Raw genomic sequence first — 139,798 nt, forward strand, 5'->3', positions numbered from 1 at the left:
AAATGGCATTATTTTCCTCACAGTAACATAACCAGGAAAGGAGCTGAACTTCTAAAAGTTCAGGCTTGGGAGAGAGGGTTTTTTCTCCTCTGGGAGACATTTCCCTTCGGTGGTGGAATCTTAATTCCCCCATCCCACGTTCAGTGCAGATTTTATTATGCTTAAAGCAGAGTAGACCCTGCTCTGCTTCCCTTCTGTTTGCAGGACAGAGCCTTTCAGGAGTGGGTTTGGTTTTTTAGGAGTTTTTTGTCATCTCTGTGTGACCCTTTATTGAGACAACTTTTGGATTCCACACTTCAATCAAGCACGTGGCAAGTTCATCAGTGACAGGACCTGAGGGAAAGGCAGGAAAGCTGAGTCAGGGAGGGTTAGGATGGATCCCAGGAGAAGGTTGTTGAGCACTGGAACAGCCTCCCCAAAGTGTGGTCACAGCTCCAGGCCTGTTCAAGGAGTGTGTAAACAACACTCTCAGGCACGTGGTGGGTTTTGGGGTGTCCTGAGCAGGAGCAGGAGTTGGACTCAGTGATCCTTGTGGGTCCCTTCCAACTCAGCATTTTCCATGGCTGTTATTCCTGAGGGCCAGACTCAACAGAATCCCAGGCTGAGGAATTCCTTGGCTCTGCTTCTGTGGGACATTTTTATGGAGTCCAGCCCCAAATCCCCGTGTCAACACGTTGGACTGGAGGGTTTTCTTTCTAAGAACTTCCTATAAAACCTTGTTCCAATAACTTTAAGATCTTAATCAGCAAAATACTGAGCATGTGTCAGTTTGAAATCTGTGGAGCTTTGTGCTTTCCCCTTAGCCATGCCTGTAGCAACGGCCTTGGCAATCAGGGCCCGCCTTGTTCCCTCTGGAAAAACCTCCTTTTAGCTGCAGTGGATCAAAAATTTCTGCTTCCAAGTGAACTTGTCAACTGAATACAAGGAGAAAATCCAGCTCCCAGCACACTCTTGCATGGTTTGTGCAGCTGATCATGCTCTTGGGCTGCCGAGTTCACACTCATCCCAATGAATATTCAGTGTTCAGTGTGAGTCTGAAACCAAAACCCGACCCAAGCAACCACCCACCTGGATCCCAGGGACTCCCTATTCAAGTCTTTTAGGGAAGTGGCTTTCGAAATTCAGTTTTCTCTCTTTGGCCTTGGAATTCTTTTTGCTTTCCCAGATTTTTCAGTTGAACTTGGAGCCATATTTACTTCCTGGTTTCTTTTTTTTTTTTTTTTTTTTAAACGTTGTGCATGACATAGGAAAAATCTTTTTTTAGAACTGATGGGTCATTTGGGCTGATCTGTTCTTCTTAAAGAGTGACAAATGTGTAAATAGCTGGAATGCAGTTTTTCAGGAGATTCTTTAAAGTCAGAGAAAAGGGGGAGGGAAGGAAGTTGATTCTCTTGTGTCCCAAAGTCCATGTCAGAGAGAGTTAATATTTCCTCTGGCGTGAAAAATATTTTTATAACTGGTTGAAAGTGCAGGTAACAAGTTTATCAGGAAAAGAGAGTTAAGGAATACTACAATTAGCAGATTCTTGTCTGAATTTTTCATGTCCAAAACTGTTGATTGCAGCTCTTCGCTTCGAGCATTGACAAGGGCCACCTTTTGCCTATGAAGTCGTCTCAGAAAATCTTGCATTGATTTAAAAAAAAAAAAAAAAAGGAAAAAAAGAAAAAAAAAAAGGAAAAAAGGTTTAAAAAAAAAGGAAAAAAAAAAGAAAAAAAAAATCTTTAATCCAAGTAGCATTAGGTATTGCTGTATGATCAGTCGTATGGTTATTTGAAAGGTTCACATTATGTGGCATCAAAATTGTTTTTAGTGTTTTTACAGCATCCCTCTGCCACTAAATAGTTGACTTGAATTTTGCAAAACAAAATGTTTGTGTTTATATGTATATGTGTGTGTATATATGTATTTATAGATCCGTGTGTGTGAGTTCAAAGTGAGTTAAATAGTTTTTCCCATGCATGTGTATTTCATACATATCTGGCTGATATATATATTTCACCATACACCAATTTTATAATTTATTAAATGTCAGTTAAAAAAAAAAATAAATAAAAGGATAGAAAATGGGAAATACTTATTTTTTAAACAGTCTGATTTTGAAGTGATTAAACCTACACTAGGAATATATCTCATACCTTGTAGTCATGGATACTAACCTGGTAACTTCAGAGCATATTTGCTATGATCTTTGTAAATCTGGAGTGTGGCTGCCCTGGGCTGTTCCAGGAGCGTGTCCCAGGCTCTGGAACACCAGGAACCCGGGAGAGCCCGCCGCTGCTTTTCCGACGCTCGTGGCGACGTTTCCATTGACTGTGTTGTTACAGACGGCCCGAAGAGCAGCTTTGTGTCACTTTTTTGGTATTAAAATCTTGTTATCGCATCCAAACTGCCCCGTGGGAGTGTGTGGTATCCCGGGATGAGGTGACTGATGCCTGGTTTTGGGAAGGTGAGGTCGGCCGACGGCGTCTTCCAGTTCCTGCCGGTGCCCCCGCGGGGGGAGAGGCTCTCAGTGCCCCGCTGGCATTTTTAACCTCAGTGCTCTGCAAAGAAGGGCCAGCAACGGTCTCCAGTCCTCCTTTGTGGTATTATCCATGTGCTTTGTGAGTATTCCTGTGTCGTGCCCGGGTGTTCCTGGAGCTGGGTAATTCTCTGTGCCTCTGACCACGGTGAACGTTGCTTGGTAGAAGTCTCAGTCTGAGTTCTCCACCATTCCCCGCAAACCTCACTCCAAAACTTGGCTCCTTTAGGTCACAAGGCCTGGCTTGTGCTCCTGCCCCGTTCCCTGCAGGTGGCAGTTGCTGTGATCCTTAGGATAGCGGTCCCTTATCCCAAAATTCTTCCCTGAGAGGAGTGGGATGTGTGTCCCAGAGCTCCGTGTGTGTCCCTGGAGGAGCAGGGTGGCTTTGAGTCACTCCTGCATCCTTTAGAAAAACCCACACTAAACTATCCCTTAAAAACTTCCCAGCACTTCCTTAGGGATGGAACAGCAATCCCAGGCTTCCCCCCCTCCTCTCTGTGGCAAAGATTCCGTAACCCTTTCAAGGATGGGATGGCTGATGGCTTTTCCTTGGACTTTGGTGGACCTGCCTCCCAAAGCAGAGCTGAGGACTGTGAGGAGAACGTTTGAAAAGTTAATTTTTATTGCAGTTTAACATTTCAGGGTTTTAAGCACATTTTAAATAGAAAAGATTTTGGTTTTATCAGTGTAACTTGTTTTCTTTTCTTTTTTTTTTTTTTTTTAACAGAACTTAGATTTCTAACAAGGGAAAATTGCTGGTGGTCCCCGAAAGTGCTGCTGTTAATTGTTTTAATTAACAAAGGGAAAAAATGTATATAAGCAGAATATTAAAAATTACCATTAATTCCATGAATTTAAACCTGTCATTCATTGCCTTAAGACTTTTCTCCTAGTTTCCATACTTTGGCATGCCAAACCAGTAAATGGCTTTTAAAAATGTATAGTAGACCAATGTCAGTTTGTATAAAAGTACCAAGTGAAAATATTTATTATATGCATTGGAAAAAAAAAAAACTGGTTTACCTATTGAATGTTACCTGTTTCTGTAGAAATCTTTAGATGTAATAAAAAGCATTCAGTTATGTTGTGTTTCCTGAGGGGGGGAGAAAAGGGAGGGAGGGGGCAGAGGGTGATTCCTGTGGCTCTTTTGGACCTGGAATGCTTTGCTTTTAGTTGTTTGTGGCTTGGGGTGTCTCACTCCTGTCCCTCCAAGCTCTGCCAGCCCTGCTTTGTTCCCTGAGTGTGTCCCGAGTGTGATTCCTCTTTGCCAGCTTTCCTTTGGGAATGTTCTTCCCCCCCAGCCTGTTGGGATACAGCTGCCTTCTGGAGTAATCCAGAGGGATTGGGAGCTGCCCAGTCCCCGTGACATCCAGGCTTTTCCACTGTGTGTGTGAAAGGATTTGTTCTCCACTGTCCTGGGCTGTGGGGAGTGATTGGATCAGTTGGAATTCAGCTCTTGGTGCCCACTGGGAACAAGTGCTCTCAGTGAACTCCTGGTGTGATGAGCTGCTGATGCTCAGTGAGGGGTTTGCTGTGTCCTGGGGCTCGTGGAGCAAAGTTCTGGAGAGCTCTGGAGGCAGGGAATGACCTCCAGGGTGTGGGAAAGCTGCAGTGTCAGGTACGTGGGGGTTTATCCCAACACTGGGATTAACTGAGTGGTGGGAACAGACTTACCAGGGAATTCCCACCTTTTGCTCTCAATTTAACCTGCTCTTGGTTTTCCAGGGAATCTCACCTCTCATCCACTGTGTGCCCCTTTTCTGGGGTGTTGCTCAAGTGAATATTTAGAGAAATTTGGTTTTCCTGCTTTGTTTTCTATCCACAGAGTAGGAAGAGCTCATTAAGAACGAAGGGGTGTGTCAGTTTTCCAGGGAGCAAAGTTCCTTTCCCCTTGGATTGTGACCTGCTCAGAGCTGGGACATGTCAGGATCCAAGTCTGAGCTTCCTGGGTTGGTCTGGGACTACTGTTGACATCCACAGGGACCTGGATCTGGATCAGGGGGTGGCAAAACCAAATGGCAAAACCTGCTGCTTTTCTTACCTGCAGGACTGGAAGATCCTGGATCTCCTTCCTTTTCTGGCACAGCACTTGGCATGTCATGGAATCTCTTGTGCTTCCCCCCCCCATGTAATATTCCATGAGGATAATCCCTATTTTACCTTTACAGAGACACTGATTTGGAATGTTGAGATTTGCTCTTTGGGGTTTTTTTCAGTTTCTAACCAGGTTTGTGCCCCTTGCAGCCCTGGGTGATGCTGCTGCAGCTTTGTGTGATCTTCCTGAGTGGCCTTTGTGTGTTCTGGGATAAATGAATCATGGAATGCTTGGGATTGGAAGGGATCTAAAAGATCATCTCATTCCAAGCCCCTGCCATGGGCAGGGACACCTCCCACTGTCCCAGGTTGCTCCAACCTGGCCTTGGCACTTCCAGGGATCCAGGGGCAGCCACAGCTTCTCTGGGCAACCTGTGCCAGGGCCTCCCCACCCTCCCAGCCAGGAATTCCTTCCTGATCCATTAGATCTGCTGTGCCATGATTTAATTGGTGATTATTTCACAGAGCAAAGAGTGAGGGGATTCAGGATTAATAAGGGAGGAGGGAGAGGAAGGGGCTCCTGGAGGCAGAAGCCACATCAGACTCGTAGGAACGTGGGCTCTTCCAGAGGGTTTTCCAGGTTGCTGCTTGTGCCCTGCCTGTGCAAAGCTGATTCTGTGCCATTTTCCAGCTGGCTCCAGAGATAACCTGCTGAATGTTCTCCTAAATTCCAGCTCCCCCTTTATGGATCTTTCCAAGGCTGCTGAGATGGAGGTGGAATAAGATCAGCAGGAACTGCTCTGGGTCCAAGCAGTTTTAATCAGTCTGAAGTCAGAGAGCTGGGGAGGTTTTTGCTGGTGCAGAGAAGCTGAGCTTTGCTGGGCCCTGTTTTCCCTGCCAGGCTGTCTCTGGGAGCGTGTCCTTGGCACCCAGCCCGGAATGTGGGCACAGATCTGGGCACCAGGCATGTGATGGGGATGTTGACTTGGGGCACCAGGGGACCTTCACCACAGCTTATCAGTTCTGCCACAATCCCCGGGCTTAAATGCATTTTTTTTAAACAAGAATTATTTTTTTAAAGCACGCCACGTGTTGCAGGAGGGGAATGTCACACTCAGTTTAATTTAAATAACTCACATTTTGTGACACCGTTTCTCCAGAAATGAGGTGGGAACCTGTGTAAGTTTAAAGCACTGCTATAAAGGCAAAATAAGGCTTTTTAAAGGCAAATGATCCAGAAGTCCAAGTAGGAAAAATTGAAGTGAAAACCAACTTTCAGGTCCTGCTTGTAGCAAACCTCCTGTAGGATTTCAGTAGTCGACCGTGGGAAGGCAAATGAGGCGAACAAATTCGTCGTATTTTATTGTTCCATTTGGCCCAATTTTGGCTTCTTTCAGCAGGTCATCAACTGAAAAAGAGCAAAAGGAAGAGACAGGTTTGAGTGGCATTTATTAGGGGTGTTGTGATCTTCCAAAGGAAGAGCAGCAAGGCAGGATTTGGGGTTTTCAGGGATTTTTATCAGAAATAATAATTTCTGGGATCAGGGAGGCGCCAGCCAGGTGATAAACTAGTGTTCTTAACACTGATTTTGAATTTCATGTCTAACTTTCCAGAGCAGAGCTGTCCATCTCTTGGAGCTCCACATGGGAAAACCTCACAAATTCTGTCCAAATCAGCTTTTTGGTAAGACCTGGTTGATTTAACTTGAATTGCAAACCTGTCCCTGTTCAAATCAGACCAAACTACGTGGGGATGCAGGTTTTTTTGTGCCCATTTTTAAGTAGCTTGGTGTGATTCTGCTTCATGTTGACAGGCCTTCAGTGTTTGAAGGCAGAGAACACCTTCCCAGCTGGGGCTCTGCAAACACTCGGAGGGGAGTTGTCACCAGCAGTGGTGACACTTCTCATTCCAGCTCTTGGCAGTGACAGCACTTATTATACCTGTCTTAAAACACTCTCTTCTGTACAGCCTAAACCATAAAAGGTACTTTTCTTGTCAAACAATGTCAGGGAAATAGAAGTACATCAGGAATGCAGCGTTGGATGACGCCGCTCCTGGGAATTGGATGCCACTTCCTTGGGATGGCAGGAGAGGAGGTGAATTCCCTTGGGCCTGTTTCCTTCACCCCTAAGAACAAACATCAGGGCATCCCAGCAGCTTTCCTGGGCTCAGTTCCTGGGTCAGGCATCTCGTGCAGCCCAGGGGAGCTTTGTCCTCCCAGTGCCCCCAGCGTGTCCCTGTTTTCCAGGATCACAGCTGGATGTGGTGCAGAGGATGGAGAGGAGCTGCTGGGCTGTGCACCTGCCTTTTTCCTTTGATATTCCATTAGCAGGGAACTCTGTGGGTGTTTGGAGGCCGTTGGTTGACCCTGGAGACACTGGGATCACACGTGGGATGTGCTGAGTACGAGTCCTCCATACTCTCCTGCCCGTTTTTCCTGGAATTGCCTGTCCAGGGCAGTGCTCCAGTGCCTTCCCAGTCCAGAACAGGTGAGAGCAGGTCAGTGGTGACATTTTCACCTGTGAACTACTTGGCTGAGGGCACCAGAACTTTTCTTCAGGCTGAACAACCCGTGGGTGTTTAAACCAGACCCCCCAGTGCTCATCCTGGAGCACACGATGATTTTGCAGTTGCCAGTTGTGAAATTCGGGGGAAAACCATGGGAAGGGGGAAGAATTTAGGAGGAAAAAAGCTGCTTTACAGTAAATAGTTGTGGAAGGGTCTCTGAGCAGCATCACCTGTTTGTGGGTCTGTTTTTGCAGAGGGGTATCAGTGAATTGAGGGGTAAGTGGAAGCTGCTGCAGGATTTGGGTGCAGTGGGATAAATGAGGGGCTGTTGTTCCTGTAAGGTGAGGAACAACTCCCTTTCCACGAGATCTAATCCCCCTTTCAACAAGAACACCCTGCTGCTCATCAAAGCCTTCTGAGGACACAAACTCAGAAAATAATGAATTCTTCCCAGAGTGTTTGAAAACAACACAAGAAGAAATGTCTGAGTTTGGTACAAGGGCATTAATTCAAATGAGTGAAGGCTTTTCTGGAGCCACTGGAGAGGGAAGGGCTGTGCCAGCAGTTCCTGGGCAATGGCAGATGCTGATGAAATGGAGTCTGTCCTGGTATCAAACAGTTCCAGCAGCTCAGAGCTCAGGGGGAAAAGCCAAGGGGGGGATTTCTTGTGGAGAAGCAGCATTGCTTCCTGCATGAGGATCTGCACAAGTGAGATCCCAAAGGAATGGGAAATCCCCCTGCACCCCCCAAATCTTCATAGAAAGAGGTTCTTCCAGGATGCCCTTAATCAGGGTTAATGTCTCCCTGTCCTGGCTGTGTGTTCAGCCCTCAAAATGCTCTGGAAGTGTTTGCACATTGAAATAGCTTTGGGAATTATTAGTCCAGTTAAATTGAAGAAAACCCTTGGAAGAAATTCCTTGTTGGTGTGAAGCTGGGGATGGTGACTGCACTGAGCAGCTCTGGTTAAATCTAAATTCTATTTAACATCAGACAGGACAGTTCTTACCCCCTCAGGGAGCCTAAAGGGGAGAAAACTCCCTCCTTGCCTGTGTTAGAGTGTGGGAATGTGTTTAAAGAGTTTAAATAAGTACATAAAACATGTAGGGCAAAAAAAATAATCCCAAAATGGTTTGGGTGGGAAGGGACCTTAAAGCCCATCCCATTCCACCCCCTGCCATGGGCAGGGACACCTTCCAGTATCCCAGGCTGCTCCAAGACCCATCCAGCCTGGCCTTGGACACTTCCAGGGGTCCATCCACAGCTTCTCTGGGCAGCCTGTGCCAGGGCAAAGAAGGTCTTGATCATCTTCACCTTCCAATTCCTTCCTGTTGTGCCCCTTGGGAGGCAAATTTCTGACAAACAGGACAGGTTTGGGGGTTTATACTTTTTCCCTTTCTCATCTCCTGCTGGCACAGGCCCTTCCTCATCCCAGGTTTGTCTGCAGAGGAAAATCAGGGAATGAGAGGACGGGGAGGGTCTGATCCAGGTCTCAATACCTTCCTCCTCAGAAAGCTTCTCCCCCAGCCTGGTGAGCTTTGCCCTCAGCTCTGCCACAGGGATGACTCCTCTCCTCTGCCTGTCGATCATGGCCAGCGCCGTCAGGATTTCCCTCTCGGGCTCCTCCTGCTTCATCTGCCTGTACATGATGTTCAGGAAGGTGGAGAAATCCAGCTCTGCGTTTCTGTCTGCCAAAGGAAGAGATTCTCCAGGAGTGGCTCAGTTCTGTGGGGTGTGTATCCAGAATCCAGCTTTCCCCTCCTCTTCCCCCCCCAGTTCCCCTTCCTGGGGTTTCTCTTCCCTTTTGCCTGCCCCTGGTCTGGATCAGGTTGGGCCACTATTGAGGGCTTTCTCCTGTCTTAAACCCCCATTTCTAGCTTTGCTAAACTCGTGCTCTGAACTTGCATGCAGAATTTTTAATCCACCCCACCTTATCTCATAATTCTTCTTTAGTCTTTGTGATTTAAAGACCATAACCCTCCATATCTGCAGAGAAATATCTTTCTGTGCTCTTCTGCTCTGCTGGTTGGACTGGACAGTTCCCGAGCCTCAAAGTCCACATCCATGTGTTTGTCTCCCACTGTTCTGGAAGTTTTGGGGGGTTTAATGGCACTGTTTTAATCCGTGGGCTGGATCATGTTCGTTTAGATCACAACATGCTAAAATATCGGGGTTTGGTGACTGCTCTCGGTTGTGCTGTTTCACCAGAGAGTGGATGTTACTCCCGGGCTCCAGGCAGCCTCCTGACCCCCCCAAAAAATGAATTTTTCCAACCCTAATGCAGGTGTTTCTGCTGCCCCTGCCCCGTGCTCACCGATCCTGTGCAGGTGGAGGTGTCTCTGCACCTCCCCCGGGGTCGGGCTGGCTCCCAGGCACCTCATCACTGCCAGCAGGTCCGAGGCCTTTATCTTCCCTTTTTGTTTCTTGTCATACAGGGAAAAACATTCCTTGAACTCTAATTAAAAACCAAAACTCTGTCAGGCCGTGTAAGATCACATTGAGCCGCCCGTGCGACGGGGCCGCTCCCGCCGCCTGGATGGCGCTGGAAGGATTCCAACAGGGATATTGTGTCGGCTCCGGGGTGTCTCCTTGCAGCGAGGGTGATGGACAGCGGGGGAAGGAGCCAAGGGCAATTAAAACCCCGGCTGGGGAACGCCGGAGATAATTGGGGTCCTTCAGCCTAACGAGGGGAGGCTGAAAAAGTGGGGCCAGGCTTTCAAACCTGGAGGGTTTTGTTTTAAAAAAGTGCTTTCCTCTGCCTTCCTGGGGGTGGGAGAGGGGGGTGAGAAGGCCGAGGGAGCGGTGGAGGAGGATGGGGGGGATGGAGGAGGATGGGGCGGTGGGGTAGGGTGGGGGTGGAGGGTGCCGGGTCTGCAGCATCCCCCTCCCGCACCCCTCGCCCTCTCCCCTTCCCCCTCGACCTCGGCGCTTCCCAGTTTCCCAGGGACAAAGCCAGGCTTGGAGCTGACCTAGATAAGGCTGCTCCCGTCCCCTTCTCCTCATCAGGCTCAACACTGACAGCAAGTTGTGCTGCTCGGGGAAAATCAGCCTATATTGATGCCATCCTCCCCCTCTGTGCCCCCAGCCCTCCCTGCAGGGGGATGTGCAGAGTGCCAGGGCCTCTCGGTGCCCCTGGGTGCCCCTGGGTGCCCCTGGGTGCCGTGGCCTCCTCCCTCCAATCCCGCAGAGCTGCTGAGCCCCAGGGCCCCGCAGATTAACAGATTTGCAATAATACTCTTATTTCAGCTTTTCTTCTGCCGTTCCCGGAGCAAACCCAGTCCCAGGCCGGGCTCCCCTTTCCCAGGGAAGCCCCAGTGCCTCACAATGGGAATTTGTGCCCCCTGCACCCCCTAATTCCTCCTCCTCCTTCGCTCCCATCACACCTCAAACCTCCCGAGCTGCAGATGGGCACCTGGAATATCCCCTGACCCCCGATGGCTTGGCCGGGGCTGACGTGTTTATAGGAGTGGGAGGTGGCTGGTGACTCTCTGCTGGTCCCTGTGCAACCCAGCGTGGGCTCTGGGGGGGCTTTTGGGGGGGCTCCAAACAAAACCCGGGGGGGGGATTTCCCTGTTTTCAGAGCAAACAGATCCCAGGAGAGCTTGGAGGAGGCCAAGGGGAGGGAGCACAAGCCCAGCCTGAGACACTCTGGGGGGAAATGCCATTTTTATATCTATCCATCTTAATTTGCGAAGCTGATCTTGCTCATTAAAACCCCAGAGGAGAACAGAACCGTACGTACCATTGATCTGATCCTGGGACAGAAACTTTGCCTGGAGAGGGAAAGGGGAGAGGAAAGGAAAAGAGAGGGAAAAAAAAAAAACCAACCAAACAGCTTTAAAATCTGGCTGGGGGGAGCACAGGGGGAGCGATTTGTAGGAGCTGGGACGCCGCACTCACCATGGTTTTGGGGCCGATCCGGGTGTTCGTCGCTGCCCGTCGGGCTCGGAGGCGGCTGCTGCCACTTTTCTCCTCGATGAAGGGCTAAAGTCCCTCAGCCCCGGGGTGGAGGCGGCCCGGCTGTAATAAATACCCGCTGCTATGGCTACGAGACCTGATCCCTGCCTGGATCCCGCTGCCAGCGCCGCTCCCGCTCCACCGGGAAAAGGGCTCTGCCCACCCTGCCCCGAGCTCAGGACCCCGCCCGGGGGGTTTGGGGTCGTTTGGGGTCGGGCTGGTCGGGTGTGATCCCCTCCAAGAGCTGCACGCGGTGGTGCTGGGACACAAATCCGGCCCCGCTGGAATTCGGTGGGGAAGGGAGGGGGGGATTTGCAGCCCTGCAGGGCACTGCTGGAGGGGTGTGGGCACCACAGGGGTTAATTCAGGTGGGCACCCCCGGTGATGTCCCTGTGCCCTCCCGAGGGGTCTGGATGTGCCCCTCAAGCTCAGCAGGCCAAGAAGGGATATTTGAGATGGTTTAAAAGCTCTTTATTGCCTGAGATTTTATTTGTCAGCATTTAACAACTAGCAGGGGGTGAAGGAGCTGCTGCCAGGCTGTGGTGGAGATCCAGACCCAAGGACAAGACATTTAGTGACCATTATAATGTGGACCCTGCTCTGTCACAGTGACACATCCAAGGTCCTGGAATGTGGTGGGATGAAGCTTCTCCCCTCCAAGCTGCTGCAGGAAGAACGTGAGTCACTCAGCTTTGACCAAATGTTTTTATTCTCTGTGTTTTGCTGGAAGCTTGGGGTTTTTTTTCCTCCCCCTGCCACTTGGATTGTGTCCCACAGGGCTCTGACACAAATGGCACAGAGCTGAACCCAGCCAGGGATGCAGTTGGAGAAGGGGGGAGCAGGAGCTGCTGCTGCTGATGTCCAGGGATCACCCCCTCCCCAATGCTCCTTTTGGGTTGTTTGTGGGGATTTGGCCCTTTTGGGCAGGAGCAGAAGCTGCTGTTGGCACAGACCTCACGTGAGAGGGGCTGGCACTGGATTTCACCCCCCTGCCAGAGATGTTTTTTGGGCCATTTGTGGGGAATTGGCCCTTCCTGCCCCAGGTCTGAGCTCCAAAGTGAGGGTTTGACCCCGGGAGGGCTCCTGGGAGAGGCAGAGCCACCTGCAGATCCCAGGCAGGGCAGCTCAGCCCCTTCCTGGCACATTTGCTCCTCTGGGAGCAGCGAGGGAGGAGCACATTCATCTCCCTGTGCCAAGAGATTCCTGGCAAACCACCCCCCTCCCAGGCTGGGATGCTCTGTGGGGTGACAGTGGTGCTGGGGGGGTTCACCACTGATGGGATGTTGCCCCTGCTCTGACACAGGAGGGCTTTGGTGCTGTCCCATAAGTCCAGCATGGAACTGAGCTGTGGAATTGTGAGGGCACACAGGGAGACACCCCAACTCTGCCTCTGAGGAGCTACATTGTACCCCTATTTTTGGGGGGGAACACCCCCTCCCCAGCCAGGTCTAGTTATCACACAGCACCTCCTGCAGCCAAGGTCGGTCAGGAATTTATTGGAAATACATTAAATCTACGTTAGAAAAACTAGAATTATTTTTTTTTTTTCCTTTTCAAATCGCTCCAAAATATCAAAACTTAGAAACTTTCCTTTGCTGCGTGGAGGTTGTTCATGTGCAGGGTGTAAAAGGCCCAGGGCTCAGGGATATAAATCACTCCAGGGTACTTCTTCCTGAGAATTTTGTCATTCCACAGCCAGGCCACCCAGCCAGCGATGAGGAGGAGGGTGATGATGAAGGAGTAGAAGAGGAAGAGCCCGTTGCTGTCCAGGACAAGTCCCTTCCTTTTTTGGTGCATCACTAAAGCCATCATGGCAAAGAAAGTGAAAATGTAGAGGATGAAGATCTGCCCCTCTGTCACCAGGTACCTGCAAAGGTCAAACTCCTGTTAGTGATGCCAGGAGGGAGCTCTGAGGGAGGGCAGCACTTCCAGCCTTAGGGATGAGCATCTCCCCTTTTCCCTGCTCCACATCCCCCCAAAGCTGTGCTGCTCCTGCTGCCTGATTTGTTTTTGTGACTCTCATCAGTAATTTAACACCTGGGCTTTGGGAAGAGAAGGGATAAAGGAATGTTCCCTTTATCCCTGTTTCCTTTATCCCTCAGTATGGGAAGGGAAAGGTGCTGGGCTCTCTGTGTCTGGGATGCTCAAAGGCAGAACCAAAGCTGGATTCTGGCTCCCACCCGTGGCTGTTGTGCTCATTTATCCCAAAATCCCCCTGGACTGTGCCTGGGGGTCAGGAAGGAGGAATTGCACTCCTGCCTCTTCAATCCCACACAAACCACAGAGATCCACACTGATCCACTGAAGGGAAGTGCAGGAGGGTACCTGGGGACTGACCAAATCATCTGGGTGATTTTGCCTGTCAAGAATTAATTTGCTGGATAAAACCAGTCTCAGCAGGGCAAGAGGGAACAGGGGTGGGTGAGAAGCTGTTTGGCTGCCACCAGGGACAGCACTGGGCAAGAGGAGGCTCATGAAAATGGGAAATAAATAAGGCCTCTCTCAAAAAGGCCCTTTGGACCCCCCCAGGGCTGGTGGGGAAGCTGTGGCTGAGCATCCCCTGGGCTCTGGGTGGAGCTGTGAGAGCATCTTCAGCCACCAGGGAGCTGGGAGCACGTGGATGCTCTGCAGGAACCTGGTGACCACCCCAAAAGCCTCAGGGAACTGTCTTAGGGCCCAGCAAACCTTGGAGGGGGGGAAGGCAGCAGTTCCTTCTGGAACTCTGAAACACCCCAAGCATGGACAGATTTCCTGCTGGGTGTCCCTGGAGTTGTCCCAACATCCAGGGGCTGAAGTGGCTGCGAATTTCAACGAGGCCTAATTTGATTTTCCAGCCCTGCAGAGCAGAAGCTGCAGGAAGTGCTGCCCTGGGGAACAGAGAACTCTGCCTGGGGCATTCCCTGGGGCATTCCCTGGGGTATTCCCTCTTCATCCCTGCCCATCCCTCATGGCCAGAAGCCCCTTACCAGTAGTAAAGGCTGCTGGGCCCCACCAGGAGCAGGGCAGCCACTGGCATCCTGCTCTCCTCTGCCACGGGGGTGAAGCAGCCCGTGAAATATATGAACAGGATCAGGAAAAAAGGGATGTACCTGGAAAGAGAAACAACTCCCATCAGTGGGATGACCCTGGGAAGTGTTTAAACCCCTCCCAAATCCAAACCAAGCACGTGGGCAGGTCCTGGGCTGAGCCTGGGGGTTAATTTGGTGAAAGAGCAGAAGTGGAATCTCTTGCTCTGGGATTCCTGCTGTGTCCACAGGGCTGGTGGTGCCTGGTGAGGGGCTGTTTGTGTCCTGATTGTTCCCAGTGCTCCTGCAGGTAATGAGAACTCCCAGTCTCAGGCAGGAAAAGCCCAATTCTGCTGATTAGGGTAAACTCTGGGCTCAAGTGCTCCTTGAACAATTCCAATTGTTCCATTCCCAGGCTCTGAGAGCCTCGTGTCCTGTCCAAGCTGAGCTGCAGGAAAGCAGGATGTGCACCAGGATTTCAATAACCCCACAGAGCCCTTTTTTTTTTTATTTAGAAGAATGGGATTTTTTTGCTTCACAGCACTCGAGGAACAGCAAATAAACCAGGAAAGCCTGATGGGGAGAGATTTCCCTCTGCTCTGAGCCATCTCAGGATTATCTGGCAGCAGCCAAAGGGACAGACAGGCCTTCCTGGGGTCTCTGAGTTGGGGTGTTTGGGGGTCAAACCCCTGGGGAGCACAAAGGGGGGGTGGTCTGTTCCCCTGGACATCCTGGGGAAGGATGAGCTGTTCCCTGCAGCTGCCCAACAACTGCCACATCCCAGAAATATCCCTGAGACAGAGATAAACCGGGATTTTCCAAGGGTGAGCTCCCCTGTAATCACCCTGGCCATGAGAACATTATCCCCAGCCAGCTTTCATCAGCTGTGCTTCAGGTTTTTTTCCACATTAAGCTCTGATCTGCCCAGATCTGCCCTTCCTCGGGTGATGTTCTGGGGCCTCCAGCCCGGCTGCAAATCACTCACCACATGGAATGACCCAAATATTCATCATAGTAGTAGAGCAGCTCGAAGGAATCAATCTGCAACACAGCACAGAGGGAGATTTAGAGGGGCAGGGGGAGCGGGGCCGCTCAGCAAGAGCAGGCAGTTCATATATTTCCTGAGTGCTTCTGTAAAACTCATCCTCTTTAGCAGTAACCATGAACTAGAACTGTAAATCCTCTTTACCAGTGTCTCTGGCTTGAGGTTCTTGATGATGGGGTTCTCCCTGACAGACAGGTGGTGCTGGTACCCGCTGAAGATCAGGCGGTGGTTCACCGAGTCCCCGACCAGGTGGATGCTGGCCCCCATCACAAACATGATGATGCTCACGTAGATCATGGACCTGGGCAGGGTCTTGGGGGACCTCTCGATGAGCTGAAAGCACAGGGAGTGTTGGACAGCGAGGAGACACCAGCAGGGACACCCCAGCTCTGCCCTCTCTGACCTTTCCATGCTCTGCTGCTCCCGGCACAGCACCCGGAGCAGTTTCTCCACCAGAAATGAGCAAAGGTGAGCAACGAGAAGCAAAAAGGCAGAGGTTCTCTCGGGCTCTGGAGCAGATCTCCAAGGCTGGCTGTGCCCTCCAGTGGCAGGGAGAGCCTCCAGCACACTCAGCTCAGCACTCACCTCCCTCCCCTGCCTGAGAGACTTCAGAACTCCCCACAGGATCATTTTCCAAGGGCTCCTGTTGAACTGTTTGTTTTTTTTACCAGACTCACCTCCCTGTGCATTTTCCTCTACAGAATAAGCTGTGTTTAACCCCATATCTGGAAATATCTGATTCCCAGCAAAACCGGTCAGGGCAACTTTTTGGGCAGCAGTTGCAGGGCTGAGCTCTCCCCGCCCCATCCCGAGGCCTGGGGAGGCCACGTGGGGCTGACTCAGAGTCTGGGGCGAGCTCCTGGCTGGGAACAGGGAGCAGGAGCTCCGGGAAGGAGCTCCACACTCAGCCTGCAGGGCAGGGAACACCCGGGAAGACAAATCCCAGCTCAGGCTCCGGAGGAGACACCGAGTGTGGGGCAGCATCATCCCAACCCCAGGATCAGCCAGGGCCACCTTCACCTCCCTCTCCCCGCTGCCAAATCAGCTTTGCAGCCCTCCCCAAACAGGGAAAAGCTCCTTATTTGTATTTAATTTTGAGGCTTAACTTTCCCTTTCCCTGTAACTGCTGCACGAACGTCACGGGAGTCACAGAGGACAAGGAGAGCACAAGGTCCAGGAGGGCTCTGGTGGGATGGGAAAGGTCCAGGAGGGCTCTGGTGGGATGGGAAAGGTCCAGGAGGGCTCTGCTCTGGTGGGAAAGGTCCAGGAGGGCTCTGGTGGGATGGGAAAGGTCCAGGAGGGCTCTGCTCTGGTGGGAAAGGTCCAGGAGGGCTCTGCTCTGGTGGGAAAGGTCCAGGAGGGCTCTGGTGGGATGGGAAAGGACAGTGGGACACGTCCTTGGAGGGCACACAGCAAAGGAAACACACCTTGAATAACTAGTGGAATTTTTCTGTGCTGCCAGGGAAGTCCAAGACAGCAAATTTTAACCTGCTGAGCCCCCAGCCTGCAGAAGTCAGCTCTGAGGGGTCACACTGAGCCTCAGAGCTTTCACATCCAAAGAACAGACTCCCCAATACTCCTTTTTGGCCAAACCAGCATTTAAAATTTCACAGACAGACTCAGGAGAGAGAGAGAGAAAATAATTTACATCTTAGGACATAATTCAATTTCTAGCTAATGAAGGTTAAAATATATTTATAATTGCTTTCTCGTATCTTCTGGCTGCTAAGTATTTAATATAAAAGGATTTCTAATGACCCCACAGTCTTTAACCTCCTAAATGGTTTCTGTGATCCAGTGGTTGGCAGCTGGAGCAAGATAAATTCCAGCTAAAGACACAACTCTAATGTTGAAGAGCAAGTGTAATTAAACTCTGAGCAATTTAGAAAATGTACTGTAGTTCCAGCTGTCTCATAAGGTCTTTTAAGTCAAGGATGGATGTTGTCTTAAAAATATGCTCTGGGGAGAGGGGCTCTGACTCCTCCTGGAACCAGAACTCCTGGGGGAAATGATTTGCTTTGTCTGTGCAGGAATTTGAGGTGTACTGAGGTGGTCACTGCTTTGCCCTTTAAAAAGTGCCATCACAAATTCTTCCTGGTGTGGCAAACTTTAACCTGCAGCAGGCTTGGGAATCTGGGAATAACCAACCACCCTAAAAAAATCTCGACCTTTACAAAACTTCATTTTTTTGGCCTTGTTTTTACAATGGCAAGGAAAGTTTCACACCTGCCCCCCCCAGGGTTACCTTTAGCAGAAGAAATGGTGTGATAACGTTGTAAGCCATGTGGAAATAATCTCCAGCACTCGGTTTGTTCAGAGGGAACCACTCCAGGGGAAGGATTATCTGAGGACAGGGGGGAAAAGAAGCACATCAGCATCTCCTCACAGCCCAGCTCGTGGTCACAGCCCCATCACCGGGGGAAAGGCAGGGAGAGAGAAAATCTTGGGAATGCTGCTGGTTTCTACTGGTCAGTTTGACTTCAGGCAGCTGTCAGTAGCCAGGCTGGGCAGCTCTTCTTGGAGTGAACATCCCAAAAAGCCCAGCTGGAAGTGGGTGCTCAGTGCACAGCTCAGGGCTCACTATCACTGCCTGAAGTTGTGGGGCCAAGGAAGGAACTTGGGAATCCTGCAGCAGTGGATCTCCCTTAACCCTCTTCCATGTCCAGGTGGCAGCTATAAAAAAATTCCATTTGAGGGGAATGGCCACTTCTGTCCTGCTCCAGCTGGAGAGCAGGAGCTCCAAGCTCCAGAGATGCAGGCAAGGTATGGGAAGAGCAGCAGGAACCTCCCCAGTGCCTTTTGTTGTGAAAACATTAAGTTGTGGGGTGGATAACATGGAACAACCTCCCCAGGTCCCTTTTGTTGTGAAAACATTAAGTTGAGGGAGAGATGGCACAGAACAAGTTTCACAGGAGACCTTCCCCAGGACTGGAGCAACACCCTTGATCCCAGTTACACCAGTACATCCCAGAAAAGCTCCCTCTGGAGCAGGAAACAGCCCATGGGGACCACCCCACCCCCCAAAATAAGTGGAGGCCTGTGCCCCCGTGGCTCACCATGGCAATGGGACGCCCAAAGTCCAGCACCCAGTTCTGCAGAGTGAAGTAGAACCACAGGTCCAGGTGGAACGGGGACGTCTTGAAGGTGTCCTCGCCCTTCACCGCCCCGTGCCTGGAGGGACAGAGGGACAGGGGCAGCCTGAGCCCGTGGGACGGGGCTTTGAGCACCCCAGGGCTGCATCCCCACACAGATCCTGTGCTGCCCTGGCTGCCAGAGCATCACCAGGCTTTGGGATTTATGGAATAACAAAGTTGAGGAGGAGGAGGAGGCAGGGCAGGAAGGCAAAAAGCTGTTACTGTCACCAGCCCATCCCTGTGGGAAGACTCTTCCTGGCCAAGAAGCAGCACAAAAATCAAGGTGAAAAGTGCTGAATGAAGTGCAACTATTTTTAACTTTTCCATGACAAAGCAAAATCCCAACTCCCCTGGCACCCAATGCAGTGATTCCTGGTGGTATTCCAGCACCGGGATGCTGGGGATGCACTATCACCTCCATCTCCCACTCTGCCTCTGCAGAGCGAGGCCTCATCCAGCCCTGCTGAAGTCCTTCCATGAAATGACCCTCCAGCACCTCTGGACCGTCACCTCCCCACGGGAAAAGGTGGAATTGCTCTCCTGGTGCCGAGACCGGAATGGCACCACCCGGATCAGCCTGGAGCTTGTGCCACCTGAGCCCACGGTCCAGAGTGGGAAAGGTGTCCCTGTCCGCGGCAGGGGGGTGGGACGAGATGATCTTTAAGGTCCCTTCCAACCCAAACCACTCCGTGATGATTCCATGAAAGCCGGTGGATGGAGGATGAGGATGGTGGTACCCGGGATGAGCCCTGGAGGAGCTGGGAATGCCGCGGCTCCCTGGAAAAGGCATCCCAGGTAAGCCAGGATGCCCTGGGCAAGGCTGAATAGGGGAATCCTACCCGAGGCTGGGGGACCCCGACCCTCCGGGATGCCCGGGATGCCCTGGACCCCCCGCAGCATCCCTGCCGGGGCGGTGGGATCCGGGATGGGGCTGGATGGCGCTGGGGCGTCCTGGGGGGGCTCCGGGCGGGATGACCCGGGGGATCGCCCGGGGGGAGGACCCCAGGGATGGAGGAGGGGGGTTTCCCGTTCCCAACGCCGTCCCCAATCTCACCTGCCCGGGAAGAGCGTCCCGGCGGGCGGGGGGGAGCCCGGGGCCGCCGCCGGGAAGGGCCGGCGCCGCGCCGAGCCCTGCATGAGCCCGGCACGGGGGGTCCCGGTGGCGGTGGCGGTGCCAGCCCCGCTCCCGGTGCCCGTCCCGCTGCCGGCCCCGCTGCCGGTCCCTCCCAGCCCGGCCGGGCCGAGCGGCGGCTGCGCGGGGGCGGCCCCGGGACCGCCCCGTCGGGGCGGGGGCTCCGCGGGTCCGCGCCCGGCGGGTCCCGATCCCTCCTCCTTCCCCGGGCGGCCGGGGATGAGCTCGGGGGGGTCGGGACGGAGCGAGAGGAGCGGGGCGATGTGTTCAACCCCGTGTTCGGTGTGTAGGCGCCGATGGGACACACGCACAGCCCGGCCACCAAAACGGGCCCCGGGGGGGGAAGAGGCCGGCAGGGAATAGCAGCTCATTCCACGCGATTCCATCGCTCTGAGCCCGAGGTCTGATGGAAGCGAGGGGATGGAGCTCGGCTTGGGCTCGCCTGGTGCAACGGGCCCATCCTCACTTCCCTGTGTCCCCGAGGGAATGAGGCAAACGGGCAGGATTGCCCTGGTGGGCCATGAGACGTGGATTCCACGCTCTGTTCCCGCTCCCCAGTTCTGGCTGGATAAATGCCACAGGGCCGGGATGACTCAGGGGCGCTGGGAGTGTGAGCCAGGGAGGGATTTGGTCCCTTTGGGACTAAATTTGTGCTCACTGGGATTTGGAGTTTAGGGTCTAAATTGGGAGGTGCATCCACACCTGAAACAAGCAGAGTTCAGGTACAGCTTAAGAAGACATCCATTTAATGGGCAAAGTGGGTTTGTAGAATTCCAGAGTGGTTTGGGTTGGAAGGGACCTTAAAGTTCATCCAGTTCCACCCCATTCCACTATCCCGGGTTGCTCCAGCCCGGCCTTGGACACTTCCAGGGATCCAGGGGCAGCCACAGCTTCTCTGGGCACCCTGTGCCAGGGCCTCCCCACCCTCCCAGGGAAGAAGGTTTGGTGCACTGGAACCCTTTGGCTTCTGCTCCTGGGCAGCTCCAGGGCTCTGGGGTTGGGCACAGAGGAGCTCAGGGATCACACAAGCTCTGGCACCCTCGGGATGGGCTCTGGGCTGGGAGCTCTTTGTGACCACACTGACATGTCCTGCCTCTGTTCCCTCGGATGTGCACAGCTGGGTGGTAACTGGGGACAGTGGGGAAAAGATTTGAGGAGAATTCCTTCCACTGAGGAATCGTGGTCCGGAGCGCAGGGAGCTGGACCCAGCGGAGCTGAGGAGGCTCCCAGGAGCTGCAGAACAGAGATCTTGGACTCTGCTCAGAGGTGCTGCCAGGAGGGTGGTGCTGCTCTCCACATCACTCCTGCTCACCCAGAGTGGCACCCGGAGAGAAATCCCCTTGAAAAGTGGAGGAGCTCGCTGAGGTAACGGAGACGAGTTCCACTTAATCCTACCACAAACTCTTCTTGTCCCGCTGAGCCTGACACGTGTTTGTGGCTCTGCAGAGCTGACCCTCCTTGACTGGACACCCCTGGCTGTGTCCCCTCGGCTCTGCAGAGGCTCTGCCAGCCCCCCCTGCTCCCATCCATAATGCACAGCCCGCACAGAGCTCACCCCAGCTCCGGTTGCAAGGCTTTGAATTAACTATTAATAGGGCTGAGAGCGGATCCCCCCGAGCACAAAGGCCCAGCAGACGGTGCTCGGGGTGGGATCAGCTCACTGCCCATCTCCAGTGGCTGCTCCTGGCCTGGGGCACCTCCCGGGGGTGTGGGGAGAAGAGCTGGCAGAGGAGAGGCCCTGCAGGTCACTGCAGCCCCTGGTTAAGCTGATGTGGCACTCTGGGGCTGGGGATGGCGTCCCCAAAGCCAAGGAGGAAGGTCCTGCGTGTGCCAAGGCTGGGTGGGGTGGAGGTGGGGCCGAGGCGATGGGAGCTGCTGGTCCTGTCCTTAGAACAAACAGTGAAGTGAACCAAAGGAGAGCGATCCCAGCCCAATCAGCCCACCCCCACTGAACCAGTCCAGCCCAACTGAACCCAGTCCAAGCGACCCATCCTGACTGAACCCAGCCTAGCCAGCCCAACCCACCCCAGCCGAGCTCAGCCCAGTCTAACCCACCCAGTCCAACCAACCCATCCCTGCTGAACCCAGCACACCCCAACCCAGTCCAACCAACCAAATCCAACTGAACCAGATCCAACCCAACCCGGTCTGACCAACCCATCCCAACTGAACCCAGTCCAACCCTACCCAGCCCAGAACCAGCTGAACCAGAACCAGCCCAGCCCAGCTGAGCCCAGCCCAAGAGAACCAGGGCCAGGAGGGCCAGCCTGGGGCCAGTCCCTGCATGGAGGGCAGGGATGGGCAGCCCCAGGGGTGGGTGGGCAGCATTGCAGGTCCTGGGGAGGGAACAGAGCTCAGCCTGGAGCAAAGGAGGCCCAGGGGGGACCTTCTGGCTCTACAACTCCCTGACAGGAGGGGGGAGCCGGGGGGGGTCGGGCTCTGCTCCCAGGGAACAAGGGACAGGAGGAGAGGGAATGGCCTCAAGCTGTGCCAGGGGAGGTCTAGGCTGGATATTGGGAAAATTTCTTCCTGGAAGGGGTGGTCAGGCCTTGGCAGGGGCTGCCCAGGGAGGTTTGGAGTCCCCATCCCTGGAGGTGTCCAAGGAAGGACTGGAGGTGGCACTCTGGGCTGGGGGACAAGGGGGGCATCGGGCACAGGGGGGACTTGGAGGTCTTTTCCAAGCAAAAACGATTCTACAGTGGAAATGTGGATTAAAAGTCGAGGTGGTAACACGTGCAGATTAATGGTTGTGTGTAATTCTATTTTATCGATTGCTGTGGCACTTGGGGATGTGGGCTGGTGGTGGCCTTGGCAGTGCTGGGGTAGAGGCTGGACTGGATGGTCTGGGAGGGCTTTTACAACCCAGACGATTCTGTGATTCCATGAATGTGATTCTGTTATCCTGTGATTCTGACTCTTTAGTTCTGTGATTCTGTTATTCTGTGATTCTCTAATTCTGTAATTCTGTGATTCTGCTATTCTGTGATTCTGTTATTCTGTTATTCTCTAATTCTGTGCCTGTAATTCTGTGATTCTCTAATTCTGTGACTCTGTGATTCTCGAATTCTGTTACTCTGTACTTCTGTGATTCTGCAATTCTGTGATTCTGTAATTCGGTAATTCTCTAACTCTGTTATTCTGTGACTCTGTGGCTCTGTATTTCCGTGATTTTCACTCCGGTTCCCCTGTGATCCCGTAACTGTTATCCTGTTATTCCGCGGCTCTATTCCCGTGATTTTCACTCCGGTTCCCCCGCGGTTCCGTGTCCGGGTGCGCTGTCCCGCCGGGGCCCGGAACGCTCGGCCCGTGCCGCGGTTGCCGGTCGGGCCGGGCCGCGGTGGCGCCGCTTCCCGTTTCCGCCGCGCTGCGGGGCGGGCGGGGCGGCCGCGGGGCCCGAGCGCGGAGCGGGCCCGGCGCTCCCGGGGTTCGCGTCCCGCCGGGGCTGGCGCGGCGCGGGGCGCGGGGGGCCCCGGGGCGGCCGCATGTGCGGCCCTTGGGGCGGCGCAGGACGGAGCGGGCCGGGGGGGAGCCCCGGGGCGGGCGGCGGGGCCGCGCGGGGGCCCAGGCGGCCATGGAGGGGCTGGCGGGGTACGTGTACAAGGCGGCCAGCGAGGGCAGGGTGCTCACCTTGGCCGCGCTGCTGCTCAACCGCTCCGAGAGCGACATCAAGTACCTGCTGGGCTACGTGAGCCAGCACGGCGGGCAGCGCTCCACACCCCTCATCATCGCCGCCAGGAACGGCCACGCCAAGGTGGTGCGGCTGCTGCTCGAGCACTACCGCGTGCAGACACAGCAGACCGGCACCGTCCGCTTCGACGGGTACGTACCGGCCGCGAGCGCAGCGGGAACGCACCGGGAACACACCGGGAACGGGGACACAGCGAGAATACACCGAAAATGCACCGGGCAGGCACCAGGAACACACTGGGAATGCGTGGGGAACGCACTGGGAACACACCAGGGACAGAGCGGAATACACCAGGAGTATACGGGGAACACACAGGAACACGCAGGAACACACCGGGAATGCACTGGGAACACACTGGGAACGGGCACAGGCACCAGGCACGCGTGGGGCACACAGCAGGAATGCACCAGGAACACACCGGGAACACGGTGGGAATGGGCACAGGCACCAGGCACACATGGAGCACACCCTGGGAACCCAGCAGGAACACACTGGGAACGCACTGGGAGTGGGCATGGGGGGGCCCAGCCACGGGTGGGGGTTATGGGTGTATTATTAGGAGGTGCCTCTGCCCAAATTGGGGTGCCAGCGAGCCCATCCTCTGCTCTGTGTGCAGCTGTGCCATGGTGCAGTGCCCCGGCAGCCAGCAGGGCCAGCCCTGTCCTGGGGACATCGGGAAAAGTGTCACCAGGCCAGGGAGGGGATTGTCCCACTCTGCTCTGCCCTGGGGTGTCCTCCCCTGCAATATTGGGGCAGTCTGGGGGGGACACAATGGAAGGGAGAGATTGAGCCATTGGAGAGTGTCCAGTGAAGGTGGTGAAGGGCCTTGAGGAGCTGCTGAGGGCACTTGGTGTGTTGAGCTGGAGCAGAGGAGACTGAGGGGAGACCTCACTGCAGTTCCAACTGCCTGGGGAGGAGCAGAGGAGGGGCAGAGACTGAGCTCTGCTCTGGGGAGAGCAGGGACAGCACCCAGGGAATGGCTGGAGCTGTGTCAGGGCAGGCTCAAGTTGGATCTCAGGGAAAGGTTCTTCCCCCAGAGGGTGGTTGGGCACTGCCCAGGCTCCCCAGGGCAGTGGGCACAGCACCAAGGCTGCCAGAGCTCCAGGAGGGTTTAGATGATCCTCTGGGGCACATCTTGGGGATGGGCCTGTGCAGGGATAAGGGTTGAACTGGATTATCCTTGTGTGGCCTCTTTTGGATGTTCTAATGGCTTCATGTCTTTTTATATTGTGGTGCCCAAAACTGACCCCAGGACTGAAGGTGAGGCTGCCCCAGTGCAGAGCAGAGCAGGAAAAACTGTGGCTGTGGAACCACAGAGATGATTTGGAGTCTGGAGTGTCTCTGATGAGAAGGGACTGCAGGAGCTGGGCCTGGTTAGCCTGGAGAAAAGGAGACTGAGGGGGGATCTCAGCAATGCTTATAAACATCTCCAGTGAGCAGCAATGACTAAAATCAAAACTAAAACACATCACGTTCCACCGCCACATGAGGAGGAACTTTCCATGAAGGGTGGCAGATCACTGGGAGGGTGTGGAGTCTCCCTCTCTGGAGACATTCCAAACCCACCAGTTCCTGTGTCACCTGCTCTGGGTGATCCTGCCTTGGCAGTGGGTTGGGATGGGTGATCTCCAGAGATTCCTTCCAGCCCCAGCTGTTCTGGGATTCTGTGGTAAAAATGCCTGTGTGATTGGAGATCCCACTTGATGCTTTATGGGCCAGAAATGCCTTTGCTCTTCAGGAATTCCCCACCTGAAGCTGTGGACAGGATAACATTCCCCACAGCCCAGAGAGCTTCCCGTTGGTGAGGAGGTTGCCCCCTGTTCTCTCTCGCTGTGCCAAAATGGCCTTTCTGTGACATTGTTTGGTGCTGCAGGTGACAGCAGGGATTGGGTTGGGGCAGGGTGGTACTTGGACACCTGGAGCTGGATTAGGGTTAACCTGGAGCTGGATCAGGGTTGGGTGGTACCTGCACACCAGAACCCACCCCTTTACCCAAATCAAGGGATTTCAGTGTCCAGCCCAGACATCCCAAGCAACATCCCTTCCTCACTGCTGGTAGCCAACATATGGGATGGCCAGGAGGAAAATGTGACATTTTAGGATGGGAAGGGAGGGATGAGGGTGCCAGGCCCTCAGCTGGGACCCACCAGGACAGTGGTGGGGATGTCCAGGTCCCCAGGTGCCGCGGTGCCATGGCCCCGTTCCCAGGAGGAATGTTGTTTTTAATACCTCCCAGAGTACTCATCAAGCTCTCGCCTTGCTGTCAGCATCAGGTGTGAGGCTGAGTAATGGAGAAGGTGTCTGGAAGAGCTTCAGGAGCTGCAGGTGGCTGGCACAGGGAGGGGAGCTCCTGGCAGACACCGAGCGAGGGGTCCCCGCTGGGCTCTTCCATCTGCTCCAGCTTGAGTTACACCTGAGCAGCTACACCTGGCCCAGCAAAGGCTGGCTCAGTTCCTACACACTGAATGAAGCAGGAGGAACCCACTTCTCTGAGTGGTTTGGTGTTTTCTATCTTCCTTTTCCCTTCCAGCCCTTGTTTTTTCCAAGCAGGAGCTGGTTGAGAATTCCTCGGCTGAGGTTTGCCCCAAATCCCGCCGAAGGAAGGGAGGGCCCCTGTTGACAGGCAGCAGATGCTGTGCTGCTGAATTTGTGCCTCCCTGGGGTGGTGATGTGGTGCCAGAGCCTCTGCCTGGCACAGATTAAAGGAGGTGTTGTCTGAGGCACAATGGGTGCAGTGGCAGAGGAGGAGGACCATGTGATCCCGCGGGAATGTCGTGCCTCAGATAAGGTGGCACAGCAGCTCCCCTTGTTTGGGCTCCAGCTTTTCACTTGGAGCTACAGTGCACCAACAAATCACCTCGTGTTCGTTAACAAATCCTGTCCCCTGCTTTCCTCCTGGTTTCATATAGGAGTATTTTAATGGGATTATTTACTCAGTAAGGAATTTCTTACTGTGAATTCTCTCTGCAGGCCAGAGAGCTCTTACACAGCCTCTGCAGCATTGTCTGGAGGTGCTGGGTTTACAAACAGCCACAGCTATTCCTGTGGAGCTCTGAGAGCTTCACCAACTGATAAAAATCACTGTTAAAGTGAAAATTAACCCAGTGTCTTACAAAATTTTAACTCTGGGTAACGTGACTGAGCATATGGAAATATTTGTCCCTCCTCAGTGATTGGGGATGTGCCTTGAGCATTTATTAGCTGCAGTGTGAACACTCTCTGTTTCTACATTGAAATCCTACTTCAAAAACCAGGGAATAGGAAGGACATCACCCTTTATGTTTGGAGTTACACCGTGCTGGGTTGGGGAATGAAAACAGCTCCAGAAACAGTGACCTGTCCCCTCATTTCCCAGAGCCAGCAAGGCCACGATGTGACGCAGATCTCCAGAACTTCTGCTTTTTAAATTTAATTTTCTTCCTGGAGTTCCATTTGTGTAACTGCTGGGCTGGTTTAAGGCACAGGCTCTGGAATCAGTAGGAGCAGCGGAAGCTGTGGCAGTTTTGCAGCTCAGGGAGAGAGAAAAGGGAAGTGATAAGACATTTTGAAGCCAACTTTGCTGCCAGGGCCGGTGTTTGTGTGTCTGTACCATGTCTGTGTCTGTTTTTTATGTCAATATATCCATTTTATGTTTTTTATTGTTCTTTAATGTCTCAGTTTGCTGCACAAGGCATCAAAGTGATAATTCTTGTAACTCTCCTTCCCAATTCTTGTAACTCTTCTTCCCAGATCTCCCCAGGCCAAGGGCTGGAGCTTGTAGGTGGCACCTTCAAAGCAGCCTGGGAAGTCCTAGTGGAAACGTGGCCACATCCCTTGGCTGCTTTGAAGCTTCACCTGCCAAATCTCCTTCCCTGGGGAGGTCTGGGTGCTCAATCCCATTTTTTAACCTTGAGTTCCTTCAAGTCCGGGTGGGATGGCTGTAGAATCCCCGTTGTCGGCGGGGTGTGTGCCCGCCCGTGGGATGGGCCGGGTTGCTTTTGGGAGAGCACCGTTTTAACCGCTTGTCCTCGCGTTCGCAGCTTCGTCATCGACGGGGCCACGGCGCTGTGGTGCGCGGCGGGCGCCGGCCACTTCGAGGTGGTGAAGCTGCTGGTGAGCCACGGCGCCAACGTGAACCACACCACGGTGACCAACTCGACCCCGCTGCGGGCGGCCTGCTTCGATGGCAGGCTGGACATCGTCAAGTACCTGGTGGAGAACAACGCCAACATCAGCATCGCCAACAAGTACGACAACACCTGCCTGATGATCGCGGCCTACAAGGGCCACACGGACGTGGTGCGGTACCTCCTGGAGCAGCGCGCCGACCCCAACGCCAAGGCCCACTGCGGCGCCACCGCCCTGCACTTCGCGGCCGAGGCCGGGCACCTGGAGATCGTGAGGGAGCTGGTCAAGTGGAAGGCGGCCATGATGGTCAATGGCCACGGGATGACCCCGCTCAAGGTGGCCGCCGAGAGCTGCAAGGCCGACGTGGTGGAGCTGCTGCTGGCCCATGCCGACTGCGACAGGAGGAGCAGGATCGAGGCGCTGGAGCTGCTGGGCGCCTCCTTTGCCAACGACAGAGAAAACTATGATATATTGAAGACTTACCACTATTTATATTTAGCGATGCTGGAGAGGTACCGGGACAGCGAGAGCGTCATCGAGAAAGAGGTTCTTCCACAGATCGAGGCCTACGGGAACAGGACTGAATGCAGGACCCCTCAGGAATTAGAGTCTATTAGGCAGGACAGAGATGCCCTTCACATGGAAGGCCTCATCGTGCGGGAGAGAATTCTGGGCTCGGACAATATCGACGTTTCTCACCCCATCATTTACCGGGGGGCGGTCTATGCGGATAACATGGAGTTTGAGCAGTGCATCAAGCTGTGGCTCCATGCCTTGCACCTAAGGCAGAAAGGCAACAGGAACACCCACAAGGACCTCCTGAGGTTTGCTCAGGTCTTTTCCCAGATGATCCACTTGAACGAGCCCGTCAAAGCCAAGGACATCGAGAGCGTGCTGCGGTGCAGCGTCCTGGAGATAGAACAGGGCATGTCCCGCATCAAAACCACGCAGGACTCCGACATCCACACGGCCCTGGACAACTACGAGTGCAACATCTTCACCTTCCTCTACTTGGTCTGCATCTCTACCAAGACCCAGTGCAGCGAGGAGGACCAGTCGCGCATCAACAAGCAGATCTACAACCTGATCCACCTGGACCCGCGCACGCGGGACGGCTCCAGCCTGCTGCACCACGCCGTCAACTCCGGCACGCCCGTGGACGACTTCCACACCAACGACGTGTGCAGCTTCCCCAACGCCCTGGTCACCAAGCTCCTGCTGGACTGCGGCGCCGACGTGAACGCCGTGGACAACGAGGGGAACAGCCCCCTGCACATCATCGTCCAGTACCACCGGCCCATCAGCGACTTCTTGACGTTGCACTCCATCATCATCAGCCTGGTGGAGGCCGGTGCCCACACGGACATGACCAACAAGCAGAAGAAAACCCCTCTGGATAAAAGCACGACCGGGGTGTCCGAAATACTCCTTAAAACTCAAATGAAGCTGAGTCTCAAGTGCCTGGCTGCCCGCGCCGTGCGGATCTACAACATCAGCTACCAAAACCAGATCCCCAGAACTCTGGAGGAGTTTGTGAAGTTCCACTAGGCCGTGTCAAACCTTTCGTGGTGGTGCTACCCCGGGACGACACCAGACAGCAGAATACACACGTGTACACGAAGTTGTTTTGTTCCATTCCTTTGGTTTTGAGTTCCTCTGGATTCAGTCTGCAGCCTCAGTTCTCGTGCAGATCTTGGAAGGGGGGGAGGGAAGAAAAAAAGCCACATCATTTTCCTGTAGTCGAATCTGATGTTTTGAGATTTTGGTCGTTTCTTTTGATTAAAAGAATCGCTTCGTTATCTCTTGGTTTTATAAACAAAATGAAAAGAATCCCCATGTAACTCGTGTAGAATGTTTTGTTCCCAATCCACATCTCCACTCACCATTTGCAGATTTTAAAACTCCTCGGAGTGAGGTGGGAAAGAAAAATTGCAAAGCCTGTGGTAGTTGGTTAAAAGTGAAGTCTCGACACCCAGAGCAGGTCGGTGCTCTCATACCTCACCATCTCTTTATGCCTTTCAGTTCATGCTGGAGATGTTGGTAACGTTCCAAAGTTTCATTTCACGTTGAATTAAATTTTGAACGGCAGTTATCAACAGCTACAGACGTGGGGGATGCTCTGTTAGGAAATACAGGTTTAAATTCAGCTCTGACATGTTTTTCTAGTGGTAGCTGATGCATCAAGCTCTTCATTTACGCTCCTGCAGTAAGTGTTGAATAACTTTTGAGCTAAAAACTTGCACATTGACCAAAAAACACCCGGAATCATGGTTTCTTTTTATATAAAGATCATGCATGGATACCTAGAAAATCGATGGGGTATTTGTGTTTGTGTGTGTCCCAACATTTCAAAATGCTTTTTAACTCGTTTTTCTTTCTGTCCTTTCAACGATCAACGTGCACCTTTTTTTTTTTTTTTTTTTTTTTTTTGACTCAAAGTACGTAAAAAAAACTGCACTCCTGGATTCCAAACGCTGTACCTTCCTAACGGAGCAGTCTGTGTCGCCAAAGAGAGTCTTCCCTTGAAACTGGCTTTTCCAGGAAGCGTGGAGTCCGTGCCTCCCCGAATTGGACTTAGGATTTTTCATGGTTTTTACTCCTTTCATTAGGAAAAAAAAAAAAATCTCTATTAACGCTGATTTTTACAAAATTTCCCTATCATAAATGTCTTTTATGATAAGCAACTGATTGTACAACGCCGCTGTTGCTCGAGAACGTGCTTCTCCTTGGTAGAAGTTGCAGATGCTCCAGCAGTAAAATGTCACTTGTTTTGACAGGCTACTGAAAACTCTGGTTCTTTTAAACGCAGCTTTTTAACTGTCAGATGATGAAAGAATGTTCTGTAGGTTTTTTTTAAACAATCTGGGTAGAACTTTGAGGCGAGATTTGGGCACACGTTTCTATTTGTATTACAAATAAATAAGCATTGAATGTGGAATGAGCTCGGAACTGTTCATTTTGCTCCGGGGGTGAGTGCTGGGGGGGGTTGTGGCTCCGAGGGAAAAGCTTTGGGATAGGTTTAGGACAGGTTTAGTTTCTCTGGTGTCCAGAGAAGCTGCGGCTGCCCCGTGCCTGGATGTGTTCAAGACCAGGTTGGATGGGGCTTGGAGCAACCTGGGACAGTGGAAGGTGCCATTTTTCTGGGCTGCAGCAAAGTCCTTCCCAGCCCAGGACCTTCCCTCTCCTTCGCCTGGAATTTTCTTTTCCAGGCATTAAAAGCTGAAGGATTGCCCTTGCTCTTTGTGGGAGTTCTTTCATTGACACAATTAATGGATACAATTCCTTCCAGCCCCCCAGGTGCCCCTTTTCCTGGGAAAGGCAGCGGAGTGAGGGAGTGAGGTCCCCTCTGGCGGGAGGGGGAGGATTTATGGCTGTTATTTATGGATCCGGGAGCTGCTCTGGGAGAGGGGATTGGCTTTTAAAAATAACCCCAGCTCAGCTGAGCCCGGCCCACGCGGGGCAGGAGCCGAGAGCAGGGGGGGTGGGGAGATGCTCACAAACACACACACACATGTACATTCCCACACAAATATAGATACATATATATATATAAAAAAAATAACTAAGTATAAAAGAATAAGTTTATATATGTGTAAACAAACACGTACACACCCTCAATCTTATGCACCAAATTGCCTGTAAGTGTGGTTTCGAAAAGCTGGAGGAGAGTTTTTATATTAAAAAAAATCATATATATAATATATATTTATATAAAATATATATCTATATATTAGATATATTTTTATATATTATATATTATATATTATATATATAATATATATTTATATATATTTTATATATATTTATATATGTTTACATATATTTATATACTTATATATTTATATTATTTATATATTTATATATTATATATAATCTATTTATGTAGATGTTATAAATTATAGATAGAATTTATATATATAGTATATATACAAATATAAAAAATATAAATATATAGAAATAATATATAATGAATATAATATATAATAAAAATATACTACAAAAATATTAAAAAATTATATAAAAATTATATATTTATATAAAATAAATAATATATTTTTATATATTTATATATGAAATTATACTAAATATTGATTTATATATATTTATATATTATATAGATATAATCTTTATATAGATTTAATATATCAATTATATATAGAAATTATATATATTTATATATTTATATAAAAGATATAGTATATAATCTATTTAAATAGATTTTATATATAAATTATATATATAATATATAGAAATAATATATATTAATATATAATGAATATTTAATATATATTTATATAAAATATATACTATATATAATCTATGTAGATGTTATAAATTATAGATAGAATTTATATATATAGTATATATAAAAATATAAAAAATATAAATATATAGAAATAATATAAAATTAATATATATAATAAAAATATGTTATAAATATAAAATTTTAAAATAAAAATTATATGTATTTATATATTCGTATATTTATATACAATATATAATATATTTATATATATTTATAAATAAAATTATAGTATGTATTGATTTATACATATATCTATATATTATATAGAAATCTATTTAAATAAATTTTATATAAAAATTATATATAGAATAAATATATAGAAACAATATATATTAATATATAATGAATATTTTTACATATAATGAATATTTTATTTTTATATAAAAAATAAAATATATAAATATATAAAAATAATATTTCTATTATTTAAATATTATTTATATAAGTATATATAATATTTATATATTATATAGATATCTATTTAAATAGATTTTATATATAAATTATATATATAGAATAAATATATAAATTATAATATATATAAATTATATATATAAAATATATATAAATATATAAATAATATTTATATTATTTAAATATTATTTTTAAAAATATATAAATAATATTTATATTATATATATCTATTTAAATAGATTTTATATATAAATTATATATAGAATAAATATATAGAAATAATATATATAATATATAATGAATATTTTATATATATAATGAATATTTTATTTATATATATAAAATAAAATATATAAATATATAAATAATATTTAGTATAATTTTATATATAAATATATAAAAATATATATTGTATATAAATATGTAAATATATATAATTTAGATATAATTTTTAAATATTTGTAATATATTTTTATTATATATTATATTCATTATATATTATTTCTTTATATTTATATTTTATATTTTTATTATATATTATGTATATAAAAATTCTATATATAATTTATAACATCTACATAAATAGAATTATATATATTATATATCATATATTATATATGTGATTTTTTTATATATAAAATCTCCTCCAGCTTTGGGGAACCACGCTCTCAGGCAACTTGATGCATAAGATCGGGGGTGTGTATGTGTTTGTTTACACATATATATTTATTATTTTATTTTTAGATATATATCTCTCTATTTAAAATCACACACACACATATTTTACATATATATTTATATATACACCTATATTATATAGATAAAAGTACATATATATACACACATTTATATTATATATAGGTGAAACTATATATAATATAAACATATATATAGAAATATGTACTATATAGTTTATATATACTATATACTTTCAGTGTATTCTATACTATATACTTAGGATAGATATATACTATATACTCTTTATATAGCGTATTTTATACGTAGTATATAATATATACTTTATAATATATACTACATATAGAGAAAACTGAGACTTTAGATATCTGTAATGACTTCATATATATAAATATGTAGTACATATATGCACATATATAGTGCAGAAATAGATGTAATACAGAAATATATATAGTACAATAACATCTACATATGTGTTATACATGCATACTATAAATATGTATACATATATACTATCCTGAGTACATAAATATATAAATATATAGTACATAGATACACATGTATACACACATATACTATATGTATTGCATAAATATATGTAGTATATATTATAGTACAGAAATACATATACATATATACTATATATAATATATATATTATATATTATATATATCATATATAATATTATATATAATATATAATATATAATATATTATAATATATATTATTTATATATTTATATATATTTATATATTCATATATATATTTATATATATAATATATATATAATATATATATAATATATAATATTATATGTAATATAATATATAATATATAATATATAATATATAATATAACATATAATATATATTATATATTATATAATATATAATATATAAATTATATAAATTATATATTTATATAATAATTAAAAATAATATATAATCTATTATATATTATATATATAATATATATAATATATAATATTATATAATAACATATATAATATATAATATATAATATAATAACATATATAATATATATTATTATATTATATATTATATATTATATATGTTATTATATAATATTATATATTATATATATATTATATATAATATATATTATATATAATATATATTACTACTATATATTATATGTATAGTACTATATACTAAATGTATATATATTACTCTAGTAGAGTACATAAATATACAAATATGTGTGTGTATTTATATATATATTCAAACATACATATGTATACATATATGAAACTTATTACACACTTGTATAACATGTATAATACATGCACATATATATATAAAATATTTTTTTATATATATATTTTGTAGACACACACACACACACATACATAAATATAAATGGGATCCTGCCCCTTCCTCGCTGACCTCCAGCCCTTTTCCGTGGTGTCCCAGGTATCCCAAGGCTGGGAAGGAGGGAAGAAGGGAGTGTGTGGGGTCCTCCAAGGGCTGGGACACTCCCCGAGGCCCAGGCACCCCCCTGCTCCCTACACTGGGATTTGGGATCTCCAGGGTATCCCTGCAGCCCCGCCAGACCACCCTGACCCCAGTCAGCCAGAAACCCAGGCACCAAGAATTCCCACTCCAGGTGGGGTTTGCCAGCAATGAAAAATCTCATCTGGGGTTTTTTGCCCCCATTTTGTACCATATTTGGGGCTGATTCTGCAGCAAATCTTCCTCCGGGCTCACAAAGGTTGCTCGTCCCAGCTGAGAGCATCCCTTCGAAAACAGGCTGGAAAATCCTCCCATCCCACAATAAATCAGGGGTGGGAAAAGGTCAGAGCCCCGTCCTCCTGCCCTGAATCCCAGAGGGATGAGAGCCCCCTCCTCACACCCAGCCACGTAACCGGGAATCGAGTTGGCACAGAAGGGGAAACAGAGCCTGGGTGGTTTTAAAATACCGTATTTTTAATCCTTAAAAAATACCAGGACAATATTTCACAACCTCCATCCCGCATCCTGCAGACACCTGCTCGCTTTCCATCCATAAAATTAACATTAGCATAAATAATTCTGGGATGCACAAGGACACTCTGCTGTCCAACAGCACCGATCAGCTGCTTTTGAGGGGGACACCAGGTATGTACAGGTATGATACACGTGAGGGCCCTCCTGGCCACGAGCTCTCCCAAACTGCTCCCCTGGGAGAAAAAAACACATCAAACTGCTTTGAATTCCTTTTTTTTTTTTTTTTTTTTTAAATAGCTTTTAATTTATTTTTTTCCTCCCCTTTCCTTCGACAGGTAAATATTATTGGAATAATTATGTACAGCTGGACGCCGGAGATTTGCATTAAGGTGCTTTAACTCACTATCGTTTCACTCAGTGCATTCAGAAGGCGGCAAATTAAAAATCTCCACCTAATTACTCCTGTCAACGAAGGCAGTTTGAGAGCCGTGGCCAGCAAAGCCCAGGGAATGCTACAGCCGCGCCACAGGAATGAGCAATCCTCGTTTTTTTTTATGGATATTGTTACTTTAAGGAGTTTTGCGGCCCCGTGGTTTGTCCCAGCCCATGGGACACGTCGCGTTGGTGGCCCCTCGTCCCCGTGTCGCTGCCACCTCGTTGCAGACCCAGCTGGAAGCTCCTCTGGCCGTGGCATGAAGAGGTCTGGGTTTGGTTTTTTTTGGTGTGTTTAAGGGTGTTTTTTGGCTTTTGGACCAGCTCAGGTGATGTCACACAAAGGGGTGTTCTCTCCTCTCGATGCAAACCCAAGCTCAGCACCCAAATCCCTCTGTATCGAGGTGACCTCCTGCTCCGGAGCTGGCGAGGGGCTGGGAGGGGGCACGGGGGGCTCCTGGCCCCGGCAGCGTCATTCCAGCCCCATGGAATTCTGCTCCTGCTCCGCCGCTCGCCTGCGGCTCCCGCTCTTAAAAAATCCCAGCTGTGGGGAGGAAAGGGAAACAAAACCCCCCTGTTATCTCAGGGCATTGCTGGGAAGGGTTTTTCCCCTAATGGGATATCTCCAGGAGGTTTAAACCCTGGATATAGAAAATATGGAAGAGGAAAGAGGTTGGAGGAGCTTTGGGTGATTCCTGGCAGTGCTGAGGCGCTCAGGGGGGTGTGGACGTGGAGCTGTGGGGCCAAGGGGTCTGTCCATGCTTGGGGGTCTCCACTGAGCCCCCAACACACGTGGCTTAGGGGCTGCTCACCTTCCAGAGCGCGAGGACAAGCAGGGCCAGGAGCAGGAGACCTCCTAAGGTGCTCCCCAGGATGATCCAGATGGGGATGTGCGACTCCTCGGGCTTGGAGATCTCAAATGTGATCTGTGAGGAGACAACAACAAAGGTGATCCGTGAGGAGAGAGCTCCAAATGAGATCTGTGAGGGGACAACACGAAATGAGAGCTGTGAGAGCACCAAATATGATCTGTGAGGAGAGAGCACCAAATGAGATCTGTGAGAGCACCGAAGGTGATCTGTGAGGAGACAACACCAAGAGGAGGGAACACCCAATGAAATCTGTGAGGAGAGAGCACCAAATGTGATTTGTGAGAGCACTAAATGAGGTCTGTGAGGAGAGAGCATCAAAGGTGGTGTGTGAGGAGCCAACACCAAATGTGATCTGTGAGAGCACCAAATGTGATCTGTAAAAGCACCAAATGTGATTTGTGAGAGCACCAAAGGTGATCTGTGAGAGCACCAAATGTGATCTGTAAGAGCACCAAATGTGATTTGTGAGAGCACCAAAGGTGATTTGTGAGAGCACCAAAGGTGATCTGTGAGGAGACACCACCAAATGTGATCTGTGAGGAGAGAGCATCAAAGGTGGTCTGTGAGGAGCCAACACCAAATGTGATCTGTGAGAGCACCAAATGTGATCTGTGAGGAGCCAACACCAAACGAGATCTGTGAGGAGAGAGCACCAAACCATGCTGGGGCTGCAGGGCAGGGATGGAAGGGATGGGCGGGATTGTGGGAATCCTGAGCACTCCCAGCTTTGGGAGTCCTGCACCCGTGACTTGGCTCAGGTTTTCCCTCCTGAATCCAGTGGTTCCAGGACTGGAGCTGTTTGGCTCTGGTCGCAACTGCACCGAGTTCCTCCGGGCTCTGCAGAGCTCAGTGCCTGGTGTGGGTCACTCCAGCTCTTCTGCCAAGCACTTTTCCCACTGGGATCAGAGCAGGATGCCGGAGTATCCCAAAGCTCTGGATCCAGGGCTCACCTGGCGACTGGGATCCTCCTCCCGGAAGACGAAGGGGCTCCCGAAGCGTCGCTGGAGAGCGGCGTTCGTGGTGAGCTTCAGTGACTTGAACTTCAGCTGCACAGAGAGGGGCTGGAGATGAGCATCACGCCTGGCAGAGGACCCACCACCCCAGGGGGTGCCCCCCTCCCTGGCTTTGCTCCCTCCCCCTGTGGCTTTGCATCCCTCGGGAATGCTGCGTGCACCTCCGTGGGGGAGGAGCATGCAGGTCAAGCAAAGAGCGTGGCTGAATGACAGCAAAAAGGACTTCTTAAATGAATTAAATTTGAATGAATTAATTAACTAATTATGAGATTAAATTGCAGCTGTGTGGGATGCTGGATGCACACACCGATGGAATATTGTGGGCTTTGGAAACAAAAATCACCCCACACGTCTGGGCTTAATGGGAGGGAAGGAATCAGGACAGGAAAAAAACCCCGGCATTTTTGGGATGTGAGGGCTCCTTTGGGGGATTTCTCCTCAGAATCCACGTGTCCACTTACTGCTTTCAGAGACTTCATCCACAGATTGCCACGCAAGTGCAAGTTCATCTCCTCGTTGGGGGCTAATTTCACGTGGCAGTCGATGGAAACCACGTCGGAGTTGCTGTGGTTCTGCAGGGGGAGAGCTTTGTGGGGTGGGAGCAGCGCTGGGGAAGGGGGGGAAAACCCTCTGGGATCCATCCCTGGCACACTGAGGGGAGTGACAACCAGACCTTTGTGCCTGTCCTCCCCCGTGGCCGTGGGGCATCCCTGCTCCAGGGGTTTCCCTCAGTTTTGGGGGCAGCCCAGCCCCGGGATGCAGGATCAGCCCCATGGGGTGTGTACCAGCTGTGGGGTGCGGGTCAGGTCCTCCTCAGCCGGCGTCCTCCGGTAGTCAGTGGTGTTCCCCCAGATGTTGCAGGTCGTGTTCTCCTGGGGGAGAAGGCCAGGCATGGACACAGGGACCACAGGGACCACTCCCTGTGTCCTGCCCTGAGCTCCCATCCTGGGGGAACTGCGGGTCCCGTCACCCCCCGGGCTTTGATGGCGCTGGGATTGCGCTGGGATTGAGCCCTGGCATCCCACTGGAATTAATTCCAGGGGTTTGTGCCTGGCAGAGAGGCCTGTCCAGGATTCCAGCCACGTGTGCTGGGGTGTCACCGGTGGCACGGGGACTTCACCAGAGCTGCAGCACCAAACACTCCATTGAGGCCAAATCTGCCCATAAACACACTGTCCCTGTGCCAGGCTCCTTCCATGGGCTCAATCCACCCATAAACACACTGTCCCTGTGCCAGGCTCCTTCCATGGGCTCAATCCACCCATAAACACACTGTCCCTGTGCCAGGGGCTCCTTCCATGGGCTTGGGATGCCCCGGGATCTGCTCCCAGCCCTTCCATGCTCGCTCAGGCCCGGAGTTCACCCCAGGCACAGCTTCCCAGACCCTCAGGAATTCACTGCACGCTGGAGGGAGGTTATCTCAGAGAAATATTGGGACTAAACCCTTTGGCCACTGCCCTTTTCCATGTTTCCAGCCACGGGAATGCAAAAGGGAGGGGCCCGGGCGGGAGCCAAGGCTGTCCAGGCAGGTGTTGCAAAAGAGACAGACCATGGCATTCCTCCACCCCATCCCCCTGCAGAAGGAACCCTGGATTGGGATGCAATCCCATCCTACCTGGTCCAGCAGGAAGTCAGTGAGGAGCAGGAGGCGGTTGCCCGCCCGGGTGGCCACGGGGACGGTGATCCTGATGGTCACCCCCTCCACGGGGAAGAAGCCCAGGTTCTGCAGCTGGGAGGGGAGAGGACAGGGATGTGACCTCCGGGATGGCACCTGGGGGTCCCTCAGCTGGTTGGAGCCCCCTCCTCACCTTGAAGGTGCAGTGGAAGGGGGGGCCGATGCTGTCGTATCTCTCCAGGGAGCTGTTGGACCTGATCTCGTAATAGTCCAGGCTCGACGTCCTGTCGTGACAGGGGATGACAAGTCGTGAGCTGGGCTTGGAATGAAGCACCCCAGCACCCCCAGCCCCTCCCCAGGGGCAGGGCTTGAGGTTCCTCCTAGCTCAGTCTGGGATGGAAACCAGCGCCCGACTCCACCTCGTGCAAAAAGAAAGGGGGATTTTAATGCTCCTGCAGGACTTTCCCTTCCTTTGTAGGATTTTCTCGCCTTTTTAATAAAACAGAGACATCCAAGGCCCTGGCTGGGGGTTTGAGTGTCATGTGTGAACCAGAGGAGGTAAATCAACCTCTGTTTTGCAGCTGGAGAGGAGGGGAAGGAGCCAGGAGCATCCAAAGGGTCCCGTGGGATCCCGTCCAGGAGCACCTGCGATGGGACACGTGCTCGCCCATGTCATGACACGGGACACGTGGCCCCAAATCCCCACATTCTTTGCAGTTATTTCCCCCTTTTTTCACCTCAAGGTTCCCAGATTTGATAGCTTTTGGGGCTGTTCTTTCCCTCCAAGTTTCCCCTTGGAAAAGAGCAATTCTGATATTTGTTAAGAGGAGAATCCCTTCGCTCCCCATAAATCCTGAGTATTAAAGTGGTTTTATTTTCAGTGTCTTAGGCCAAAAAAACCCCAAAAATATAAAATGACTGAAGGTCTCAAGAATCTCCTAAGGATTACAGCAAGCAGTGCCAGGGAATGTGCTTCTGGGGTCCATGATTTTTCCTATCATCAGGTTAATAAATTATTTGTGCCTTCACCCCTCACTCTCCCAGACTTTAGTTACTGGTGATTCCACACACACATCCCTCAGCTGAGCTTCTCTCCCATGCCTTTAGTGGGATGGCAAAAGGCCCAGACACTGGAAACACCTGTTATGGACATTATTACCCACAATAAGTACTTTTATTCCCTTAGAAAATTGCCCTCACACCTCTTTAATAACACTCGTGCCTCTAAATGTGGTGAGAGCCCAGCACCTCGGCGCTGGGGATTTTTATAAGGGATGTCCCTGATTTTATGGGCCCTTCAGCCCCTGTTTCTAAAGAGATTCCCCAAATTAAAGCTCTGTTTTAATGCAGCTCCCCCCACCTGGTTTTTCCCAAGGGACACCTTGAAACCTGAGACCTCCCAGGAGCTGCAGCCCCTTCCCAAACACACACCTGGTGAAGAGCAGGTCGGCCTCGTACTTCAGGTGGAAGTTGAGGTGGGCAAAGTTGTCCTCCTTGGTGCTCTCCTTCTCCTCACTGTCACTGCAACAGCAGCAGGGCCACAGGGGGTGAGGCAGGACCCTGATGCCCTCTGAGATTTTTTTTTGGGGGGGTCATAGGAAGGGGAAGGGCTGAACTCCTGCTTTTTGGTCAAAGTGTAAATATAAGCACTTTTATTCTGTGATTTTTTATTCATCTACATAAAAGATTAGAGAGAGGTGTCACACCCAGCAGCCTCTGAGTGGTGCAGGTGAATCCCCCTCTGCTCTAATAACTGATGAAAATTGGAAAAAAAAAAATATTAATCTGTAGTGCAATGTCACTTTCCTGTTGGAAATCTTTCCCTGTGCAGGAAGGGTGAGCAAGGAGAATTTTGAGCTATTTTTCCTGGGAAATATTTGCAGTGTGAGGGTGGATGAGAAAGCAGCACTGGCTGGAGATCCAGCAGAGACTGGCAGTGACTGCACAGCCTCACACACACGGGAAAATGATGGATATAAATATATAGGTAAATAAAAATAGCCTGATTTGTGAGCACAGGGATGGAAATCAGGTTTCCTTGGGGGTATTCCCTCAGTAAAGCCTCCAGGTTGCTCCAGGATGCTCCATCCCTGGAAGTGTCCAAGGCCAGGTTGGACAGGGCTTGGAGCAACCTGGGCTAGTGGAAGGTGTCCCTGCCCAGGGCAGGGGGTGGCACTGGATGGGCTTTGAGGTCCCTTCCAACCCAAACCATTCCAGGATTCCGTGATCCCGTTGCCCCCACAGAGATGTTCAAGGGAGAAAGCCACCACTGACCTGCTGGCAATCATGTAGATCTCCATGTTCTCCAAAAAAACAGACTTGCTGAATTCAAAATCCAGGCGAAAAGCTACCTGTGGAGTGGAAACAGAGTGGAGAAAACATCAGGGGGAAAAAAATCCCCCAGAGGGACGTGGGACTGCGGGTGAGAGCATCGCTGTGATCCCAACAGGAGACGGTGTCAGGTTTGAGCAGAGCCTTTCCAGGGAGAGAGGAGGATTTGCAGGGTTTATTTCAGCCCCTCCTGGTGCATTTTTTTTCCCCCTGAGGCTGGAGAAGGGAGCAGCTCCCCTTGGGAAGAGGATCCCTCCCAGGGAGCAGCAGCAAGAGGCCGCTGCGCTCGCTCCATCTGCGGCCCAGGGGAGGCAGCTGAGAGAGCCAACAACAATAAAATGTGATAAATGTCACATCTGCAGCCTGTGGCAATGACCTCAAACTGTCTGGGACAGCACAGCTGACTATAATATTAAAGCTCCTGCTGCTCCGGGGCCAAATTTCCATTTCCAGCTTGTCTTTGTTTTGGCAGGACCTGCAGTACCTGGTGCCACGCAGATGCATTCCCAGCCCATCCCCGAGGTCATGGGGAGCTGGGCTGGAGCTCCTTGGGCAGCCACAGGCATCTGAGAGGGCTTTTTTGGGAGCTCATTCATCATCATCAAACTTCTGACAAGGAAAAGCTTCAGGCAGATACAGGAGCTGGGGAGATTTTATCTCCACATCACACTCGTGTTGGCCACTCTTCCCACGAGGGTGCAGGGTGGGATTTCACATGGATCCCCAGTGGTTGCATCTCCTCACTTTTCCTTCCCACATTATTGCTGCATTTAATGTTTTCAGAGGGCTTTATGTGATGTAAAAACGATGCTCACGGGACCTGAGCTCATCCTGGGTGCTGGGAACCACTGGGAGCTGTGGTTCAGAGGATGCCACCAGGCCAAGGGAGCTTGGACAGGCTCAGAGCAGGGTCCAGAGGCACCTCAGAGCAAGGAAAACCAATCAGGCAGGGAAGGGTGACAGCTTCCTCCTCATGCCCATGGAGCACCAGGGAAGTCACCATCAGTGCTTTGAAGCCAACATTAAATTGCTGCAAAGGCCTGGAATCCAATTCTGTGACCTGGAGGAGCTGAGTTTGATTTTGGGGCTCTCCCAGCACCCCAACCATCCCTAACACACCTTTCAAACTCCAGCAAAGGGCAGAGAAAGAGAAGAAACCAAATATTTGTCTTTTAAAGCCACGTTCAAAGCTCCCCAGCCCGCGGATGGAGGGGAGTGACCCTGTGGGCATGGCAGGGGCAGAGGGCTCCTGTGCCATGGGGGAAGCCTCAGGTGGGCAGGGGGGGACATCCTTACCTTGGCCTTGGCTCTGAAGAAGGGGTAGCTGACGTTGCACACCCTCTTGTTGGGGTGCCTGTCGTCGGTCGTGCAGTCGATGTTGACGTCGGTGTCGTCCTAAAATGGGACACAAAATGTCCGTGACCTTGGAATGAGCCCCATGGCCCAGCTCCTCATGGGAGCAGGAAACACATCCACGGGGCTCAAAGTGGGCTTTAACTTTGGGAAAAACAACCAGGCAGCAAAACAACAAAAAGACAAAGTAATGAATGAAAGAATAGTAAAATGAACCAAAAAACCAACCACCCAATCCACCCTGCTCGCTGCAGGCTGGGAATCCTTCCCATGCATTTTTTGATATTTCTGGAGAGGGGCATTTCTAGCAAACAGCTTCCAGCTTTCTGATTTAAATCCTCTTTATGAATTTAACTCCAGCAGCGAATGAATGAGCCCGATTGTTCTTGGCACTCTAATGGGGAAGGAGAAGATTTTCCTGGGATGAGGAGTCACCAGGAAGCACCAAGGGATAACAGGAGCTAGTTTTCTGCATGGCCACCAGCTAAACCGTGGTATTTAATTTCCTCAGCTCAACAATTACATTCCTGCTGCTGGAACACCTTCTGTGTCTCCAGGGCACTGCAAAGCACAATCCCAGGTGGAATGGGAAGGGATGGGATGGGACAGCAACCCTGCTCTGCCTCCTCTGCAGCCCTACAAGAGGTTGTAGCCTGGTTGTGAGCAGGAGTCCACCCTCACCATGAGACAAGGAGCTATTCCAGCTTTTATCCCTGGGTTAGACCCCTCAAGGGTCTCACTTTGAGCTGTTGCCACCAGACAAGTCCTGCCCAAGAGCCGAAACATCCCGGCCTTGGCAGCCACCAGCAGCAGCCCGGAGCTTCCTCCCACTCCTCTGCTGAGATTAGGGACTTTTTAGGGCCACAGCTACTTTTGATTTACCTGACACATCCACACATCCCCAGGGTTTGGCAATTTGCTGATGTCTGAGGAGCAGCAGCCAGGACTCCTCGAGCAGTGGTGCTTCCATAACCAGCTGCAAATATTCCCTACAACCACTCCTGCACGGGGCTTTCTGTCACCCACCACTGGCAGGGTCCCCCCCCTCACTTAATGTGGAGCAAATCCCTCAAAAAATGCGTTTTTCTTATTTTGTGGGCAGCGTGCCCCACAATTTTCCCTTGGCAAGGCCTGGAGGAAAACAGAGGCAGGAGATGGGATCTGTGGTGGGGATGAAGTCATTGGGGGGGGGGGGGGATGAGGGAGGGCTCAGCAGCATCAGCACATTTCCCAAACCTCGCTGGGAAAAGGGAGGAGTCACGTGGACATCAAGAGAGTGGTGGGGGTGACATTTTGGGGAGGGTGGGAGTGGATGGGGCACGAGGGGCTCGTCCAGGGGGGCAGCTGTAGAGAGGTGGCATCACACTGAGCTGTGACCACGCTCCCATTATCAGCCCTTACTTCCAGGAGTTACATCTCAGCTGTAAAAATCCAGCCCTGACAGGAACTTGGCCACGGGCAGGGAGTATTTTTAAACTCCCGGAGTAGAAAAATAAAGAGGGGAAATAATTTCATCTGCCTTTGACCTTCTTTCAGGCTCTTAAAAACCTCTGTATTTCCAAAATAAAGAGCTGCAAGGGCCGTAAGTGCTTAGAAACCAAGCCCATAAACACGCCTGATTTATGAGGGATGGAGACACTTCTGGGCTCTGCTTTGGGACGCAGCTTCCTCCTCCGGCCGGGATTAGGAGCGCCCCTGGGAAGGCCTGGGGGAGCCTCACCTTGGGGATGAGGCTGGCCAGCTGCAGGTTCCTGGAGAAGGAGATGTTGAGGACGGTGCTGTAGGCGTTCTCCCCGCGGTTCTCCAGCGTGGCCTCCACGGCCACCCTCCTCCTGCCGCTCTCCAGGACGGACACGGACGTGTCGAAGGAGAGGCTGAAGGCCGAGCATTCCGGGGGGCCCCTCCGGAGCACCCGCCGGCAGAACTCCCTGAAACAGAGGGAATTCCCCGGGTTTTTATGCCCACAGGGCACGGAAATCCCTGCTCCCCCTCTGTCCCGGTGTGTTGCTAAGGAAAGAGGGATCAAATCCCTCCTGTTGTCCATCGTTTCGCTTGGGATTTTTGGCTGATGGGGAGGAGCTCCCTCAGACACCTCCAGGAGGGCTCAGGACAGACGGGATGCAAGGAAGGAATAGATCCCATGCTGTCAGCAAAGGGCTAGACCAGGTGGCTCCAAGCCCCATCCAACCTTGGACACTTCCAGGGATCCAGGGGCAGCCACAGCTTCTCTGGCAAAACTGTGCCAGGGCCTCCCCACCCTCCTAACCAGGAATTCCTTCCCCATATCCCATCTAACCAACCCCCCTTGTCCTGTCCTTCCAGGCCTTTGTTAATAGTCCCTCTCCAGCTCTCCTGGAGCCCCTTTAGGCCCTGGAAGGAGCTCTCAGGTCTCCCTGGAGCCTTCTCTTCTCCAGGTGAACCCCCCCAGCTCTCCCAGCCTGGCTCCAGAGCAGAGGGGCTCCAGCCCCCAGAGCATCTCTGTGGCCTCCTCTGGACTCACCAAATAACCTTTTAAAGCTCTTTAGCCAACGAGCTGTGGTGTGTAATTATTTCCTGTGCGTGAGTCAAGCCTGTAATTGCCAGGTGGGTAATGCCAGCCTTGCATTTATTCCCCCCCCTGTTATTTACTGATTTGTCTCCCTGGGACGCATCACCATGGCACCAAATATTAGTTGTTTTGTGGATTCCCTGGAAAAACACTGATTCATTCCAGACAGGGAGCAGACAGAGGCTCAGAGAGCACCTCATGGAGGGGCTGGATGAACCTCCTGGTGGTGCTGGGTGAAGCTGCGATGTCAGAATTTAGGGGACGTGGGTTGGGGGTGGATTTTGGAGCCTCCCCCCAGTTTGTGATACTGGTTGGAGGATGCTCTGGGTGATCTACTCACATGGCACTGGGGACATCGCTCCTGGCATCCAGGACCAGGTCAGGGACACAGTGCTCGTCCTCATTGCACCCATTCCAGAAAGGCACCTGAAGGGGACAACAGGAGCAGCTCAGGGACCATCTGTGCCCCAGGCTGGGGACACAGGGGGGGGGGGACCTCAGGTTGCAGCAGTGCCCAACCCCTCCTGTCACAGGACAGGTCAAGGTAAACAGCAAATGTTACACCCAGAGACCAACCTGCTGAGCAGGTGCCTGATAAAAAGTCCCCTGGGAGGTGGGTGCTGCACCTACCAAGACCCTGAGGGAGGTGGGCCACCCATCATCCAGCATGGGGCCCTGCTCCGGGTGCTCCAGCTCGTAGTCGATGGAGAACGTCACCGGCTTCACGTAGTCCGCTGTGTCCTGGGGGTGGGAAGGGCCAGTGAGGAGGACAGGGCTGCTCCTGGGGAGGGGCAGCCCCCTCAAGGGGGGACAGATCTGTCCTGCAGCCCCACCTGGGGCTCATCTGGCCGGTAAGGAAGCTCCAGGAGCTCCCCAGGGGTGCAGAGGTGCTCTGGGGTGAGACGTTTCTTGGGCTAAATCACAGGCTCCATCTCGAGCTCCAGCCTCAAACTTCCCAGAAGTTCACTGCAGTTCAGGCCAGGCCTTGGGGCCAGGCCAGTCTGGCAGCTCAGTCCTGCCTGGCCTCCACAATATTCTCATCATTCCCTGGGAATGTTTGATTCTGGCCAGGTTTGTGCATCAGCTGCTCCCCGCGAGCGAGGCAGAGGGATCCACCAGCTCTGCACCCAGGGGTGGGACCCTGGTGGTTAGAGGGTGCAGACGGTGAGCCTGGCAGGGACTGGCACTTGGTTCCCGATGGAAGCAATGAGTGTTTTGGAGCGGGAGGAGCAGCCTGCCCCGGGGATCGGGAGTGCACGCCCTCCCCGAGGGCACGGCCGGCGGCTCGTGGATCAGAGCACACACAGGCTGGGCCTGAATGAAGTCAGTGCCTGGGGACCCAGCAGCTGCCACGTGCTGGCAGCTCCATCCCTGACCACATCAAACCCAGCGGGAAGCGACCCAGGCTGCGGGATGACGCTCATTCCCAGCCCCGGGAAGCCTTTGAGGCTCCGACAACAACATCCCGGCGCATCCCCACGGAGGAGAGGAGAGGAGACCGCCTTCACCGGGGCCGGCCGGGGAGGAGACCCCCGCCCTGAGCTCCCCCAGACTCACCAGGACGTGGAAGGGGAGCCTCTGGCAGTGCTCCTGGCCGGCGGGCAGCAGCAGCCCCCTCTGTGCCGGCCGCTCGCCGCCCTCGTCCAGGTGAGCCCTCGGCGTGTAGCGGCGCTCGTCCAGCGTGGCGTTGAACCGCAGCCCTGCGGGACAGCGGGGTCAGGGCTCTGCCGGGCTCACACGCGGAGACACCACCCCAAAGGCTTGGCTCCTGCACCCCGGGAGCAGCCCGGCAGAGGGAAACCTGGGAAGATCAGGGTGTGGCCAGCGCTGCCTGTTTTTGACGGACATTCCCGTTGGGCAGAGCAGCTGCTTTCCAGGAGGAGCTTTACAAAGGCATTGTTGCATTTGCTGCCAGACACTGCTCTGAATCTGGGCAGGATGTACAAGGATGTGCTCTCCTATGTTCACATGGAGGCCTGGAGCTGTTCTGGAGGTACCCTACCCTCACATGCTCCTGGCCTGGATGCTTTATGGAGATGGTTTGCTTCCTGCACTGCTGTTGGAAAGAGGTTGAAGATTCCCAGCCCAGTTCCAAGCAGGGTAGGATTTCATAGAACCACAGAATCCCAGAATGGTTTGCTCTGAAAGCACGTCAAAACCCATCTCGTTTTGAGAGAGGGACACCCACCCCCAGGGACACCTTCCACCAGCCCAGGTTGCTCCAAGCCCCGTCCAGCCTGGCCTTGGGATCCAGGGGCAGCCACAGCTTCTCTGGGCAACCTGGGCCAGGGCCTCCCCACCCTCACAGCCAACAATTCCTTCCCAATATCCCATCTCTCCCTGCCCTCTGGCAGTGGGAAGCCATTCCCTGTGCCCTGTCCCTCCTTCCCTTGTCCCCAGTCCCTCTCCAGCTCTTCTGGAGTCCCTTTAGGCCCTGGAAGGGGCTCTCAGGTCTCCCTGGATCCTTCTCTTCTCCAGGTGAACTCCCCCAGCTGTCCCAGCCTGGCTCCAGAGCAGAGGGGCTCTCCCTACACCAGTGTGATGTAAAACATGGATAAGGAAGGAGGCACCACCAGCCCTGTCCATGGGGTGGCTTTTCTGGGTGGAAACAAGTGTAAAATCATATAAATAAAGACAACCCCACTCAGCTTTTTATCCTGCAGGAGGAAAGCACGGGATTGGGCAGCACAAAACAAAACTCCTGCTCGGGGGGATGGGAGCTTTTCCTTTGGCTCTGCTCAGTTCCCGGTTTTCCTCTGACAGGGGATGAGCCACTCTCGGTTCCCCCGCGCCGCTGAGTCACCGGGAGGCATCCGGGGGGAGCCTCGGGGTCACGGCAGCGTGGGGGGGTTTGGTAGCAACAGCTTCCCAGAGATTCCCTGGGATATGAGGGAAAACACGCACATGTGGTCGGCAGCTGTGTCCTGCTGCTGCAGGGGGAGGAGGGATGAGCTCTGTGGGATGAGGGCCGGGCACGGCCCCTCCTGCCCTGCCTGTGGTGACACCCCTGTCACACGTCCCACGGCACAGCAAAGCTCAGGGGAATAGGGGAGAGAAGGGGTTAAACACAGGGAAGGTTCATCCTTGGGGTGTTCCTTGGCAGAGCCACCATCCCTGCTACCTCAGCCTGGATAGGGACAAATCAGGGAGTGAACAGGGATGTGGCAGGTGGTGTCCAAATGCTCTTTGGGGACCCTCAGACGAGCTCAGTTGGTCAGAGTGTGGTGGTAACAATGCCAAGGTGAGGGGTTTGATCCCACTCAATTAAGCATTGGACTCAGTGATCCTTGTGGGTCCCTTCCAACTCGGAATATTCTGTGGAATTTGTGTGGAGCTTGTGTGGAACGTGCTCTCCTCCACACATGCCAGTGCCTTGAACCACAGGCTCACAGGGTCAGCTGGGTTGGAAAAGACCTCTGAGATCATCGAGTCCAACCTCTGGCCCAGCCCCACCCTGTCACCCAGCCCCTGGCACCGATGCCACCTCCAGTCTGTCCTTAAACACCTCCAGGGATGGCGACTCCACCCCCTCCCTGGGCAGCCCCTTCCAGTGCCCAGAAGGGTTTCCCTTGGCAGACTCCGGGTGCTGCCTTGGGGCTGGAGACCCAACCAAGGCACAGGCTGGGACTGTGCCCCGGGACAGCCGTGCCCTTACCCACGGTGGCCGTCTGGAAGCGGGCCGAGAGGAAGACGGCGGTGAAGCAGAGCAAGGCCGACATGCAGGTCGCGTCCTTCCCGTTCCTCTTGCAGTCCTTGGTGAAGATGTTGATCTTGGGGGGCTCGAAGCGGATGCTGGCGTTGATCTGGACCACGCTCCGGGACCTGTGGGATCAGAGCAGGTGGAGGGATGAGCTGTGGCATGTCACCCTCACCCTACGAGTCTCCCACACCTCCAGATCTGCACTTTTCACACCTTTTCACTCTTTTGCCCAATGTCAAGAGGGTGCTGAGGAAGAGCAAAGGCCCCTTGTATGAACACAGCACTCCAGGGTGGCCCACCTCAGCTGGGCACAGCCACCCTCTGTCTCAACAGCTTCAAGGGACTTTCCAAACACTAACCAATGTTTGAAAATATTCAATTGTTATTTTAAAATAAGGCCAGAGGGAGCCTGGGCAAATCACCACAAATCAATTGGCTGGTTTGAAACTCCTGGAGAATGATGAACTCCTGGAGATGACGAAATTCAGTGCAAAAAAAAAAACCAACAACCCTCTGGCATCTTTCTAGGGCCCAACAGGATTGAAACCTCAGAGTGAAAATTGAAACCCCACAGACCCTCCCACCAGACAGGGGGTTGTTATTGTGGAAAGGGGGGTCAGATTGTTGGGAAATCAGTTTTGCCCGGAAAAATACGAGAAGGTTGTGGTGGGATTTGGGCAGGGGGTGCCCAGGGGGGCCCAGCTCACCAGAGCAGCACCGCGTTCCCCAGCGAGCCCACGGCCAGGTCCACGAGCCCGTCCTCGTTCAGGTCCAGCTGCCCGTGGATGCTGCACCCAAAATACATCAGGCCTGGAGCCAGGTCAGCAGCTGCAATCCTCTGAAAAGGAATGGGCACAGTCCAGGCTGGAACATCCCCTCCTGCCAAGGGTTTGCCCTGCCAGCCTCCACCACGCTGCTGAAGGATCCAAGGGATTGCACCAACCGTTAATTTCCAGGGACTGGGAGAATTTCTCTTTGGAGACACCATCCAGAGATTTCTGCTGAATTCACTCTGTGTGATTACTGTCTCTCACAAGTGTGAGAAACGAGTAAATAGCAATAAATTCTTTATTTATGTATTTATTTATCATTAATAAATAAATCTATAGCAATCCCTTGCACCGAGTGCTGAGCGTCACCTCTAATTTCAAGCATGTTTTCCATACTTTATAGAATCATGGGATAATCCAGGTTGGAAAAGCCCTTTAAGGCTGCTGAGTCCAACCATTCCCTCGGCACTGCCAAGGCCACCACTAAACCATGTCCCCAAGTGCCACACCCACAGGGATGGTGACTACACCACTGCCCTGGGAAGCCTCTTCCAGGCCTTGAATTCCAATGCTTTGTCTTGGATGCCTCAGAAGAGGAAATATCTGGCCATAACAACAATTCAATACTGCTCATGCTCCATCAGTCCCTAAAATGGGCATAAATGACAAAGAGGACCAGGACAAGGGAAGCACCTGCTTGTACTTCTTCAGCACAGTCTCTTGGAAGCCCAGGAAGATGTAAATGGCTCCCTGGTGCTCGTCCTCCAAGGGTGCCCCCACCACCAGGTCGTTGTAGCTGTCCTGGTTGAGGTCGGGCACGGCGGCGATGCAGGAGCCGAAGCGCGAGTTCTGGTAACTCTGCAGGTCCACCAGGGCTCCACTGGGAACAAAGCGGCTCTGCCGGGCCAGCCAGAGAGAAAAGGGAGCAAAACAACCCCAAAACCATCAGCAGCAGCCTGGCAAGAGGAGGAGCCCCTCAAAGCAAGCAAACGAGATGCGTGAATCGATACGGGAGTGACGTTAATCAACGTGGGAGCGATTTCGCCGAGGAAGGAGGTGGGAGCACTGCTGGGGCTGTGGGAATGTCTGTGGGACACCTCCCTGGGAAGGGGTGAGCCCCTGAACCCCACACCAGCCCCATGTCTGCTTTGCCTCCTTTTTATAACATCCTACGTAAATAATTGCATCAAATGTGTGGTTTAGGTACAGGGACCCCACTGCTCGGGGTGGGCTCTGCACCCTTGGGTGTAGAACATGACCTGCTCGCTGCCCAGGTGCCCCCAGAGCCTCATGGATTTGGCTCAGAAACTGGATTTTGAGTCAGCTTTGAGGGTGGCAGGAAAGCTGGTCCTGCCCCAGTGCACCAGGAAAGGGGACAGGTGTGGCACATGTCCTGTCCTCATGGCAGAGGGAGCGACCTTGCTGCTCCCCAGAGCCCCGTGCCCAGCCCAGCCTCTGGGTGCCCTTGGAGAGAACAGGTCTGTGGGGGGTAAAGTGGATGGAGATGTTTCTCCCGAGACACACCATGTTGCAAAGCCCCTGTTTTGAGCCCTGTGGGGGTCGGGAGCAGCAGGACCTCACTTTGCACCCCGGGCACCACCAGCGGGGATGTTGTTTGATGGGAGCCGGCGGGCGCACAAGCGGGGGTGGCACAAGGGGACACAGCTGCCACCACAGTGCCCAAAAGGCTAATCTCCTGTTCCAAATCACCCCCTGGTGCTGCCACGTACCTCCTGCAGGGTGTAGACGTAGACCTTGCCCCTCTCCCTGCCCTCGCTGAAGAACATGGGGGCTCCCACCAGCAGCACGTCGGTGACGCCGTCGCCGTTGACGTCCAGGGAGTTGATCTCGCTGCCGTAGTAGGAACCGATCTGGAGGAGACAGGAGAGGGTGGGAGCGATGCCACCCTCCCTCGTGGGGACATTCCAAGCCCTGCCACTGCTCCAGCCCCACGGTTTGGAGCTGTGGGTGCAGCGAGAGCCAGGACACCCTCGGGACAGTTCGCAAGATGAAAGGGGAAGGTTGATTTTTCCAGGGGGATAAATCAGTGCAGCATTCCTGGCTGGCATTACCTGCTCTCCTTTCAGGGCCTGGTGGATGGTGAGGTTCCTGTTGCTGTGCATGCTGAAGAGGATGACCTTCCCAGTGTGGTTGAACCTGGGAGCTCCCGCCACGTAAATCCGCTCGTGCTTGGTGGAAACGACGGAGGAGACGGTGTAACCTGGGAGGGGGTGGGCACAGCGTGAGAACTCCCAGCTCCTGCTCCCAGGGTCTGCTTTCCATCAGCCCCCAGCTGGGGACACAGCTCTGGCCACTTCCCAGAGCAGGAAGCTTAGAAACGCAGATTTTTCCAAGGATAAAGTCACCCGGCTCAACCCCAGCGCCCCGACCCTGGGCTTTGAGTCTCCTGCTCAGGTGCTGCCACACCTTGGGCAGCACTGCTGTGCCAGGAGTTTTGGCACTGCCTGGCAAACCCCGTGTAAATCCTTCTTTCATCCAAGGTGAATCCAATTCCTGGACTTTAAAGTGTTTTATTCCAGGGGTCACACAAGTCAAACAAACCCCAGTGGGGTGCTGAGTGCTGGGAGTGTGGCTTCTGCTGCTCCAATCCTTCGAGTGCCAGGAACACCAGGCAGGAAGGGCTTTGCTGATGCAAAATCCTGGTTTTCAACCCCAGCTCCAGGTTTCTGAACCTTCACGCTCAAGTTTTAAATGCTACTTAAACTGTTAGAAGTGAAACAGGTTTCCCAGAGAAGCTGTGGCTGCCCCTGGATCCCTGGAAGTGTCCAAGGCCAGGTTGGACGGGGCTTGGAGCAACCTGGGATAGTGGAAGGTGGCCCTGGTCATGGATCCTTCCAGGTCCCTTCCAACCCAAAGCATTCCAGGATTCTATGAAACTCAGAGTTTGACCAACCATGAAACTGGATGGGATCACCTGGAATCATTCTGAGTATCTCCAGGGATTATTGGGGTTTACAATCCCCTTTTTCTGGTCACAGGCCTTACCTGGGGTCCCTGTTTCCCTAAATATTCCCCTTTTTGGTGAATACTCCTAAGCCAAGCATCAGCTCTGAAACCCCAGGTCCTGATGCACCAGCATTTCCTTAATATTCCTGGATTTCTCACTCCAGACAGTGGGAAAGACAGAGCCCAGCTGAGCTCCCACACACTGCCATGGGCACCCCTTGAACACAACTGGGACCCCAGGGGGACACTCTGCTGTCACTCCACGGATGTCCCACATGTCCAGAGGCAGCCTGTGATCCCAGGGAAGAGCCCTGATGACCCCCCAGCATCCCACCCTGCAGGGCAGCCACAGCTCTGGAGAGAGGCTTCGTTTTCCAAGGCGGGCGGATATTTTTGCTGCAGCCACACATGGAACGGATTAACCCAGCAGGTATTTCCTCCCTAGGCATGAAATTCCATCTCTGCTTTTAAACCATTCCAGGAAGTTCTGTGGATGACCCGGGCTGGCTGTGGCTCAGCTGTTCCCGAATTTAAATCCCTTTTGTGCTGCACACCAGGGTGGGAGCCGGGCTCTTCCCAGGTGAGGATGCTCCTGTGCTGCATCCCCGAGGGATCACACCCGTGGGATCCCAGGCACAGAGCCACAGTGGCATTAGTCACCTCGGGAATATGCTGCTCTTCCCATTATTAGGCACAGAATCCTGAATTCCCCCCTGGCAGCACGGCCTCATTCCCTTCTCTTACCCAAATACGCCCCGTGATTCTTCAGCTCCTCTGGGAACTCCTGGAGATAAGATTCCCTCAGGGGAATGACCTTCCCACTGCTGGTTTCCTTCAGGACAGCTCCATTCCAGTCGTAGGCTCCCACTGCCCCCAGCAGGATCCCGTCCTGTGGGAGAGCAGGGGGAGTTTGAGGGGATTTCTTGCCAGGTGGAGGCAATTCCCCCCCTCTCTTCCCATCCAGACCAAGGACACTATTCCTCAAAGCACACCTGGAGAGCTGGAGTTTTTTCCACCTGCTGGAATGACACTTCAGCCCTAGTTGTATATTTTCAGAGTACTTTTCCTCCCTAGGAAAACCCCTGGACAGAATTCCCTGCTGGCTTTTCTCTGGGCCCTGCCAGAGCCTTTGGGGTGGGGAAGTTGAGCATCCCCCTGCAGTGACAAGTGCCTTCCTCCACATCCCAGCATGTCCTTCCCAAGCCTTTGTGGCATCAGGAGGAGCAGCTTATGCTCGTGGGAGTGACTGAACACCATAATTATTAATTTGCCCCAAATCCCCATCTCCCCCCTGCAGAGGGTGGTGACAAACAGCACAAGGCAGGAGGAACAAAACCCCACATTTACTCTCTTACTTCCACAACGTGGGATGAAAATCCAGTCTGGGACATTTCCAGGCCAAAGGAGATCTCATTCTTGTTGGTTCCTTCAAAAAACAAAAGGGAATTCGTGTTTAGTGGAGAGTTTTGTTTCCTGGGGGGGGGGTTCTTTGGTGGGTTGGGGTGGGGTGAGCACAAAGGAGCTCAACTGACACAAATTTCAATCACAGAACCATGGAATGGTTTGGGTTGGAAGGGACCTTGAAGATGATCCAGTCCCACCCCCTGCCATGGGCAGGGACACCTTCCACTGGCCCAGGTTGCTCCAAGCCCCATCCAGCCTGGCCTTGGACATTTCCAGGGATCCAGGGGCAGCCACAGCTTCTCTGGGCAACCTGTGCCAGGGCCTCCCCACCCTCACAGCCAGGAATTCCTTCCCAATATCCCATCCATCCCTGCCCTCTGGCAGTGGGAAGCCATTCCCTGGGTCCTGTCCCTCCATCCCTTGTCCCAAGTCCCTCTCCAGCTCTCCTGGAGCCCCTTCAGGCCCTGGAAGGGGCTCTCAGGTCTCCCTGGAGCCTTCTCTTCTCCAGGTGAACAATCCCAGGTCTCCAGAGCAGAGGGGCTTGGAGCAGCAGCTCCAGCAGCCCCACGTCCTTCTTATGATCCTGTTTCTCCCTAGGTCACCCCAATCACCAAAACTCCTGCTGTTAACAGGAACTGGGAGCTCTGCTGTGGTGTCAGTTCTCCCCTTTCCCAGCTGCAGGATCACACAAAAATGTGGATTTCAGAGGTTTTTGCTTCATAATTGTAACTGGGAGAAGCTTCTCATCCAGGGAAGCTCTTCCATAGGGAAGAATCAGACTGGCTGGACTGGCAAACTGGTGGAGAGTTTGTGAAACTGGTCAAACTGGTTTGACCCAAATTCCCCCAAACCCAAGATGTTTAATTTCCAGTGCAAGCCCCCCATCTTTTGTTTCAATGGCTCATCCCAGGCTGCACTTTTCCTATGAAATTTAGATAAATTTAGTTTTGGAGACCGACAAACTTGTCACAAGGCAGACTGAGGTGCTGACATTTAGCACAGAAATATTTCCTGATCTTTAATTTCAGCCAATAAACCAGCAACCCCAACATTATTCCCATATTTCCAAGGTTTGCTATAAATGCCAAAGCCACCACAGCTGCTGTGCCTGGAATGAGGGGTGTCCTTTGGAGGAGAAGGGATCTGTGCTCCTGACACTCCAGGGATGCAAACCACTCAAAATAAAGATATTTCTTTCTATATGAAGCCATTCCAAGTGTGATTTTAGGTTCTCTATTGAACAGATATTGGGCAACCCCCAATGTGACTCTGCCAAATTTAGCAAACAGAAGATGAACAGCACATTTGCAGCCTGGGTTGGCTGGGAGGTGTCAGGGGGGAGCATCACCCACCTTCCAAGCTAAATATCCTTTCTCCCAGAGCATCCACAATGTCCTTGAGTGCTGCCTCATCCGTGACGTTGAAGAAATGTTTGTCGTCGGGGTCGCTCGCTATGAATTTGATCTCGTTCAAAAAGGCCTCGGGGTTGATTCCTCTTCTGTTGTAATAACCCAAGACCTGGGTTGGGATAGAAATCCAGGGGTTTTCATGGATTCATCAATCCCAGGATGGTTTGGGCTGGAAGAGACCTTATATCTCATCTAGTTCCAAACTCTGCCATGGGCAGGGACAGCCCAGGAAAAGGGGTTTGTAAGCCCTGACAATCCCTGGAGATACTGAAAATTCCACTGGATGTGATTCCAGCTGATCCCATCCAGTTTCATGGTTGGCCATACTTTGAGTTTCACAGAATCCTGGAATGGTTTGGGTTGGAAGGGACCTTCAAGCTCATCCTGTTCCACCCCCTGCCATGGGCAGGGCCACCTTCCACTAGCCCAGGTGGCTCCAAGTTCATCCAACCTGGCCTTGGACACTTCCAGGGATCCAGGGGCAGGCACAGCTGCAATTTTCACACGATGGATAGAACCATCCCAAAGCCCCTGAGGGGTGGCCACATGGAAGGATTCCCCATCCTTGACATCTGATACCTGTCCCATTGTGGGACCAAACCCTGGACTGCTGCAGTTCCTCCGGGCTGGACACCCCCTGTGCAATTCGGGGTCCTGCCTTTCCCTGACCTGCTCCGGCAGCTGAATCCAGAGCTGAGCATCCCATCCCACTGCAAAAGCAGGAGCAGCAACAGGGATCCCTAGGGACACACTGGGAGGGGTCGTGTTGGGGTTTTTGGAGCTCCTCAGTGCCCGTCTGTGCCCCCACTCACCGCCACCGCGTATCTGGTGACATTGTCCCTCTCGCTGTCCTCGATCACCTTCTCCAGGTCTGGGCTGTCGTGGGACTCTCCATCTGTGATGACAATCATTACTCTCTTTGCCCCTTTCCGGCCACCTTTCTGAAACGCTTCCGAGCTGCAAGTGAAGAGATGCCCTGGGCTGCTCAGCCCTGCCAGGAGGGTCCTGGTGCCACCCCTGCCTGCTGGCACTGCCCCACTGCCTGCCTTGAACCCCCCTCGGGGTAGGGCAGGACCGTCAGGAAATGTTTCAGGATGTTAAAAGAGGATTTTTGCACGGGTGGAGGTGGCTTCTCGCAGGAGAGGGGCCTTAATTCATTGAGGAAACACCCTCAAGTGGTGCCAGGGGAGGTTTAGGTTGGGTATTACAGAAAATTTCTTCACCCAAAGGGTGGCCAGACGCTGGCACAGCTGCCCAGGGCAGTGGTGGAGTCCCCATCCCTGCAGGGATTTAGCAGACAGGGGGATATGGCACTGAGGGACGTGGGTGAGTGGTGGGAGTGGCAGCACTGGGCCAGTAGTTGATTACTGATCTTAGACACCTTTTCCAACCATGATTCCACGATTCTGTGAAAATGCCCTCAATTTGCAACAGGAATAACTGGTTGGGACGTGGCAAAAAAAAAGCAGGAGCAGGGACTTGTCCCTGACAAGGGAGGAGATGGAGCTGTGGGTCATGGCTGCAACAAGTTCTTGGCTACCCTACAGTGCCTGGGGTTGCATTTTGGGGGCTGAGAGCTCAGCTCTGGGTGCTTTCAGAAAGAGGATACGATTCCAGAGCCTGCCTCTGCTCCCTCCTTCTGCTCCAGCTCCAACTGGGGGCAGAGCAGTTTTATGGAGCATCATTTTTAAAGCATTAATTGAGGACCAAACCCCTCTGCAAAAGTATTTTTAGCCTGGTGGTATCGCCCACTTTCTAAGCAGTGAGGAAAAGCGAAGGCAGGGTGGGGGAAGGCAAAGAAATGGTGATTTAAAGGTTGTGAAAGAAGAAGGTGAAAGGTTTTTACCGAGCAAACTCTATCCCATAGGCAGTCCTGGTCTCTGTGCCTCCCCTCTGCTCTATGTGACTGGCAGCTGCCACCACGTCTTTTACAGACCTGTAGTCATTTAAATGAAACTCATGGACAACATCTTCTCCATACTGAACAACTCCGACCTGGGGATTAAGGGAATATCACAAAGGATGCCAACAACCCCCCCACAACGAGCTTTGTCAACCACACCCAACCACCACCATTAAAATTTCATTTTTCTGTCCCCACTCGCCCCAGATTTCCCTCTCTGGGACCACTAAAAAGGCTCAGTTTTATTTCTCTCACCCCTGCCCTGCTCTGAAGGTTTGGGGTGATGCCCCAGTGTGGACCCACAGCATCTCTGGTGGGACCAAACTGGGGTTATTTGTGCAAATTGTTGGGGATATCCCTGCCCAAATTCCAGCCCAAATCCATGTCCAAATCCCTGCCCAAATCAGCCCACAATTACTAACAGGAAGAGGATGGAGAGCTCTTCACACATGGAACATGCTGCCTGTATTTCCATAGGGTTTCATCCTCCTTGTGCCTGTCGGGATGTGAGGTGTGAGCTCTCATTTGGGGACATCAATGGGAGAACTATTTCCATGGAATGAGTTAAACCCCCCCGAGTTTTGTGCCAAATTAGGCCACATTTCCAGCAAAGGGCCCTTGAGAAGCCCCATGAGCAGGGCTGGGGGACTCTGTGTGACACAGGTTGTGCAGGGTCTTACTTGGATCTGGCCGGGACCGATATAAAACTTTTTCAAGATGTTTATCAGGAAGTGCTGGACTTCAACCCAGGGGTAGATGCTGTTGGATCCATCCAGAACGATGATGATGTCCATGTAGGTCTGGCATCCTGTGGAAAATACAGGCTGTTATTGAGACACCTCAGTGGTGCTCGTGAAGGGGAGATTTACGGCTTCCCTCCCAGCCAGGTACTTCCTCTGATGATTTATTTGAAAGTAAAGCTGATTTCAATCCTTCAGAAAGAGCTCTGGGCTCCAGCAAGGTGGAGAGAAGCCACAAGAATCCTCTCTGCTGAGAAAAAAATGGGATCACTTCCTGAGAATAACACTCAGTGGCATCTTCTCTGATTCAGATTCGGGCTTTTATCCGGTCTGACATAATTCCACACTTCAAAGAGCAGCAGGATCCAGCCCCTGCTCTCCCCACAGCCCATGCCTTGCTCCTGAGTCACTGCTCAGCCCTGCCTGCTCTCCCAGCCAGCACCAGCCGGGCATTTCCTCCCTTCCCATTAAATCCTCAGCGAGGAGGCAGCCAAGAAACCCCAGTGAGGACCCCAGGGCTCGGCTCTGCAGCCCGAGCCACGAAGGATTCAGGCAGCAGAGTGGTTTTCAGTGGGGAAAATTGCTCAGCATCGTCTCTGTTTTGCTTACATTTTATAACAGCCCTTGGAAAAGGGGCAGAAAAGCAGATGAAGCTGAATTTCCCTGTGACAGACATTTACCAGCTGCTTTTTTCAGGGGCTTTCACGGGTTAGAGCATTGACAGATTTGAGTCACCCACCATGGGTCACTCCATCACTCGGCTGAGTGTCACCATCCCAATCCCAGTCTCACCCTGGAAACCAGGGAAAGGAGCTGACCCTCTGCATCCCACTTACTAAATGATAACACCCTCTAAACCTCCCTAAAATCCCAATTACCCTTTGCAGAAGGGCTAAAACACCTGCTGGCCATGAAGAGGGAGGTGACACTGAGAATTTGGTGGTGGGCTCTGCCTCTACTGCCTGGATCACCCCAAAGTCCCATTTTCCCAAGCCCCTCTCTGTTCCACGGGAATTAATCCACACCAGAGGGGTGATGGAGATTGGGAATCAAATCCTGTGCCCAGCTGGGAAAAGGAGTTTCCAGGAGCCCTGACAGTGCAGGACGGGCTTCTGCAATTCCTCCCAGCCTCAGGAAAGCCAGGGAGCTTTTTCAAGACCTCAAAAATAAAATCACGTCTCCAAATGTACAATTCAGGCCAACCCCTTTCGCTCCCAGTCAATGAGAGCTTTGTTTTGTGCGGCCAAGTCCGAATTCTTTCCCTATTTTGCCTTCTGATAAAATATTCTGGATGCTTTTATCCCTGGCTTCGGAAGAAGAAGGTATTTTTTGTCTTCCCTGGGTGTCAATCAGGAGGGAAATGTTTCCCAGATGTCCGTGAACGTGACCCCCTTGGAATCACTGCCCTGCAGCCGCTTCCTCCGCTCTCCTGCCTTTCCCAATCCCTGACACGCTTTGTTTTCTGCCTGGGGGTGGAGGGATCAGGGATCTAGAGGCTCCCTCAGCTGAGGGCACTGGGTTCTCACTCTGCAGAGCCGGAGCCACGGTCCTGGAGAACCTGAAGTTGGAGTTGACGCGGGAGCACATCCCCGTGGTGTAGTAGGAGCTCCCGCACTCGTGGGACCAGAGGGGGCTGCAGGCCTGGGGGAAAATTGGGATGGGGTTAAAACTGGCACCTCGTCCTTGATGGTTGTCCTCTCCTGCAGCACCTTTTTCCCCGTAGAAGGTGATTTGTTTGGAACTCTTTGGCGCACGAAACAAGGAATCGTGGGGTGGGGTGGGTTGGGAGGGACCTTAAAGCCCATCCAGTGCCACCCCCTGCCACGGGCAGGGACACCTTCCAACAGCCCAAGTGGCTCCAAGCCCTGCCCAACTTGGTCTTGGACACTTCCAGGGGTGGAGAGTCCACAGTAAAAATATATATATATGTGTGTATGTGTATCTATCTATCTATCTATCTATCTATCTATCTATCTATCTATCTATCTATCTATCTATCTATCTATCTATATCTATCTATATATATATCTCTCTATATCTTGCTGTGTGTATATGTGTCCCTCTCTCTGTATGTATATTTATATTATTATAAATATGTGGGTATGTATATTTATATTTTTATACATAATAGAATATATAAAATTAATCTATAATATATAAAATTATATTTAATATATAAATATATTAAAATGTAAACATAAAAATACAATATATGTTTATTTAAACATATATGGATATATAAAAATATATGAATTCTATAATCTGTTATGCATATGAATATATATTTATATATATATAATAGGATATATACAATTCATATATGATATATAAACATATATGTATATAAATATATATAAATATATAAATTCTATATTTTATTATGCATATAAATATATATTTCTGTTTATATATAATAGGATATATACAATTCATATATAACATAAAAATGTATTTTTAATATATAAATATATATAAATTGTATATTCTATTATGCATATAAATATATATTTCTGTTTATATATCATAGGATATATACAATTCATACATAATATATAAATATATATAGACTATATAAATATATATATGAATTGTATATTCTATCATGCATATATATATTTCTATTTATATATAACAGGATATATACAATACATATATAATAAATAAACATATATAGACTGTATATATATATGAATTGTATTTTCTATCATGCATATATATATATTTATATTTCTATATAATAGGATATATACAATTCATACATAATATATAAATATATGTGGACTATATAAATATATATAAATATATGAATTGTATATCCTATCGTGCATATATATATTTCTATTTATATATAATTGGATATATAAAATTCATATATAATAAATATATATAGACTATATAAATATACATAAATATATGAATTGTATAGTCTACTGTGCATATATATATATTTCTATTTCTATATAATAGGATATATACAATTCATATATAATATATGAATGTATGAATCATACATTCTATCATGCATATATATATATTTCTATTTCTATATAATAGGATATATACAATTCATATATAATGTATATATTTATCTATAATAGAATATATATAATTAATATATAAAATGCTATATATATACACATATATACATAAAATAGAATCATAGAGTACTCTGAGTTGGAAGGGACCTACAAGAATCAGTGAAGACCAACTCCTTATATATATATATATATATATATATATATAAATATATATATTTTATATATATATATAAATATATAAATAAAATATTATTAATATCTATATTTTATATATATAAAATAAATACATAAATAAAAGATTATATATATTTATATAAAAATAAATATATGAATGAAAATATTATATTTATATCTCTATATTTTATCTATATATGTGTATATATATATATAAAATAGATATCTAAGCAGAGAGGAGCATCCTCCTGCCTTTCCACGCTGATCTGCACAGACCCCCAGCAAAGCCCGCGTGGCTCACCAGGAAGCTGCTGTCCCTGGGGTTGGTGGCCAGGCTGAGCCCCAGGCGCATGTTGTCCTTCCTCTCGGAGACGTTGGAGAGCGTCACCCGGCCTTGGGAGAGAGGAGCCGGTCAGGGCCGGCCGGGGGCACCCAGCCCATCCCTGCAGTGCCCCTGGCATCCCCAGAGAGGGAGCCGTGGGCAGAGCAGGGCCGTGCCCGCCCCGCTGCACCCCCTGTGCTCTGGGGTTGGGTTGGAGCAGCTGGCACCAAAGAATTGGGGTTTTCCTCCTAGAAAAACCCTTCCAGGGAATGAGGCTGAGTCAGAGGCACGACCTCCACAGAGTGCTTAGGAAGAAACCCCTCTGAGGGGCTCAGTCTCCTCCTAAATGCCAGGCCAGCAGGTATTTAGTGGCTGATCCATCTTTCAGAGCCCAGAAACTGGGAATGGCCCCAGGGCAGCCCTGTGTTCCTCCAATACCACTGAGCTGTGACCCAAGTGCTGCCTCACCCAGACATCCCTCTGCCCCAGGGCTCCAGGACAAGCAGATCCCCCCAGTCCAGGGCTGCCCCTTTGCTGCTTTACCTTAAAAGTAAACTGGGAATCATGGAAACACGGAATGGTTTGGGTTGGAATCACCTTAAAACCCATCTTGTTCCACCCCCAGGGACACCTTCCACCAGCCCAGGTCCCTCCAAGCCTCATCCAACCTGGCCTTGGACACTTCCAGGGATTCAGGGGCAGCCACAGCTTCTCTGGGCAACCTGTGCCAGGGCCTCCCCACCCTCCCAGCCAAGAATTCCTTCCCAATATCCCATCTCTCCCTGCCCTCTGGTAGTGGGAAGCCATTCCCCCTTGTCCTGTCCCTCCAGGCCCTTGTCCAAAGGAAAAAAGAAGGAGGAAATCAGGCAATTAATGGTAAAACTGGGGGTTGGTTTCGTTGCCTGTGGCCTTTGGAAGTCTTTCAGAATCATAAAACTGTTCAGGTTGGAAAAGACCTTCAAGTCCAACCCTCCCCCAGCACTGCCCAGGCCACCACTGAGCCTTGTCCCCAAGGGCCACATCCTGGTGTCTGTTAAATCCCTGCAGGTGTGGGGACTCCACCACTGCCCTGGGCAGCTGTGCCAGGGCTGGGCAACCTCTGCTTTGAAGGAATGTTTCCTAATATCCAACCTAAACCTTCCCTGGTGGAACTGGAGGCCGTTTCCTCCTGCTGAGGTTTAAACCAAAACCCAGATCCACGACCTGGAGCTCGAGGGAGCTCAGCCTGAAGCCGAGCAGATTCCAGCCACCCCTTGTTTTTCCCCGAGGACCAGCTGCAGCTCTGGCTTCCATCTGCACACCCCAAGCTTGATTCAACATGGATCTGCAGCAAATCCAGGAAAAAAGGGGCTCCATCCCATGCCCTGAGTCCTTCAGGATCCTGGCTGTAGGTGCAGCCACCCCACCAGATGTGACAGTTTGGGATCACAGCTCTCCATGGGCACCAGTATGTTCCTTCTCCTGCTGCCCACTCAGTGAGGGAGGACAAGGGCAGATCCCTGCTCCCACATCACCTCCTGCTTCTCCAGCTTGGCATCCCCCCAGGGCAGCTCCCAGCTGCTTCCACTCAGAGGGCCCTGGGGCATTGTGCTCACTGGACAAGTTGATTTGGAATAAAACAAAATAGGATGTGCTCATGGAAATGCTCTTGTCATTTGAAACTCCTTCCCAGTGGAAAAAAAAAAAAAAGAGATTGCTTTTTAGCAGGGTTCAAATTTACACACAGAAGAGATTTATTTCCCTGAAGAGTCTCGGTGTTGTCATCCCAAATAATGAAAACAAACAGGAGAAAAGAAAACAATGGTTAAAACAAAAATATTTGGAGCCAATCAATCAAATATTGCAGATGATTCAAAGTTCCTCCTCTCTTATCAGATCTGGTAGAAACCCAGGATAGTTGAGATTCATAATGATGAAAAATAAAGTGAGAGCAGCAGCTGCTCCAGCTGCTCCAGTGTTAAAAAACCCCAGATCTTGCCCCAAACCCTCTGTGGGACCATGGGAAAGTTCCTGGCTCTCACATTCCCTGCTGAGACAGGGATGTGCCTGTGGAGTGTCCCAAACTGGGCAGAAAAGGGGGATTGGTCTGCTCTGACTCGGGGAGGGCACGTCCCAAAATCCCGATCTTGTGCCTTTGGTGCTGGACCAGCCCGAGAAGCCCCGAGGAAGGTCTTGCTTTCTCCACCCAGGGAGGTGGGATTGGGATGGCAGCGGGACTGGAGCACCCCCAGGGCTTCTCCTGCTGCAACAGCAGGGATGGAGCCCAGGGTGGGGTGGCTGGGGGAGAATTCCCAAAACACCACGGGGTCAGGCTGGGTCCTGGGAACTAAACTTGCCTGTGCCCAGGGAACCATCTGAGATGGGCACATTGTCCAACCATCCCTGGGGAGGGAACACAGATACTTGTGGGACCATTATCCATTGAAAAGTTTATCCTGATCATTTAACAAACCAGTGCAAGCTATGTTAAATAACTGATTTTTTACTCTATTCCAATTTGCTCAGTTTTACCCTAACACTGCTTAAAGCTCAGCACCAGGAATGACATGAACTCCCGAAATAATTCCTTATCTAAAAATCCTCCTAAACCACACAGACCTCACGCTTTTAGGGCAGCACAACCAGGTCTATCTTTACAGACCGAGTCCAAAGCCCTGCCAAAAATCATCCCCCTGGGGCTGTACCTAAGTTGAGTTTGGTGCAGTTGCTGTGGCTGTCGCTGGTCACTGGACACTTGTAGACATCTCCTGTCTTCTGCTGCCCGTTGGTCTCGTAGGGAGCTCCCACCACCAGCCTGGGGAAAGAGGGGTCTGTCAGTGCCCAGAGGGGGAGAACCCCCTGGGAAGAAGGATTCCCCAGCCCAAATCCCCTGCTCGTGGTTTGGGGGGTGCCACCAAGGTTCCCCCATCCTGGCCCAGTGCAAGCACCATTTCTCCTTCCCATGGGAAGAGGCAGGAATAAGCTGGAGCTCTGACTCACAGCTGCCTGGAATTAATGCCCACCCGCTGGAATGGGGGTGAACAGATGCCTGGAAGGGAGTGAGGCCTCCAAAACCACCTGGAAGCACAGGAAGGAGCAGTGACCCCCATCACCACCTCATGGCCGGCACCAGGATGGCACCAAACCCCTGAGCACCACCTGAGGTGTCCGTGGGGGGCACTGGCCCTGGGCAGGGGGGCACATTGTCCCTTCTCACTGCTGGTCACGGAGGAGCCTTTTCATGGAACCCTGGAATGGTTTGGGGTGGAAGGGACCTCAAAGATCATCTCGTCCCACCCTCTGCCACGGGCAGGGACACCTCCCACTTCACGCCAAGAGTGTCTTCAGGACATGGATGTGTCCAAAGTCCTGCCCAAGGGAACCCAGAGGAGCTGGGAGAGCACTGACAGCCACTCACACCGGGACCCATGAGGAATTTTCCCCACCAAAAAGCTGAAAAAGGGGAATTTGCTCCAACCTGGGGTTGTTACAAAGAGCCCAGAGCTGAGCATTTGGATCTCCAGGGTCGAGTGAGGACGTTGGGCATTAATCTGCTCTTTAAAATAAGAGGAGCTGATAAAAATCCACGCACCCATTAAAGACACAGGTCTCCAGTCAGGATGTATCTGGGACATCACAAGCATTTTTCTCACTTTTTCTTCTCCTGGCCTTGACCAGAAAAACCAGCAACCAAAGGAGGAAGGGAGCAGGACCTGAGGAATTTGCCCATTCCTTCCAGGCCGGTTCAAAAATACCCAGAACCACGAGTTATTGGAATCTTCTGCTCCCAACGTGTCGGCCCAAAATAAATCTGCTTTTTTGCTTTCAAAATCCTATCTGTGGATTCAACTGTCCGAGTCTGGATCTCCAGATAAAACAGGACCTCTTTTGTTCCACACAGCCCTTCCCAGCAGCTGGCAAAGCCACTGGCCCAGCACAGATGTTCCCTGTTAGACCAGAAATGGTCATATTTTTTTTTTTCTCAGTGTTGCTTCTACAAAGACACTAAACACTCATTCTTTTATTCCATCACTATGAAAGGGAATTGCTCACCAAAGGAAAAGCTCCAAAATCCACGGATTCTCATGGAAATACTTCCTGTCTTACAGCCCTGGTGCTAACGAGGGGATTAATTGCAGGAAAGCAATATCCATCTGGAGCTGTCAGCATCCAGAAGCTCAGGGGAGTCTGGGACCTTCTCCCTGAGCTGCACCAGGAGTTTGCTCGTGTCCCTCAGCCTCTGTCCCACCATCAGTGTCCATTTGCTGGTGGCCAGAGAGGAGGGGGGAGGTGGAAGATGAGGAAGGGTGTGGGAGGGGGAGAGAAAAAGACCTTGAAGATGCAAAGGGATAAAGGTTGAGACACCTCAGACAGTGATGTTCTCATTGTGGAATTCTTCATTCCCGAAGAATCTAACAGAAATGGGATTTAACATGAACTTCTGGAAGGAAAGCTGCAGGAAATCCTCTCAGAGGCTTTCCCATTAATTAATATTCACAGATTAATGTCCTCACACCACCCAATAACGAACATTCCTGAACACCAGTGGTTATGAGGTCGAAGCATCCCTTCAAACACGAGATGATGCTGAGGACAACCCACCCATTCCCCAGGTCTCCAGCTCTGCCAGGGCTGGGAGCTCAAAGGAAACCCAAATATTTCCAGGCTGTGCCATGAAGGCAAAGGGGCTGTGGAGCTCACGAAACCGGAATTCTTGTCTCCCAGAGACAATGGCATTGTTTCCCTTTTTGGTTCAACTGGGATGATTCATTAGCTGAAGCTGTCAAATCCTCATGGAAACTTGGCAGCTTGGGAAAAGGCTTTTCCAGCTGTTTGGAAGGTGCTGCTGCAGGGATGCTGCTCCACTCACCAGCTCCCAGCCTCTTCCTTAACTTGGGGGTTTGTGACCCTGTGCTTTAAATGTGGGGTTTTTCCTTAAAAAGAAATAAAGCCCCCATCCCAAGTCACCCAAATAACCCAATATCCCAAATCACCCAGATCACCCAAATAACCCAAAATACTCAAATAACCCTAAGAACCCAAATAACCCAGATCACCCAGATAATCACCCAAATAACCCAAAACACTCAAATAACCCAGATCACCCAGAAACCCCAAATATCCCAGTTCACCCAACTAACCCCAAATCACCCAAATAACCCCAAATACTCTAATAACTCAGTTCATCAAACTAGCCCTAAATCACCCAAACAACCCAAAGTACTCAAATAACCCAGATCACTCAAATAATCCAAATCATCCAAATCACCCAAATAACCCAGTTCACCCAAATAACCTAAAATACTTAAATAATCCAAAGTACTCAAATAACCCAGATCACTCAAAACATTCAACCCAGATAAATCACCCAAATAACCCAGATCACCCAAGCAACCCAAAATAGTCAAATAGTCCAGATCACCCAAATCACCCAAAATACTCAAATCACCCAAATCATCCAAATAACACAGATCACCCAAATATCCCAAATCACCCAAACCACCCAGATAATCCAGATCACTCAAATAATCCCAATTCACCCAAATAACCCAAAATACTCGAATAACCCAGATCACTCAAATAATCCAAATCACCCAAATAACCCAGATTGCTCAAATAACCCAAAATACTCAACCCAGATCACCCAAAACACCCAAATAACCCAGGTAAATCACCCAAATAACCCAGATCACCCACATAACCCAAAATAGTCAAATGATCCAGATCACCCAAATCACCCAAACAGCACAGATCACCCAAATCACCCCAAACACCCGGTCACCCAAACCCTGCTGCAGCAGGGAGCCATTCCTCACTCCATCCCAGCTCCCCCCCTCCCCACACACCCCTCACCCCCTCGGGTGATCCCAAATCTCCCCCTGGTGCTCCCTGGGATGCTGCAAAGAGCCCTCCTGGCTCTGCAGGGAGCCCTTGCCTCACGGCTTGGCTCGGAAAAGAGGCTTTAAAAGAAAATCAGAACCAAACAAGCCCTCCCTCGCCTTCCTTTTCATGCCCTGCTCGTGGGGAAAACAAAAGGGAAAAAATAAGAAGAGGGATTAAGTGGGAAAAGCACAGACTGCTCAGAGCAACATGTCTGAGCACATATTTTTAACTTTCATCCAGGGTGAAAAAATAAAAAGAGGCAAACCAGGCTGCTGGTGGAAATACCAGAGGAGCTCAAGTGCTTTGTGCTGGGTCCTGCTTCCCGATGTCCTGCCTGGGCTGGGAATGGGATGGGATGGCTGTGTCCATTGCTGCAGGCTCACAGCAAACAGGGAATCAGGAAATCCTGGAATGGTTTGTGTTGGAAGGGACCTTAAAGCTCATCCCATCCCACCCCCTGCCATGGCAGGGACACCTTCCACCAGCCCAGGTTGCTCCAAGCCCCGTCCAACCTGGCCTTGGACACTTCCAGGGATGGGGCAGGCACAGCTACTCTGGACAAAAATGATGTGCCAAGCTCAATTTGCATATTTTTACACCATTTTAAATGGTTTTGTTACACATGCACAGATTAAAATCACAGATATTCAGGACTGTGGAATTATTGGGGTATTTTCTTCCTCTTGGTCAAAACATTTTCTGGTGGAATTCCTTGTGTCACAGACATTTAATTCACTTCACTTACCTTGGTACTGAACCCAACACGTGAGCTTTGGCTGGATCGTGTCTCCTGGGAAAACATCCATCCCTGATTTGAAGGCAGCATTTGAAGGCATCCCGAGGGAGAAGCCAAATTTTCCAGCACTTTCCCCTGTATTCACCAGCATCTTCACCTGGATGTAGCTCAGCCCCTCACTCAAGGTCCTCCAGGGACCCCACAGCCTTTTTGCATCCAGCAAATCCCCAATTTCTGAAGGGAATGACCCCCCTGGCACCGCTCACTCCCTGGGTGTGTCATGGAGAGGGTGCAAAGCTCATTTTGAGCCCTCAGGTATTTTGATTAAAGCTCATTTTGAGCCTTAAGGTATTTTGATTAAACAAAAAGAACTCAGGAGAGGAAGGTATGTCTGGAGAGCCGGGAATGTGGGGATTAGGGAGGAAGGCAGGAGCCACTCTGCTGCTCACAGGACTTTTCAATCAATGGGACACTTAATCTCCTGTGAGGCAAATTCACTTGCAGTTAATTTATTCAAGATGGAACTGGATGAAGAAGTGATTAAGGAGGTTCAGGAAAGAGAGAGTTCAGCTGTGGAAAACTTTAAGTGGGATTGGAGCTCCTTGGAGGGATTGGGACAGAGGGATGGACTTCCAAATGTTTTCCTCCGCACTGGTCATGGTGGAAAAACGCCAACAGTGGGACTGCAAGGAGAGGCAGAAATGGTGGAGGAGTCCACGAGGTGGAGGATGTGGGACCTGAAAATGAGTCCTGGGTCTGCCAGCAGCTTCTGGGCAGCCTCCAGCAAATCATTTGATCAATCTGTGGTTATTTTCCTGGTTTTTCAACCAGCTGAAGAGCACAGGCGGTGTGGGATGGCTCTGCTGGGGCTGAGGATCCCACCGGCCACTCCTGCCCACCACGAGCACAGAAAACTCGTGTGCTGGTGACCAAGGGCCACCACAAAACCACTCTTGGGACCAGCAGCTGTGGCTGAGGGCTGGGCAACCTCCAACGGGTCTCAGAGAGGGAGTTTGGGTTGGTGGTTGTTGCTTTATCAAACCAGACCCTTCCCTCGGCTGTGCCCGATGTCCTTCGAGCCGCTCTGGGAGGGATCTGCTCCAGCACCACCTTTGGGCTGACTCCCAGCCAGAGAGCCACCAGGCTCCTTATTTACTGGTGGGTTTAGGGGATGTTACACCCTTTGCAAGATGGGTTTTACCCACTGAATACCTGACAAACCGTCCCTCGGCAGAAGCATTCCCGGTGGAGCCATCAGAGCTGGCCTCTCGCTTCCAAGTCTCCCCACACTCCCCAAATTACCCCAGTTAATCCACAACCTGCAAAGTACAGAGCTCCACCCCCACATTTGGGGAGTTTCAGGGGATTATTTTTCCCCCCAAAGCAGCAAATCCTTGCTTTGAAGTTTGGGTCCCTCTGCCCCTGCAGCGCCCCAGCTCCAGACCCTGAACGTGAGCTTTGTCCCTGTCCCCTCCTGCCATCCATGTGTCACCAACACCCACGAGCAACTCTCAGCTGTTGCTCTTTAAGGGCTACTCAGTGTTTTCTCCACTTTCTAACAAACCCTCTCATTACAGAACGAGACACGAGCCCGCCCGGCGTTCCCGCAGCCGCTCCTCGTGCCACGTCCGGCCGGGAACGTCGCTCCTGATCATCCAGCAAACCCCTCCATCCCCCTCCCACGGAGCAGCCACGTCACAGGAACAGCCCTGAGGGGACCCAGCAGCAGGACAGGGGACAGGCAGGGTCAGAGCCCCGCACGTGGCTGCAGCAATGACACAAACCCAGCCAATTTTAGGTCGCGGCCCTAAAATAGTGGCTGAGGGGCGGGTTGGAAAACATGGCTGAGGAACTCCCTGTGCTCAGCACTGAGGAGACTCTCCTATTTTTCCTGGTGTAATTTCCCCCCTTTTACTCTGGGGTGCTGCATTAGGGAGGTGTTTTCAGCCCTTCTTGGCTCGGTGCTCTCCGAGGGCTGCTCGTGTCCCTCTGCTCTCGTGGGATCCCTGCCTTCCTTAAGGAGGTTTCCAGAACAAACTCTGGGAATCCAGTTCTCCCCAGGTGGCTCTTGCTCTGCCCAGTCACCCCTTAGCACCAGCAAACAGTGCTTAGGGGGTTCCCCCACCCATTTGCTTCTGGAGGCACCGTTGGGCACCAGCTCCGATGGTGTTGCCCGGAAAAGTTATTGATGCCCCATCCCTGGAAGTGTCCAAGGCCAGGTTGGAGCAACCTGGTCTGGTGAAAGATGTCCCTGCCCATCCAGGACCTGTTTAAGGTCCCTCCCAGCCCAAACCACTCCAGGATTCTCTGGGATCAGATCAGAGCAGCACAGGCCCTGCTCCCTGGGCAGTGTGTCCATGGGGGAGCTGAGCCATCCCTGCCCTTCCCGTGCAGCCAGGGGGGGAATTTGCTCCAAAGCTCAGCCAACTTCCCAAGAAACAAGCAGGCAGGGAGAGGGAGGGAGTTTTCTGGCTGGAATCAGCCCAGAGAAGCTGTGGCTGCCCCATCCCTGGGAGTGTCCAAGGCCAGGCTGGAGTCACCTGCTCTGTGGAAGGTGTCCCTGCCCACAGCAGGGGGGTGGAACGAGACGAGCTTTAAGGTCCCTTCCAACCCAAACCATTCCATGATTTTCTTGAAAATGAGGCCAAAAAAGGGCCAATCCCTGCAGGCAGGAGACAGACACCCTGTGCCTGCAGCCTGTGGTGGGAGGCAGAGCCGGGAGCAGCCAGTATCCATGATCCCCACAGCCAGTGTCCATGATCCCCACAGCCAGTGTCCATGATCCCCACAGCCAGGATCCCCACAGCCAGGATCCCCACAGCCAGGATCCCCACAGCCAGGATCCAGGATCCCCACAGCCAGGATCCAGGATCCCCACAGCCAGGATCCAGGATCCCCACAGCCAGGATCCATGATCCCCACAGCCAGTGTCCATGATCCCCACAGCCAGCATCCATGATCCCCACAGCCAGCGCCCAGGATCCCCACAGCCAGTGCCCAGGATCCCCACAGCCAGGATCCCCACAGCCAGGATCCCCACAGCCAGGATCCCCACAGCCAGGATCCATGATCCCCACAGCCAGTGTCCATGATCCCCACAGCCAGCATCCATGATCCCCACAGCCAGTGCCCATGATCCCCACAGCCAGGATCCCCACAGCCAGCATCCATGATCCCCACAGCCAGCATCCATGACCCCCACAGCCAGTGTCCATGATCCCCACAGCCAGCATCCATGCTCCCCACGCTGCAGGAAAGCTCTGCAGTCCCATCCCCTTCCACCAAAATAATCCGAGTGCTCGGGCAGCGGCCAAACCACAGGAGAATTCCAGCCAAGAAAGTCTCTCTCAGTAGTAGGGAAACAGCAAACCCTGTAACTGTTTTTCCAGATCAGCACAATTATAGCTTGAAATCCAGCAGGCAGATTTTTGCCCTCCCTTCTCCCTCCTCTTTTTCCCCTTGGCCGGGCTCAGACTGGGAACGTCATGTCTGTGCCTGGAGCAGCTGCAGGGACGGGGGTCGGGGCTGCCCCTCTCCAGGAACCCTTGGGAAGGGGGGAAACTTCTGGGGGGGCTCACAAGGATGATTTCTGGGGGAGGTTAAGGGAGGTGAGCCCTTCACTGGGGTTTCACAGCTGCAGGACGTGAGCTCAGGATGGGGAGGGAGCTCGGGAGCATCCCAATCACTCGACCCACAGATCTGAAGCCCACAGGGACCCGCTCCCCAGTCCTGCCACCTTGCCAGCAGATCAGTGAATCCCTGCCCTCAGCCAGCTTGGGAATGCTGTATTTATTATTTTTACAGCTTCTGAGGGCTAATGGATGTTTATTCCCAGGGCTCTCCTTCCACAGCCAGTTCTTCTCAAGCTTCATTTTTTGCATAGCTGGAAACCCTCAATCCACAGCCACAGGCTGGTCCTGGCACTCGTGTGGAGCATCCCAGATGCTGCCACTGCCTTGTGGAGACACAGCCAACCCCCTGGACCCCCTTTCCCTCTCCTACTTCTCTCCTGGGATGTCTGGTGGCAATGGGAAGCTGAGGGCAGTGGTTGGAGTGTCCTCCCACGCACATGTGAGAGGAGGGAATTGTCCTTCCTTAGGGAATGACACAGCTCCTGCTAAAGGGATGACAGGGAGCACCCAAGACAAACAACTGGAAGGAGATGAAAGATAAAGGGAATTATTTTCCCTTTTTCCCCTGCTCCTGGACCCTGAACTTGATGTGATTCCAGTTTGTGTTGGCCACAAACATCCCTGAGCACTGCGAGAAGAGCACCCGTGGGATCTTCCACAATTCAGGGACACACAGCCCATGGGAGCTTGTGGAAACCCTTGGCTTGTTTGAACACACTTATTTTGCCCCCCAAAAAATTCCATCCACAACAACAAACCTGCCTGGATTTGATTCATACCTTAACCCCCCCAAAATGGCCCAAACCAGAGCGTGACCCAGGGCAGAGGAGCAGTGCTGAGCCAGCTCAGCCCTTCAGCTCAACCCCACAACCACCTCCATCCTTCAGCAACTCCCTGAAACCCCTTCCAGGTTAATTTTGCCCCAAAACCAGCAGCACAGGGAGCTCCCATTTCCCCCAAGATGCCCAGCCCTGGGCACTGGGCAAGCTCAGATCCCATAATCCCAAAATCTGAGGAGGCTCCAGGGCTGGGCAGCCACTGCCTGAGCGTTGCTGCCCGAGGCCCTGGAGCACTTCAGGATGAGTTTCAGTAACCCTGCTGTCATCTTTTCCATTCACATACTTGCAGAAGGCACCCCCAGCTTAATGAAGAAGAGAGAGAAGGTGTTGAGAGAGAAGTTTGAAAGCCACTTTCAAACTCACCCCCCAAATCCACCAGCTTTTCAAGCACTGTATATCCAAGTGGATTTTTTTCCCCCCCTCCCCTAGAGTTTAATAATCTGAATTCTTTCCTCATGGATTTTCCACTATCTGAGCTGGAATTACAGCCCTCACGTGCAAACGATCTGGGTCCTTCTGCAAAAGCTTCAAGAAAGGGGGAAAACTCATTAAAAAGATACCTGGAGAATATTATCTCTAAGTTTATATACACCTAAATATGCCTTTACACACACCCTCCTACACATATTTTTATATATACATATATATATAAGCTGCTTTGAAACCCTTCTAAACCCATCCACAGCAGCCAAAAGCAGCATTAAAAGGCTCAGACTGAAGGAGAGGTGCCAAAGTCCTTGGATTCCACGCCTGGAATTTGGCAGCCGGGTCCGTGCACGTCGTTGGAACCACACGGAGCTCTGAGATCCCCCCGGAGCTCCTCTGCAGTGGATCCTGCTGAACTCCCCTGGGATGGGGTTGAAGGATGCTCATCTGGCCCCTGCTTTCATCTTTCCCTCTCCATTGCTCCTGGAACTTGGGACAATCCTTATCCTGCTCCCCCTCCACATCCCTGGTTTGGACCACGGAGCTTTGGGGTTGTTCCCTCGTTTCTCCTTTAACCAGGGTGAGTCACAGTGGCTTCATTTTTTAACCACGTCCACATATTTAATGGACATTTTGTGCTGCATAACTGCAGATTTAAATAATACTGGATTTATATTTATATATATATATATGTGTGTGCACGTGTGGACGCTCCTGCTGTGCAGAGAAAGTCCCTTTTTTCATGCAGAATAACCAAAACCAGAGGAAATTAAATCTCTGTCCTGCCTGACGTTGGCAGGAGAAATGGGAGAACAGACAAAATAAGCCAGGGCTGGTCTTTGCTCCAGTGTCCTGCTGGGAAAAGGGAGGATTTTTATCCCCTTTCACTGATCCCCAGCCCTTGACCACCCCATGGTGGTGGCAGCTCCAAGGCATGAGAAGAAGCATAAGAGACTCCCAGTGGCACAGGAATTGGAGTCCCTCTGCTGGGATCAGGGATAAAACAGCACCTACAGATGCAATTGGGCTGAAAAGATTCCCCAAAATGGGTGTTTTCCACCAGTCTCCCTCAGAGAGCTCCCTTTGGGCAGAAATCTCTGCAGGCACTGAACACTCCAGGGTTTCCCTGCTGCTGGTGTTCCCAGGGAAACCAGGCCCTGAGGGGTGGGAGGGAATTGCACAGGATCCCTCATAAATCATGGAATGGTTTGGGTTGGAAGGGAATTAAAGCCCATCCAGTTCCACCCCTGCCACGGGCAGGGACACCTCCCACTATCCCAGGTTGCTCCAAGCCCCGTCCAACCCAACCCAGGGATTTGGCTGTTTGGGATGAGATGAGATCTGGAAAAGGGATGTTCTCCAGAAGAAGAGGCAGCAGGAATGTGGTGGCAGAGACACTTGGTTCCTGTTCCTTATCTGCTTCCGAGAACCACGATCCCTGAACATCCTCTCATCCTGACCTGGCAGAACCTCTGGAGCCTCTTGCAGGAGCCAGAGCAAACAGCACCGAATTTTTTGGGGTTTTGGATCCGTTCCCGACGGAACATATTTCACATTTTGTTCATTTTGCACACGAGGAGCTCCCGTGCCCCGAAGCATCCGATCGAGTGCCCTGGAGAGCACGAGCCCATCCCACCATCCCAGACACCCCCTGGAGCAGCTGAGGGATGGAGACACCAGGTTCCCCTAGGAATTAGGCACATGGTGACATCCAGATGTGCTCCAGCACTGCCAGGAGGGAGCTGAGGATGGCAGACTTCAGGCCAAGCAGAGGAACATCCTCTGTGCCACCAGCTCCTCACCCAAGGTCCAGCACAGGACCTTGCAGGGATTTGTTTCATTCACTGGAATGACCCCACAGCTGTGTTTAAGCTCCACTGCCTTTGGCCATGACCTGCCTAAAATTCTTTAGCCCCAAAAAAGCATTTTTTCTGGGGAAATAGCCACATTCTCAAGCAAAGAAAAGGTGGAGGGCTCTGTCCCATCCAGATGTTTCTGGATTCCTGAGTGTAAGCTCGCTTGGGAAACAGTCCCACAGCACAGGTTCATGGACAGGGAGGAGGAAAAACATCCCAAGAGGTCACCTGCTCCCTGATAGGGTCCCTCTGGGATGCAGCTGAGAGCACCAGAGCCCCCTCAGCCCTGGGGCTGCAGCATCAGCATCACCCTCTTAGTGGGATGCAAAATTCCATTCGGGAAAACCACACAGTCCCTGCAGCAAACAGGGCTCGGAGCCAGGGGAAAGAGGGTCCACAACTGGCCCCAAAATTCCTTCCCATTGAAACACCAGCTCAGCTTGAGGACACAGGACGAGATCCAGCCCCGTGTCCCCCACCAGCAAAGGGCATGGAAAGGCACAGCAGGTTTGATTCCTGAATTCCAGGAGTATCCACGGGCATTCATTATGGGTTTTCTTGCTGCCTCAAGCCTGGCTGTCGCCCACCCCACGGCAGATCCTGCAGGAATGGAGGTGCAGGGAATTCCCTGGGCTCCCCACAGCATCCAGCACTGAGGGGCTCTGCCAACATCTGGGCAGGATCCCCCCGTGGGGATCAGCCCTGGCAAGCAGCAAAACCCCCCACGAAACCCAAAACCTGGGCAGGGCCCACCCAAGGCTCATCTCACATTCCTGATGGACACAGGCAGGGCTGAGCACTTCTGCAGACCAGGCTCTGATGGGAAATCCAGAAAATGGGATGGCCCTGACCCAAAACCCGGGTGGGTTTCCAGCAGTGTCCGAGTCCAAGGGGCTCCAAGGAATGAGGAACCTGCCTGGAGCAAAGCCCTGTGCACGGGAGGCAGATGGGCAGGAGCCAGGATATCACCCTCTGTACACAACCCTACCAAAATATCCCGTTATCCCCTCCCAAAACTCCGCTTTTTGAAAGGAAAAGGGTTTCCAGGCTCTGCTTCGCTCAGCACCACCACAAGCAAACCCCAGTTTCCCCCAGAGCCACAGCTCCTCCCACCCCAAACTGGGGGTCAGGTGGAGCAGGAGGAGACCAGCCAGCGTTTTGGGAGGGTTGTTTTGGACTCCCCCCCCTCCAGAGCCCAGCCCAGAGCTCACTCACCATTTCTGGCCCCCGATGTCGTGCTGCTGCACCGTGTACCCAAAATAGGCCTCCTTGGAGCCAGCAATGATTTTGGGCCTCTTGGTGTCGATGTTGAAGGTGTCACTGAGCCCTGGGAGAGAGGAGAAGGATCCTGTCAGCCAAGGGCTGGGCTGGGAGGAGAGAACACCCCTTGGCTGTGCTCACACACAGGTCACCCCAGGGGCTGGAGGGTCTCCACCCATGGAGATACTCAAACTGCAGTGGGACACAACCCCAGCAACCTGGACTAGGTGACCTTCAGAGGTGCCTCCAACCCCAACCACCCTGGGAATGCTGCCCCCCCCAAGCTGTATAACATGCCTTGGGATGGTCCTACATGAGCCAGGGGTGGTTTGAGCCCCTGTGGCACAGAATTCCCACACCACCAGGACAGAGAGGAGGCTGCGAGAGCCAAAGCACCTCAGACCTGCCTCACCTGGAGCCACCCAACACTCCTCTGCCCATCCCTGAGCTCCCAGGGGATTTCCAGCCCCAGGGCTGGAGCTTTAAGCAGGATCATTTAGGGTTCAGAGGCCACAGCTGCACAAGCCCTTCCCCACCCACCTGCAAAGGTCATCCACCAGCTCATCCTGATGGAAAAGGGGACCAGCAGGAGCCAGGGAGGGCATGGGAAGGAGAAAGGAAAGCATCCTCCTCCTCTCTGACATGTCTTCAGCCCCCTGCCACGGGTGATGCTGCTCTGGGACACTTTGCTGCTCCAGCTGAGGGGGAGATGGTCCCCACCACATCCCCACCCCCCCAGCAGGGATCATGGGCTGGGGGGACGTGGAAAATGTGTGGCCACAGCAGATGTGCCCCAGTTGGAGCCCATTCCCCTCTGCCCTGAGGGGTTTGCAGCCCCAGGGATCCAAAGCTGGGAGTCATTTCTCCCGGGTGAGAAGCTGGTGCTGCTCAGGGGTTTGTTGGGGAGAGGCAGCTCCAGAGGGGCATGTCCCTGAGGATGGATGCTCAGAGTTGGACAGGGTGGTTTTTGGGCTCAGTCCTCTCCCCAGGAGAGACACCCCTTCCCACAGGACACCAGGAGCAGGATCCCTGCCCACAGCACCCCATCTCCACGAGCCTGCTGCTCACAGCCCACCCAGGACAAACTCCAGGAGCAGTTGTCTGGCCAGGGAGCAATTTCTGGGGGGTTCTTCTGGCAGCTCCTCCCTCTGTGAGGAGCCAGACCCAGCAGCGAGGTGGGAAGTCAAGGTGCCAAGGGAATCCTGCCAGGACTGGGATGTTTTGGGAATGCTGGAGGTGCTTCTTTGCCCATCCCTGGGTGCAGGGGCTGCCAGAGCCCCCCTGGCTGCATTCCATGGAGGAATTAGCTGAGGGCAAAGACCCCTGGACAGGGGGAAGAGCTCCATCCATGCCAGGGGGCTCTGGCACTGTGTTGTCTCTGTTACAGGTCCCAGGTCCCTGGGTCCATGTCCATGGCTTCCAAGCCACTATATCCCATCTTTATCCAGAGACAGACACACTTTGGCTCGGGCCAGCAGCACCCTCAAACCCTCCATAGATGCAAATGCTTTGTGTTTTATACAATAAAGTGGTTTTTATACAATCAAGTGGTTTTTCCTTACTATTATTTCCCCCCAGGGGGTTGTTTAAGCACAAAGGGACATCATCCAGGTCCCAGGAAGGAGCTGGAAGCTGCAGGGATGGATAGGGATGAGCCAGAATATCCTGGCTTTTCATTCCCACTTGGACAGAAAAGAGCTACTGGATGATTCATGTAAATAAAAGATCCTTCTTAAGAAGGGCTGCAACAGCAACAGAAGGCTCGTGGTTGGTATTTACAGGGACATAAAGGAGTTGTCAATAGGAGAGGTTGGGAATGCTGCTCCCAGGCAGAAAAATTCAGGATGGAGAGTGTTTTGATGGGTAGGAATGTCAGGGATAAAGCTGATTTTTGCAGGCATGGGAATGAATCTGCAGCTTTGGCTCCGTGAGGAGGGAGCAGTGCAGTCCAGCCGAGGAGGGCTGAGGTGAAGGAGCCTCCTGAGCCTACAAAAAGAAATTCTAGAAAGCAGGGATCAGAAAATAAAAAAAAAAAGAAAAAAAAAAAAAAGGAGACACGGATGAGAGCCAGCATATTTTGTGGTACATTGACCTAATTTAACACTACAAAACAAATTAAAACCTCCTCTGAGTAACTGATACCCGGGGGAGAAACACAGCGTGGGACTGGGCATGGGAGCAGTGATGGGCAAGGGCAAGGGGGGAGGATTTGGGGGACTGGGAGCACCCTGGGGTGTCACTGCTGCCACCAGAGAGCCCCTGGATCTGGCTGGAAAACCCATTGGAAAAGGGGGGACTTTTGGGAAGGGGTTTTGTGTTTCCAGCAGGTTCAGTTCCAGGTTGTGTAGAAGCCCCTCAGGTGCAGAGCGAGTGTCAGGGGGGATGGGATGGGTTTCCAGCTGATTTATTTCTGCATTAATCACAGTTTCTCTGATTTTGCACCACAGAGGGTTTTGGGGAGTGGGAGCACCGGGATAAGTTGAGGAATCCCATCCCATGGCTCCTTGGTTTAGGACCACATCGTAGAGCTGCAGCAAAAGGCAGCCAGGACACGGAAAACAACATAAACCCTCGACTAAACAGCAGAAATATTCCCTGAAGTGGGAAATCTCTGAGCTGGGGGAAGAGCTGTGAGGGACAGCCCAGCCACAGCAGGCACCAGGCACTGGGGAAGGGGATGGGGCTGGAAAAGCAGAAAGATCTGGGAGCAAAGTCTCCAGGCACTGGACAGCAGAGGGGAGGGATGTCCAAACCGTGGGTGCACTCGAGGCACAGAGAAACCAAACAAAGAGCAGAGAATATTTAAACTGGCTCCAGCTCGTGGGAGCTTTAGGAGGGGTTGTCAAGGACATTTAGCAACCCTGAAGAGCCCAGGCTCATTTTCTTGTCAGGAGTGACATCACTGTCATAAATAAGTGACCAAAAGCCACATGTTTTGCTTGTGAGGCCGCCAAGGCAGGAAACCTCAAATTCCTCCGCTCCGAGCTCGGAGCTTCTGTCGTGTCCAAACTTTTGATTCTTGTCAGGTCGAAGATTGAAAAGAGGAGAAAATAAGACACATTTTGGGAAACAATGATGGGAATAAAAGCCACCTTTCCTGCCAAAAAGGATAAAAATAAGTCCTCCTTGTAAGGGAAACCTCTAGGAGGGGGACGGTGGGTCCCTGTGCTGTCCTCCTGCCTGGATCCTTCGGGCAGGCAGTGGGATTCACAGCTGGAAAGGGGGCTCTGGAAAGGTGCCTGGCAGCACTGTGGTGCCCTAAGCCTGTTTTTACTTCCATGAGAAGTTTGAGGCTCTATTTTACTTCCTTTGCTCCAAAGCTTTCCGATTCCAGGAGCTGCGAGCCAGGCGCCGGAGCTGCCGGAAGAGTTTCCCTGGTTTTATTTGCCTGTGAGGGAAATGCAGGCAATATTTTTAGCTGAATCATGCAAATCCAGGCTTTTTCATTCACCTCCAGCACTGTCACAGCTCGGGATGGAGCTTCTGGAGAGAGGCTGAGCCAACACAGAACAGTGACACTTGGAAAAAGATCCCAATGTGTCCATCCCATGGGATTCTGTGTCATATACATGGGGCACTGCAGGTGACACAAGGAAAACGGTGTGAATGGGACATGAGAGGAGCACATGCCATGCCAGGCTCTTGCTGCCCTGCAGGGATGAGCCAGCTGCTCACTGGAGGAGCCTGGCAGTGCATGGCAGAGGGAAAGATCCCGTCTGCCAAAAACCTGGAGCGTGCTGGGGTCAGGCAGCTCCGTCTGGCACCTCCAATCTGGCCCTGCTGTTCTCAGTCCCATCTCCTCTCCTCACTCAAGCCCATAAGGAGTGGGCAGTGAGTCCATGGATGTGATCCCTGCCCCCTCAGCATCCCTGGGGATGCCACTGGTGACCCAGCACCGGGCTGGGCTCCTGTGATTCCATCCCCATCCCCATCCTCACGTGGGATTTGGTGGCATCAGATGCTCCTTTGCATCCCATCGCTCGTTCTTTCCCCAGGATTGAAATATTTGGTTGAACAAGGAAATCTTAAAGCTTGATAAAGGATATTCAGGCAAAAGCTGCAAGAAGGAGCAGGATGAGCCACGTGTCCTCGTGCTTCCCTCCAGCTTTAATTCCCATAAACCCCTCTGTGCCAGACGAGACGCTGACAGCCCCCAGCTCCTCTCCATGTCCCTATCTCAAAGCCAGCATTTGTCATCAGCTATTAGGGAACAGCCCAGGCTTTGGTGGCTGCAGCAGCAGGGGATGGAGAGCCAGGGAATGCTGAGGATGAACAGAGGGATCAGTCATGCCCGGCTCGTGTGGCGGAACATTCCTGCTCACCCACAAAATCCCTGACAAACAGCTCCGGGGCTGCAGCTACACAGGTACCTTGTGCTTCCAGAATTCCAACTTTCTGGGCCCCCCAAAGCTGGGGAGGAGCTGCTTGATGGCCATGTTTTGCAGCCCTAAAGAACTCATGGATTGTTCATTTGTGATAACGCCAGTCAGGAATAAATAGTGGCAGATCTTCCAGTGCCCCTTTCCCAGGAAAACACCAGGAAAGCCATGGGTTATGGGCAAGGTTTGGCTTCTCAAATAAATACCTTGAGGGGGGTATTTATTGGATCTTTGCAGGCCAAGCCTTGGCCAGTGGATGGACAATGGGGAGGGGGGTCCCTCTCAGCTGCACTGCTGGGGCTCTGCAGTCACCCAAAATTAAGTCTCCACCATCAAAGCCTGGACTGGAGGGTCCTTAAGAACCCCCCTGGCCAATCCCAAATGTGCCACGTGGAGCCAGCACGATGGTTTTGTCACCTGGTGACCCTTGGGAGAGGGAAGGAGCCAACTGCCTTCTCTGGGAAACCAAACTGGTGAGGGAAAACTGCTGCATGGTCTGACCCACGGGCACCTCAGGGCATCCTCCCCGGATCCTTTGGGAAGCCCTTCCCCACCAACACCCAGTGTCAGTGCCCAGCAGGACCCACCCACAGGAGGGGGTTATGAGCAGCAGTGGCTCAGCACCCCTGGGCTGGGCTCTGTCAGTCCAGGACTGTGTCCTGCTTGCACTGGAGCCTCAGGGAAGAGGAACCAGCCTGTTCTGAAGTTTAGGGACACCCTGGATTATCCCAGGATGGGTTTTGGGCAGGGAGATGACACTGGGGTCCCTGGTTCCTGGACAATCCTGGTGCCTCCAAGGACTCCCAGCCCTGGGACAAGGCAAGAGCAGGGACAGAGCCCACGGTCAGGAGGTTCCCCAGGACCAAAAGAGAGAGAGCCAGGGGAGGGATTTCCCTCGGGCAAAGCACCCAAGGGTTCGTGCCAGGACAGGCAGCGCTGCCTGCACAGCACAGGGACCATTCCCAAGGATGCACATCCCACCCCGGCACCCTCAGCTCACCCCAGAGCCTGGGGGGGGTCCCACACCACACAAACTGCTTGGGATGCAGTGTCCAAATCCCAGCGTTGGGCTCAGCGAAACACAGTGACCACAACACACCCCAGGCTGGGACCAGAGGGGAGCACCAACCCCCCTGGCTGGCACACAGGGCTGGGAGAGACCCCCTGGGCAGGGACAGCTGGGGGGGGCAACACTGTGGGCACAAACCCCCGTGGGTGCAAACCCCTGGGTACAGAAACCGCCGTGGGCAGAACCATCCAGGGGCACAAACACTCAGGGATGGAAATCCCTGTGGGCAGAAAGATCCACGGACAGAAAGATCCACGGACAGAAAGATCCACGGACAGAGACCCCCGTGGGCACAAACACCTGAGGGTGGAAACCACTGTGGGCACAAACACCTGAGGATGGTAAAGACTGTGGGCACAAACCCCCGTGGGCAAAACATCCAAGGGCAGAAACACTCGAGGATGGAAACCCCCATGGACAGAAACATCCCGTGGATGGACAGAAGCTCCCGTGGCAGAAACACTTGAGACTGGAAACCCCCGTGGGCACAAACCCCCGTGGGAAGAACCACCCAAGGCTAACAAACACTGTGGGCACAAACTCCCGTGGGCTGAAACCCCCACGGGCAGAAACATCCAAGGGCAGAAACACTCCAGGATGGAAACATCCATGGGCAGACACATCCATGGGCAGACACATCCATGGGCAGACACATCCATGGGCAGAAGCTCCCATGGCAGAAACACTTGAGATTGGAAACCACCGTGGGCACAAACCCCCGTGGGCAGAAACCCCTGGGTACAAAAAACACCGTGGGCAGAAGCCCCTGGATACAGAACCCCCCCGTGGGCAAATCCACTCGCAGGCAGGATTTCCCCCCAGCCCAGGGCAGGGCAGAGCTGCCCATGTGCCACATCCCCGAGTTCCTTCTGCGGTGCCCACCCTTTGTGTCCGAGCAGCGTCTCCCCGGGGGGGTTCCCCCCACGGGCCGTGGGCAGGGCAGGGCAGGGCAGTGCCCTCCCCGCAGACAGCCCCGCGCTGGCCACGGGCAGGGCACAGATGGTCCCCATTAACCGAGCAAAGCAGCTCCGCCGCCGCCGCCGCTTGAAAGGATCCGCCACCAGAGAGGGGAAAAAAAAGCAAAGCAGCCATAAAAAAAAAAAAAAAGCCAACAAAAAACCCAACCAGCCTGGCGCGCGTTTCCACCAGGATGTTTGGGAATGCTCGGCTGGGGGAGGCGTGAGCCCGTGGCCGCGCTCCTGGTTTGGGGAAAAGCTTTTTTTCCCCCCCCACTTTCAGCCCAGTTTGGCAGCTCCGAGCCCGGCTGCGTGCGGGAGGATGCCAGACGGGATCGAAACGGGAATTACCGGTGCTGGGACACTTTTCTGCAAGAAGAGAGCCCTAACGAGCCGGCAAGGAGCATAAAAATCCACCCTCTCTCCCATCCCAGCCGCCGGCAGCTCCTCCCGCACGGGATAAGCTGCAGGCTCAGCTCCCGGAGCCAAACTCTGCCTAAAACCCCTCTTAATTTATTTAAACCCGAGCGATTTTCTTTCGTGCAACAGAACGAACCACCTGTGGGGCGCGACGTTAGTTCTAAATAAAAGGGTCTAAATAAAAGTGATTTTCTTCCCCCCGCCATCCGATGCTTCAGGAAAACACCAATTAATCCTGTTCCTCCAGCCGAGGAGGGGGGTCGGGCGCTGCCCACCCGCCCGCTCGGTCCTGGGGAGCCCATCAAGGATCTCCATCCCTCCCAAGCAGCCTCCTCAAAGGCTCCCACCTCCCTCCCTCCCGCTCCCGGCAAAACTTTTCCAAGAGCCTCATTAACCTTGGGCTTTCTCCAGCACCTTTCCCGAATCAGTATTAATTATTCCTGCTGGGTTTCGCCTCGTTTGAGGAATTGGGGTGGGCGCAGAGGGCACTTACCGGGCAGGAGGCAGAGGGAGCAGGCGAGGAGCATCCCGCTGGGAAGGGCCATGGGAGCTGCCCCGCTGCCCGGCGCGGAGCATCCGCGGGGGCAGCCAGCCAGACTGGTAGCGCCTCTATCCCAGAGCCCTTTCCTTATCCCAGCCTTTCCCGGCTCCCTGACAGGAGGCGAGCATTGGGAGGGAGTGGGAGGGACGAGAGGGCTTGGAGGAGGTGCAGCAGGAGCGGCCGGAGCGGGGACAGCCCTCGCCCGGCCCGGCACCCTTTAGGGAGCGGCTCCCGGAGAGCTGTGCCAGCCGGGAATTCCTCTCCCTGTGCCGCCGCACCGGGGTCTCCTGGGGACCCCTCGGCCCAGGGGGGGCTTGGGAATGGAAGGTCTTCAAGGGGTCACCGATGGTTGTGGGGTGTCACCTCTGCTGGGTGTCATCTTCGCTCAGGTGCCACCCCCGGCTGGGCACCGTCCCCGCTCAGGTGCCACTCCTGGGGTGGAAAAGAGTGACACCAGTGCTCACGGCACCCAGGAGGTGGCTGCGATGCCACAGGGCACCACAAAGCTCTGGGGCAGCTGGGCAGAGCCTTTAGTTTGCCCTGCACCCCCCCGGGCACGGGCACTGCTGGTGCCCAGGAGAGCCCGGCTGGGAAACCACGGCAAAGGGGCAGGAGAAAAACTGCCAAGGAGGGTTTTATCCCTGTCCTTGGGCACGGTGGGGGCTCCTGTTCCATGCAGGGCTTGGCTCAGTGTCCCCACAACAGCCACCCCTGGCACTGAGGTCCCTCTGGGCTGGGCTGAGCACCCCAAATATATGACACAGAAGTCCATCAGCACCCCGGGGTGGCACCTTCTCCCTCCATCCTCTCCCTCGCAGGGCTGGTGGCACCTTTTGGAGCTGATTCCCAGAGGCAGCTCCAGCTGGAGCTCAGCTCTGGCCGTGGTTTTGTGGCCAGCTGGGGTGGCTCCAGGGGGAAGGGGGACCAGCCACATCCTCACTCCCACTTTTTCCAAGCAGGAAAGATCAATCCAGGCTTTGGTTTAGTGTCAGACACAGCAGATGTGACCCAGGAGGTCCTTCCCTGTCCAATCCATCCCAAGCATCTGTGGACAGGAGCATCTCCACAGTCAGCTCTGATGGAGCTGGGTGGGAAGAGCAAGGGAAGGTCCTTGATGGAGCTTTATCCCTTTTCCCACCCAGCTGAGAGTAAAGATATTTTGGGATGAGTCCAAACACCAACGTCTCTGTCTACCAAGTGTCTGTCAGACAGTTTGGGGGCTGCAGAAGGGAGATAAATCCTGCTCAAACACTCTTGGATGAAAGAGTGTCTGGGAAATCCAGGGGTTTTTTTAATTCTTCCCTCTTCCCTCCCAAAAATATACATTTGAGGTCTGCAGGAGGGAGAGGACACATGGCTGGGACACAGATCAAAGCAGCAGGAGGATCCAAAGGGGTGTGGAGATGTGGATGCTCCTCAGCTTGTTTGTGCAGTGCTCCTTCCACCAGCAAAATGCTGCCTGACAGAGATTTCCCAGCTGGTTTTCCCCTATAAAACTTGGGAGCAAAAAACATTTCAGGGGGGGCAGCAACAACTTTAAGGGACGAGATGAATTTCTGGGTTGGTGAAAGTCAGTTTTTTAGGGACTATAAAGCTCAGACAGGAAGCTCAGCTGTGATTTAAAGCAGAGTAAGCACAGAGGGAGGGATCCCTGAGAAGTGGCTGCTCCCAGCAGAAGTCCCAGCCCTGCAGCTCCTGCTCCCAGCCCGGGGCATGGCAGGGGAAATCCCTTGCTGGGAACTAAACTCTCCCAGGCAGCTGGAAGGCAAGCTGGTTTTCCATGAAAAATAAATACATTTTCAACAGAATACGAAAAACCTCCATAATCTCAAAAATTGCCTCTCGCCTCAGTTTTCCAGAGGGGGTATTTGGAAGCAGGTCGATGGAACCAGCTGGATCAAAGGGATTTGGGGGGTCAAACAGCACCAGAAAAAGGGTCCTGGGCCCGGTGTTGTGCTTCCCCTGAGGTCTCAAGCACAACATTTCCCAAGTTAAACCACTGCATGGAAAACCAAGCGGCAGCAGCTGCTCCTGCCTCCAACTGCCTGGCCTGGAAACCAGCGGAAAGTTGGATTTACTGGGATCTGCTGTCCCACTCCTGCCAAAGGATTGGCCTCGGGAGGTTTCTCTGCACTGACCATGGTTCCTGTGCAGCAAAGCAGAAGGAAAAACCCCGGGAGATGCTTTGGGGGTCACGAGTGATGCGAAGTGAAAAGGGTGTGAGGGACGCCTGGAATGGCCACAGAGCCATTTGCAAATCCCTGGGGGAGGATTAATCCAAATTGGACCTGACTGGGATGAACTGAACCGAATTTCCACAGAACTGGCTTAAAATAAGAAGTCACTCAATTGGCTGCATCTCTCCTCTGCTGAGTTATCAGAGCTCACCCTTGGACATCTCAACACGACCCAACCCTTGGCACGAGCGGGAAGTGCCAGGCAGGAGTTCAAAGGAGAAGAGCTGTGCTCTGATAGGGTTGATGCAACCCTTCCAAAATGTAAACAGCTGTCGGGGGGGGGGGGGGGAGAGTGATGGATGGGGAAAGAAAGACCCGAGGAAACCAGAGGATTTCAAACCCTTGCAAAAAGTTGCCGTGGGGACGTCCCGTGACACGGGGCAGGGACTCCTCCGTGGGCTCCTCGCTGGCCAAAAAGCCAGGGAAGAGAGTTTTCATGGATCCATCATGTGATGTTAATCCTGTAAAAAGAAAAAAAAAAGAGCTGCCTTCCCGCTTCATCTTTTTGGATCCTGCTTGGGTTTCAGGGCTGTTCCATCCAGCCCAGGGATCTCTTTCCAAAATCCCTCCGCCCGCGGCGGCGTGGAGATGGAGAGACCCACATGTGCTGCCACGGGGTGAGCCCCAAACCCAGCTGAAGGAGGGGCATTTTGGGGTGTTCTTAGAGGTTTTTGGGGGTTTTTATTCTGGTTGCATCCACTCTCCCAGCTGCAGTGAAGGCAGCAGAAGGGGGGTGGCTTCCACATGAGCACCGTGAGGGACAAGGACCAGTCGCTGCCTCATGGGACCAACATGTGCCAACCACCTCCAGCAGAGACCAGCAGAGCTCCAAACAAGCAGCCAGACCCTTGGAAGTGCAGCAGGAACAGATTTGCTGGGAGCTCTCCCTGGGATCTGAGCTAGACCCACCAGGGCTGGTCTAGTGGAAGGTGTCCCTGCTCGTGGTGGGGTTGGAACGAGATGGTTTTAAGGTCCCTTCCAACCCAATCCATCTTGGGATTCCATGGATTTCTTTATGTTGGGTTTGGCTGGCTCAGAGCCAGGATTCTGGGCTTGGCAGGTGCTTGCAGGATCCATCCCCACCAGCGTGTCCCACCAAAACCAACCCAGGGAGAGCAGCACCAAACCCTCGGGGCCCTCCACCAGCCAGGAATAAATCAGTGGAGAAAGTGAGATACAAACCAGTTTTCTCCTGCAAAGAGAGCAAAGCAGCAGCTTTTGGAGGGGAACAGCAGCTCTCAGCTTCCAACCCTGACAGATTCTGGCTCCCCAGGAAAGTTTCTGCTCGTGGCTCAGATGTCTGATGTTTGTGATTAAAAAACCCTCTTATTTTCTCTGCAAACCTGAGAGTTTCCAAGGAAAGTGTCGGTGCAAACTAAGGCTTGTGCACCTTGGAGATGATCCGTGCTCTGTGTCCAACCCCACTGGGCTTAATCCACCCCATCCCTCCAGCAGGACAAAACCCAGGAGCTGCACCTGAACCCTGGGGAAGGTTTTTACCTTCCCAACCATCAACATTTCCTGCAAATTCCATCACAAGTGGTCAAAAGCGAGGAGAGAAGAGGCAGGGATGCTTTCCACAAAGGGCAGCGAGTTCAGCTGGCTGCAGAAATAATCATGGAATTAACAGCCATTCCCAAAGGGAAGATCTCGTGTCTTCCAAATTAACATCCTTGGATGGACTTCTTATGAAATCTGGATGAGGAGAAAAGCTGCACTGACCACGGCCTTGCAGCTGCTGTGGGGGTGACCCTGTGCTCCAGGGATGGACCAGGAACGAGCCTTTGTCCACTGCTGAGGTGGAAAAGCCTGGGAATAACTGTAAATTAGTCACAGAATCCCAGAATTGTTTGGGTTGGGAGGGATTTTAAAGATCTGGTTCCAACCTCTCCACCCCCCCCCTCCCCGCCAGGAGCAGGGATGACACCCACTAGAACTTCCATCCCTGCATCCAAATCCCAGCCTGAAGCCTCCAAGGCTCACATGAGCTCCCTGCCCTCCATCCCGAGGTCAGCCCAGCACTTCCCTGTAGGTTTTCCCACGTCTGCTCAGTTTTTCCAACCTCCAGCAGATGCCTCCTCGAGCCTGACCTTCGGAGAGGGTGTCATGCGTTGGATGCTTCTGCCTCTGGAGTTTTGGAAGAATTAAGTTAGAAACAAGGAATGTAAACAGAGGCCAGGAATGAAAACAAAATCCTGAGTTCCCCGAGACAAACGGAGGAAGAGCTGATGGTGATGTGGGAGCTGCTCCCGGCTCTGGAGGGGCTGGAGTGCTCCCAGGGGGCTTCTCCCACCTTTTAGGGAAGGAGGGATGCAGGTTGGGTGCTCAGGAGCACCAAACACTGCTCCAAACCTGGGTCTGGAGGAGGATTTGTCCCCCCTGGTGACAGGGAGCAGCTCCAAGCTGTTGCCTGGAGCACGTGGCTCATCCTCACTCCTGGCCATGCCGGCTCTGCTGAGCTCAGAGCTCTGGAGATTCGGTTGTCCAAAACAAAAGCTGCTGGAAAAACAGCCAAGCAGGCTCTGCAGAGCCCCAGCTCTGCCCCTGGCCAGGCCACAGCCTGTCTGCCCCAGCACGAGCCTGCAGTGACCCAGAGTGTCCCACCTTGGGATGCTCCAGGGTTATTCCTGTGCCCCGGGATTCTCCCAGGGCTTGGGACCAGAGCAAAGTGCCAGCTGGGATTGCTCTGGGTCTGGGGAAGCAGCAGGAGAACAGGAAAGGGAGATAAAAAAAGAAATCACAGAATCCCACATTGGTTTGGGCTGAGAGAGACCTTAAAGATCATCTAATTCCATTCCAGGGACACCTTCCATTCCATGGAGGGGCCTGAATCAGCACCCACAGGGACCAGGAAAATCCCAAATTATGTCCAAGGGTGATGTCCAACATCTGCCTCCCTGCTCTGAGCATCCTCCACCTGCCCTTGCCATCCCAGGCAGGCACAGGGACACTCCCATCCACCCCCTTCTCCAGGAAAACCAAGGCTGGCACAGCCACAACCAACACCCAGCTCCAGACATGACAGCAGGGGATAAAACCTCCACCAACCCCAGAGAAACTCCTCTAGGGAAGAGGAGCTCCAGAGACCCACTGGCTTTGCTTTTTGGTCTTTTTTTTTTTTCTTCCCAAAAAAAAAAGAAGGAAGTAATTTAACCTCTGGAAAGTGGAGATTTGGCACCTCTGCTGTGTTTGGAAGAACTTTGGCCCTCGGCTCCCAGCACTCAATTAGCAGAAGCTGCATTTATTTATTAACCAAGCCAAAGTGCTTCTCTGCTCCCCTTCCCTGCCACCAACCTCGTGAGGGGCTGGCTCTGAGGGGGCTCAGGGCTGAGCTTGGTGGCAAACCCCCCTCAAATTATATTTTTTTACAAAAACACACCCCAAACCCACCAGCTGAGATGTTCCCTGGGGGATGTTTCTGGCTGTGTTGGCACAGCCACGACCCTTCACCCCCAAGCAGGGGATTTTACCCCCCAAAAGCAGCTTTGGGGAGCACATCCAACCCCTCCTCGAGGATCTCCAGAGCCACAGGACCCCAGGGAAAGGCAGGGAATGGCAGAGGAGGAGCAGGAGCTGCAGGGATGGGGTGTCCCTCCCTATTTAAGGCCTCTCCTCCCTTTTTCCCCCAATCCAAGGCTCCCCAGGTGTCCCACAGTGTCCCCACAATCCCCTCCTCCTCCTGATTCCCTATTTACAGCCCTCTCACTGTGGAAGTGTTTCCAACCTGGGAATTTCTTTGTTTACTTAGCCAGTATTAATTTTTTGCCTATTTTTTCAGTCTCCCCCTCTTTATTTCTTACTCTGAATGAACAAACCCCCACCCTGCCTGGATAATGAGTTATTAGGAAGAATCCCTTGGGATCCTCAGCTTGTGCTGGATAACTGTGGGCAGGATTCCTGGTCTGACCTGTGGCATTCCCTGTCTAGACCAGTTCCCAGGTACCACAGTCTGGATCTTGGGATCCAAAAAAAAAAAATAAATAAATCACGTGCTTGGGGTTTTTCCCCTCTAGAAGAAGAGCTGGCTGGATCCCTGGGAATAATCCCTGGATCACTTAACCCCCTCTCAAACCAAGAAAGTGGAAGTAAATTATTCCCCAATAAACCCAGAATCTTTTCCCTGGGGAACTGTAGGGAAAAAAACCCCCAAAAACATTTAATGCAACTTTTCTGAGCTATTGTGAATATTGCTTAATGTCCAGCTCATCCCAGGTCTCTGCTCCCTCCTGGAGCAATTCCTCCTGCCTGGAGGCAATCCCTGTGCAATTGGAATTCTAGTTTGGGATGGAGGAGTGGGATCTTTGCACTTTGTTCTGCTGAGGTGACACAGGAGAGCCAAGCTCTGAACACAGGTGGTAAAACCATTTCACCCTGGGTTTGTCAGAGAAGGTGCCAAACTGGCCCTGGGCAGTTGGCAGCCCCCAAAAATCCCGGGATCAGAGGAGAGCTGGATTAATTCACTGCTCAACCTCCTGCAGGGGAAAATATGCAACGGGAAAAGTGACTCTGGGCATAAAACCTGAAGGAAAAGAAAAAAAAAAAAGCAGATTTTCAGCCTTGCTCTTCCTGCTGGTGTGTGAAAAGGGGGGCAGAGCTGGGAGGGATTGATGGATCCATCCCCAAGGACCTTCTGCTCGGACACACCACGTGTCTGATCCCCAGGGATCACAGAAGGGATAGCACTGGCACCACCCTGTGCTTCCAAGGATCTGCCAGGGTGGGAATTGCGTTGTTGGAGGGGGAAGAAAAAAAAAATCTGGCTGATGGTGCCCTGGACTTTTTGGACATGAGGAGGAATTTCTCCCTGGAAAGGGTGGTCAGGCCTTGGCAGGGGCTGCCCAGGGAGGTTTGGAATCCTCACTCCTGGAGGTGGCACTCAGTGACAAGGTGGGCATCAGGCACAGGGGGGATCCGTGGGCTGGGAGGGCTTTTCCACTCTCAGTGATCCTGGGATTTTTACACCAAGGGGGTTCAAAACCTTCAGGAAAAGGGGATACAAATTCAACCTGAAAATCCTCTTGATGCCAAAGATCACTGTGACAAGTCCCAGCAGCTCCTCCTCCCTGCTCCCCTCCAGCTCCCATCCCTCCCTCCAGACCAGCAGCATCCAAAGGATGAGCCCAGTGCCGGCATCTCATTGGGAATTTTGCTCCTCTGGATGCAGGTTAGGAATTGAACATTTTTGGTCATTTCACTGCAGAAAATAAGCACGTTCCCCACTCCAAAACACACTTGGGTCACTATAACATCCTTTTCATTGCCACAAAACCCTTCTCCAAGCAGCTCAAGTGCCTTTCCAACCCCGAAATCCAGCGGGCAGCAATTCCTGACCCCCGGCTCTGCTCCCACCTGGCTCCAGGAGCACTCAGTGCTGGCACTTTCCAGCAGGCCCTCTCTAAAAAACGGAAGGATGAGCCATTTTTAGGCTCTGGAGATGGATTTAACACATTCCAGGTGTTTGGAGAGGGCTCTGCTCTGCTGGCCATGCTCTGGTAAGGCCATTCCTGGCCGGGTGATCCCATGGAGGGGGAGTGTCCCTGTGCCCTGCCCACACCAGTGCCAGGGGCATTCCCGTGCCAGGGGCATGCCCGTGCCAGGGTGGCAGTCCAGGGAATTCCCTCTGCCGTGGCAGAGTGATGGCTGATCCCTTCGACCCAGGGATTCCTGGAATCCTAGAATTGGATGGGAAGGGACCTTAAAGCTCATCCCATTCCAGCCCCAAACCTCCCACCAGCCCAGGTTGCTCCAAGCCCCGTCCAACCTGGCCTTGGACACTTCCAGGGATGGGGCAGCCACAGCTTCTCTGGGAATTCTATTCCAGGGGCTCCCCACCCTCACAACCAGGAATTCCTTCCCAATATCCCATCTAACCCTGCCCTGCTTCAGCTTAAAACCATTTCCACTCATCCTGTCCCTCCCTGTCCTTGCCAAAACCCTGGAGGTTTGAGCTCAGCGCACACTTGTGTGGCCAATGATGCAGTTTAACAGGGTTAAAAATTCTAAAAACACAAAAATAAAAACACAAAAATAAAAACACAAAAATAAAAACACAAAAATAAAAACACAAAAATAAAAACACAAAAATAAAAACACACACAAAAATAAAAACACACACAAAAATAAAAACACACACAAAAATAAAAACACACACAAAAATAAAAACACACACAAAAATAATAACACACACAAAAATAAAAACACACACAAAAATAAAAACACACACAAAAATAAAAACACACACAAAAATAAAAACACAAAAATAAAAACACAAAATAAAAACACAAAATAAAACCACAAAAAAACCAGAATAAAACCAGAATAAAACCAGAATAAAACCAGAATAAAACCAGAATAAAACCAGAATAAAACCAGAATAAAACCAGAATAAAACCAGAATAATAGAATAGAATAATAGAATAGAATAATAGAATAGAATAATAGAATAAAAATAGAATAAATATATAAAATATAAAAAATAAAAATAAAAATATAAAAATAAAATAAAAAATAAAAAATGTAAAAAATAAATAATAATGTAATAATATAATAAAATAAAAATAGAATAAAAATAGAATAAATATATAAAATAGTAAAAAATTAAAATAAAAACAAAAATAAAAATATAAAAATAAATAATATAATAATAAAATTAAAATGCAATAATATAATAATAATAAAATTAAAATGCAATAATATAATAATATAATAAATATTAAATATAAAAATAAAAATATATAGAAATAAAATATAATAAAATAAAATATATAATAATGCAATAATATAATAAAATAAAATATAATAAAAATGTAATAAATAAGGTAAATAAATATAACAATATTAAAAATATATAATAAAAAATGGACCAGGCTCCCCTGGGAGCAGAAGGGATGGTTTTGGATCTTGGACAGGGCACACTGGCCATGGTCAGTGTGCTGCACCCACTGGGGGTTGGGGACAGCAGAGCAAGGCAGGGAAAAAGCTTCATCCTTAAGGAATAACCTCCTTCCACCTGCCCCTCTTTAGGTTTGGTATTGGAGTCAGCACAAAATCCATGGAGTCACTGAGGGTGGAAAAGGCCCCAGGATGATGGATCCCCCCTGTGCCCCATCCCCACCCTGTCCCCCAGCCCAGAGCACTGAGTGCCACCTCCAGGCCTTCCCTGGACACCTCCAGGGCTGGGCACTCCAAACCTCCCTGGGCAGCCCCTGCCAAAACCCATCTACCCCTTCCATGAAAAAATTCCTCCTCTTGTCCAAAGAAAATTCCCTGTTTCTGCCGAATATGGCAGTTGGGTTTTTAGGTGGAGATCAGCCCAGAGAAGGTGCTTTCTTTGTCAGTGAGACCCGAGCTGGGTGCCAGCACATTCTCACATTTTTGCTTCTTTTCTGGGAAAAAAGGGTCGAAAACATCCCCAAAAATAAAGCCAGTTCTTCCCAGAGAACCTGCTCCTGCTGCTCCCTGTCCCTTGGCTGCCTGTGCTGGCAGCTGTGCTGGGAGCAGCCCCGTCTGCAGGGCAGGAAATGCCATCCCTGCCATCCAACAGAATGGAAAAAAGGGAAGTGTGAAGGGATTTAATGCTGCAGCCCCAGCCTGGCTCCCACCACCCAGACAAATTCCTGCTGGATGCTGATCCACAGGGAAATACTGCAGGCTGAGGAACTTGTGATCCCAACGAGCAGGTGGTTTATTTTCCTCCCTCCTTTCCATGAACCAGCCCTGGGGTGTCCCAGGGACAAGATTCCTTTGAAACCACAGGAGCATCAGAGCTCCCTCCTGCTTCCAGCTGGGAATTCACTGAGGGTTTGACTCCATCAGCTGCTTAAATTCACATAAAAGCACTGCTAAGCCTTTTCCTTGGATTTTGGCTGCTTCCATGGCTTTTGCCACGGAATGGGATGGAGGAAGTGTCACCCCTTGGCTATGGAAGCTGCAGGGAAGAAGTTCCCTCACCCTCCTTTCTTCTGCCTAATTCAAACTTCCAAACTAGTTTTCCCTGGCTTTTCCCACCTCTCCCCACGTGTTATTTTAGCTTTATCCTGCTTTTCCAAGCTGTGACCAGGGGGCCTGCAAAGCCTGGTGGTCCTGTATCCTCCCCTGTTTTGGGATCACCATTCCCAGTGATGCTCCCAGTGCCAGGCAGGAGCAGGATGGGGAAGGGGCTATTCCAGCAGGCAGGGATGAGGCAGTGTCCCAGGAATTCCAGCTCATGGGAAGGATGCAGCATCAGCAAGAAACCTGCCCTGGCTTGTAACAGGATAAAGATGTTTCCCTGCCCCAGCCAGCCCAGGGCCTGGGATGGATTAGGAACAGAGCAGGATAAATTAATCCCAGGGCTGCCCACCTCCCTAAAAATCAAGCTAAACCCCAGCACCAAGAGGAAACGGCCTCGAGTTGCACCAGGGGAGGTTTAGATTGGATATCAGGGAAAATTTCCACATGGAAAGGGCCGTCCAGCATCGGAAGAGGCTGCTCAGGGCAGTGGTGGAGTCACCACTCCTGGAGGGATTTAGAAGTGGATGTGGCATTTGGGAGTGTGATTTAGGGGTGGGCACGGGCATCCCTAGTGCTCCTCACCATGGGTAAAACCCATCCCAGAGGGATTTGTGGATCAGAAGGGAACCAGAGGGATGCAAACAGGATTCCTGCTTTGCTTTCCTAGTTCGGAAAATCTCCACGTTCCTGAGAGTCCTGTGCTAAACCAGCCCCTTCCCAACCCAAATCCATCTGCCAGGAAGCACTTTGCACATCTTCCAGTGGACAATCCAGTGGGTGCTCCTGTGCCAGCTGCATCCCACATTTGTGCTGGAGTCAAGTGTGATGGAGAAAGACACCTTTTCCAGCATCAGGATGGGAGGACACCCAGATGCTCCCCAGCCCAGAGGAGCATCCCAGGTTGGGGCCTCATCTGAACAACAACTTGAGGTTCTGATCTGCAAATCTCAGTTGCCAGAGCTCCCAAATCCCAAGGAATCAGTGCCCCACATCCTCATCTGTCCCTTCTCCCATCCCAGCTTTCCCTCCCTTCTCGGTGCAACTCTGTGGGTTTTTTTTGGTTTTTTTTTTTTTTTACAGCTCTCAACATCTTTTGGTAATTCAAGATTTTAAAAAGCTTGAAAACATCCTATAAACCTGCAGCTTTGATTATTTCCATGCCCTTTGCTTTCCAGACAGCTTTTTTTCCAGCGGGATGGGCCAGGAGGGACCCTCAGCTCAAAGTGAGAAGTCACAAGAATCCCCTTTGCTTCCCTTTAATTGAGCTGGTGCCGAATAAAGACAAACTTTCCCCACCCACAATCCACATTAAACCAGACTTTCCCCTTCCTCCTGCTCCTCCACAGCTGCTCCATCCCACCCTGGAGCAGGAACCATCCCACTCCTGGCTCCAGGAGGTTACATTTAGTAATTTAGGAGGGGAAAAAAATCATAAATAAATAAATACAGTTTTGCAAACTGTAACTAGAAAAATACGTCACTTTGCAGCCGTTTTCCTCCAGGCCAGACTGCTGGGAAAACACATGTTTTTCCCCTGCTGGAAGTGGTGCAGGTGCTCAGGGAAAGGGAAGCCAGGCCCAAATCTCCCTGTTTATTGTCAGAGAAGGGGGAAAAAAAACCCTCAAATGACGTCATGAAACCTCTGGACACTTCACCCCCTGCTCCAGGGACTTCCCAGGTCCTTTAAAAGGTGCTTTTTTTTCCTCAACACCGTTGGGAATGTCACAGAAATGCTGGTTGGAGGCTGCAGGGAATCAGGGAGTAGGCTAAGCCTGGTTTTATAAATCCCTGCTTGTGTGGGATACCAACCAGAGAAGGTCCAAGCTAAGCCTGGCTTTATAAATCCCTGCCTAGATGGGACACCCACCCAAGGGAGAAGGTCCAAGCTAAGCCTGGCTTTAGAAATCCCTGCTTGTGTGGGATACCAACCAAAGAGAGAAGGTCCAAGATAAATTTGGATTTATAAATCCCTGCTTAGAAGAAACACCCTCAGCCCAAGGGAGGAGGTCCAAGCTAAGCCTGGCTTTATAAAGCCCTGCCTGGATGGGACACCCACCCCAGGGAGAAGGTCCCTGTGGGTCAGTTCTGCAGCAGAAACACCAGAGCTGCTTCCTGGGCCAAAGGCTGAGGAGCCTTCCCCCAAATCCCAATCCCACCCCCCCAACAGAGGGATCAAAGCACCATCCAGCCCTTGCTTGGATGTTTTATCCTCCAGCTCCCTCCATGGACCCCCTGCATCCCTCCAGCCCCAAGCCCTGCTAGACCCATCACCACAGGCTGCAAAAATCACTATTTCATCTTCTTTTCCACTCTCCTATCATGTCAAAAACCCCTCCTGGCCAAGCCTGTGTGACTCTGGAGCCCGCTGGATTGTGAAGGGATTTATGGAAGCAAAGCTATTCCTCTCCTTTGGTGTTTCTGTGCTATCTATTCCCACCTGAAAACCATTCAGGGGGGCTCTAAATCATCCCCCTGCTGGAAAATAAAAAAAGAAAAATAAAAAAAGAACCAAACCAGCACTGCTGGAGTTGTTTCTCCTCTTGGGCCCTTGGCAGCCAGTCCCAGCCCCCGTTTCAGCTGCAGGGATTTATGGCAGGGGAATATTTTATGGCGTTTTTCACTTCACACCCTTTTCCACAGCCCCTTTTCATCACCTTTCCCGGTGTTAAGTGGGTCTGGAGAGACTGGGAAGGGCTTTGATGCAGCCCCTGGTTTGGCAGCCAGACCTCCCCAAAATGGGGAGACAATGAAAAGCTGGGACACCTCAAAAAAGAAAAATTGCAGATATTTCTGGCATTTTGGGGCTGCTCTGGAACCCAAGGGAGTGGATTTTCTCCTCCTCCAGGTGTTTTATTTCCCTCCTTGCTCGGGGCTGGGTGAAGGAGGCAGCAGTCAGGGCTTTGGAGAACCAGCTTTTTCCAATTCCCCCTGCAAAGGATGGCCCAAGATTAGGATTAAATCCCTGTTTTCATCCCCCAAAACTCCCCGTGCAGGGCAGGCAGGCCGTGTCCCAGAGCCCCTGAACATCCACTGCACTGCTGGGAAGCTGTTCAGGATTTAGGATTCACATCCCAATCCAGGACCCCCTAACACAGCCCCCGCTGCAGCCACACAGACAACACCCAGTTATCAGCCCAACTGCCCCCCTAAAGCACCTGGGGAGGCCCCCAGCCCCCAAATTCCCATGTTTTGCCCCTTCAGCTCCCTCTTTTCTCCATGTGTGCACATCCTCAGACAGATAAAACCAACGTTGCTGCTGCTTTACCCAAGGGTTTGTTTTTTTCCCCCCACAGGAAAATATGTAATACATAAAAAAATGAATGTTCTGCCCCCCCTGCCTGCTCCTCCCTGGGGGACTTACTGGAAAGGAAATCCTGGGAATTCCCCCTGTGCCAACCCAGGGACACCTTCCACCAGCCCAGGTTGCTCCAAGTTCATCCAACTTGGCCTTGGACACTTCCAGGGATGGGGAATCCACAACCCCTCTGGGTGACCTGTGCCAGGGCCTCCCCACCCCCACAGGGAAGGATTTTTTTTCCCAAGTTTTCATCTAAATCTCACACCTTCCATTTCCCAACCATTCCTCCTTGTCCCAACACCATCCACTGTTTTATCCCTGTTTTATCACCCCCTTTTAAGGGCTGGAAGGGACCTGACTCTTCAAAGCCAAAGCTCATTTACACACCAGGAATTGAGTGATCTTTTTCCATGGAATTCACTCCCTGTCACAGCCCTTGGGCCCCCCCTCCCAGAAAATGCCCAGGAGAGCAGGACTCACCCTTTGTTTGAGGGAAAAACCTCCCAGGGGTTCTCCAGGCACGGGGAGAGTCCTCCAGCAGAACCTCCTTCCCACAGAGACACAGATCCAGCCGGGATGAAACTTCTCTGATGTGGAAAAATGGGCAGAACAACTTTGGGGGGTCTCTCCAGGACAGATTCCAACTCCAGGATAGCTGTAAGCTACCCCAACTCCTTACAGCACCAACTCTTCTAAGCAAAGGATTCTAATCAGCAGTTGGAGCCTGATTCTAATTAGCAGCTGGAGCCTAACGAGCTCATTTACCTTTACACTCACAGCTGACCCCACCCCAAAAATGGAGCCCCAGGGATGGTCCCTGAGCCCCCCAGGGATGGTCCCTGAGCCCCCCTGGGGCAGGGACAGAGGGATGGAAGGGCCCTGCCTGGGGCATCCCTGGGACAGGGCAGGATTTGGGGCTCCAGACGAAACCTGGATCAGCCCCAGGTGGACACCACAACTCGTGACATTCCAACAAAACCTCCCTGTCTGGGCTCTCCCATGGGCTTTGTCCCCGTGGTGGGAGGTGATGGAAATGGGCAGGGAAGGAGAATCAGGGACAAAAGCAGAGCAAAGTGGCAGCAAGAGGCATTTTTCCAGCAGTGTTTGGCCTCCCAAGCCTGCTGTGCTCCCAGCCTGAGCCACCCCCTGGAAGCAGGTCCATCCCCAGCTCCAAACCCACGTTTCCAACAGGACCTGGCTGATGTTTGCCAGAAAATCAACCCAGACCTGCACAAAACATGTGCAGTGTGGGTGGGTGGGTGGGCTGGGAGAGCTTCTGGCCCCGTGGGAGGGTCAAAGAGCCTCTCAAAAAACTGCCAGGAGAGGTGGGAGCTCGTGGACCTTCTCCAGGTGTTGTCCTGGAAGGGTCCCTGTCCCTCATTCCCTGGCTGGGCCGTGGAGCTGCAGAAGGAGGACCCAAATCTGTCCCTCCTGGACAGGAACAGCCCGTGTTTGGAAAACCAACAGGGCTGTTGGCAGCTGTGCTCAGAAATGGTTATTTTGGGGGTGTGAAGTGTTGTCTGGCCAACAAACCCAGAGCACTGCACAGCCTGGAGGGCTTGGAATGGGGCTTCCATGTTCCTTGGGGCTGGTGGGGCTGGGGACAGTGTGGGGACACCCTGGGGGGGACAGTGAGCCCACCCTGGGGCCCCTGGGCAGCCCCCCAGTCCTGCAGGTCTCTGTGTGATGCCAGAAAATGCTGGGGTGGAGCTTGGGATCAGCCCCCAAAATACTGGGATGAGCTCTGGGATCAGCCTCCCAAAATTATGGGTGGATCATGGGATCAGCCCCCAGAAAATGCTGCAGTGAGCTCTGGGATCAGCCCCCAAATTGCTGGGGTGGATCCTGAGGGTCAGCAGGAGAGACTGAGGGGCCCTGGTCACTCTGCCCACCCCAGGGGTGCCCCTGAGCCCAGGGGGGGAGGTTTGGGGGCTGCTTGTGCTGGGAGGGGAAAAAGAGCAAATGGGCCAAAAGTGTCAGGTTTGCCTTTAAAATGCATGTGGGAGGCAACTGCCAAACACATCCATCTGACAACAGATCCAGCCATGGAAAACCCTTCTTAAATTCCCTGGGCTGGCTTCCCAGCACCCAGGACTCCTGCCAGGATGCTCTGCTTCCAACAGAGCCCTGTTTCCATGCCCCAGTCCGGCCACTTTCCGACCTGCCACAGGATCCTCCAGCTTTCCATATTCAGTGTGTGCTTTCCCCAGCAGATGGGACGTGGTGCAGCCTTAAATCTGGGCTCCATTTCAACAGAAAGCCATATCCACACCTGTCTGGGCAGTGGTGGCTCAGCCAGGAAGCCCCAGGCTGGGTAGGGATGGAAAATGATCCAGGGGCTCAACTGGGATCCCTGCCAGGAGACTCCACACTGCACCACCCCATCCCTTCTGCTGCTCTTCCCTGTGACCATCTCTCCAAAGGGGACAGTATTTAAGGCTCTGGGAACCTCCTGAGAGGCATCCACAGCTTGTAGGGTCCACAGTACCCAAATGCTGCCAGGTTGGGAACATCCCCCATAAACCTGGACCTCAGCACGTGGTTTTAACCCAATAATTTGTCCCAGTTTGTCCCTCTGGTCCCTTGTGCTTTATCCATTGGCACTGGAAGCAGAGAGGAATTTTGCAGGAGGATGCAGGGGGTTACCATAACACTCAGCCCGTGGTGGGAGCCCCACTCACCCTGGGGATGGAGGATGAGGGGGGACACACTGGCTTTGGGGGACGGGGACGGGGCAGAGCCACCCACACATGGAGGCTGCTCACCTCAGTCCAGCTGCATTCCAAAGGATTGCTATAATCACCTTGGATTCTCCCATTTATCACTCATTTAAAACTCATTTAGGGTCAGAGCTGCCCTGGGATCCCACAGGTTCCTCTTCTCCCAGCAGAGCCACCCCAGGCTTCTCTTCCCACACCATCTGATGCTCCTCCCTCTGCTTTCCCACCGAAAAAATCTGAATGGGCAGAAAATGAGGAAGCTGGAATAGACACAATACAAATATTTGTGTTTATACACAGATCATAGAAATCAAGGAACGCTTTGGGCTGGAAGGGATCTTAAAGCTCCTCTTATCCCACCCCCCCTCCATGGGCAGGGGCACCTCCCACTAGCCCAGGTTGCCCCAAGCCTCGCCCAACCTGGCCTGGAACACTTAAAACCACAATATTTATCTCTTTATCTCCCCAAAACACACCAGCTCCAAAATCTAACCATCTCTTCATGCAGACTCCCTTGCCTTGCTCCAGCCTGTGACGTGGTGGCTGTTCCCTCTCCCTCCTCCTTTCCCAAGCAATTCCCATCCATCCCATCCTATCAAATTAGCAGCTCCGGCAAGGGCTGGCTCCAAACAGGAGCTGTGTAAACAACAAGCCACAAGAAGGGGCTGGATTGGAGTGGCTGGTGTTGAGAGGCTCCCTCTTGCTTGGTTTTTCTTGGGAATAGCTTTTGCCACTCGTGGGAGGAGGGCTCTGCTCCCGGCTGGCTCGTGGAGCTGCTGGCACCCTCTGTGGGGAGGTGAGGGAGGAAGGCTCTCCCTGCTCCTTGCTGGAGAAAACAGCAGCTTCCTGCTGGAGGGAGGAGATGATGGATGCCAGGAGAGGAATTTGGGTCCCAGTGAGTGTGGAGGAGCCCCAGGCTGGCACTGAGCCAGCCTAACCAAGCTGGGCTTGTCCCCCAAACCCACACTGCCCCCTCAGCAGGGGTCATTGCTGCCAGTCCTGCTGGTCACCTGGGGCTTGGGCACCGCTAGGAGGTGAGAATCTCAGCTCCCACCCTCCATCTCCCGTGCCCTTGGAAGTGATTTTCCACCGGCAGGAGCCGCCGTGGCTCCGGTTCCCTTCACACGCTGGATCTCGTTGCATTTTCGTTTGTGCACCGCATTCAATTCATACTTGGAGTGAGTAGAAGTGGCTCCAAGTCCCCTCGTATTTCCCTGAGCAGAACGGGACCTGGGCCAGGGCTAATGGGAACCAGATGATGGCAGAGGGACGAGCAGGAGAGGCAGGGAGAGGGAGAGGGAGATGTTTCTTGCTGACACTGTTCTGAAGTGGAAACATCTTGCTCTCCAGTCGCAGGGTTTGGGTTGTCAGTGAGGTCCAGAGCCAGGTCCTACCACGTATTGTTGTTCCAGATGAACCTTCATCCAAGGGGATGAAAGTCTGTCCCTGGACTTCCCTATAAATTATCTCCCATGAAATCCAAACATGAACCTCTGTATAACTGGCAGCTGGAGTTACTCTGGGATAATCCAGGACTCTCTGCCGTGCCCAGGCCGGGAGGAGGATCCACACTGGATTTATGGCTCTGGAATTTTGGCCAGAGCAAACCCCATGCTCGGCTCTGGCCACCCCAGTGCAGCAGGGCAGGGACAGGAGTGTCCAAGGGGGGACCAGCCTGGATGGGCCCAGGGAGCAGCTCAGGGGATCTGTCCTTGGGAATCAAGTTCTGCTGAGGGAGGAGCACAGATCCTTAATTTCAGAGGGAAGAGTGGCACTGAGGGAGAGCAGGGCCTGGAGGACACAAGGAGCTGTTCCTCCTGCCTCTGGGGGCAGCCTCGGGAGCACCACCTGGCATGGCAGCACTGGGGCCACCCTGTCCACACTGGCAGCACTGGGACCACTACATCCAGTGGCAGCACTGGGGCCACCAAGTCCAATGGCATCAGTAGGACCACCCTGTCCACGCTGGCAGCACTGGGACCACCAAATCCAATGGAATCACTGGGACCACCATGTCCAATGGATAACCACATTGGCATAACCACATCCAATGGCATCACTGGGGTCACCACACCTGAAGGCAACAGTGGGACCACCCCCCTGGCAGCACTGGGACCACCTCAGCTGGTGGCACTGTGGCCATGGCCAGTCCCTGCAGCCCTGTGGTGCTGACACAGCCCAGCCAGCCCCAGGCACGGAGCATTCCCACCTCCCAGCTGTCCAGACAGACCCCTGGAGCAGGAGATTTGGGGCCTGAGCTGCATCCCCAGAGCAAACCATCATGGCCTTGGAGCAAGTGCCTTGGCCAGCACTGTTGATGAACCATCCCAGCCCAGGGTTCTCTGGGCCTCAGCAGGGCCTCGTTGTTGCTCTCCACAATATTGTTCTTCAGGAGCCCAGCCAGGGGCAGTAAAATGTGTCTTCCCAAGAGTTGCATCAAGTGAAGGGTTAAACTGGTGTAACCAGCTCGGAGCTCAGGGAGCCAAGTGGTGAGTAAGGGGGTGATGAAGCCTCTGCAGCTCAGATTTGGGATGGGTTGGGCCATATGAAGTCTCTCCAGCTTGGATTCGGGATGGGTTGGGCAATCTCTCTCCCAGGAGCATTCCTTGTGCTGGAGCCGTGTGTCTGCAGCTCCCCGTGTCCCAAATCTCCTGGACACGGACCCCACGAGCTCTGCTCTTCCCACACCCCTGCCAGCCCGGCAGGATCCAGCATTCCCGATGACTTGCTTTAATTCCTCGGGTCCACCCAGGCAGCAGCTCCTTCCTCCCGCTCGGCAGCGCCAGGAAATGGGACACGGACAACAGAGGGCTGGGATGAGGGATGTGGGAAACACAGCCCTTGTCCAACGCGTGGGCTCTGGGTGCTGTGAGGTGGGAGGTGAGGGGGCACAGGGGACACCCCCCCCAGCCCGGGTTTGGAAGGGTTTTGGTTCTTAAACCCGGCTCAGATTCCCGCGCATCCTCCCGCCCGTGTTCCGCAGGAGTTGGGCTCATCCCAAGGGATCCGCGCTGCCACGTGTGTCCCCCGGGTCCCCACTGTCCTCCCTCCTGTCCCCGCGCCATTCCCTGCAGCCGGCGGGAGCTCGCGGGCTTGCGAGCTTCCCATTCCCAAGGATTTCCGCGCAGTTTTATCCCGGCAGAGCCAGGAGAGGGAGCCCAAGCCACCCCCAGCGCGCTCCTGGCGCCCGCCGAGCCCCACGCCCACCATGGATGCTCCGCTCCACGAGGCGCGATCCCACCGGGATCCGCTCTCACCGTCACCCGGGACACTTCTTCCAGTGGGAAACCCTGGCTCCCTCCAGCCAGGGCCCTGCTCCACAGCTCCGTGCAGGAAATGGGGCCGCACGGATCCAGTCCCTCTGGAGGATTCCCAGCAGCCATCCCATAGGCATCCTCCTGGGCCTTGGGAGACGTATTCCAGAGAGCTTGGGGACCACTCCATCCTCTCCACGGATACAGGCTGCAGGAATGCTGCTGATGGAGCTGACAGAGGTGCAGGAATAGCTGATGCTGAGGGAGAAGCAGGTGTTTATGGAGAAGCAGGAATATCTGGTGTTGATGGGGGTGCAGGATCTCTGGTGCTGATGGGTTTGCAGGGATCTCTGGTGCTGATGGAGAGGCAGCTCCAGCTGGAAGAGGCCAGGACACAGGACATGGATCCTGCACTGTGCCAGCAGATTTTTACTCCTTTCACCCTTTGCAGGTGCTGCACATCTCCCTTTTCCAGGAGCATCTCCCTTTCCTGGGAGCTGCAGGAGGATCACGGGAGCACAACCCCAGTAAAGCCCCATCCAAGCCCCCCTGGAGGGCAAGTCCAGTCTGGGGGTCCCAACAAACCTTCAGAGCCAAACCCCAGTCACCAAACCCCCAAGATCTGTCACTGCCTTAATTTGGATCCAAATTATAATCAACTGCTCTCCAGTCTGCCCCAAACTGGGTGATTTGGAGTTGCTGTGCTGTACTGGGGGAACAAGGTGAGCTGTTATCCTGGCCATGGCACAGGAATTCCCTCAGGGCAGGGAATTGCCCCATGTTTGGCAGAGCCACTGCTGCAGCTTCCCCACCATTCCAAAATCCCACCAGATTCCCCTAGGATCCCACCTCTGCCTGGCAAGGGCTCAGCTGAGGGGCTGCACTGGCTCCCACCGCTTTCCCTGCTCCCCAGAGGGGATCCCAGCCCCTTTCCCAACATTTCTGGTCTCCCCTCAGCAGCATTTGGGGTTTGGGGGGTGCTGGGATTTACCACAACACGGAAAATCCGGACCCCTCCATCCTCAGGATCAGACCCCGGGAGCCTCCCAGCCTCTCCCTTCCCTCCCTACCTCCTCCAGCTGTCCCAGTTCACAGCTCCAAGCGAGTTGTTTCCACCAGTTAATTGGTGCTAATTAATTCCAGCAGCTCCAGACAGTGCAGGAGGCTCAGTGGGATCCAGGCGCTGCCGCTTCCACCCCACGAGCGCCGGCAGCCGGGACACGGCGGCTCCTCCAAGGCTTTGGAACAACCCGGATTCTGCTCCTCTGGCTCAGCTGGGCCTCAGTGTCCCCTGTCTCAGTCACCTCCCGAGCTCTGTTTCATTTTAAGCATCATCTCTGCCCACACTGGTCCTTCTGCTCCCGCCACCAGCTCCCGGGAAATGGGGTTTTGTTGGGAAAAGGTCATTGCTGGGTGGTTCGGGATTTAGAGGTGGCTTCTCTGGCTGGCTGATGTCATTAGCCCTCCATTAATTGCATTAACCTTTCTCACAGTCAGTCTCCAGCCCAGCTCACATGGTTTAGCTTTAAAAATAGTTGATTTTTAGGGGAATATCAGGGAGCAAAGGGTTTTTTTACAGCTCTCGGCGTTCGCTCGTTGTCAGACCCACTGTGGTTTTACAGGGAGGCTCAGCACTGGAATAAAACTAATCTTTCATCATCAGATTCTTGGCTGAATAATCTCCTTATAAAAAAGGAAATCCTTTGTTTATTGGCAGGGCTTTTCTTTAAGGGGAATTGGAAATGCATTTGGTATTGACCTCGAGCCTTTTTAATTCAGCAACAATAAAATCAGTTGGTGCAACATCCAATCTAATGGCTGGATAATTCTGGGCCTGGGCTGTATCCTGCTGCTTTCATTGCCAGGTAACCAGGAGACAAGGAGCTAAAGTGCTATTTTTTTTTCTAAGTATTTATTCTCTCTTCTCCCACGATGAGGATCTTTACATATGTGAGAAAATTCCTGGTCTGTAGCTGGTGGATGTGCAAAGTGATACAGGCCAGGGATGCTTCGGTGCCTCCCGGTGCCCTGCACTCCTCAATTTATTAAATTACGTTCCTGAATTTATTTTGAGTCGGGGCCATCAGGAGGGTGATTTTTCTCAGAGGTGGAAGAGGAAGTGAGACAAAAATATACAGATTTTTTTTTCTCTCAGCAGTGACTTTGTGGCAGCTGTTTGGGCCTGGTCTGTGGAGGTACCTGAGCACACGGGGGGACATCGGAGCCCTGAGTAACCCTGAGTGCCACCTCCAGTCTGGGCCACCCTGCACTGGCCTGGAAAATGGAGCTGACAGCTCTGGGACACAGCAGACACAGCTCTGGGACACAGCACGAGGCTCTGGGGTTGTCACTTGTCACCATCTATAACAGGAGGGGAAAAAGAAATCATTTTATACCTGAAGGGAAACGAGCACGTGGGTGGATGGTTCTGGATGCTGCAGGACCCTGGAATACACGTGGAATATACAAATACACATGGAATAGATAAATATACATGGAATAGATAAATATACGTGGAATATACAAATATACATGGAGTAGATAAAGATACATGGAATAGATAAAGATACATGGAATATACAAATAAACATGGAATAGATAAATATACATGGCATAGTAAATATACATGGCATAGATAAACATATGTGGAATATATAAATATATATGGAACATATATTCCCCATCCCTGGAGGTGTCCCAGGCCAGGTTGGAGCTATCTGGGGTAGCAGAAGGTGTCCCTGTCCCCACGGCAGGGAGCGGGAACGAGATGAGCTTTAATGTCCCTTCCCCCCCGAGCCATTCCATGATTTCCTGCCCCACGGGCACGCCCGGCCGGGGGGAGCGGCCAGCGAGGCGCGGGCCCTGCGGCGCATCCCCGGCTCCCAAAAAGCCCTCGTGCCGTGTCCCGCTGCCCCTGCAGAGCTGTGCCGCAGCCCGGCGCCCAGAACCCCGCATTTCTCCCCTGGCTCGGGAGCCGGGAGCGCTGTCCCCTCCCGGGGCGCTCTCCCCTCCCGGGGCGCTCCGCCCGCTCTCCCGGTGGCCGCCGCGCTCCGGGATGCGCCGCGCCCGGGCCGCTCTGCCCTGCGCGCATCCCCGGGCCGGGCCGGGGGATTGGGGGCCGGCAAAGGGTTAAAGCGGCCGTTTCCCCCCCCCCGGACCCCCCCTCCGTGGGCCGTCCCCCCCCCGCGGGAGGCGGCTCCGGTGACATCACCGCCCCGCCGCGCCGACACCGGCCGGGCGCGGACTGCGCTGCGCTCCGCGCTCCGTGCGGGGAACAGCCCGGCCCGGCCTCCTCCTCCTCCTGCTCGCCCTCCTCCTCATCCTCCTCCTCATCCCTCTCCTCCCCTGGTTGTTATTTTTCCCCGCTCCGCGCATCCCGCGCCCCCCCTTCCCCCGCGCCCGCGGAGCGCTCGCCCCTCCGCGCCACCCGCATGACTGTCACCAAGGTAAGGACCGGGACCTGCCCACCCCCCCCGCGCCCCGCAAGGTGCCGACCGGGGGCTGCGGAGCGAGCGGGGCCCGCCCGACCCCTTCCCCTTCCCCCCCTCCCCGGCCCGAGCGTCCTGCTTTTTATTTCTCTGCTTTAATGGATTTTATTGTCCCCTCGCCCCTCCCGCTCCAGCGGCCGCTCCAGCCCCGCAGCTCTGCTGCAGTTTTAACCCTTGGAGAGGGCGGCCGGGCCGAGCACCCCCCCGGGGGCTGAGCATCCCCCCCAGACCGAGCATCCCCCCCAAACTGAGCATTCCCCCCGGGCTGAGCATCCCCCCCAAACTGAGCATTGCCCCCCGACTGAGCAACCCCCGGGACGAGCATCCCCCGCGAGCCGGACATCCCCCCAAACCGAGCATCCCCCCCTGTCCCGGGCATCCCCCGAGGGTCGAGCATCCCCCCGGAGGTCGAGCACCGCCCCCCCGGGCCGAGCATCCCCCGGGGGACCCCGCTCTAAGCCGCTTTCCGCTCGGCAGATGCTGCCCAGACCTCTACAGGTGGCTGCCGGCTTGGCTGGGAGGGGGGGGAAACCTCGGGAATGGGGCTGGGGGGGATTAAGGAGCGAGACGGGGGGGTTCGAGGTGGAAGAGGGTCGGTGTCGGCTGAGCGGGCTCACCCCGAGCAGAGCAGAGGGCGTGGAGGGTGCGGAGCCCCCCAAACTCGCCCTGCGGGCTCAGCCCCGCGGCTCTCCCGGGTTCCGGCGGCGCAGGGAAGGCTGTGCCCGCTGAGGATCGGTGCCCGTTCGTCCCCATCCCCAGGGGAGCCGAGTTCATCCCCTCCCACTCCCCCATCCCTGAGTTCATCCCCTCCCACTCCCCATCCAGCAGCAGGTCCGGGCTGTGCCAGGAGGACGCTGGATGGGGGCGGCCCAGAGCACCCAAAATCCTGCTGGATTGGGGGTGACACGGCAGAGTCTGGAGGAAAGGGGAGCCCCCTCCCTCCTGTGGGAGCCGTGGGACTGCGGGAGCAGAGCTGGACCTGCAGTTCCCACACCCACATCCCTGCTCTGTGTCCCTGCCAATGATGGTCTGGGGGCTCAGACACTCAGGGGGACACTGCAGCCCCCCAGCCTCGGGCAGCCCCCCAGGCAAAGGGGGGGTCCTGGCCGTGGCTGGAAGGGTCTGGGTGGGCTCTGATCCCCATCCTGGGAGTGGGACTGGTGCTCCCTGTGGGTGCTGGGAGCCCCAGTGCTGCTCTGGGTGGTGACAGGGCTTGTGGGGCCACGGCAGGGACTGGCACTGGGGGGCATCGGGCAGGGCACTGGATTAACTGGTTTGGTGCTCCCAGAGTGGGAGCAAACAGAGCTGAAGCTGCCCTGGTCCTTCTCCAAGCCCTGAAGTGTTCCATGTTCCAGGGGGGCAGTGGGAGCTGTGCTCTGCCTGCTGCCTTGCCCCCCAAAATCGCTGCTCTCCTGGCAGGAGGGGACACACAGCAGGGAATGTCGGGAATGTCCAAACACCCTGTGGCAGCTCCAGAGCCACGCTGGTGGCTCCCCAGTGAAAATGGGGAGAAATCCCTCTTTCCCATCTTTTCCCTTGGCAAATAACTCGTGTTTTGCCCCCTCAGCTCTTTCTGGGCCCTCACCAGAGGTGCCCTTTGTGGTTGGGTATTCCCATGTGCCTTGTCCTGTGCTGTGCCATCCCAACATCCCTGCTCCAGGAAAAGTGTGTTTCCAGCAATTCTGGGTGCTGAGAGAGGGGCTGATGGGCAGAGCTCAAACTGGGTTAAAAACCAACTACAACTGGGATGAAAGAGCCACAAAGTCCCCGGTGCAGGGTCACAGTTTGAAGCCAGGCTGGTGAATTTGTAGAGCTCATTAACAGGTTTGTTCTGGGTGTGAAGAGATTTATTCAGGGCTATGTTGGGAAAAGGCTGCAGGGCTGTCAGGGAAGCCCAAGCAGGAGGATGGGGAAGGGCCCTGCTGGGAATTTTCGAGGAATGGAGGTGCAAAAATAGGAAGTTCTGTGTCATCTGCACCTGATTTGCTTTCATTAAATCAATGTAAAGCTCTAATACACCCTATGGATTTTATCTCCTGCAGTGTGGGTTGAAAAAGAAAACCCTGGAGTAGATTCTTGACTTGCCAGGATCAGTGCCAGGATCTTTCCAGCCAAACTGGGGCACAAACCCCAGCACAGAGGTGGGGAACATGTCCTTCACTCACTGGTCCTTCCCCGTGGCCCAGGTTGGCGTGGAGAGGGAAAACCAAAGTGGCACAAGCACGTGAGGGAGAGGAGATGCTTTTCCTGGGGGTTTTGGGCTGTCAGGAGTCAGTGCAAGGTGGGGATTCAGGGAAGGGTCTGGTGATCCAAAACTGGGGGGAATGGTGGGGTTTGGGGACTGGAAATTGCCTGGGTGTTCCCAGGGACTCTCCATCCTGCCCAGTCTGACTAAAACCAGTAAAGCCCAGAGCTCCCAGTGCTGTCAGGGACCATTGGGAATGTTCCTGCAGCAACTCCCACATTGCAGCTGCTTCCCAGGCAGTGCTGGAAACAGGAGCCCTGGGCAGGCTTTTCCAAACTTTGTGAATATTCCTAAGTCATCCTTAGAGGAAAATCCATTTGACAATCAGGTGCAGGGGCCTAAAGCCAGGCAGAGCTTTCCCGAGGCATGGGGGGCAAAACAAGCTTTTCCCGGGATGTGGGGGGACGTGGAAAGGCAGGGAGGGGGCTGGAATATCTGCTGTCAGCCTGTGGAACGAGCTGGTTCCATCCCTGTCCCAAGCCACCCCCTTCCCTCCCACGGGAAGGAGCACAAGCAGCCGCAGCACATCCCAGGTCCCAGTTTTTGGGGGAGTTTGGAACCCGGGAGAGTTTGGGGAGATTATAAATAGGCTGGAGGTGGAGCAGCTGAAACGCAGGGAGAGCCCACGCTCGGGGAGCTGCCCAAATTCTGCCCCCCTGGCGTGGCACGGGTACCATGGCATGGCCACTCCAGCTCTGCCTGGCAGGGCTTTGTCCAGCAAGGCCTTCAGCTGGGAAGGTGCCGTTGGAATCAGGGACAACTTCATCCCTGCTCCTGCAAGAGTCTGGGCTCAGGTTTGGTCTCTGTGCCTTGGAAACAGAAACCCAGCCCGGTTCCAGGAGTTCCTCCATGGCTGGGGGTCACTGGGGAATTCCTCATCCCAGAAAACTCTGCTGTGCTCCAGGGAGCAGGAGGAGCAGGGAGCCAGGCTGAGCAGGAACAGGGATGTGAGTCCTGGGATGGAGAACAGCAGCAGGGGGAGGGAAGGCATTCATCTGGCAGCAAAGACTGGGGAGGCCCAAGTGGGAATCCTGTGGTCAGGGAAGGGCTGGAGGAATCTAACCTTGGATCAGGGGGTGTTTTGGCCAGGCAGGTGCTCCCAGCTCCCACCCATTGCCAGAGGCTGCTTCCAAAGCCCTAAATATAATTAACCACGAGACAAATTAATAGGGGCCTGGGGGGGGGTTAATTTTGGGAAGAGAGTTTTTAAATAGCTGGAGATTTTCTCAAAAGAAGCCATTTAAAGGAGATGCCATCTGGGAGGTCCCTGGGTGAGCCCAAGGTCTCCTCTGGCTTTGCCATGTTTTCACTGGCATTGGCCATGGAGCCCAAGGAATGGCTCATCCTGGGAGTGCAGCAAGGACATGAAGCCAAACCCAGGATCCAGAGAGGGAATTGCAATGATTGCCTGTCGTGATCACAGTAAATAAATGAAATTACCCTCAGCTGGGAGGTTCCTGTCCCACATTCCTGGTGGGAAGTCACAGTGTCCTCTGGCACCTCGGGAAGGGCAGATTCAGACTGTCTGAGGGAAATGCTGATCCATGGAAAAGCTGATAGTGGTTCAATCGATCAGTTATTGATTGAAGGCACTGGGCTGTGTTATCAGGGAAAAGGGCTTTGCAGAAATTGGATTGGACAACATGGATTGGCCGGATTTCCAGGGAAATAATGGGTCCAGTCTTCTAAAAAGTGAATTTCATGGAGCACTGTGTGTGCTCTGATATTTGAGAGCCAACTCCAAACACCTACAGGGCCTAAAGGGGCTCCAGGAGAGCTGGAGAGGGACTGGGGACAAGGGATGGAGGGACAGGACACAGGGAATGGCTTCCCACTGCCAGGGAGCAGGGCTAGATGGGATAGTGGGAAGGAATTCCTGGCTGGGAGGGTGGGGAGGCCCTGGCCCAGGTTTCCCAGAGAAGCTGTGGCTGCCCCTGGATCCCTGGAAGTGTCCAAGGCCAGGTTGGATGGGGCTTGGAGCAACCTGGGACAGTGGCCTTGTGTGACAATGGGCAGGTGCTCTTCCCAGTGGGAGAGGGAGAAGTTTTCTGCCTCGTTAGGCCGTGAAATCCATATATTTTTAGTTGGGACTCAGTGACGTGGCAGTTGGAAAAGCCCCACTCGTTTGGGCTGCCCAGGCAGAGATTGATCATAGAGAAATAATGGTGTAAAACAGACGTGATGGTGCAAAATGGAAGTGATTGTGTAAAATGAAGTGATGGTGCAAAATGGAAGTGATTGTGTAAAAGCAAGTGATTGTGCAAAATCAAACGATTGTGTAAAATGAAATGATTGTGTAAGATCAAGTGATTGTGTAAAATGAAGTGATTGGGCAAAATGGAAGTAATTGTGTAAAATGGAAGTGGTTGTGTAAAATACAAGTGACTGTGCAAAATGGAAGCGATTGTGTAAAATGAAGTGAATGTGTAAAATCAAGTGATGGTGTAAAATGAAGTGATGGTGTAAAATGCAGTGGCTGTGCCCCCGAGGTGGGCTGGGGGGTGTGAGCAGGGCTGGGGGCTGCTCTGGAGGAGCTGCTTTGCAGCCCCTGTGCTGGCTGCAAGTCCTGGAGCTGTGCTGGTGCCACAGCTGGGAAGAGCCCAGGAGGTCGTGTTGCCTCCCAGCTGGATGAGGATGGAACAAGGCAGTCAGTGGTGGGTTGTTCATGGAGAACAAGCCCCCTTGTCTCCAGCAGGGTGGTGGCTGCTGCTCCCCAGCTTTGGGGGGATTGCTGGGGGTTGGGACGAGGATAAGGGGCTGCTTTGAGTCTAAAAATGGCAGCTCCCTGTTTTCAAGGAATATTCCTCCTCAAAGGCAACTTGTCTGGCCCGGGGCTCTTTAATGAGTTTTAATTGGGATTCAAAGCAGCATTAATGGGGTGTGTTAATGGGGCCTGGCTGTGGCCAGCAGGGCCTGTAATTCATCCCCTGCAAGGAGGGGTCACCCCCGCCCCCCCTGCTCCTTTTCATGGCAATTTTATCCGATGATGAATAGTCCAATTCATTCCCGGCTCCCAATCCTGGATTCCTATCTCTGAGTCAGTGGTAATTACCCAAACGTGGCAGGATGGAGCCAGCTGCTCTGTCCCCCCCAAAATCTGGGAATCCCAGCGTCCCCCGGCTGGGAGGGGAGCGGTGCCAAGCTCAGCTCCCAGAAATCCCGCTCTCCTTTGTTCCTGGCAGAGCTGTTGGCAGAGCCAGGGTCGGGCTGCGGAGCTCCAGCGTCGCTGGGAAAAGCTCTGGGAGCAAAACTGCCCCGGGAGAGGCTGTGCCAGAGCTGCCAAGGTGTGGTTGGAGCTGCAGAGAGCAGAGAAATAGGGATAAACCCCCCGGATCTGAGCTCAACCCGGGGTCCTGCTGTGGTGTGCAGCACAGCAGGGATCCCATGAGATGGGAAACATGGAATCCTGGAGCAGGGAAGGATGACAACCACCTCCCTGCACCAAAACCAGGGAATTTTCAACCTGTTCCATGCTCAAGGAGAGTACAGCCCAGGAAGCTCAGGTCTGTGTGCAAGGCACTGCCCTCCCTGGCTGGGTGCCAACCTCATCCCCCGTCATCCCAACGGGATTCAGACCTGGATTTTCCCCTCCCAGAGTGGTGGTTTCTTCCACCTGCTGTGCAAATCCCTCCAACAAGCTGTTGGGCCTTATGGAAAAATCCTCTCCCACCTCCTGCACGGGAGGGTTGGGAGTAGCTGTGCTCCAGCCCAAAATCCCTGGGGTGCAGCCAGGGGAGCTGTGGGGCCGTGATGGGGACGTGCCCGTGGGTGTGTTTGGGACAGGGAGGTGCCAGAAACGTGGATCATTGTCACAGAGTTCCTGCTGTTTTGGGAATGGGAATGATGTAAAGGGTGATGGCCCTGGAAGTGTCCAAGGCCAGGCTGGACAGGGCTTGGAGCAACCTGGGACAGTGGAAAGTGCCCCTGCCCATGGGCATGGATGGGCTTTAAGGTCCCTTCCAACCCAAACCATTCTGGGATTCTGGGATTCCCAGGATGTTGGGTGCTGGAGCTGTTGGCAAAGCCTGATCCATTTGTGATTCCTGGATGAGGGTCCCTGTGCAGCCATGGCCAGCCCAGCCCTTCTCCCTGGAGCATCCCTGCTGTCCCACAGGACAATGGCTGCTCTAAATTCCCGGAGAACAAGGACCTCTGTGCCGTGTGCCCAGGGAAGCTCCAGAGGGATGGGGCCATAATCCTGCCCCCTCCATGCCAGCAGCACCAGGAATGTGGCTGTGCTGCTTGGGATCCCATGGCTGTGCTGGGGTCACCCCTGTTCCTGCTGCCAGCTCCCAGAGCCTCTGGAGGCTGGGAATGACAGAGGGGGGCAGGAGCTAATCCTAATCCCACCGGGATCATTATCCCTGGCACTGGTGGCTGCACACCATGCTGGTGACCCCGAGGATCAGGGTTTGTCCCTGTTGGGGCTTGGGGCAGGTGGCAGAGGTGCTGCAGTAACCAGGGGGTCTCCCTTTCTTCCAGGCTCCAGGAGTGCCCACGATTCCCTGAGCTCCACGTCCATCCCGGGGTGTCCGGAGCACCCGCCCAGCCCGCGGAGCAGAGCAGGGCAGGTGAGACCCCACCCCGAGGGATCCCAGGGGGCTGGAGAGGGATGGGAATGGCCCAGGGATGGGGTGCCGTGCCCAGGGTGGGGGTCTGCCATCCACAGCCCCTCTCCCAAAAATCCCCCTCCCAAAAATCCCGGATTCCTCTGGCAGCACGGCCAGGAGAGCACTTGTTATCGGGAGCGGTGCAGCAGCTGCCACAGCTCTGCTCCTCCCAAAATTTGACCTTGTATCCCCAAAAAAACTCTGTTCATCAGATCCATGGAATACTCAGTCCTTGTGGAAATGCTGACTCCTTTGAGCAAATGAGGAAAAAGCAGGAATCCTCTGCAGGAATCCTCTGCAGGAAGGTTGACCATGGCTGAGCATCCCGCACGGGCTCAGCCTGTGGGATGCTGGCTCTGGCCCTTCCCAAGGAATCACAGCTCTGGCTGGGATCACTCCAACCTCTGGCAAAGAGAGCTGCCCGTGCTGCTCTCATATAAAGTGCGAAAAACCCCAATTTCAGAGCTAAAACACAAGGAAAAACAGGGAAAAGGCCGGATTTGAGGCACATCCCGGGGCCGGGGGGGGACATCGCGGCCGCTCCTCCGCCGGCTCCCGGAGCTCTTTGTGCCGGAATAACAAGGCTCCATTTGGTTTCTGTGGATGTTTCCCTTATCCCAGGAGCTGGAGCACAAGGCAGGGCTTGTCCTGGCTCCAGCTCCCTGGAGGGCACGGGGTGGGCTGGCACAGGGGGGTCAGTGCCTCCCTCATCCCGACCCGCCCGCCCCGTGACCTCCACCCACCCCGGCTCTGGCACTTCCTCATTCTGGCCAGGAAACGGGGTCCTGGAGCCTGGAATATTTACTGGATAATGTTTGTTTTGCTTCTTCTGCTGTTTGTTTCTTTTTGTTCTTTCTCTTCGCTTCATCTCTCTTGGAAAACTTTTACCCCCCAGCTGGGATGAGCTTCCAAAACCCCCCGGTGGGTTTGTGAAGCTGTCCGGGAACGACAGGCTGGGATGGGAAAGGAGCCTCCTGTGGGATGCCCTCCCATGCTCTCTGGAGCACCCCAGGGTGCTCATTCCCAGGAACATTTTGAGTGTTTTGGGTGGAAAACAGCGAGTGAGGGAGAGCTGTTCCCTCAAGGACTATTCCCTGCTTGCTATCCTGTTTGCCAGGATAAATAAGGTTCTGTGGATCATGTCCCACGCAAAGCTGGGGCTTGGAAGGGGGTTTTTTCAGGCTACCCCAAAAGGAGCAATGGGAGTGCTCCCAGCAGGCTTTTTCTCCCAATTTTTTTACCCTCACCCACCCAGCATCTCCCCAAGGAATTTATTCCTCCCTTTCTCCAGCCCTTTCTTACCCCACCTGAGGCTTTTCCCCTCTTCCCAACTAAAGAGCAGGTGACTTCCAGAGGGCTTGGATTGATGGCATTCTCCCACTGGAGGTGTTCTCTTGGAATACAAACAGTCCCATTTATTCTGCTTCAAACTGCTGGATCCTGGCTGGAAAAACCCGTTGGAGCCAACGACGTGTGATGGGATATGAAATAACTCTCATGGATGAGCCTCTGGCTCGGTCACACATTTGTTTCAAGAAGGGAAAAGAGACTTTTCCCCCTCTCAGACTTCCCTAAAACCCCCTTCAAGTTGAGAAAAAGCATGTAGGGTTTTTTTTTTCCCTCAAGGAAACGTTATTCCAAGAAGCTGGAGGAGGGTGAAATCCTGTGGCCAGTGACCCAGGGCAGCTCCAGGGGCCAGAAACGCTTTGTGCTCCACCAGGATGTTTCCTCTGGCTTCCCAGGCTGGGAAGGAGCTGGGAAAGAGAGTGGGAGGAAAACTGTGCTTGTTTACAGGGTTTATTGATGAGAATGAGATTTGAGTTTCTTCTCAGCACACAGACCCAGGAGAGGTTTGATTTGCCTCTCCCAGAAGGTTTCCTGGAGGGAAAAATGGTCCAAAATGGGGCTCTGTGAGTGCCAGGACTGGTTTTTGTGCCATTCCAGGCCATCCATGGTGTCTGTGGGACATGGGAAGTGCCTGGGAAGCAGCCCCGTGGTCGAGGAGGGATGGGGAGGAGACATCTGGCCTTGCTTGGTGCCTTTTTCCCACTGGCTTGGGAAGAGGAGAGGCCCTTCCCAGGCTGTCAGGAGTCTCTAGGAAGAAGAAATCCTTGAAAAGTTGAACTCCAGGGAAATCCCAGTCACTTTCTCCCAGGCTGGAACAAACTCAGCTGGCAGAAATCGCTTCGGAAACATTCATCTGTCTTTTGTCCTTTGTTCTGACCGTGCTAATGGGATTAATCCGGAATATTTGGAAAGCCAACTGCTCTTCCCAAACTGCCTCTGCATCTTCTCCTTGTCTGTGCACTGAGGACAAGTGGCTTCCCCAAAGTGAAGGTGCCTGCCAATAATCCCACCTCAAAATCCCACCTTGGGGCTCCCTGTGCTGTGGGATCACTGCTGGGAAGCCCAGCTGTGCCTGGATGGAGGGGCTGGGAATGTGACAGTGTTTTGTAGGAACGGCCTCTTTCCTTGAGGCCCCTCTCAGTGCCTTTATTCCGGTGTTTATTGGAGCCTGAAGGTGTTTCCTGTGGTGGGTGCAGAGCTGGAGCCGCTCCCTCAGCTTCCCTCTGCTGCTCCAGCTGTTTGTGCCATCAGCCAGATGCATCCATAAGGAGGAAACGAGGAGTTTTGCTGCTTCCCGTGGGATTTGGGTCTCCAGAGTGGCCCTTCCCTGCTCTGAGGGCTGTGGGGACATGTGGGGATGGTGGGAATGGGGTCTGTGGTGTGACATCAGGGTGGGAACACACACGAGCCCCGGGACAGGCGCCCCGGCACCACGGCCGTGGGAAAAGGGAGCTGGAGTGGGGTGAGATGGGAGCAGGAAAACCCTCTCCCTGCATGGCTGAGCCACCTCTCCCCTCCCCAAGGGAACAGGGGGCTGCTGGCACCTCACCCTGCCACAGGATCATCCGGCAGGGACAGTCAAGGGCACGGTGCCCCAGGGCCAATAAAGCCAAAATGATGCAACTGCTCAGCAGCTCTGAGGGTTTGGAGGTCAAACCTGGGCCAGGACCAGGAAAAGGACCTTCTTCCCAAGGAGGACACTCTTTGTTCCGGGGAGAAGCAGATCTGGCTCCATCCCCATCCTCGGAGCCTCTGTGCTCTGGTGGTGGTGGGAGATGGAGGAGCTCTGGGAGCTGGAGGAGCTCTGGGAAATGGAGGAGCTCTGGGAGCTGGAGCAGGTCTGGGAAATGGAGGAGCTCTGGGAGCTGGAGCAGGTCTGGGAAATGGAGGAGGTCTGGGAGCTGGAGGAGCTCTGGGAGATGGAGGAGCTCTGGGAAATGGAGGAGCTCTGGGAAATGGAGGAGGTCTGGGAGCTGGAGCAGGTCTGGGAGCTGGAGGAGCTCTGGGAAATGGAGGAGGTCTGGGAGCTTGAGGAGCTTTGGTAGCTGGAGGGAGTCTGGGAAATGGGTGAAGTCTGAGAGCTGGAGGAGGTCTGGGAGCTGGAGGAGGTCTGGGAGCTGGAGGAGGTCTGGGAGCTGGAGGAGCTTTGGGAGCTGGAGGAGCTTTGGGAGCTGGAGGAGGTCTGAGAGCTGGAGGAGGTCTGGGAGCTGGAGGAGCCCTGGGAGCTGGAGGAGCCCTGGGAGCTGGAGGAGCCCTGGGAGCTGGAGGAGGTCCCAACACCACTGATGTTATCTCGGAGCCATAACTCAGAGCCATCCAAACCACAATGACTGCAGGGAGCCCTAATGGGGAGCTTTATCCCTCATTGTCCAAGTCATCCGCAGTGGGCTGGGCAAGTTTTGGCTCATAAATAATCATATCTTTAGTGGTCAGTGTCTAACCCTGAACTGACCTTGTGCAACTACGAAAATCCTTGTTCCCCCAGTCCCTGGGACCTTCTCAGGCCATCAGGACACAATTTTGGGGCTCTGATCCCCGTCCCTGAGGTGCAGCAGCACGTTGCCAGCCCAGGGCTCTGCCTGCCATCCCTGCCTGCTCCCGGGAACACCTGAACAGTCCCTGTCCATCAGCCCGTGCCGGATTTCACACAAACCACCGTTCCTCAAAGGTCAAGCCGAGGCTTCTTGCGGAGAAGCACAAATTCCAGAATAGAAACCTCTGCAAACGCTCCAGCTGAGGAGTTTTCTCCATGGCAGCGCTCAGAGGAGCTGACTCACGGCAAACCTGAGAGAGGGAGGGAGGTTGTTTTACACCCCGGGCTGCTCCCAGAAGGAGAGATGTTGTTTTACACCCCGGGCTGCTCCCGGGGGGTGCCGGGCAGGTTAACGAGCAGTTAATTGTGCGAGAGTCAGGTAATGGGCCTTGGAGGTAAATAATTCCATCATTGATGCTCTCGGGAGCAGAAACGACCTCCTGGAATTCCAGAGTGGTTTGGGTGAAAGGGACCTTAAATATTATCCAATTCCAACCCCCTGCCACGGTCAAGGACACCTTCCACTTGTCCCAGGTGGCTCCAAGTTCATCCAACCTGGCCTTGGACACTTCCAGGGATGCAGGAGCAGCCACATCTTCTCTGGTGGGCAACCTGTGCCAGGCCCTCCCAGCCCAAAATTCCTTCCCGATATCCCACCCTGGTAATTTAGAGGTGTTATTTGTGTGGATTACTTTGTTCTCGGGGTGGGGACTCAGCCTCCTGCTCGGCTCCCGCAGGATGAATTCCCCCGGGGAAAATCCCGGTGGGATTCAGCTCCTTTCTTTCCCCCCCCCACCTCAGGAGGGTGTTTGTGTGTTTTCTCTCGGCCTGCCGGGGGAAAGGGGGGGGGGGAAGCGGTGAATTGAATGTTTTTGCTTTCCCCCCTCTCTGCACAGAGCTCTTGTCGAGTCAAATGAGGGACCTGCACAAGTCAAACGTGCTGGGGAGCAAACACGGCAGCCTGGTGAGTGTCTTAATAAGGCTGGGACAGACAGCAGGGCGAGCCAGAGTGGTTCCTCTCGGTGCCAAGGGACTCTGAGAGCAGGGGCCAGCCCTGCTCTCAGAGTCCCTTGGCACCGAGAGGAACCACTTTTAATTCCCACCGCTCAGGCTCGGTCCGTAGGATGAAGCCCCGGCCCCGCGGCAGGGCTGGGTCGGGCTTTAAACCCGGTTTAGGGGAGCCCCGCGTGTGCCGCTCCCTTGGCATGGGAATGAAGGACCTGATGGGCCCAAAGGTTCGATCTTCGGGAGCGCCTCGTTAGCGTGAAAGCCATTAATGGGAACAAAAGGCGTTTTCAAGGTTGAATTGAGAAGCATCAGAGCATTAGAGGGGCCGGGGAGATTAAAATCGGCGTTTGTTTGGCTCTAATCTAACGTGCATGGAACAATAAGCATTTGATGACTAATTTTTGGCAGCGCTGGCTCTCTCTTATCAAAATATAGCTGGTTCGTTCCGAGCTTGGCTTTAGGGGCTGGATTCCAGCGGCAGGAATCCCACATCCCTGCTTTGCTCCCCGGGCATCGCCCAGCACAGCCAGTGTGTCCAGGGCAGCCTGGGCAGGACGTGTCCGGGCTGAGGCTGTTTTGGGGTGATGCAGTTTGGGGTGATGCTGTTTTGGGTGGCGCTGTTTAGGGGTGATGCCGTTTTGGGGTGATGCCGTTTTTGGGTGATGCCGTTTGGAGGTGATGCTGCTCTGTCCTGCCTCAGGCTCTGCCAGCTCCAGCTCCTGCTTTTCCAAAATAAATCTTGGCTTTGTGGCTGGGATGTGGCTTTGCAGGGGCTCCCTGATTGCGGGGACAGCCTTTTGCTCTTTGCCAGCGCGGGTTTAGGCTCCGGGCACAGCCCTCCTCGTCCCAGCCCAGGCTCAGCCCAGCCCAGGCTCAGCCTCTGGCTCTTGTGGGACCCGGGCTCGCCCAAAAAAATCCATGGCCAATATTTACCACGTCCTTTGGGAAGGGGTTTAATCCGTGAGGCTCCTAAAGCCCCAAAGCTGATGCCCCCCGGGGGCAGGGGATCGGGGCAGGGCTGTGCCCACCTCGCAGGGACCTTGGCATGGTGGCCCTGCCCTGGAATGTGGAGCGTGTTCAGGGTTGGGGCACAGCGGCGAGTTTTTCCTCTAAAATAAGCCCCGATGAGCTATTTTAACGTTTTCTCCCCTGCTCTCTGCATGAGGGAGCTGAGGGTGTCCCCGGGCAAGGGCACAGGGCTCGGGCACCCCCTGCTCCCTCCCAGCGAATCCATCTCCGGAAAAACAGCGCTTGTTTTCGCCCCGTTGTTAAACACTTCGTTGCCTTTAATGACCAATTGATACTTGAAATGTCAAACTGGAGCACTCCTGACCTTTCTGATGGAAAATAACTTCTGCCCAGCGGCTGCCAGGGATGCGCAGGGGCTCCGGAGAGAGGGAAAACAGCCCCGTCCGGGGGGCACAGGGGCAGGAAGGGGGTGGCTTTCGGTCCTTTTTGGTTCTCTTCGTACAAAACCGTGCCTTGAGTTTCTCTGCAAAGCCCCAGATGGGGAATGTTTGTCAGAACCTCGGTCCGTGCCAGGAGGGAGGCAAGAAAAAAAAAGGGAATAATGTGATTTTGGAAAGGCTCTGTCTCCTGGAGCGCCTCCTGAAAGGCCCAGATTTTCGAGGCAAAATAATGAGTGTTGGATTTCCTTTTCCCAACGCATTTTTTTCATGCAAATACCTTTCTTTCTTTTTTTTTTCTTTTTTTTTTTTCTTTTTTTTTTTTTTTTTTTTTTTTTTGCTAGTCAACCATAACCACGGGCAGAGCAGGGAGTCAGACAGTCACGGTGCAGGAGCTCCGGGTTCCCATTAAAAACCTCTCCCGGGCCACGGGATGTTGGGATGTGCCGGGATGTTGGGATGTGCCGTCGTGGCGACCCCTAAAGAGCTGCTGGAGGTGCCACCCCCTTTGCCACGCTGCTGGGGGGGGACACAGTGCCGAGAAGAAAGGGCTGGGGAGGGGGGGGCGGTTTTCACCCCTCGAAATGCAGGTGAAAGCAGAAATTAATTTCTCTGAAAGCTCTGGCGATCGAGGCAGATTAATCGGGGCTATATATAGAGGCTGTCCAGATTTTGGGGGGATTACAGCCTGCTGGGCTGGGGCACTGCCCGTTCCTCTGTGCCCAGAGCTCCCTGCACGGGCTCTCCCCCCCTCCTGCTGTTGCCAAGGCTCCCGAGGCTTGAAAAGATGCTTTTAAAAACGGAACACATTGAGACAAGAGCCGAGCCCTGCTGCTGCTGGTCAGCAAAGCTGGAGCTGCCAACAGCTCCAAAAGCCTCCAAAGAGGGGCTGAGTGTTTGCTGCCGGGCTGCTTTTCTGGTTTTTTTCCAGGCAAATGGAAGTGCTGTTCCCAAGGGACGAGGGCAGAGCTCTCCCTGGGGGATCTGTGTGTGTGCTGGGCTCAGATCACTGTGGGGCTGGGGGTGGGTTCCAGTCCCTCATCCTGGAGAAAAGCCTGCAGGATCAGAAGGGTTTTGATTGTATTTTTAATGAAATTTCTCCTCCAGCTGCAAAACCAGGCCTGACCCCCCTCTTGAAGACTTTATTCCCCCCCTGCCAGCAGCAGGAGCAGCCTCAGGGATGTTCTGCTCCTCATCCTCCCCTGCTGACACCTCCACTTCTTCCTCCTGTGGGGCGTGATGGAATCTTGCAGCTCCTGGGAGAGATGGGGAAAAGAGCCTTTCCCTGGTCCGAGCTGTGGCTGCTCCTCGGTGTCACCGCCTTCATCCAGCCCTTTTCCATGTGGGAAATCCCTGGATAACCACCCTCCATCGCTGCTGGCCATCCTCTCCCACCTCTGCTTTCCCAGTGGAGCAGAGACAGAGTCAGATATGGAAGGAATTCTGCAGGAATTCTGCAGAGGGGCTGGGGGTGCTCCTTGCCTGGCACACGGGGGCTTTTCCCCCCTGCAGGGCCGTGAGGAACAGCCCAGGAATGATCCCTGGTGCCCCACCTTTCTCCTTCCATGCCAGATCTTTGCTCCAGGAAGGATGGATGTGCCCTGGCCTGGGCACAGATCTCCTCTCCCCGATTATGAAACCTCAAAGAGCTGCTTTGTTCCTTTGTTTGCAGAGGGATGGCAGCGCTGCCTGGCCCTGCCCTCCCCTCCCCAGGCTCCCTCTGCCCCTCCCCAGGGATGCTGGAGCAGCAGGGAAAGGAGGGAACAGGGAAGGGATGCTCTGCTCTGCCCTATATTCCTGCTCAGGGCTTCCCAGTCCATCTTTTTGCTGCTCAAAGAGCTTTCCACCTTCCAACCCGGGATTTTGGGGCACATTCTCCCCCTCAAGCACTTAAACAAGTCAAACATTGCAATGAGCCTTAAAACCCCAGAAAATTCCTCGGTTGCTCCTCGTTCCATGAGGTTGGTGCCGATGGGGAAGGTCCTGGCTGGGGATGTGATTGATTTTCCTGCCTCCCTTCAAGGCCTTTGTAATATTCTCATTTTTCCTGCGAGTTCTGCTCGACCCAGAACGAGGGAGGAGTTTTGTAACGAGAGGAAAAAGCCGAGTCCAAGAATAATGCAGAGCTTGAAGGAACCTTGGAAACGGTGGCTGATCCTGGAGATGGATGGAAATGACTCCGAGAAATCAATAATCCTTTTTTTTTTTTTTTTTTTTAATGCCTCTGAGTCACTGGGAGCGAGGGGATGGAGGAACAAAAACGTCCCATTAACGTCAGCAGAATGCAGGGAATGACTCAAAAAGTGAGATTCATAAAAATTGGATGTTGTGGGAGTGCAAATGCTCAGGATGTGCTTCCAGAAGTGCTGGATGGGGCAGGCAGAACAGGGATGGGAGCTGGGATTTTCATCCAAACGTGGGCTCCAGGGGTGTCTGTGGCTCCATGGAAGTGCAGCACCCAGGACTGAATTTAGCAGGACTTTTTTTGTCTTCCAGAATCTTCCATCTTCCCAAATTTCCTTCTAGTGGTGGGTGGGGGCTCAAAGAATCCCTGAATTCCCCCCATCGGTTTCTTTTATCCATCCCTCTCTTCCAGAACAGTATAAAGGATGTTCAGGGAGGGGAAATAACTTGCAGTGAAAACAAGAGGTTCTGACCCAACAAAATTCAGGTCAAACAATTCGTAAGTGAGGAGAAAAAGGCGAAGAAATCTGGGAAAAACATCCCAGGAGCTGGAAGTGCTGCTCAGTTGCTGCTCAGGGTTTAAATCCCAGGGGAAGGCGGGAAATGCAACGTTTCTCTTGAGGTTTTGGGGGTGCTCAAGGTTTTTATGTGCCCTTGGCCGTGTCATTGTCACCACGGTGGGTCATGGCCACCTCTCCCAGCAGGAGGAGGTTTGGGCTCCACATCCAAAGGTCCCCTTGAAGGAAGCACCAGGCAGTGGGGCAGTGTGGGATCACTGTTCCCAGCCTTTCCTCTCCCTCTTTGTCTCATTCCTTTGGGGAAGGGGCTCCTTTCCTTCCTGGCTGGGAGATGTCGGCACCACCTGGGCCGTGCTCGGATCCGGGCGGGAATGTGGGGCTGTGTCCTGACAATGCCCAAAGACCCCACAGCCCCCCTCCTCTCCAGCCCCTCCTTGCCTTCAAAAGCCTTCCCTGGCTGGGCCAGGAAATAGGATGTTTGTCCAGCCCGGAATTCCAGCGCACCCACTCCGAGCCAGGAAACCCCAGGGAGCGAGGGATGCGGAGGAGCAGCACGTGGGGGGAAAATAAATAAGGGAATAACAAACCATGTCCCGTTTGGGACTATCCCCTGGATGGCAGAGGATTCAGGATGAGAGATTCCATCCTCCTGGATAGAAAATTAGGCTGATTTTCAACGATTTTCCATCATAAATCATGGAATCCTGGAATGGTTTGGCTTGGGAGGGACATTAAAGCTCCTCGTGTTCAACCTCCTGCCGCAGGCAGGGACACCTTCCACTAGCCCAGCTCTCTCCAAGTCCTTTCCAGACTGGCCTGGAACATTCCAGGGATGGAGCAGCTTTTCTGAGCAACCTGCACCAGTGCAAGGTGGCGTTGCTTGTGAATCCATGGATTTTGCTGGGAAGAATTCCCACGTGCAGCCCATCAGCAGCCGAGTTTGCAGCACAAGGTTGGAGCATCACCCTTGGCACGTTGGATTTTTGTTGGCTTCCTTCTTCCTGGCAGCCCTGAGGTCACCTGGTGGCCTTTCCACGTCCTTTGGGAGCAGCTGGATGACGGGAAGATCTTTCCACGTCAGAGCCATGGGCTGGCAGCAGAAACCAAAGGGATCCCACTGCTTCCCCCATCCCCTGGATCCTTGGAAGCCCCATGAGATGTGTCTGTCTGCTCTCTTTGGAGGGAAGGTTTTGGTGGATACAGAGGAAAAAAATAAGTGGAGTAGAGAATAAAATGAAAGGAAAAATAAAGCTGGAATCTGCTTGGGAACTCGAAGTTTTCATCCATCCAGAACGGAAGCATCACCCATGGAAACACCCAAATGGGATATTACAGTGGGAAAATGGGGATTTGCTTCCCAGCCAGAATATCCTTCGAGGTGTTTATTTGTAGGAAATGCCTCCTGCAGCCCAGGGGGCTCCAGAGGGAGAGGGATTTGGGCAGCCAGGGGTGGACAGATCCCAGCAGCACCTGGAGGTGTGAACAGGAGGGATGGTTCCCAAAACCCCCTCGTGGCAGGAGGGTTTCCATGGAGGTGCCTGGGGGATGTTCTGTGAGGCACCTGGAAATTTTGGGGAGGAAAGGATTGAGCAAATGGGCTTTTTGGTGGAATTTGAGGCTGGTTTTGCCAAAGGTTGGAAGCAGAGGTGGAAGAAATAAGAGTAAAGTTAAAATCCCGGGATAGGGGAGAAAATCAAGAACTTCAAACATACAAAACCATGTTTTTGTGCTTTTGGAATGTTATAAAAAAGCCCAGTTTCAATTTGAAAACTCGTCAGTCAGAGGGAAGTGTCAGGTTTAGTGAAGCTCCTGCCTGTCCCCAGGCCATGGTCGGGGGGTTTTCCTGGCCCTGCCTGGCTCCGACTGCTGGGATCAGTTTGGAAAAGATTCCCAGTGCTTGCTTGGACCTCAGGCTGCATTTTTTCAGAGCAGAAAGGTCTCCAGCCCAAACCAGTCTCTCTGCTCTCCTTTTTGGGTTAAATCCTCAAGGATTTCAAGGCTGGGTTGGACGGGGCTTGGAGCAGCCGGGGCTGGTGGAAGGTGTTGGAATGGGATGAGTTTTGAGGTCTTTCCCAGCCCAGACCCTGGGACCTTCTGCTGCTCCTCACTGTCCCTTTTCCCCCACAGCCAGGAGGTCCCTGCTCCACCAGGGTCAGCTGGTGTGTCCTTGGGATCCCTGCTTTGACAGGACCAGCTCGTGGCTTCTCGGGATTCTTGGTCCATCAGGATCATCTGGTGGATCCTTAGGATCCTTCATCTGCCAGGATTAGCTGGTGTGTCTTTACGATCCCTGATTTGACAGGATGATCTGGTGGATTCTTGGAATCCCTGATTTACCTGGATCAGCTGATTGATCCTTAGGATCCCTGATCCACCTGGATCAGCTGATTGATCCTTAGAATCCCTGATCCACCTGGATCAGCTGGTTGGTCCTTGGGATCCCTGACCCATCTGAATCAGCTGATTGATCCTTGGGATCCCTGATCCACCTGGATCAGCTGGTGGCTTCTTGGGATTCCTGGTCCACCGGGGTCAGCTGGTGTGTCCTTAAGATCCCTGCTCTGCCAGGATCAGGCTCTTGGGATCCCTGGTGGATCCCTGGTTTTCCAGGTCAGCCCCCATGGGCAGCCCTGTTCCAAACAAGCTGAGGCAGCTGAACGTGGCACATCCCGGCTCCCTGACGCTCCCTCCTGCCTGAGTGCTCCCATCCTGCCCCCATTCCCGCTCCCACGTGGTCCAGGCCAATCCATTTCCGAGCCATCGCCTTAGGAGCCGTAATTCCTTTGTCGTGTGCACACGGAGCGGCAGCGCCGCGTCCCAGCCGCTCCAGAGGAGAGCAGCTGGAATTCTGCAGCAGCACAGGGGCTTTCCATGCCTTTTGTGAGCCCTCCCTGGCACCGGGGGGGGACATTTGAGGTTTTCCGGGGGTGCCACGTCAGCCAAACCTCGCCAGGTAACCCCCTCCGGCGGCACAGCTCGGGAGCGGGAAAACGAGCGGGATCGGAGCCGGGGGAGGGATTTGGGGAATGCTGATCCCGCCGTGTTCCCCCAGATGTCATGGCGCCCGCAGTACCGCAGCTCCAAGTTCCGGAACGTGTACGGGAAGGTGGCGAGCCGGGAGCACTGCTTCGACGGCGTGCCCATCACCAAGAACGTGCACGACAACCACTTCTGCGCCGTCAACGCCCGATTCCTCGCCATCGTCACCGAGAGCGCCGGCGGCGGCTCCTTCCTCGTCATCCCCCTCGAGCAGGTCAGCACGGGCCCTGTGGGGCACTCCCACCCGCAGCTGCTCCGTCCCCATCCCTATCCCCATCTCCATCTCCATCTCTGTCTCCATCCCCATTCCCATTTCCTTCTCCATCTCCATGTCCATCCCTATCCTGATGCCCATCTGCATCCTCATCTCTGTCTCTGTCCCTGTCTCTGTCCCCATCTCTGTCCCCATCTCCATCTCCATCCCCATGTCCATCCCCATCTCCATCTCCATTCCCATTCCCATCCCCATGTCCATCCCCGTCCATCTCTATCCTCATCCCTATCTCCATCCCCATCCCCACATCCCCATCTCCATGTCCATCCCCATCTCCATCATCATCCATCCCCAACATCTCCATCCCCTTCTCCATCTCCATCCCCATGACCATCCCCATCCCCATCCATCTCCATCCTCATCCCCATCCCCATCCCCATCCCCATCCATCTCCATCCTCATCCCCATCCCCATCCCCATCCCCATCCCCATCCCCATCCATCTCCATCCTCATCCCCATCCCCATCTCCATTGCCTTCTCCATCCCCACCTCCCTCTCCATCATCTCCATCTCCATCCCTCCTCAAAGTCTCTGCTGCTCAATCCTGGGGTTTTCCTGGGTGGGATGGGAGGATTTCCAGCTGCCTCAGTGAATTGGGGTTTTCTTTAGGAAGAGATGAGACACCTGTTCAACTGCTTTTGGCATCTCTCGGGGAGTTTGGCCCTGGGAACGTCTCTGCCCTCTCCCGTGGCAATGCCAGCTGGGTTTGTGATCCTGGTGTTTCACCCACACAGCTCCCAGAAAGTCCCTGTGGAGCCCTAATCCTGCCTCCAGCACATCCTTCTCCTCCTTTTGTTGTGCTTTTCCTTCTCCAGCCAAGACTCCCCCCAGCCCTTCCCGTGATCCCACGGGATCCACACTTCTGTTCCTCGTGCAATTTTCCACTCCCATAAATCCAGCTGATGCTCCAGCGGGACACGCTCGGTGTTCCTGCCCCAGAGCTCATCCCGGAAGCTCCAGGAGGGAGAGGGACCTTGAACACGGAATTAGTGTTTCCTTGGATAGAAGGGATGGCTTTGAACTGAAAGAGAGTTTATTAAATTAGATAAAAGGGAGATTTTTCCCTGGGAGGGTGGGGAGGGCCTGGAAAGGATTTCCCAGAGAAACCATGGCTGCCCCATCCCTGGAAGTGTCCAAGGCCAGGCTGGAGCAAACTGGGATAATGGGAAGGTGCCCATGACAGGGGATTGGAACTGAACAATCTTTAAGGTCATTCCAACCCAAACCATTCCAGGATTCCAGGATTCTTTGACCCTTGGCACTGCTCTGGGGGTACCAAGGTCACTCTGACGCTGCTGCTTCCTGATGCTGCTCCAGCCTGTGGACCTGCAGCTCCAAGCTGGACCCCACATCCCATCCCTGGGCTCCTGGGCTGCAGGAGGGGCCGTGGGTGCTCCCAGACATTCCTCCTCAGGAGCATTTTTGGCACGGATGAGCTGCACTCCCTCCCCTTAGAGATGCACCTTCCCCCCATCCCTTGGCCACAGCACACGTGGGACCAGCTGGGTGTCCCTCAGGCTCCTGGACAGCACAATCCAGTGCCAAATCCACAGGAATGCCAGCTGGGAGGGGAAGCTGGCAGAGCCAGAGGGGTGGAGGAGCACATCCCTCCCCAGCCCCTCCACACCCCGTCATTCCTCTCAGACACTTTCCCCGCATAACATTCCCACCTCTCCTGAATTCCTCTTTAATTTCTGGAGTCGACTCAGCTACAGATGGAAGAAATTATAATCAGGGCTTTAATTGCTCAGCACAGCTTGAGGCTCATTAATATTCGGGGAAGCAGGAGCTTTGTGTGAGCCCCCGGAGCGCTCCCGCCCCATCCCTGCTCCCCCGGCCCCAGCTGGGGGGATACCCATCCTCACTCCACTTGCTCCCGATCCTAAATCCTCAGGAACAACCCAGTATTGCCAGCAAACTACCCTTTTTTTCCTGGAAAACATGGGACAAAAGCAGAGGTGCCGTTTGCAACCTGTTCCGAAGGGAAATCCTGGCAAAATCCGCCCTCTGGAGCAGACCTGGGCTCTCTGTGTCGAGTGGCAGCACGAGCCTTTGTAGCAGCTAATAATTTCATTATTTTTTTTTAAATAGGGGCTGATTAGCTCATTAAGAATAAACTAATTTTCCTTGGAAATCAGCAGCCCTCTAATTAATTGGCAGCCGGATTTAGCTGAGCATAATGAAGGTAACCCAGATACCGTGGAGCCGCTCGGGCTCGGGTTTGCTGCCACACTTTTGGAGTCTTTTCCTGCTTTTTGCCCTCTGTTGTGCTCAGCTGAGCTCCCCAGAATCTGTGACACTGCATCCCATATGTCCCTCCCCGTGCAGCAGAAATCCCGGTTCCTCAGGGATCCGTGGAGCCGAGAAGGGGATGTGTGGGTTGGGAAGACGGAGCTTGGCTGTGTTTTGTTCCTCCCTCCTCTCCAAGCCTGTCCTCCCACCCTGCGCTGCCTGGATCCCAAATCCTGGCTCCTCAGCCCCTGGGAAGCGGCGTCTCCCTGGCACCACGAGGGGTTTGTGCCAGAAATATCCCCGGGGAGTGGGCGAAGGAGAGCGCGGAGGCTCCGGCTGAGCCTCGGGAAGGGGAGGATTTGCTCCCCAAACCATGGCAACGGGAGAATCATGGAGTCCTGGAATGGTTTGGGTTGGAAGGGACCTTAAAGCTCATCTCACTCCACCTCCTACCATGGGCAGGGACACATTCAACTATCCCAGGTTGCTCCAAGCCGGCCTTGAGGATTCAGTCCAAGGAGAGGAGAGGAGACCATGTGGAAAATGTCCATTTATTCTGCTCGGCAGGAATGGCTCGAGCCCCATCACCATGAACAAAATGCAGCCTTGCTTGGATGGTGCTACTCCACAGGAAAGGGACTCAGGGACATCGATCCCTGCTTGTGTCCTTACAGAGCATCCTTCTGGAGCTGGAGCCCCTCTGCTCTGGAGCCAGGCTGGGAGAGCTGGGGGGGTTCACCTGGAGGAGAGAAGGATCCAGGGAGAGCTGAGAGCCCCTTCCAGGGCCTAAAGGGGCTGCAGGAGAGCTGGAGAGGGACTGGGGACAGGGGGGTTGTGACACACCTTGCTGGGGTGGCCGTGGGGTCCCTCGGGTCCCCTTTGCAGGGGAGGGTGGTGGCATCACTTCCACCGTGCCAGAGGGATCCCTGTTCCCACAGGGGACAAGGATAACTTGTTTTCCAGAGGCAGACAATGTTATCTGCCCGGAGGAAGCAGGAGCAGGAAGGGGGAGTCTCTGTTTACACGGAGGAAGCTGAAATCCAAACCTGTTGTGGCTGGGGCTGCTCCAGGGGTGGGGCAGGAGAAGGGCTGGATGGGGCACAGATCCCTCATCCCACTGTGTCCAGGGTTGCTTTGCTCCTGCTGACGGATGGATGTGCCCATGGAATGTGAGCAGGGGGGTCCTGGGGGCTCAGGTGTCCCTCTGCCTGGGTAAGTTTAGGTCGTTCCTTCCCCAGAAGGGTTGCCCAGCACTGGAACAGGCTGTGGTGGAGTCCCCATCCCTGAGGGATTTACAATCCCTATGGATGTGGCACTTGGGGACATGGGTGGCCTTGGCCATCGTGTGGTCTGGATGGTCTTCAAGGTTTTTTCCAACCTGAAGGATGCTGTGGGACACTGATGTCCATCACTGCTGGGGGGGGCTGCACAAGCCCATGGAGGTGACAGATCCATCCCTAATCCCCATGGAATTCCCAAACCTCCACAGCAGCCCAGGGGGGACAGGGACAGCAGGTCAGAGAGTCACAAAATCACTGAGTTTGGAAAAGGCCTCCAAGGTCATCAAGTCCAGCCTTGGGCTGATCCCCACCTTGTCACCCTTCCCAGAGCATCCAGAACTCCTTGGTTCTGGAGCAGGCAGGTCTCACACCCACCTGGATCCTGAAGATCCAAAAGAACGGGGGGAAACAATTTATTACAATAATTCCAGGGTTTTAGGGGCACCTGAGAAGGTGCAGAAGGTCCCTGGAATGGAGCTGGAGGAGGATAAAAATAGAGAGGGAGGAGGAAGGAGCAGGTGTCCCTCAGGGAAACGCTGGTTGTGACGGGAAGGGAAATGCAGGTTGGAATCCTGGAATCACAGAAGGCTTTGGGTCGTGCTGCAGGGAACACTCCCGGGTCTCACCTGTCCCCTCACCCCCCAGCACAGGGAGGGGACATTCCCGGTGCCCCAGGGAGCAGTGCCAGCATCCCTGGCATCAGTGACACCCTCTGGGTGCCCTGGGATGGGACATTCCCTGTGTCCCAGAGAGGAATGCCAGCATCCCTGGGATCAGGGATGTGCTCTGGGTGCCCTGGGATGGGACATTCCCTGTGTCCCAGGGAGCAGTACCAGCATCCCTGGCATCAGGGATGTGCTCTGGGTGCCCTGGGATGGGACATTCCCTGTGTCCCAGGGAGCAGTGCCAGCATCCCTGGCATCAGGGACACCCTCTGGATGCCCTGGGATGGGACATTCCCAGTGTCCCAGGGAGCAGTGCCAGCATCCCTGGCATCAGGGACACCCTCTGGATGCCCTGGGATGGCAGCTGGCAAGCAGGAGCACTGGGAATGCCGCCCTGGCTCCTTGTCCCTGCTCCAGCTCCTGGTGGCATCTGCTCCATTTCTGATCCCAAGGGACACCCCCATGACCACCCCCCTTGCCAGGGCTGGGCAGAGAACGGGCAAACTCATCACACCCCCCGCTCCCCTCCCTTCCCAGAGCTGCTGTTCCAAAGCACCAGGAGTTTTCTGCAGGAAAAAAAATCCAGATTCCTCCTGGTTCCTCTGTCCCCTGAACCAGTTTTCACATCCTTGGAGCTTTCCTACCTCCAGACTCAGGACACAGGAGACTCCCTCGCTCAGAACTCATTGGCTCTGATTTTTTCTCTGCCTGAATTGAGGCTGCAGGAGATGTTTTTTTTTAACTTAGAGCTGGTCGGGGGAAAAAAAATAGACCTGAGGCTTAAAAAATAAAAAAAAGCTGATCCTTCAGCATTGCTGTTCCCACCTGGTGTCCCTGGATTTACCAAGGAGAGCAGCTCCTTGTGGGAAGCCCAGCCCGGGGATCTGGCTGGTTTTAACACTTGGATTAGTTAAAAAAAAAAAATCAGGGTGAAATTTTAATGCTGGTTTGGAACAGAGGAGGGAACAAGGATAAAATGAGGGTTCTTGGGCCAACAGCAGCGTGGGAGGGGAAATTGGGATTTTATGGCTGGGTTTGCAGCAAAGCCTGAGGTTGAGCCTGGGCTTTGCTGGGCTCTCAGTGCAGCCCTTCCTGCCCCCTCTGCCGGCTAAAAATCCACAGGAACCTCGTCCACACCGGGGAAAAAAATGGCTTTTTGTTACCAACGACCACGGATTTATTTTTAATGTCCATAATCCAATTTAACAGAGACATTAGAGGGGCTTTTTGTCTTTTTAATTAACAAGCTCGAGCCTGGCTATTGCTTTTATGGTGCAGAGAAATCCCCCCGGGGCTTTAATCTGTGCAAATTGTTTGTCACAAGCTGCTGTGTGTGTTGTTTTGGGGGTTTTAGGGATACAGGGATGCAGAGTCTGTGGGTCCATTGTGGCTGGAGAAGCTCCTGTGGTAGTTATTCCAAGTGGGAATTCCAAGTGCCTGCCTGGGCAGATGATGCTCACAGCCCTTGACAGTATTTATATTTAATTTAAGAGTGTTTATATTTAATTTAAGAGTGTTTCTGTTTAATTTAAGGGTATTTCTGTTTAATTTAAGGGTATTTCTGTTTAATTTAACAGCATTTCTGTCCACACCAGAGGAGTAGCTGGTGCTTAAACCTCCATCCTGGGAAAAATGGTGTTGAGTGACACTGATTTTATGGCTTGTGGGGTTTGTGTCCTTTAAACGGGCAGTGGAGACACAAACCCTGGTCCAGCAGGTGTGGAGGATTCCCAGGGCACATTTCCCTCCCTGTTTGCCTTTCCAGGTGTCTCAGGGATGAGGAACAGCAGCTGTGGCTCCTGGGGGTGTTTTCCCAGGGATGCAGGTCTGGCTCAGGAGCTGCTGCAGTTGGAGGGGCCAGAACACGAGCTGAGCTTTTGGGTTTGTTTGCTGGAAAACTGGCTCTTGGCTTGGGGTTTTCCTCCTTCCTAGGAGCAGGCTGGAAGCCTGGAATCAGGCTCCTGACAGGACCAGACATTCCCAGTGCCTGGAATGTGACGTTTCAGTAAAAAACATTGTTCACTGCATGGATGGATTTCCCTAGTGTTGGGATTTTCTTTTCCCGTGGCTTTATATCACTAAAAATTCTCAGGAGCAGCTTCCAGCCAGGTCAGTGAATGCCCCATCCCTCCCAGGGGATGATCCCGCTGGGAATTCGTGTGGTTGTCCCATCTGAGCTGGCTCTGGCCAAACTGGAGCCATGGAATTGCTTTTGTCTGGTTGCTGGAGGCTGGAGGAGTGTCCTGGGGAGGGAAAAGCGGGAAAGGTGGGGAAAGATCTTTGTTGTAATCACAGAATGATTCCTGGGATGGTTTGGGTTGGAAGAGACCTTAAAATCACCCAGTGCCACCCCCTGCCATGGGAAGGGACACCTCCCACTATCCCAGGTTGCTCCAACCTGGCCTTGGACACTTCCAGGGATCCAGGAGCAGCCACAGCTTCTCTGGGAATTCTATTCCAGCACCTCCCCACTCTCACAGGGAGGAATTCCTTCCCAAAATCCCATCTCTCCCTGCCCTCTGGCAGTGGGAACCCTTTTCCCCTCTTTATACCCCTTTATTCACATTTATTCCATTGTTGGAGGGAGAGCCATTCCCAGCAGCAGCATCCTGGGAATTTCCTTGGGGAATTCTTTGCCTGCTGCTGCAGCAGCTCCACCACCTTGTCCCTTGTCCCCTCTCTTTCCTTCCGTATCCCACCTTGCAGAGGTGACTCCCAGCCGTTCCCAGATCCCGCCTCTCGCCTCCCCCTTCCCATGGGCACTGGGATTTTGGGGATTTTCGGGGTCCCTGCCAAGGGTTTGCCCAATTTTTCCCTTCCCTGTGCTGGTTCTGTTGGACTTGGCTCCTGCTGCAGCTCCATGAACCTGTGGTGACCTTCCCCTGCCCCCAGCCCATCCCGGGATCCGCCCCAGAGCAGGGAAATCCCTGTAATTCCCTCCTTTTGGCTCTCAAGGAGGAGAGCCCTCCTTTAAAAAGCCAGCAGTAAATGTATTTACTCTTAATCTCAGCCACTGGAGACTCGTGTGTACTCAAGGATTTCCTGGGAAACCCTGTAAATCCCCTTCGGCTCCGGCAGCGCTTCCCTGATCCCGCTCCAACGGCTAATCAGGGATCAGGGAGCAGCTGGGGGGAGCTGCTGGCTGGGAAGGGTGGCCCTGGGGCTGGAGGTGGGGGCTCCTTCCTTGGAGGGGTGGGAATTCTCCCTGGGAATGGCTGTGGAGGTGTTGGCATCCGCATGCCGGGAGGTTTTCCGGGTGGGATCGAAGGGCAGAGCTGAATAAAGGGATTGGTTGTTTGGGGTTTTTTTCCCCCAGAATTTGTAGAGCCTTGTTGGAAATGTGAGGCTTGGGAAGTGCTCTGGGTTTGTATTTCCAGGGAAGCTGGTGAAGGGCAGGTTTTGGGAAATATATATATGTATTGAAAGGATTTGTCTGAGTTTCCTGCTGGTTGGTGGAGAGGGAATGTGGATTCCTGCCGTGAGGACATCAGGCTGTGCTGCTTCCAGGGGCTGAAGTGGTGACAATTCCCATCCCTGGAGTCTGGAGATGCTCAGGAGGGTCCCAGAGAGGGTCCTTGACAGGGAAGTTCCCATGAGCTGCTGCTCCCTCTGCCCTTGCTGCTGTTCCAGCCATTCCCAGGGAACGTTTCCTTCTCCATCCCCAAGCCCTGAAATCACTGAATTAAACCAAAATCCTTGTCCTTTCTCCCCCAGATGAAACCCAAACCATTCCCCCCTTCCCAAGCTGCTCCAGCACAGGGAGGGGTTGGAGCTGTGGAAGGTTTGCTCCTTCCAGCCCATTCCATGGAAAACCTTGGAGCTGCCGGAGCCTGGGGAGCCACTCCTGGCTCATCACCCCGGGCCTGCAGGGACAGATCTGGGTCACTGAGCTCCCCCCAGCCCGGGCTCAGGATCCAGGGATTAGGATTCACCTTGGCTTAAGGCAGGGCTGCTGCCCAGGCCCCTCGGAGAGAGACTGAACAGCAAAATACAGCCCAAATCCCGGCTTTTTTCATTCTTTCCCCCTTTTTCCTGCCTTTATTTGGCTCCTTCTCCTCTCCTGGGTGCCCTGGGCATGGCACAACCCACCCCTCGGGCCACTTTTAATCAAAACTCAGGATTTTTGGGGGCAAAATCTGTCCCTGCTGACCCAAAATGTGTCCCTGATAACCCAAAATCTGTCCCTGATAACCCAGCTCTGTGTTGTCTCTCAACTGGTTTCTAACAGCACTAAACCCCCCCAGTCTGGGGCATTCCCAGGAAATCTCCCTTTGTGCTGTTTGGGAATGTCAGGGATCCACGTGTCAGTTGGTTTATCCCAAGTGAAGCTCCAGAGAAATGCAGCAAAAAGCTCCTCAGTGGGGGCCAGGAGGCACTTCAGGCTCTGGGGGGGATGTGGCAGCTCGGGTCTGAGCCACGGGGTTGCCGATGGGCAGAATTCCCGAAGTTTGGGCTCCCTGACAGGCCAAAGGGATGCCATTGGCAGCCCAAGGAGGAGGTGGATTCAGCTGCCCCATCCCATCTTCCTGCCCTTCCACCCCTGGAATTGTCCCTGCTGGAGGTGACATCCCCCAGGCAGGATCCAGGCCCGGGGAACACGGGGGGGAATTTGCCGACGGTGCCCTCATTACCAGGGGCTCCTGAGCTGGGAGCCAGGCCCGGGAATCCCTCGGGAATTAGTGAGGGTTTGTCCCGGACTGTGGGAAGGGCAGAGGGAGGACAGCAGTGACCCTGATCCAGACCAGTGACCCCGATCCAGGGCAGAGGGAGGACAGCAGTGACCCTGATCCAGACCAGTGACCCCGACCCAGGGCAGAGGGAGGACAGCAGTGACCCTGATCCAGACCAGTGACCCCGACCCAGGGCAGAGGGAGGACACCGGTGACCCCGATCCGGGGGCTGGAGCTGTTTGTTCCTGCAGGCCCAGAGAGCAGGAATCTATTTCTGTCCTTCACCTCAATCCCCAGAGTGACCCACAAACCACATCCCGAGGCCGCGGGGCCGGATCAGGACACGGCTCTGCCCCAGGGAGGGCTCGGAGCTCCGGCGGGAATTCAGGCAGGAATTCGGGCAGGAACCAGCTCTGCAGGGCCTGGAAAAATATTGATTGATAAAGGGATTTTAAAATTGATGAAGTGTTTTAAAGTTGAGAAAGGGTTTTAAAATTGAGGAAGGATTTTAAAATTTTTAAGGATTTTGAAACTGAGAAAATATTTGAAAGTTGAGAGAGGGTTTTAAAGTTGAGACGATTTTAAAGTTGATAAAGGGTTTTAAAACTGAGAAAGAATTTTAAAATTAGACAGGATTTTAAAGTTGAGAAAGGGTTTTAAAATTGCTTTGTTCCCGTTAAACGGAGCCGGGAGCTCATCTGGGAGAGGTCAGTGCTGGGAGGGCCATGAAATATTTAGTGGTGTGTGGTGCTGACCTACTTTGTCTGCACGCTCCCAGCACAGCGCCCGGGGGGTGTGGGAAGGAGCCGGTACGGAAAAGGAAGGGCGGTGGGATGGGGTGGGACACGGAGACTCCTGGCCAGGGCCCTGGGAGGGGGCTCCTGGGACCCATCCGTGGTGGGAATCTCACCTGGGTGCTTTCATAGAATCACAGAATCAGCTGGGCTGGAAGGGACCTCCCAGATCATCAAGCCCAACCCTTGATCCAACCCCGCCGTGGTTCCCAGCCCATGGCACTGATGCCACATCCAGTCTGTCCTTAAACACCTCCAGGGATGGAGAATCCCCCACTTCCCTGGGCAGCCCATTCCAATGGCTGATCCCTCTCTGCAAAGAAATTCCTCCTAATCTCCAACCTAACCCTCCCCTGGCACAGCTGCAGACCCAGCCCTCTTGTCTTGCTGATACCTGGGAGAAGAGACCAACCCCCCCCGGTTCCCCCCTCCTGTCAGGGAGTTGCAGAGTGAGGAGGTCTCCCCTGAGCCTCCTCTTCTCCAGGCTGAGCCCCCCCAGCTCCCTCAGCCTCTCCTCACAGCACCTGTGCTCCAGTCCCTTCCCCAGCCTCGTTGCTCTCCATTTTGTTCCATTCTGATGGAACAAAACCAACCCCAGGCTTGGCTGGGGGTCTCCTGCAGCCCTGAACCCCACCCCAGGCTGGGCCATGGCTCCCACCCCTCTGACGAGTTCCCAGCCTCCAAAAGCCCGATTTAAAGCCCAGTTTATCCATAAATGTAACAGGTTTGCTAATCTGTGGCTCCCTTCCCCACCACAGACAGGGCGGATCGAACCCAACTACCCCAAGGTCTGTGGGCACCAGGGCAACGTGCTGGACATCAAATGGAACCCCTTCATTGAGAACATCATCGCCTCCTGCTCCGAGGACACCACGGTGAGTGGGCACCTCCTGCCCTTCGTTCCTGCACTTGATATAGAGATGCATTTCTACTGAAATATATAAATATAGGGCAGGTATAAAAATATAAAATTACTGGGTGCATAATTAATTTTTAATTATTTATTTATATTTATGATTATTTTAATTAATTTTTAATTATTATACATTTTATAGTTATGTAATGTTTTGTAATATTTTTGACAATATTTATAGTTAATTTAATTTTTAATGTAATTTATAAAGTCATACTTGATAAATTATTAAGGATATTAAATAAATACATGTTTATATATATATTTCTATATTTATATACATTTATATTTTATTATTTATTTATATATAAATACATATATCTATATTTCTATATACATATAAATATATAAACATACATTTCTATATTTATATTTTTATTTATTTCTATATAAATATATATATCTATATTTATATATACATGTAAATATATAAACACATATTTCTGTATTTCTATATTTTTATATTTTTATTTATTTCTATATGAATATATATTTTTATATTTATATACCCATATAAGTATATAAATATGTATTTCTATATTTCTATATATTTATATTTTATTATTTATTTTTATATGAATATATATTTCTACATTTATATAGGCATACACATAAATATATATATTTATATACACACACATAAATATATATTTATTTATAATAAATATATATTTATATATATTTATACATATAAACATGCACACATTAAATATATACAGAAATTTATACATATATATTTATATAAAAATATATATTTATGTATATATTTAGACATATAAATACACATATATTAAATATATACATAGATTTATGCATATATATGTCTATACATAATTTATACTACATAAATTACATAAGTAAATATAAATATATGTTTAAATAGATATTGATATCTATTATATCTATGATATCTATTGTATCGATTTATGTTACTTATATATTATTTGTTAAATATAAATTATATAGAAGTAAAGATAAATATATGTTTAAATATATATTTATACCTATTTATACATCATCCATCTTGGGAATGGAGAGGGGGTCAGCGATTGATGTTCACTCCCAGGAGATTCAATGAGGTTCAGGAAAATAACTTTTCCCCCAGGCCCAGGACTGGACAGGGATCACTGTCACAGGCCACAGGGTTATCCCTGTGCTGGGAATCCCTCCTGGATTTACCCATTGCTGTCAAACCTGGATCCCTCTGTACCTGATCCATCTGTACCTGATCCATCTGTGCCTGATCCATCTCTCTGTTCCCACTTGGATAACAGCCCCTGTCCTCCCCAGATGCTCTCCAAGGGATTCATGATTTGTCCTCACTGCACAACCAGCAGCAGGGCTGGCCCTGGAATTCCTGAAATGCTGCGAAGGCTTTTTTGGGAAGGAGCTTTTAAGGGCAGGACAAACCAAGCAGGAAGGGGAACAGGGGAATTCTCCAGAAGTGTTTCAGCTCCTTGTTTCCCCCGTGTTGGAGCTCTCTGTGCACACTGAGCTGTGCAGAGCTCCAGGGGGGTTTGCAGCACCGTGTCCTGTTTGCAGGATCCATTTCCTTGTGGAAAGTGGTGTTTCAGGAACAATTTTATTGAGGAGGTTTCTTAGGATGGCTTGGGAGAGGAAACCTCTGTGTCCCACCCCTCCTGCTCTCCCCGTGTGCTGGAATTGTTGCTGGGGCTGTTCCTCTGGGGCCTTTTTAATGAGACTTTCCCCAAAGCACCGTTTCCATGGCAGGCTGGGCTGAATTTTGGGTGAGCTCCAGCTGTGCCTGTCCTGCCAAGAGGACAGTGTTAGTGCTGTGCCCATCCCGACACATCCATTTCCAGGTCACGGTGACCGTGCCCGTGGGGAAACCTGCCCAAAATAGCCCGTCCCTGGCACTTCCCCTGGGTTTTGGCAAACACAAGGGATGATGTAACCGGGACAGGCCGCAGAGGTGACGCTGCTGCAGAGCCCTGGCCGTGATTCCCAGCTGGGCAGGGATGCAGGATGTGTTATTCCCATCCCTGGGCTGCCTGCCCTGCAGAGCTGAGGTGACACCACGTGGAGCTTTCCCTGTGTCCTCCTGGGCTGGTGCTGCAGGAGCCTCTCCGGAGTGTGGAGCTCTCTCTGAGCAGGAGGTTTGGTAACAGTTGTTTCATAACCCACTGCTTTCATAACCAGCTCCTCCAACACTCAACAACCAGGCTCGTGTGGCTTGTCCTCGGCTCGTGTGGCTTGTCCTTGGCTTGTGCCATGTTTGAAATCCTCTGATGCTCTTGGAATTGTCCCTCAGAGCCGCAGCAGCCTCAGAGCTGTGCCTGTCTCACAGCTCCCCTCCCTCTGCGCCCCAAGAGCAGGGTCTCCCTCCTCAAAACAGGCAGGAAATCCTCCTGCAGGTTTTTCACTGCAATAATTGGGAACTAATTTTTGTGCCCCCCCCCTTCCCGGATGGACGGGACAACCCTTGGGGTGCGGGGGAAGAGAGGGAGGAGCGGCTGAAGGGGTGGCAGGATCAGCCTTTGGCAGACTGGGAGAGCTGGGGGGGTTCACCTGGAGAGGAGAAAGATCCAGGGAGAGCTGAGAGCCCCTTCCAGGGCCTAAAGGGGCTCCAGGAGAGCTGGAGAGGGACTTTGGATAAGGGATGGAGGGACAGGACACAGGGAATGGCTTCCCACTGCCAGAGGGCAGGGACCTGGGACAAGGACATTGTGGCATGAGGGTACAGGGTGAGGCTGCCATGGAGGCACCCCAGGGATTCGGCAGCTCAGAGCCCCCAGGAGGGTGTTGGGGTGTCCTGGGGCTTCCAAACCCATCCCAGCGCCCGCCCCATCCCACAGGTGCGGATCTGGGAGATTCCCGAGGGGGGGCTGAAGAGGAACATGACGGAGGCCGTGCTGGAGCTGTACGGGCACAGCCGGCGCGTGGGGCTGGTCGAGTGGCACCCGACCACCAACAACATCCTCTTCAGCGCCGGCTACGACTACAAGGTGAGTCCTGCCCGGGAACGCTCCGGATCTGCCAGGAATGCCCTTGGGAAGGCCTGGAGAAGAGGAGGCTCAGGGGAGACCTCCTCACTCCCTACAACTCCCTGACAGGAGGGGGGAGCCGGGGGGGGTTGGTCTCTTCTCCCAGGTATCAGCAAGACAAGAGGGCTGGGTCTGCAGCTGTGCCAGGGGAGGGTTAGGTTGGATATTAGAAAGAATTTCTTTCCAGAGAGGGATCAGCCATTGGAATGGGCTGCCCAGGGAAGTGGGGGATTCTCTGTCCCTGGAGGTGTTTAAGGACAGACTGGATGTGGCATCAGTGCCATGGGCTGGGAACCACGGCGGGGTTGGATCAAGGGTTGGACTTGATGATCTGGGAGGTCCCTTCCAACCCAGCTGAGTCTATGGTTCTATGATTCTGTGATTCCTTCCCTGCTCGTGGCACGGGTGGGGGTCACCAGGGTGTGATCAGGGAATGGTTTGAGTCGGGAGGGACCCGGAAGGATCCCCCTTCCGCCGGGGCCGGGTCGCTCCAAGGCGCCTTCCCACAGGTCCTGATCTGGAACCTGGACATCGGGGAGCCGGTGAAGATGATCGACTGCCACACGGACGTGATCCTGTGCATGTCCTTCAACACGGACGGCAGCCTCCTGGCCACCACCTGCAAGGACAAGAAGCTGCGCGTGGTGGAGCCGCGCTCCGGGCGGGTCCTGCAGGTGCCACGGGACCGGGGGTTGGGAATAAGATCTTGGGGAGGAATCCCGCTGGAATGTCCCAAAACATCCCTGAGGTGCTGCACGTGCTCGTGGTGAGGCAGGGGCACAGGGCAGGGGCTGCAGGCCATTCTCTGCCTGGGGAGGGTTCTTTTATCAGGTGGAGGTGATGGGGAGGGCTCGGCCTCATCCCAAGCCTCATCCCCCCAACCAGGTTGGAGGGTTTTATTCCTCTGTTAATTAAGGATTTGTGGAAAATAGTGGAAATTAAAGAGGGAGGTGCAGAGGTCACAGTTTGGAGGCAGGTGGTGGGTTCTCAGTAAAGGTGGTCTCTGATATTCATGGAAATGGGTGGTTTTG

At 52.6% G+C, this 139,798-nt stretch overlaps 5 protein-coding genes across 8 annotated transcripts in view; 2 read left to right on the forward strand and 3 right to left on the reverse strand.

The window, feature by feature from the left end:
* Positions 1-5,644: 5,644 nt before the first annotated feature.
* Positions 5,645-11,069, reverse strand: CALML4 (calmodulin like 4). Of its 3 annotated transcripts, XM_064669276.1 has the most exons (5): positions 10,958-11,069; positions 10,800-10,830; positions 9,372-9,512; positions 8,557-8,745; positions 5,645-5,960 (listed from the first exon to the last, which is right to left on the reverse strand). In XM_064669276.1, exons 1-5 carry the CDS (start codon positions 10,958-10,960, stop codon positions 5,863-5,865), a joined length of 462 nt encoding a protein of 153 aa, XP_064525346.1. In that variant the 5' UTR covers positions 10,961-11,069; the 3' UTR covers positions 5,645-5,862. The 3 variants fall into 3 exon arrangements, with proteins under 3 accessions (XP_064525346.1, XP_064525348.1, XP_064525349.1); XM_064669278.1 differs by lacking the exon at positions 10,800-10,830 and having other exon boundaries at positions 10,958-11,034; XM_064669279.1 differs by lacking the exons at positions 10,800-10,830; positions 10,958-11,069 and having other exon boundaries at positions 8,557-8,782; positions 9,372-9,511.
* Positions 11,070-12,490: 1,421 nt separating this feature from the next.
* Positions 12,491-19,434, reverse strand: CLN6 (CLN6 transmembrane ER protein). Its single transcript, XM_064669275.1, has 7 exons — positions 19,253-19,434; positions 18,121-18,235; positions 17,310-17,408; positions 15,209-15,397; positions 15,005-15,060; positions 13,981-14,103; positions 12,491-12,881 (listed from the first exon to the last, which is right to left on the reverse strand). Exons 1-7 carry the CDS (start codon positions 19,333-19,335, stop codon positions 12,593-12,595), a joined length of 954 nt encoding a protein of 317 aa, XP_064525345.1. The 5' UTR covers positions 19,336-19,434; the 3' UTR covers positions 12,491-12,592.
* A 3,437-nt stretch (positions 19,435-22,871) lies between these two features.
* On the forward strand, positions 22,872-30,063 carry FEM1B (fem-1 homolog B). The gene is made up of 2 exons (XM_064669274.1): positions 22,872-23,149; positions 27,038-30,063. Exons 1-2 carry the CDS (start codon positions 22,902-22,904, stop codon positions 28,671-28,673), a joined length of 1,884 nt encoding a protein of 627 aa, XP_064525344.1. The 5' UTR covers positions 22,872-22,901; the 3' UTR covers positions 28,674-30,063.
* A 4,403-nt stretch (positions 30,064-34,466) lies between these two features.
* Positions 34,467-83,307, reverse strand: ITGA11 (integrin subunit alpha 11). Its single transcript, XM_064669280.1, has 30 exons — positions 83,007-83,307; positions 75,645-75,756; positions 63,763-63,872; positions 61,058-61,149; positions 59,071-59,185; positions 57,485-57,612; positions 56,748-56,896; positions 55,714-55,858; positions 54,845-55,010; positions 53,444-53,514; positions 52,833-52,977; positions 51,194-51,342; positions 50,852-50,992; positions 49,815-50,018; positions 49,059-49,189; positions 48,307-48,473; positions 46,209-46,351; positions 45,282-45,392; positions 44,992-45,077; positions 43,824-44,031; positions 42,047-42,145; positions 40,694-40,770; positions 39,851-39,940; positions 38,613-38,703; positions 38,420-38,533; positions 37,590-37,676; positions 37,266-37,376; positions 36,742-36,837; positions 35,732-35,845; positions 34,467-35,463 (listed from the first exon to the last, which is right to left on the reverse strand). The coding sequence occupies exons 1-30, from the start codon at positions 83,056-83,058 to the stop codon at positions 35,392-35,394; spliced, it is 3,576 nt and encodes a 1,191-aa protein (XP_064525350.1). The 5' UTR covers positions 83,059-83,307; the 3' UTR covers positions 34,467-35,391.
* Positions 83,308-105,773: 22,466 nt separating this feature from the next.
* Positions 105,774-139,798, forward strand: part of CORO2B (coronin 2B) — a 39,365-nt gene continuing 5,340 nt past the window's right edge. The window contains exons 1-7 of one of the 2 annotated variants that reach the window (XM_064669304.1): positions 105,774-106,001; positions 112,771-112,859; positions 117,675-117,742; positions 124,947-125,147; positions 135,608-135,724; positions 138,579-138,728; positions 139,277-139,441. In XM_064669304.1, coding sequence (XP_064525374.1) covers positions 117,692-117,742; positions 124,947-125,147; positions 135,608-135,724; positions 138,579-138,728; positions 139,277-139,441 — 684 coding nt within the window. In that variant the 5' untranslated portion in view covers positions 105,774-106,001; positions 112,771-112,859; positions 117,675-117,691. The remainder of the gene's footprint in view (positions 106,002-112,770; positions 112,860-117,674; positions 117,743-124,946; positions 125,148-135,607; positions 135,725-138,578; positions 138,729-139,276; positions 139,442-139,798) is intronic. The other variant, XM_064669306.1, reaches the window with a different exon arrangement.

This window comes from Pseudopipra pipra, chromosome 12, assembly GCF_036250125.1.
Source record: "Pseudopipra pipra isolate bDixPip1 chromosome 12, bDixPip1.hap1, whole genome shotgun sequence".
In the NCBI taxonomy this organism is placed as follows: Eukaryota; Metazoa; Chordata; class Aves; order Passeriformes; family Pipridae; genus Pseudopipra; species Pseudopipra pipra.

Bases quoted from the DNA above. Each gene is read 5' to 3' on its own strand.
- CALML4 (XM_064669276.1), bottom strand. The intron at 9,513-10,799 runs GTACGTACGGTT...GTTTTTAATTAG, and splicing joins GTCCCAGGATCAGATCAATG to AGTTCAAGGAATGTTTTTCC. The intron at 5,961-8,556 runs GTATTGAGACCT...GCTCTTTTTCAG, and splicing joins GAAGCTTTCTGAGGAGGAAG to TTGATGACCTGCTGAAAGAA.
- CLN6 (XM_064669275.1), bottom strand. From the start codon at position 19,335: ATGCAGGGCTCGGCGCGGCGCCGGCCCTTCCCGGCGGCGGCCCCGGGC. The intron at 17,409-18,120 runs GTGAGCCACGGG...CCCTGTCCTCAG, and splicing joins TTGGGCGTCCCATTGCCATG to ATAATCCTTCCCCTGGAGTG. The intron at 15,398-17,309 runs GTAACCCTGGGG...CTGTGCTTTCAG, and splicing joins CACCATTTCTTCTGCTAAAG to CTCATCGAGAGGTCCCCCAA.
- FEM1B (XM_064669274.1), top strand. From the start codon at position 22,902: ATGGAGGGGCTGGCGGGGTACGTGTACAAGGCGGCCAGCGAGGGCAGG. The intron at 23,150-27,037 runs GTACGTACCGGC...TCGCGTTCGCAG, and splicing joins GGCACCGTCCGCTTCGACGG to CTTCGTCATCGACGGGGCCA.
- ITGA11 (XM_064669280.1), bottom strand. From the start codon at position 83,058: ATGGCCCTTCCCAGCGGGATGCTCCTCGCCTGCTCCCTCTGCCTCCTG. The intron at 57,613-59,070 runs GTGAGAACCCAG...TATTTTCCACAG, and splicing joins CGTGGCTCCGGCTCTGCAGA to GATGCCAGACCTACATGGAC. The intron at 53,515-54,844 runs GTGGGTGATGCT...TGTTTTTTGAAG, and splicing joins AAGGATATTTAGCTTGGAAG to GAACCAACAAGAATGAGATC.